This window comes from Heteronotia binoei, chromosome 15 (genome assembly GCF_032191835.1).
Source record: "Heteronotia binoei isolate CCM8104 ecotype False Entrance Well chromosome 15, APGP_CSIRO_Hbin_v1, whole genome shotgun sequence".
In the NCBI taxonomy this organism is placed as follows: Eukaryota; Metazoa; Chordata; class Lepidosauria; order Squamata; family Gekkonidae; genus Heteronotia; species Heteronotia binoei.
This window is the reverse complement of record NC_083237.1, coordinates 43,664,590-43,808,768: the sequence shown is the minus strand read 5'-3', so window position 1 is coordinate 43,808,768 and position 144,179 is coordinate 43,664,590. Positions and strand designations below refer to the sequence as shown.

At 46.2% G+C, this 144,179-nt stretch overlaps 1 protein-coding gene across 1 annotated transcript; it reads left to right on the top strand.

The window, feature by feature from the left end:
- The first annotated feature begins 33,497 nt into the window (after positions 1–33,497).
- LRRC4B (leucine rich repeat containing 4B) lies at positions 33,498–105,911 on the top strand. Its single transcript, XM_060255462.1, has 2 exons — positions 33,498–33,675; positions 102,995–105,911. Exon 2 carries the CDS (start codon positions 103,049–103,051, stop codon positions 104,990–104,992), a length of 1,944 nt encoding a protein of 647 aa, XP_060111445.1. The 5' UTR covers positions 33,498–33,675; positions 102,995–103,048; the 3' UTR covers positions 104,993–105,911.
- The last annotated feature ends 38,268 nt before the right edge of the window (positions 105,912–144,179 follow it).

Here is a 144,179-nt window from a genome sequence, read left to right as displayed (position 1 = left end):
TGTGTGGCCTAATACGCAAAGGCACTCCTGCTAGAATTCCACCCCTACTCACAACTTCTCCCCCACGGCTGTTTCCTTCAAATTTCTCCTCATAGCTCCTCTCCATTACTATTTTCCCCCTATTCACCTCAGTTATTCCTGAGAAAAAGACTTCTGTTAGGATTGCCAGTTCTCCCAAGGCCACTTGCAGGGGACAGGGAGGCAGAGTTGCTAGATCCAGATTGGGAAACTCCTGGAGATTTGGAGATGGAGCTTGGGGAAGACCTGAGTGGGTTACAATTCCATAGTGTCCACCTACCAACAAATCCATTTTCTCCAGGGGAACTGATCTCTGTAGTCTGAAGATGAGCTGTACTTCTGGGAGATCCCCAGGTGCCACCTGGAAGCTGGCATCCCTAATTGCCATGGGAAAGGGGCAGGCAGGAGAAGACCTAACCACAGCACTTCCACATTGGGGTTTCACTGCAAATGTGGACAATGTTCAATCTGAGTGTCACTAAGCAAACACCGGTGTAGAAACTCAGCGTTTGCCTCATGGTATCTTATTTCTGGCCAGAATTCTCTTCTTTCCAAGAACAACAGATGATAGGATCTTGTGCCTGTAGATCATGGCTCCCTTAGAGCAGAACAGGGAAGAGAGAGACACTGTACCACTGTGACATTCTCTCCAGAAAAAAAAAATCCTTAGTCCCTATGACTTCCTATAAAACCTCTGGGGCTGCACATTTAATGCCGTTGGTTCACTGAGGACACCTCCCTTTGATGATCGCTAATGAGCCTACTATACAGATGGCATTCAGTGGGAGAAAGTGGTGCAGCTGGCATGTGCTGGGATTTGGATGGTGGCATAAATCAGGGCTTGAGCAACCTGCTCTTAGGCACTGGAAACTTTTCATGAGCCAACCAAGAGGGATGGCAGGTAATTGGCATATTTCAGCAAAAGGCACTTCAGTTCTGATTTTGCATCCTTTTGCAGCTTGGTATCATCAGTGCTCAACCATCCCCGGAGAGGGGTTACCTTACGTTGATTACATATTTGGGTACACACAGCAGCCTTAGACCAAGTCAGATTGTTAATCCATTCTTGTCATCTCTGACAGGCGGTAAGGTCTCCAAGGTCTTCAAACTTTCACATTACTTCTTACCTGATCCCTTGAACTGAGAGATACTGTGGATTGAACCTGAGGCCTTCTGCATACTAAAACAGGTGCTGTCCCATTGAACCACAGCCCCTCCCCTAAATGTCACTGAATCTGCCTTCTTCTGAATCAGATCACTGGTGTATCAATGTCTATACTAACTACTTTCCCATTACTACTGGATCCTGTCAACTGGAGACCCAGGGATTGAACCTGGGACCTTCTGCATGCAAAGCAGGCGCTTTACCACTGAACCGCATCCCCTGTCCATTTCTTTTGGGCTTATTGTTGCACTTGGGCCATGTTAGCAAGTTTCATTGCCTAGTAGAAGTGGGAAAGAAGCACTTTCCAACTGCCAAGTTCCCTAGCAGGATTGAGAAGTATAATCATGGGTAACAATCCAGCAACATTTTCCCCCTCGCCTAGAACCAGGAAATTGTCCAGCCAGCTTCAGAGTGTGGAAGTTCAGGCCAATTTGCCCTGGGCATCTGTTCACCCTTTTGTATGGATGAGCTGGGTCTTTAACAAGATGCCAAGCCTCAGGTGCTCAACTGGTTCCGCTTAATTTGAAATATTCCTGTCCTGGATCCAAAAATGCAAAGGAAATTAGATATCCTTTTGAGATCACAAGTTCAGGAGAGATAAAACTGAATTTGTGTTTCTTCTCTCTTGCTGTCTGATTCCCAGAGCCTTCGGCGCATATTGCCAATACATTTTCAAGCTTATCTCCACAACAACAAGGACCTCAAAGTGTAGCCGCCTTAAAAAATGAAAGCAGGGAATCTCGCAGGAGTTTGCAGAGAGCTGCCTCGGGGCTACATGAAGCCGGAGGGCTCTTGCAGACCACCCATGGTGATGATGCCGGCAATTCCTGGGTTTAATATCATCTGGAAATTAAAACGGAGATAACTGTAATTATGAATAATCACAGGTGGAAGGCCAACACCCACATTTACAGGGAAGACTTCGAATGGAATTGCCATGCTGATAACATTCCCCGAGGGAAGTTTTTTAAACGTCTGCTCAGGTATTAAACCTGATAGATTTTCTTTTGTGGATAGAATAATGGCATTTCGAATCTCGATCTGATCCTGTCTAAAATTGGCAGGATATTCTTGAGGGCCTGGAAGGCAGGAATGATGTCGAAAACCCCCTCCCTGTTCCTGGCAAAGGCCTTCAGCCTGTGCGCAACCCAACCAACAATGGAAAATAGACTCCGGCCATGGCTGGACTCTTGGGTTGCCTTAGAGCATTCCATTCCATTATATGCTGGTATGGGGTTAGCCAGTGGTTGCTGACAGGTCAGCCAATAAGAGATTCTACATCCTGGAAAACAGTCCACAATAGGCAGATTTGGAGGCAAATCTGGATAGCTCAGAGGCAGAAAATGGAGGCTTGTGAAAGGGCTGCCCAGCTGGATAGACAGCAAAGGGACTCCTGTGGTAAATGCAGCTGAGAGGCAGTTTCGACAAACTGAGCTCCTGTGACTGAAAAAACAACCACAGCCCTGGATTTTACTTTTTCAAACTGCAGTTGAAGGATCCTATGATTGAATTCTTATCTCCATATTAAAATCAGACTCCCTGTGCATAGAAAACTATCAAGGAGTCAGAGCAGCGTCTTCCCCAAAGTGCAACTATTGCATGGGGAGAGCTGTGTCCCACCACCCTCCATGGCCAGGTGAGACAGTTGTGGGGGGGTGGGCATGGACTGCCTACTAGGGTTACCAACTTCCAGGTGAGGACTGGAGAGCTCCTGGAATTACATCTGATTTCCAGACTACAGAGATCAGTTCCTTTAGAGGAAATAGATTTGGAGGTTGGACTCCATGGGGATTATACCCCGACAAGGTTGCTCCCCTCCTCAAATCCCCAGGAACTTCCAAAAGCAGAATTGACAACCCTAGTGCCAGCTATAGAGGATCAAGGGTGAGCATTTGTATCCCTTCCTCTTTCAAGTATCAAAAACCTGGGCATGACTAGAAATATGGGCTTTGTAACACCAGCCAAAGAAGTCTTGGCCCTTAGCTTCTCACATGTGGCTCGGAGTAGGCCTGCCCAGTGGTCAATGGACCATCCCTGGAATGAACTGAATTTTCTTTTCTTTTTCTGGTTGTTTCACTGTATTTTGTGGTGGTGGTGGTGGGGTTGTAGGGAGAAAAGCAGCATATAAATATTTAAATAATTCAAATCTTCCTGTTTTTCAGGGTCTGATGCAGGGCTTCTTTTGCAGCAGGAACTCCTTTGCATATTAGGCCACACACCCATGATGTAGCCAATCCTCCAAGAGCTTACATGGCTCTTGGTACAGGGCCTACTGTAAACTCCTGGAGGATTGGCTACATCAAGAGGGTGTGGCCTAATATGCAAAGGAGTTCCTGCTACAAAAGAAGCCCTGCGATAAAAGCACTTTCCTTGCACTCTGACTGGCCTCCCTTCCTGACCTTTTCTGTTTGAACTTTCCAGGGCTATTATTTATTTAATTTCTATTCTACTTTTCCCTGCCATTTTGAAATGGAAGACTATATCCACAGGCCTTCCTAGAACATTTCTCATTCAGGCCACCTTTACATCAGCAAAATGGCAGCTTCGTTTTACCCCGAGCATCCTTTTCGTGTGCTGAATCTGTTCTCTTGGCCTTCTCTCTAACCATAGCTTTGCTCATTATTGATCAAACTCACCAGGCAGTCTCCCCCTGGTTATTTAGCTCTCAACAGAACCGATTGGCTGGATAATTAATTTGCTGCTTAATTAACTCTCTTGAAGATGAGATACCCCAATTGTCTGTGGTTTTGCACTTGTATCTGCCACATAAGGTTAGAAATAGTATTTCGAACACTTAGCGTTGAGCATCCAATGTTTAGAGCTACAGTTTTGGACATTTTGGCAGTCCTACTATGGGAAGGGGGGGAATGAATTTGAATTTCTGTCTCATTCCTTCTGCCTCAAGGGACACAGCCAGACTGCAAATCTGATCCAGTGTGAACACCCAACTCTGCCTTGGGAATTTACTAGGTGACTCTGGGTCACCACATACTCTCAGCCCAAACTACCGCAAAGGGTTGTTGTGAGGATAAAACAGAAGGATGTAAGCTGCTTTCAGTCCCTATTTGGGGTAAAAATTGGGGTATAAATAAAGGAAAATAAAATAAAAATCAGACTGACACTGATTTCCCACACACTTTACGCCGCTCTCACATTCGTCTTCTCAGCATGGCATTATTCCGATTTCCCACTATCTGCTCTGGGGCTGCAGCAGGGATCGGTGCTTTTGCGTAGCAAATAGAAACTGGTTTTTAGCAGTTTCTGTTTGGTGTGCGAAAACAACAATCCTTGCTGCAGCCCCGGGGCAGATAGTGGGAAATCAGAAGAAAGCCGCATTGAGAAGACGAACATGAGAGCGATGTAAGGTGAATGCAAAATTGGTCTGAGCCTTCTGAACATGCCCGCATAATGCTGTGCCTACATTTCCTGATCTGATACCACAGGAGACAGGGAGCCAAATTGTGAGGTGTGGAATAGTGCGGTATTGGACAGATGTGTCAGTAAGGATGAGAACTGGGCAAAGTGGAGCAAAAACCTGGGGAGTGCTCTGATGAGCCCCCTTCTGCATTTGAAAATGCTTCTCTGGCACTGTGTAACTATTAAGGATTTACAAAGCTGCTTCAGGGATCCTAAAATAAAATTAAGTACAACCTTATGCATACTGTATCTGATCAATAAGTGAGATGTAAGAACTTAGCCATGCACTCAGTATCTTTGGGCTGCTGTGTGTAATCTTCATACCCATGCAGTGTTAGCCCACTAGCACAACATACCTGAGCTGTGGCTTGTTGATACGCTAACTCTGTACATGTAGTCCTGAGGGCCTAGTTTAAGTGTGAGGCTGGAGCATACAATACCACACATACATGTTCTCCTGTACCCTGCAGTGCCATAATGAAAGCATTACCTTGGAGTACTAGTTACTTTCCCTTCAGGATCTCAGCCGCTTTCTGAGGACTGCTTCACACTTTATATTTTGTTCTTCAGTTTGGATATCAAAGATTCAGGAATGGATACAACCAGCTTTTACTGCTGCTGAAAAAGAGAGAAAGGGGTTCTCTTTTGACGACTGAAAAAGGTTGAGGGATCATCAGGCCTTATTGACAAAAGTCATGTGGGACAATGGGGCAGTGCTGTAGTAAGGAGGGAGAAATGAGTGAAACTGAGGGAAAAATCTGGTTGGATCCGACCCATTGTCCTTATCATCTCATCAATGTTCCCCTTCCTGACACCCAAGGAAAGATTCTTCTTAGCAGCATTTATTCCTCACCTAGTGTGGAGTAAACGAATGGGGGCATTTCCCCCATTGAGTGGGGAGAGATCGAGCAAAAATACCTTCTGCCCTTGTCAGTATGGGGATTAGAGCAGATATATTTAAATAGCCAGATTCCTTCCTAATATACATGGAAGTGGCAGCTGGGAGAGGATTAGGAATGCAAGAACTGGTTTGTTGGATCAGATCCATTGACTCTAGAATTCTTTCCCAAGAGCAGCTGGTCATATGCCTCTGGGAACTCTTGCAGGGAGATGAGAGAAGGCGATGGATTCTCCAGTTGCTTGTACCATTATCTGATACTTAGAGGTACCTTCCTCCAAATGCCGAGTCCATTACCACACTAATCGCCATCAACAGTCTTAACCCCGGCGCTTCTGCTTCTAAAAGTTCACTGAGACAAGTGGAGAATCTGAAGACTCGTTCTCCCCTGACGCACACATTTTGTGTTTGTATCCAGGTACAGTAGAGTAATGGGAAAAGCAGTGCCACTAAACCCTTTTTTTTTGTCCAGGAGATGGTGGGGGCGGAATCAGGGTGGGGGCTTTCTTCCAGACAAGAGCTGTACTCTGCCACCAAGGCCTGCCCCACACATTCAAGGAGATAATTGCATAGGCTGATTGTTCCAGCGAGACGTTTTTAGGGACAAAAGAGACTTGTGGGAGGAACTCGGTGCCTTAAACTTACTACTTCAGAAGCACCACTTGGCATTGCCTAGACTTGCAATTTCTTCTCCTCCAAAGGTTCTCCCCCCCCCCCTTCCATCTCTCAAAGGCCCACCTCCTGGAGACATTCTATTCTCTTAGCTCCCATCTGGAAGGAAAGGAATTGTCTAGTCTGTAGAGAGCAGCTTTAACAATTGGATATGAACAGAACCGAGAAGTACAGAGGCCAGAATGAGAGGTGCTGTGCTCAGTGGTAGAGTGCATGCTTTTCTTGCTTAAGGTCTCGAGTTCAGTCTCTGGTCTCTCCAGTTAAAGGATCTCAAATAAGATGGACCTCTTTCTGCCTGACACTCAGTTGCTGCTGAGTCTCAATAAAGCAACGTTCTGACTTAGTATGCTATGTGTCTTTTTTTTTTCACGTGGGTGTGTTTTAATGGGGTTGTTTTGCTTTTAGTAGTTGTGTTTTAATTATTTTGTTTTATTTTGATTGTAAGTTGCCTTGAGCAGGTCTCTGGAGAGGCAGCAGATACATTTTCTAAATAAAAGGACTCATAAAGCAAAAGATAGGTGGAGAATGCAACTTGGAAGGAGATCCAGCTTATTCCCAGGAACGTGTTCTTTCTTAGGATTACAGTAGAGTTGCCAACCTCCAGGTAATGGCTGGAGAGCTCCTGGAATTACAACTGATCTTTAAGTGGCAGAGATCAGTCCGCCTGGAGCAGATGGCCACATTGGAAGGTGGATTCTATGGCATTGAAACCCCTCCCCAAACCCCACTCTCCTCAGGCTCTATCCCCCATACTTCAGTGTATTTCTCAATCTGGAAAAGGCAAACCCTAGATTGCAGCCAGGGTCTGATATGTGTATTTTTATAAATCAATTGTTGTCAAGTCAGCATTTTGATGCAGAAGTTGGATATGTGCCAAGGGCCCAAACATGAACAGATTTCCATCGCTCTATAAAAAGTAAACTGTGTGCATGTACAGTCAAGTTTGGATTGTGGCTACACAGGAAAAGAAGAATTTGACCCTTCAAGGCTTGCAACAGTTTAACTGAAACTGGGTTTCCCTCTGGGTGCTAATGTCTTCAAGTGGGAGGGGGAAAAGATAGGATCTGAAAGGTGCAGAGCAAGAGATCCATGCTATGAGTTTTAAAGACAATACATGAGTATTAGACTGTTTTGGTACCTGGCACCAAGATAAAGTTCAAAGCCCCCCCCCCCCCCCCGGCTTATGGAACTTGTGGGCATTTTGAGAACAGTTGGTGGGCACCCCAGTAAAATGGCTGCCATGAGGGGCTGAGACCAACCACAAAAAGTTAAGAAGTTCCATGAAACGTTAAGAAGTTTCAAACGGTTTTGCAAATGGACATTGTCTGAAAGGTGACACCTCCTGGGCTCTTCCAAAGCATCTCTTCCTCCAGTTAACTGGAGGAAAGACAGGAATGGCACTTGGCTTTGGGGAGGAGATATTTTGATGAAGGAGCAAGTTGTCACCAGGAAATGTATTCTTAGATGTTATGGAACCCACATGCACGAAGTTTTGGAGATCACAGCAAGATCTAAAAATGTAAGTAGAGTCAAAAGTCCATCAACCACAATGCCCTGTTTCTTGCAGGGGCAGCTGGATCCTTCTGAGAAGCCCACCTACAGAGCATGAAGATGACAGCCATTGCATGCTGTTTGCCTCCCTAGTTAACAGGCATTCAGTGAGATACTGCTTCTGGTTATGGAGGCTCCTTTTACCTTTCATGGGTAACAGATGTTCTCCATGAATATCTCTGATTCCCTTTTAAAGCCAATGAAGCTAGTGGGATGTCTGTAGGATATGCTGTGTTTTCTAAGCAACTGCCAAGGCTGAGATCTATTTACTCATTCGTTTACCTTGTGCTAACCATGTGCATGGTGCTTTGTGAGTCCCTGCCCTGCTGAGCTTACAATCTTAAATTGGTGACAAAAAGAAAGGGGAGAAGGAGAGGGGGATAAAAATGAGGAAGGATATATGTTCATTTCTGCTTATAAGAGGTTAGTTTCAGGGGGGGCTAAGGGGTTATGCCAAATACTTCATAGAAAAGATGGGTTTTGAAATGAGCTTTGAAGGAAATGAGAGATGGCATCCAGTGGGTGCTTGGGGGGGGGCAGTTGCAGGTATAAAGGGCACCCAGGGAGAAAGAGTAGAGTCATGTGTGGGGCAGGAGACCTTTGGAGAATGGAAGGTTGGTGGAACTGTAGGAGTGACTGTTGTGGGCAGGAACAGGTTGAAGTGTGAATGTGGAGAAATGGGGTGGGAAGTGCCAAAGGAGAGGTCTGAAGGCATTACCTAAAACACTGCGAACTTTATTGCAGTTCTTAATGTGATAGTTCAACGTATCACATTGTTTCTTAAAATGCCGTTTCCCCCATTTAATATTCTAAAGAAAAGCATCTAAATTGCACAGTGCCTTCTTAGACCTGTCCAAAGAGACAACAATTTCTTAAAAGGTCTGCAGCATCAAAAGTTTGCGTAACAAGAAAATAATGTCTTTCAAGCCCACCACCATTAAAATAAAGACGTTTGTTTTGTTATTCTTTCCTTCATTTCAAGATTTTCAGTGTGATCCTAAGCAGAGTTATGTCCTTCTAGACCAATTGACATAAGTGGATTTATATCAGTATCAGGTCTGTTTAGGATTATGTCTGTTTAGGATTGTGCTGTTAATTGTCACCATCTGTTCTTTAGTTCGGAGCCCCTCAAACTTTTAATGTAATCTGGAAGCCTATTTCTTTTGCCTTCCTTTTAGAATATCTTACACCTGTTCTCCCTATTTAGCAGGTACTATGGCTGTTTTCTGGTACCTGCTACCCCTGGAGAATGCCCGTATAGCTGCTTCTGGCAAATACCTTGTAAAAATTGTGTTAGTCCAATTGCTACTGTTGTGATTCTCCAGAGTTCAATTCCTTCCTCCAGAAAATGAAATCCCTTAGCAGATGGGTGGGTGCATCTGGTGTCTAAAGCACATGTAGGTCAACATGTGCGCATGAACACTAAAGCAAAAACAACACATGTGTTGTAGGATGTGAAGGTTAGGGCTGAAATCCCCCTTTCTGCATAACCATCAAACAACGGTTCAGAAACTTGATCCATGTGCATTTAAAAATACCACCCTGTTGTGTGAAAGCGCATTTGAAAGGGCCATCTTTCACACCTGTACACCAAGAGGGCCAAAGAGTGCTTTATGTGCCTATAAAGAGCTTTCTGCGCTGCCTGCCCATTTCCCACACTGCAATTGCTCAGGTATATCTCGAAAGGTTGATAACATATTGTTGGACAATTAAGTAGAGCCATCACCTTCCTGGCTTTTAAATCATTGAAGGACAGGGCTATTGCAGAATAAATGAATATATAGTGTGCATCAAGGAGAGAAGAATCTTCAGCAGTGAGTAACGTGTGCGTGCGTGGCGGGGGGGGGGGGGCGGTGAGGCTACCAACTCTTCTTAAAAAATTATAGGGGTATTATCTATATCATCTGTGATATGTTGGAATGTATGGAAGGTGGGCTTTTATTGTTTTTGTGTTTAAGATGGCTGGGTGCAAGAGAGCTCAGGGCCCCTGTAATTCTGGATGCTGTGTGAGATCAATAACCACTAAGGAATTGAGCTATACATTAGGGCATCCCTTGTTTGAATGCTTTTCGTGATCTGAAACCACTAAGTCATCTTTGCTGCTCTCGTTCAGCCTCATGGGGGGTGGGGTGGTAATACTGACCTTTTAAAAAATAAAAATGATTGCAACACAATAATCCCTCCAAGATCTATCTAAATGCAAAATGTTACGGCTGTTTAAAGTTTTGGCACATGCACCATTTCTCTCTTTACTGAACAAGGCAGTGAGAAGCTGCACTTGCTGAAATCCCTTCATCTGTACCCAAGAATGTAAGCACAGCTCTACTGAATCAGAGCACCGGCCCATCCTGTCCAGCACCCTGTTTCACACAGCAGCCAAGCAGTTGGCCAAGGAGGGCCAACAAACAGGACCCAGAGACCAGCCATGCAATGATTAAAGGCTGAGGACGAAGCTGCCCTAAAGGCCTTTGCCTTTAGGGTAGCCTGGTCATACAGGGAAAATTGCAAGGCACCAGGGATAAAGCACACACATACGCACCAGGGCCTCTAAATCAGGATTCAGACACCCTCCTTTGTGCCATCAGGGAAGAGCAACAGAAGAGGATGCTGCTGTCTTGCTGTGCTTTACATCAGCACCCCCACTGCAGATGGCCAGAGGGTGGTTTTGTCATTTACCAGGGGCAGCAAGAGTCAGGTGAGAGAAGGACCAAGAGCTTGTTCTATAATGCTGCTGTGTCTAGCCTGGCTTCAGGTTTTTCCTTTTCGGTTTACTAGCTTCCTACTGGCCCATCAGCCCTGACAAGAGCATATGTATAACTTTAACGGTGGCTGCTCCCACCTGTCCCTTCCAAAGTCCTGTTGTCCATGTCTTCTTCTCAGCCTGCTCCAATTAGCAGGACTTCTGGTGTGCCAAAGATAGGTGAGAAAGGAGGCAGATTACAAGATTGTCTCGCCTGCCACTGCTTATTTGGGGGGTGGGGGAAGAGTTGGAATACAGAGCTGTATTTATTTCTCTGAGTTGCAGCTTGGTGACCTTAGTTTGCACCTATCTCATGCACTTGATAAAATATGTATGCCCCCCTCCCAATTATTTCACATCAAAGAATATAACCATTGAATTTGGGGTGTGTAGTGTGTTTATATAGAGCCCTGTGGTGCAGAGTGGTATGCTGCAGTATTGCATTTCAAGCTCTGCTCATGACCTGAGTTCGATCCCAGCAGAAGCTGGGTTCAGGTACCTGGCTCAAGGTTGACTCAGCCTTCCATCCTTCTGAGGTCGGTAAAATGAGTACCCAGCTTGCTGGGGGAAAGTGTAGATGACTGGGGAAGGCAATGTCAAACCACCCCGTAAAAAGTCTGCCATGAAAATGTTGTGATGCGACGTCACCCCAGAGTCGGAAACAACTGGTGCTTGTACAGGGGACTACCGTTACCTTTTAGTGTGCTTATATGCAACAGCCAAAGAGTGGCTTCTTACCGGCTGTTCTACTGGTGAATCTGGGAGAAAAAGCCCCTTTTGACTACCCAAGAGCATATGTTAGGGATTATAGGACCTGCATGCAAAAAACACCACCTATGCAGGATGGGGGCTGCAGTGAGAAGGGGAAGTAGGAGAGACTGTGCAGGAAACATGGTAAGGTCCATCCCAGTAGGCTTCAAAAGACCCTGAGCATCAAATGTCTGATTCTGTCCTTGTATATTTTCTTGGGTATTTTAATACATGCTGATGCTTCCCTGAGTGTTTGGCACAGGGTGTGTGAAAACTTACTGAAAGGATAAAGAAGCACTGGTGATAGGTTTTTTGTTTTTTTTTCTGAATCTATCCCTGTGAAATCAAGACCATTGGCAAGCCTTGCACAGACCTATTATTAGATTTCGCTGGTGTCATAACCATGTGAGTGCACCACAGTCAGTTTACCCTCTGTGATTTAAGAGAAATGCAGCACCCAGGATATTTCCTTGCTGGGCATAGGGGGTTCCATGTTTGAACATGTGAAGCTGCCCTAGACTGAGTAAGACTACTGATTGATTAATTCTGCAGGGTCTGTTCTGACAGTGTTTTTCTCCAATGTCTCCAGTAAAATCCTTTCCCAGCACACCCGTCAGCCAAGACTGGAGATGCCAAGGATTGGACTGGGGACTTATTGCGTAAAAAGCACATGCGCTGCCACTTTACCAGAGCTCAGGGAGCATACTCTAAGGAACTTACATTGCATTTTTAAACAGTTACACCCTTCTAGTCTGCTAAAATGAATGACAGGATTGCCCATTGGCAACAATGGGAAATGGTAGAATGCCCATTGGAGATAACAGGAGCCAGGAATGCCAATTGATTTGCATGGGTACCATTGAAGTGGCATTAAAGCACATATCAGTTGCAATGGAAGTGTGGAACAGATTTAGAATGATGGTCGCTGGGCTCAGATAGACTGCTCTGGGACTAGAATGGAATGAGGGCCCCTGGGACTGGAATGACAGCACCTGGCATGGAACGACAATCTCTGGGAGTAGCATAAGTGTTCTGCAACAGGAATTGCAGCCCTGTAATGTATTTCGTATTTTATATGTGCATGTGCACCTGGAAGTAATGGCGACCTCTGGTGACTGACCCTTACCTGGGAGCCTGTAGGATATTCCAAGAGGTGGCTGAGTAAAGCCTGCCCCTGCCTCCCGACTGCTGGTATTTCAAGGAGGTCTCCCATCCAAGTACTTGCTAGAGTTGACCCTGCTTAGCTTCCAAGATCTAACGAGATTGGGTTCACCTGGACTATCCAGATCAGGGCCCCTGTAATGTATTTCAGTGGAAGAAGAAGAAGATATTGGATTTATATCCCACCCTATACTCTGAATCTCAGAGTCTCAGAGTGGTCACAATCTCCTTTACCTCCCCGCCCCCTCACAACAGACACCCTGTGATGTAGGTGGGGCTGAGAGAGCTCTTATAGCAGCTGCCCTTTCAAGGACAACTCCTATGAGAACTATGGCTGACTCAAGGCCATTCCAGCAGCTGCAAGTGGAGGAGTGGGGAATCAAACCCAGTTCTCCCAGATAAGAGTCCGCACACTTAATCACTACACCAAACCAGCTCTCATGGAGTCTATGCAAGTCAGTAGGCTCCCATTCTATCCAGTGGGCATTCCAGCATCTCCCATTGTTTCCAGTGGTCAATACTGTCATTCATTTTAGTACGTTCCTTCTAGCGCCATTGATTTCAGTGAAATTAGAGGGTTGTGGGATTATCCTGTCAAACACAGGAGTTACCCCTTAATACACCAGCATGCTGAGTCAGGGTAGACAAAGAGTAGGTTTTTCCTTGCTCTTTCGATGGGATTTTGGTCTCTTTAGTTCATAGCTCGGGATCTGAATGGAATAGCTGCATGCAACATAAGTCCCTGTGGTAAGCAGGCAGTTGGAGCTGTGGGGATTAAGCCAGGCCCATTACAAACAGGAAGAATTTGGCTTCCTGCCCTCCCCTGGTCAACAGAGCAAGAAATACCTTCTGGCTGCTGCACACCAGCAGCACACTGCATGTCACATCCCCAGCTTGGATCGGATAATCAGGCCGGGTTCACACATGTGAGAGAGTGAGCTGGCAATGCAACTGGAATAGACTGCAACACCTCAGACTGTGGGTGAAGCCCATTTTGGAACCCTCTCCTCTGTTTAAAAACTCCCTGCAAATGGAAAACCAGCAGGGAAACACAGGAGGTTTGAATGATTGCTCTGGTGTGCTGTTTACATGGATTTTTTTTTAATGTGAGGGAACAGCCACAGCTTAGAATCCTCCCACCTTCAGTCTGAAGTGGTACATTCTGCTCAACCACCTCAGGGCTCTACCACCTCATTCCCATTCCACTCTCCGGCATGTGTGAACTGAATCTCAGTTTTGCACCAGATGGCTACCCCTCTCTTGGCCTTGTTTTGTAATGGAGGAGCTTTGGACCTTTCAGCGGCCACATCATACCTCAGAGAGCCTCAAGTCTGGGTGTGTTTCCCCTTCCTTTGGTGGGGGCACTAGCAATGATAAATACAGCTGCAGATTAAATATTGAATGAGGTAAAGACCAAATTTTATTTCTGTGAGGGGAGGGACAGCAGGGAGGACTTGGCCCTGAACTCTCTGGTTTCTTTGTTGTGAACAGTTCTCCCCCAACACACACACATATACACACACATACCGTTCTTTTCTCTGCAATATCACACCCTTTGGAATTTCGCAGATAATACGGACACTGTTGCAACACCTGTATTCTTTCACTGAGGATAACTGTCTGAGTCCCTACATCTCCACTGTTACAAATAGTGGAATGCTCTTTAAACGCACATGAAGTTGCCTTATACTGAACCAGACCATTGCGACATCAAGGTCAGTGCCCTCTCTAGGGTCTCAGGGAGAGGCCTTTCACATCACCTTCTGATTCTTTTAACTGGAGATGCCAGAGTTTGAACCTGGGACCTTCTGCATGCCAAGCAGATGCTCTGTCACTGAGCCACGGTCCCTCCCCCTTTTCAAGCTGCCACATGCAGTATATGCTGTATTCTCAAATAGTGTGCCCCAAACTGATTTAAAAGCAAAGCGGAGTCCTTAAATCTAGCCAGGCAATGCCAGCAATACATAGCTATCCTATAAAGAATTATCAGAATTTCAAAACGAACCTCATTAAGTTGTAGTGTGTGAAATGACAGGCTGCGCTCTACAGGGTGACCCAGCATTCATGCACACGCATAGGCAGATATGTGCAATAGAGGTCCTTGAGCCACAAAGAAAAAGGCAGGATATAAATATTTTAATAAGTAGACTCGTCTTCGAGAAAGCTAAGGGAAAGCGCTGTGATCCGAAGAACGGCCACGTTTGCAGCTCATACAAGCAATATTTCGAAAAGGCTTTCTTACAGTCTCCCCCTCACCCCCCCCCCAAAAAAAGGCGAAATAGGGATAAAAGAGGGAAAGTGATTTTCCAGACAGCAGGAAATATGTATTTGGTGAATAAGGGCAGGTAGGGTATAGGGATTGTATTTATTCAGATATCATTTACACATCCTGCTTTTCTTCCCAATAGGGTCCTCAGTAGCATAAAATATTGTCCTCCCCTCTGCCGTTTTATCCTTACAGCAGCCACCTTACAAAGTGACTGGCTCACGGATCATCTAGTGCAGGGGTGTCAAACTCATTTGTTATGAGGGCCGAATCTGACATAAATGAGACCTTGTCGGGCCGGGCCATGTGCGCCATACAATGTAGTGCCAGGTAGTGGAGATATAAATGTTATAAGGCAGGGGTGGCCAACAGTAGCTCTCCAGATGTTTTTTGCCTACAAATTCCATCAGCCTCAGCCAGCATGGCCAATGGCTGGGGCTGATGGGAGTTGTAGACAAAAAACATCTGAAGAGCTACCGTTGGCCACCCCTGTAAGGACACAAACACAATTAAAGATTTAAAAAAAAAAAAAACTTAAAAGGTGCTTAAAAGATTAGCATTCTTGCAATATTTTGTGTATGTAACCGTTTCTGATAACTTACACCTCTTGCTCTGAATTAATGCATCAAAACACGGAGACAATTTCTATGTTGTAGCAATCTTGAGTATATTGTTCAGGTGTGTATCTGTAAGTTGCAAACCTGTTTTTGATTTAATGACATTCGTTACAGAAATCTCATGGTCAATGCTTTGAGACTAAGACCCAGGGGAAAACATAAGATGGCTGGGCATTGTGAGCTTTTGTACATAAGCTGCTTCATGTGCTGGTCAGCCAATGGAGAAAACAGAGGCTTAGCTCTACAGCTCCTGTGTGATTAAGCAAGCCTGGCAAAGCAAGCTGTGATGCAGAAGGAAGCAAGAGAGAGAGAGAATTAAGCAGATGACAGTGAGTTGCTCACGGGCCTGATAGGAGCTCTCCGAGGGCCTGATTTGGCCCTTGGGCCGCACATTTGACATCCCTGATCTAATGAGCTTCCCTGGCAGAGTCTTCCAGATCCTAGTTAGGTACTCCAACCACCAGATGATGATGGCCCCTGCAAAATCAGGTAGGGCACCTCCCCTGTTCTCACCATTGCACCAAATCTTTCCTGAAACCCACTGGCATTTCACTCCCCTTGAGTCCTGCAGATTGCCCACTGTAGCCACTGCCTGTTCTCTTAGCGGGGGAGGAACCAAAACAAGCAATCACTTGTGCTCCTAGCAAACGGTCCCGAAAGGGCCTTCCCTTCTCCATTCTTTTCTGAATCTAGTTGTCATCGATCACCCTGGCTTGGGCAGAAGCCTCCATTCTGCTGCCGAGATGCAATTTGACAAATCCCTCCTTTTCAGAGGCCTTCCTTTTATGATGTGTGTTCAGCGTTGATTTATTAAATTTATATACTGACTTTCCTCCGGAGAAAGTGACTTGGATTTGAAATGACAATAAAAGCAAGACAACATGCCGTAAATAGAGTAACAGACAGCTGACAAGGTCATTACAATGACTGCCATAATCACCATCATAATATAATTATTATGTTTATATCAACTGTCTTGATTTTAAGACGCTCTCTCGTTTTTATGTTTTTGAGGATGCGTTGCCTTGAGCGCTGGGAAGGTGGGCTAGAAATCTATTAGACAGACAGAAAGAATGAGTGGCATTGTGGCATAGTGGTTAGAGTGTCAGCTTATCATCTGGGAGAACTGGGTCAAATCCCTGATCTACCATGGAAGTAGGGTTGTCGGGTCCTCCCTTGCCTCTGGTGGGGGATGAGGGATAGGATTGGTGGATCCATGTTGGGAAACTCCTGGAGATACGGAGATGGAACCTGGGGAGAACAGGGACCTCAGTGGGGTACATTGCCAGAGAGTCTACCCTCCAAAGAATCCATTTTCTCCAAGGGATCTGATCTCTTTAGTTTGGAGAGCAGCTGTAATTCTGGAGGATTTCCAATCCCATCTGGAGGCTGACTTCTCTCTCTCTCTCTTTCGACTTATCCTACCTCACAGGGCTGTTGTTGTGAGGATAAAACAGAGGAAGGGAGAACAATGGTGCATGCCATTTTCAGCCCTCAGGAGGAAAAGCAGGATATAAATATTGAAATAAATGACAGCTTCAAATGAAACAGGATAAAATCCACCAGCACCCCTTTCTCCACCTCCGAAAAGCCCTCAGGATAAGAAAAGTTCACTTTATAAAGCCATCCTGATGAGCCTTCTAACTGAGGGAGTTCCACAGAATAGGCCATGCATTAAGAACAAAACAAGGTAGATGTGGCTACAAGCATAGCCAGCTTCAAGAGGGGATTGGATAAGCATATGGAGCTGAGTCCATCAGTGACTATTAGCCACAATGTATTGTTGGAACTCTCTGTCTGGGGCAGTGATGCTCTGTATTCTTGGTGCCTGGGAGGGGCAACAGTGGGAGGGCTTCTAGTGTCCTGGCCTCCTGATGGCACCTGGGTTTTTTGGCCACTGTGCGACACAGTGTTGGACTGGATGGGCCATTGGCCTGATCCAGTATGGCTTCTCTTGTGTTCTTAAAAGCCTTCCTCTTTTGATGGCATTATCCAGTGCTCACACTTTGCTCTTATTCTAAACATGGGCATGTCTTAAACTGAATGGTCTCTTTGCAGACAACTATCTCAACTAGGGTTTCCAGATCCCCCCTGGCCACCAGCTGGTGATGGGGGGGGGGGGGGGTAGAGCTGCCAGATCTAGGCTGGGAAACTCCTCGAGATTTAGAGATGGAGGCTGGGGAGGTCAGGGCCCTCACTGTGTTACAATGTCACAGAGTCCACTCTCCAAAGCATCTATTTTTCCCTCAGGAGAAATGGTCTATGTAGTCTGGATATGAGCTGCAATCCTGGGGGATCCCCTGGTCCCACCTGGAGGCTGGCATCCCTATTAGGGTGGTTTGGCTAACTGAGGACAAGAGTCCTTTCTGTGAGGAAACTTTTTGCTGCCTACCAGGAGGGCTTTGGCTGGATGTAGCATATTTATTAATGTCTCACGTTTTCCCAGTAGGGAAACATGTTTAGAGCAGACCCATACATGGAGTCTTTCTTTCTTTCTTTCTTTCTTTCTTTCTTTCTTTCTTTCTTTCTTTCTTTCTTTCTTTCTTTCTTTCTTTCTTTCTTTCTTTCTTTCTTTCTTTCTTTCTTTCTTTCTTTCTTTCTTTCTTTCTTTCTTTCCTGCCTGTAGCAGGACTTGGTGAAGTGTAAGAGTTTAGACAGGACCTAGACATGAATATGTATTTTTTTTCTCGCATCCTCTCTCTAGAGACCTGCTGCTCAAGGTATGGCAAGAAATGGCAAAGGATAGAAGTTCAGGCTGGACCTGCACAATGAATATTATTTATTTCTCATACATCCTTTCCAGAGTTCTGCTGGAGGCAAAGCAAGAACTGGCAAACAGTAGCACTTTAGACTAGATGTACCCATTGAATCTGCAAACTGAAAGGGAGTGAGGGGCTGTTGGGCAAGTGATAATTAAGGTTGATGGCTTTGGGAGGAAATTCCTGAAGATTTGGGGGTGGTGCCTATGGAGGTAAGAATGTGGGAGTGGGATTTCATGTGGAATCTGTGGTAATCCATAGCATCTGCGCTCTGAAGTTGTCATTTTCTCCAGGGGAAGCAATCGCAGAAGTCTGGAGGTCAGTCATAATTCTGTGAGAAAGCCAAGCACCACCTGGAGGTAGGGTTGCCAGGTCCGACTCAAGAAATATCTGGAGACTTTGGAGTGGAGTCAGGAGACTTTGAGGTGGAGCCAGGAGCAAGGGTGTGACAAACGTGATTGAACTCCAAAGGTAATTCTGGCCATCACATTTAAAGGGACTATGTGCCTTTTAAATGCCTTCCCTCCATTTGGAAATAATGGAGGATAGAGGCACCTTCTTTTGGGGCTCATAGAATGGGATCCCCAGGTCCAATCTTTGTGAAACTTGGGGGGTGTTTTGAGGAGGGGCATCAGATGCTATGCTGAAAATTTGGTGCTTCTGCCTCAAAAAACATCCCTCCAAGAGGCCTCAATGCCCACAGATCAATTATTCATTATACCCTATGGGAATCAGTTTCCATAGAGTATAATGAAATGCCCAGCAGACATTTCCCTCCCCCTCTGCACTTTCTGATGACCCTGAAGCAAGGGGAGGGCCTCTAAAGTGCCCCCAGCTGGGAATTGGCAACTCTACCTGAAGGTTGGCAACCCTGAGATTCAGGGAGGTGTTGAATCTCCCCCCCTTCCCCTGCAGACTTTAGGCCAGTCCTATTGTAGGGTTTACTGTCTTGTAGACAAGGATGCCAGCCTCCAGGTGGGGCCTAGAAATCTCCCAGAATTACCAGTGATCTCCAGACTATGGAGAACAGTTCTCCCAGAGGACATGGCTGCTTTGGAGGATGAACTCTATGGCAGTATGATCCACTGAAGTCCTTCCCTTCCACAAAACCTGCCCTCTCCAGTCTCTACCCCCAGATCTCCAGGGATTTTCAACTCAGTGCCCTCCACCCTCCTGTTGGGGTGTGGGGGTAACAAAGATTAAGCCTTTTCCATATCATTTCCTATGAAAATTCCCCCTTCCCCCTCCCCACATTTGCCCTATTCAGCCAACACAGGACTGGGAATTTGTGTTGGCAGGTAACAAATGAATGCTTCTCCCAGTGTGAGCTTCTATCTGCACAATCCTGAGCAAAGTTACACCCTTTGAAGTCCATTAACGGCAATGGACTTCAAAGGGTGTAACTTTTGTTTGTGTTAGGACTGCAAGTCCCTGATTCAAGTCCTACTCAGCTGGGGGGGTGGGGTGCTGAGGATCAGCACCTTCTCTCTGCATGCCTCAGCCTTCTTCCTGCGATATTGACGATAACAACATCGGCCTACCTCATGGGGTCATTTTAAGGATGACTGAGCTATTGTTTGGGAACTGGTTTGAAACTTTAAAAGTGCAGTTTTAACGTTTGGTATAATTTTTGTTGTTTAGTGTCAAGCCTGGAAGGTATACCAAGTAGAGCAATGGGAGGTATCTTCTTGCAACATTTTTCTTTGTGGACTTTGCCGCTTGCTTTGCTCCACAGTTCTTTTGGAGTTTTGAAGTGGAAGGACGGGTGTAGGAGGATGCCTCTCAGTTAAGAGAGTGTATGTCTTATGAGTTGGCTTGCCAGGTCAGGAGTCCCTGAACTTTGAAGCTTGGGTGAGGAGGCACTAGGAGATAATGGACATTCCTTGCCCAGGTTAGGGGCGGAGCCCTCTCATTTAGGGTTGCCAATCTCCAGGTTGCGGCTGGAGATCTCCTGGGATTACAACGGATCCCAAGACAATAGAGATTGGTTTACCTGGCCCTGACCTGGATAGCCCAGACAAGCCCAATCTTGTCAGATCTTAGAAGCTAAGCAGGGTCAACCCTGGCAAGTACTTGAATGGGAGACCTCCCTGGAATACCAGTAGTCAGGAGGGCAGGGCCAGGCTTTATTCAGCCACCTCTCTGCATATCCTCCAGCCTCCCAGTAGGGGTCAGTCACCAGAGGTCGCCATGACTTCCAGGTGTACACAAACTCACACAAAATATGAACTACATTACAGGACTGTCGTTCCAGTTGCAGAACACTTACGCTACTCCCAAAGATTGTCATTCCATGCACAGTTATTCCAGTACCAGGGGCCCTGCTGCCATTCTAGTCCTTGAGCAGTCTATCTGAGCCCAGAGACCACCATTCTAAATTTGTTTCACATTTTCATTGCAGCGGTGTGCTTTAATGCCCTTTCAGTGGTACCCATGCAAATCTACTGGCATTCCTGGCTCTTGTTATCTCCCATTGTTGCCAATTGACAATCTTGTCATTCATTTTAGCAGGCTAGAAGGGTACAACTCTGTTTAAAACTGCAAAGCGGCAGTGCACATGCTTTGTATACAGCATGGGTGGCCAGCGGTAACTCTCCAGAAGTTTTTTGCTTACAACTCCCATCAGCCCCAGCCATTGGCCATGCTGGCTGGGGCTGATGGAAGTTGTAGGCAAAAAACATCTGGAGAGCTACTGTTGGCCACCCCTGGTATACAGTAAGTCCCCAGTTCGATCCCTGATATCCACACACCCACACTTACATATGACAAATACAAAAAAAGAGAGATCTGTTTACCTGGAAAAATCAACTGCTTTGGAAGGTGGATTCTGCGGCATTATACTCCACTGATGTTCCTCCCCTCCCTCCCACAGGCCCTGGCCTCCTCAGGATCCACCCCTCCAAAAGGTATTTCCCAATCTGTAACTGGCAACAATACCCTCAGCCCATCTTGGAGAAAGGGAGAAAGAGCTTCTCTGCCTGTCCAGCCAGGCCCACTCCACCCTGACCACAACTCAGCCAGGCAAGGCACCACCTGCCTCACCCCTGGACTAGGGGCAGGTCATTGGCCCACAAAACGTTCCAGAGGCTGTTTTAGCCAATCCACCCCTGCTTGTGGCTCCTGGCCAATGGCACCAGGTGACTCAGGAGGACACAGCCTGTCGGATGTGCGTGACAAGAACCAACAGCAAAAATGTTGTCAGTGAGCCAAGCCAACAAATCACCTGTCTTCTGGTTCTCTCCATTAACTCTTGCTCCTCCGACAGTTGCTGGCGAAGGGCCTGAAATGGCAAGAACTTCCAAGTTTTGAGGACTGTTCACTCCTTACAGGGAGAGAAAATGCACAAACAGAGAAGCAGGATCAAACCTTCTGGTCTTCCTGCACACACTTCCGTTATAACTTGTGCATGAGAACGCGATGCCGCTACCCATGTAAATGTGTTGGATTTGTATACATGTTTGGCACTTCGCATTTGCCAGGATTCCTAATAGTCCCCAAGGAAGCTGCTTAGGGGAAGATAGTTTAAGAGGGTGGTCAAGCTGGTCTGCAATGGAACAGTTAGATTCAAGTCCAGTAGGACCATAAAGACCATCAATGTCAACCGTGTTTTGACGTTGATGTTCACGTTGGAGAGCGACAACATTTTTGGAGTGTAAGGTTTAGGGAATTAAAGCTCCCTTTTGGACATGACTAGGAATGGGCAGGGCTTTTTTGTAGCAGGAACTCCTTTGCATATTAGGCCACACACTCCAATTTGGCCAGTCCTCCTGGAGCTTACAGTATATCCTGTACTAAGAACCCTCTAAGCTCTTGGAGGATTGGCTACATCAGGGGTGTGTGGCCTAATATGCAAAGGAGTTCCTGCTACAAAAAAAAAGCCCTGGGGGATCTGAGCCTTTTTATCCCGGTGAGAAGGGTATTTTAAAGAGCATATGTAAAGGATGCAAAGATACAATGTGTATTGTAATCAGCTTGATTAGAGTGGAAGGGAAATATTTGGGGGCATGTTTGTTCATGTTAGTTTTGTGTGGCTGCTTGGATTTAATATAGTTGTCCCTTCCCTCCCTTTTTTGCTGCTGATGGTGGTTTACTTTCCTTAAGGTGTTCCAAGAGAGGGAAATTTCCATGTTGCTGCCAGAACAAGAGTGGTGTGCGCTTGTCTGGAGCAACCTTAGCTGGCAAAACAGCTTGCAAGCATTCAGTTCTTCACCACTGAACTGGACAGATTGTTCTGCTAAGGGAGTTTTGGTCTCAGACACATTGAGATCCCTGCTATGGCATTGCTGTGACCCAGTTCATGTTGGCAAATGTGCTTTTTAAACACTTTTGAGGGAGCCAGTTTATTGTAATGGCTTAGAGCAGTGGACTCTAGACTGGAGAACGGGGTTTGATTCCCCACTTCTTCACATGCAGCCAGCTGGGTGGCCCTGGGTGAGTCACAGTTCTTTCAAAGCTCTTGCAGCCCCACCTAGATCACAAAGTGTCTGTTGTGGGGTGGGCAAGGGAAGGTGATTGTAACCGCTCTGAGATTCTTTGGGTAGTGAAGAGCAGGATATAAAACCAATTCTTCGTCTTTGTCATCTCCTCCTCCTCCTCCTCCTTCTCTTTCTGTCATTCTACAGGGAGGGATGACCTGCTACTTTGGTAATATATTGATTCACGTCCACATTGCAATGATATACTCCACTGTGCATTCATTTCCTCTGCAAATGAAGAGGCTTCTGCAGTAGCAACAGAGCACCCACACAGTGATAGTCTCCTACTCTCCCTCCATTTCACCCACCATCCCTTCTGCCAGTGCGATAGTTTTCCCAACTTTAAAAAAAGTTAGAATTTATATAGAATTCGTATGCATATAGATGCTCCTATCACTGAAAATACAAAAGCCATCAAAAAGTGAACTGGTAGCACGGGCCAGAAGAGAAATGGTGTCAGTGTGAGCAGGGAAGTGAAAACTTGCATCTTTCCATCTATGCAGTGGAAGCAGGGATGGTCTTTGTGATTTTGGGACCATGAACAAAAGTCCAGGATGGGGCTCCAGGAACATGGCCACCCCCCTGCTGTCCCCACCGCTGGAGTCACTCCAGGCTCAAAAGAGAGATGGCTCTTGCCCCGTTCAAGGTGGGCATGCGCAGCATCCACACTAGCTGGCAGCTCTTCCACTCCCCCCTTTTCCTATGTTGGGGGGGGCAATAGGCGGTAAGGGCCATAGGCGATAAGGACCCCCTTTGGCTGGCCCAGAGTCTGGGGCAGCTGCCCTGTGGCTAAGCTGTGCCTGAGTGGAAGAGCTCATTGAAATGTGAAAGCTTGTTCCAAAGCAGGTTTTGGGGAGAACAGAACAAAGCTGGGGACCATGGAAATTAATGATCAGAGGATGATGGTGGGGTTTTTTTTTTGGGGGGGGGGGGTGATGTCTGGTGGATGCTCCAAAAAAAGAAGAAGCTCTGTTTTGAGAACCAAAATAGGACCAAGCACCCATCTGGAAGCAATCATGGGGCTGGTAGGATCACATGCAGTTCAGAACAGAAAATCTTTCTTTTCTATTGCCTGTCCCCAGCAAAAACACCGTCTCCCTTTCATCTCTATTTTTATCCTTTGGGAGATGACTTGTTAACATTTTTAACGAGATACTAGGATTGTCGTCCTTCAGGGTCTAGCTCCCTCCCCAGTATCCTTAGAAATTAATTCTCCGAGCAGGTGCATGTCTCTAGCGCAAACGTAGGTAAGTCATTGCAATGCGCATGAACGCTAAGGCATCTTCCAGTTCACAAGCTTGCATGCTTCAGCTGCTAAGGGACATTTTGGGCCATCACTAACCTGGCAGATCTTCAGCCCAAAGAGCAAACACTGCCGGCTTTTACGTTAATGGAGCACAGGCTCTTGCAGAGTACGGCTGGGCAGTGAAGGGCCTTCAATAATGTATCTTAGTGGAGAGGGCGTCATGCGGCTAGGCATGTTCCAAGTATGTCCCTGTTTTCTCCTGCGAAATGTAGGAGGGCATGATACCATCAGGTCTGATTTTCCTGGGCAGGAGGTCATCAGGATGTGCTTACACCCCCAGGATCCTAGTGACATGATTCAGACATTCAAATGTTACAAGGCAGCAGAGGAAATACACAGGAAAGAGAGGCTTGCTCAGGGGGGGTTCGATAACCTAGAAATTTGGCCACCATGTATCATGCCTTCCCTTCTTTCCTGTTGTTGTAAAGCCAACTGCAAGTTACTTGGGGCTGGGGTTTTTTTTTGGTATTGTTTGCTTTTGTTTTGCTGATGCCATTCCGGAGATGGCCGAGTAGAACGCTGGAGCAGTATTCATACCAGCGATAATAATTACTAATGGGTGGTGCTTTTCATCCCGGAGAGGGTGTCTGCTCTCTCCCTACACTAGAGCTGCTTTGAAATTCCGTACAGCAGCCAAGACCGAGGATGGGTGTTCGTGTTGGCAAGCAGCGATGTATTGAACTGGTTCTGCGCCAATTACATCAGCTACAGGTGAGCTTCTGGAACCCCTCATAAGGTAGCCGTTCTGACCTTTAAAGCCCTTCATGGCCAGGGACAGCTGCATCTCGCAGATTGCCTCTCCCCAAATAAAACCCCTTGCCTTTTAAGGTCAGCTTCTGTAGCCTGCCTTCATTTTTCTGCCTTTTGTCTGTGGGATGAAGCCTGGTTTTCTTAGTGGTCACTCTGCTTTTGTTGAAAGGCCTTCTTAAAGAGAATCCTCGGGGGTCCTTCCTACAGCTTGATGAAAGAAGGATCGTTCTTTGGTTTCTGGCCTTGTTGGCATTTTATATCCCAGGGGAAATGTGGGTTTTCCCAAGCACACCCTCAGGGCAGGGGCAGCCCTAGACTGTCCAGCAGCCTAGGCAAGGCTAACTTCTGGCGACACCCCCCCCCCTGCACTGAAAATGTCACCGAGTTACATGGGGGGCACTCAATTTGGTGCCCCCAGAAGGCCAGCACCCTAGACAATTGCCTAGTTTGCTTAGTGACTGGGCTGGCCCTGCCTCAGTGTCATTTCAGTTTTTTCTCAACTAGGAAAAGCTGAAGCCCCTTGTCCACCTGTACAGTGATCCTGATCTGAAATGGGACCCTGTTCCTGCAGGAACTGAGAACCTGCAAGTTGCTTCTCACTGTTATACTAGGTGGGGAAGCCAGACACAACCTGTCTACTAGGACTGCCAGGCCACCCTTTGTGATGGGAGATTTGCCACTTTTCTAGAGAGCCAGGTTGGTGTAGTGGTTAAGAGTGTGGGCTCTAATCTGGGAGAACCGGGTTTGATTCCCCACTCCTCCACATGCAGCTGTTGGTGTGACCTTGGGTTAGTCACAAGTTCTCTCAGAGCTGTTCTCTCAAGAGCAGTTCTTGAAAGAGCTCTCTCAGCCCCATCTACCCCACACGGTGTCTGCTGTGGGGAGAGGAAAGGAAAGAAGATGGTAAGCCGCTCTGATACTCTGAGTGAAGAGTGGAGTATAAATCCAATCTCTTCTTCTAAATAGTGGGGAGAAGGGGGGAAACGGTGACATCTGCACTGCTCCATCACTTTTGGGAAACATAGGGTGGCTCGAGGAACGTCTGGAAACTCTGTGGTTTTCTGGTGATTCCTAGAGCTGCACTATGTTGCACTAGATGTGACCTGCCTCCAACCCTCTCAGTGGCTGCTTGATTGGCAATTACTGAGTACTCCATAATGTGTGAGTTTTGGCTAGTGTTTTTGGCATTAGTTTTATGCGATTTCATGGTATTGTTTCACTTACATTTTAATGTGTTGTGAGTTAACTTGAATGATTGCAGAAAGGCAGGAGTGTAAATATTTTAATTAATAAATGGTTTAGGAATGCCTTTTGTATGCTAAACAAAAGCAAGACAAAGTAAGAGCAGTGGATTGGACTTCCTCTTTCCATCCCTTGCCTGGAGAGGTCAAAGTCCCACCCTTGTGGAGCTAAGCATGGGGTCGGTTTCTGCACTCAGAGCATACGCATCTCCTTTGATGGGGATGAGTCCTTGAATGGGGATGATGTAGTCTCTTAAAACTCTGTCTGGGGCAGGAATGCTCTGTATTGTTGGTGCTTGGGGGGGGGGCAACAATGGAAGGGTTTCTAGTGTCCTGGCCGCACTGGTGGACCTCCTAATGGCACCTGTTTTTTTGGCCACTGTGTGACACAGAGTGTTGGACTGGATGGCCATTGGCCTGATCCAACATGGCTTCTCTTATGTTCTTATGTTTTGAAGCACAATGAAGTGGCTTTCTCAGGCGGGTGATTATAGGTACCATTACAGGGAGACAGTATGTCAGGTATTGAACTCATATTATTTTTTAAATGAGAAGTATCTTTTGGAATTTTCCACTTCAGATAGTACAATTTCTCGAACCTGTACCCCCATCTCCATCTTGACTACCCTACAACTCAGCTCAGAGAGGCAGACTTTTAAAATCATATAAGTGTTCCTTCCTTCCTCTTTCTCTCACTTCCTCCTGCTTTTCCCTCTGATATCTTGTCTAATCCTAGCAGGGAAGGAAATTATCTAGTTTGAGCATAAGAAGTGGTAGACAAATTAGTGCAAGGTATCTGTCAGAAGATTAACCTCTCTCCAATCCTCTCCTTTTAGTTGTCCATCACCAGATCCCTTTGGATATTTACTAATTAGACACCTGTTTTAATTGCTAGATTGCTATTTTTAAGGTGCTTTTCTATAAATTCAAAATTCTTATCTCAACTATCTGTGAGGTAGGTTGTGTTGAAGATGTAGGGCAGATTACCAGAGTAGTGTTATTTCCCCGTGACTGAATCGTTTGCAGCTCCACTAATATCTGTAAACTTAGGCTGGTGATGTTGTTTCTTTCCCTTATCAGCATTACTGTTCTCCAGAGAATTAAGAAAAAAAATCATTAGATTACCCCGTATGGTTTCATTCTACAGACTTATTTTTGGCAAAAATGAGGAGATGGGCTTGATTTGGTTCTGGAATGTTCTGGTGGCATGTAGAATGGATTATTTTGCTTTACCCAGACTTTGGAATGGATTGTGACATCAGGAAAGGAAGAACTTGTTACCACACCATCCTCACCATCCCTTCCCCCATACATACAGGCAGGCCTCATTTTGGGCAGGAGCTCCCAGGAATGGAGCTCTGGAACTTCTGGAATTTTATTGTGCTGCTCTTTCTTTCTTACTTCCCCCCCTCCCAATATTTGCTTCTGGGCTTCATTGTTCAAACTCCCTGTGAGAATTTTCCTGAACTCTTAAGATTTGACAAACTTTCTAATATTTTTCCCCACACACACAAAAAAGGGAAAATAACCAAACCATATCAAGCAGACAAATCATGCCACTGTAGCCACATAGGAGAAAGTGATTTAAAAAGTATGATGGGAGTAAGGTTTTCTTATGACAGTTATAATTCAAGAAGCATTTTAAGGTAGATGTCAGGGGTGTGTGGCATATGCAAATGAGCTCCAGCACCTCTTTTTCTACAAAATGACCTCTGCATTCTGGAGGAATGTGATGAAATGGAGTTCCAGAACCTTTTCACGGAAACAAAATTCTCAGCAAATGTTTAAAAGTTCATGAGGGGCACCTGTGTGTTTCTGCTCCAATTCTCTCTTGAGAGTTCCAACATTTTTCCAGAAAAAAAGCCCTGCATACAGGGACCTATTGTGGCATACTTCTTTTGGCATGCCCCACAGCCTTTGATGCAGTTGAGGGGTGTCAGGAAAGCAGAGATTTCTGGGCATTGAGCTGGGAGCCTAGGTCGGCATTCTAATGTCCCTAGGCAATCCTAAGCTTATATGTTGAGAATGGACCTTTGTGCCGCTTGGTAGGCACCTGTGCCTGTTCCAGATAAAAAAATGGGCCTCAAGGAGAAGTTTAGCAAGATTTGGGTAATTGGATTCTCCATCTTGAGTTACATGTCTGGGATGTACCTGTGGGAGCGTGCCTTCATTACTGCATGAACTGAGCAGAACTTGCTTGCAGTCATCATGCCCATTTCATAGCTGAGGAGGGATATGAACCTGAATCTTTCCACATCGCTGGCCTCTGGTGACTGCACTAGTGGTCTCCAACTTTTCTAGACTTGGCACCCATTGAACACAGGGCCCATTGAGCTGCAGTCCTATGACAGGAAGAGGGGAACATGAAGTTATGACCCCACTGATGTCAAGACCAGGACCATGAGTAGCAGAGCAAGAGAACTGGCACAAGAAGTCACACCAAATACCAGGAGATGTGCATACAGAGGAACATGGCCAAGTGACCACACCTCATCACCCTGCTGCCTCTCTCATCATGCCTACAAAAAGAAGCAGATATGGCTCTCTCAGCACACTGCACACTGGCAGCAGGTTCTTCCCCCCCCAAAAAAGTACCCCAAAGAAATGGCATGTCTGTTAGAACTCAGGACCCAGCAAGTGGCATTATTCAGCCCCGCCTGGGCTGAAGACCCATGTACTACATCATCCTTGGACTTCTTTGATGAGATTGTCATTCTCCATACCACTTCAATGGTTCATTGTGTATCCCTTCCATGATCCCAGAATATATGTGCCTCCACAGAATAATCCAAATATTCAGTTCTTAAACTTCCTCCCTCCCTCCCTCCCTCTCGGTTTTCCAATAAGAAAACACTTTATAGTACAAAAATAAAGTATAAAAATACAATAGAAATAGACAAAAGCAGAAGATGAAGGGTGGAGTGGGGGAACAAAAGAATTCTAAATGCATATCAGGCCTTTCGTCTTTTGCAGACAGATCTTCCTGCCAGCCCTAGACTGTGACTGTCAGGCTGAGAGCTGAAGTCTTGACCTTTGTCTCCCGCCCCTGGCTGTGCCTAGGCCTTTACTGGAGGCAAAGGAGAAACACATTCAGGCAGATCTCCCTCAGCTGCTGCCAGCCAGCTAGCAGGGTGTTATCTACCTTCTTCCCTGCAAGTTGTGAAGCAATAGAGGAGGTGCATGCAGACATTACCTCAAGGAAGTGCAGATTCTTCCATGACACCTGCCTCCCTTGCTTGACCTGTGTGGGCTGTACAGCAGAACACTAATACTTTGATGCTATTGTGTGTGAAACGCCCAATTCCCATGTGATGTTGCAAGGAGTGAATTCCTGAGACCCTTCTCATTGGGCAACCATGCAGGTACCCAACTACAGTGCTCCATCTAAATCTCAGAACTCAACTGAGATTTATTATAGATCTGCTGGAGTTGGGTTAAACTGTAAATTGCTTGTTGGATGAAGCCCTCATTTGACCACTCACCATGGATGAGCTTTTCTGCTTTACTTGTGGTGGGCATGTGAGCCATTGGGGCACGCCTGCTGTTAGTAATGCCTGAAGGAGGAGCGTCATGTGGGGAGGGGCTGTGGCTTAGTGGAAGAGCCTCTGCTTTCCATGCAGGAGGTCCAAGGTTCAATCTTCGACATCGCCAGTTAAAAGGATTTGTAGGAGATGTAATAGATGGTCCAATTCAGTATAAGGTGACTTCACGTGAGCACATGCATGTTCATGAGCTAGCAGTGTTCTCACTTCCTTTCCATGCAACTTGTTTCCTTCAGGTGTTATTTGGAGTAGTACATGAGCTGCCATGCTGCTGCCAGTAACAACCAGGGTGGTGTTTGGTTGGATCCCTGCTCTGCCATGGGAAATCTTGGGCTGGTCGCTCCCTGTTAGCCTAAACTACCTCCCAGGGGTATTGTTGTCAGCAGAAAATGGAGGAGGGGAAATGATGTAATGAACTGCTTTGACTACTAGTTTGGTGTAGTGGTTAAGTGTGTAGACACTTATCTGGGAGAACCAGGTTTGATTCCCCACTCCTCCACTTGCAGCTATTGGAATGGCCTTGGGTTAGCCATAGCTCTGACAGAGGTTGTCCTTGAAAGGGCAGCTGCTGTGAGAGCCCTCTCAGCCTCACTCACCTCACAGGATGTCTGTTGTTGGGGGGAGAAGTCATGGGAGATTGTAAGCTGCTCTGAGTCTCTGATTCAGGGAGAAGGGCAGGGTATAAATCTACAATTCTTCTTCTTCAAGGCAGACTAGGCTGAGAGTGTGTAACCGGGTTACTGAGTAAGCTTTGTGGCAGTATAGGGATTTGAACCCATGTCTTCCAGATTCTGATCTAACATGCTAACTGCGAGTCGCAGCATAAGATCATGGCTGTCCTTGAAAGGGCAGCTGCTGTGAGAGCCCTCTCAGCCCCACCTACCTCACAGGGTGTCTGTTGTGGGGGGAGAAGATATAAGAGATTGTAAGCCGCTCTGAGTCTCTGATTCAAAGAAAAGGGTGGAGTATAAATCTGCCGTCGTTTTCTTCTTCTTCCTGGAGAGGAAAGTGGGATATAACCAGGGCCCCTTTTTTGAGCAGGAACACACAGGAACACAGTTCCGGCTGGCTTGGTGTCAGGGGGTGTGACCTAATATGCAAATGAGTTCCTACTGCGCTTATTCTACCCCAAAAACCCAGGATATAACTAAATACATAACCCTGAGTTAATGGGCTTCTGGGATGAAGGGTGAGAACTTCAAAGGTGGAAGGTTTGATGCCTTGGCAGAAAGTCTGAACAGTTTGTTTTTAAATTAGCCATCAAATCTTGTCTGCACAGCAATTTGAAAATTATTTGTGGGGATAAAGTAGATCCTATACCTGTTTTATTCTGGAAAGCTTTTATTAACTGGGATTACCCCAAGCACATCTGTACCCCCAGACTTGAACTGGTTTTAGGGTCGTTCCATCTCCCCAAGGAACTGGAATTTCTTTGAGGGCCCTCTGGATTTCAGGCAGAACTCTCAGTCTGTTCCCTTCTCAAATTATGGCTCCCAGTATTCTTGTGTTGGTGGTGGGGGAATAACAATTAAATTGGTATGACAGATATAAATTAGTAGTGGAGATTTGCTTTTAAATTAGAGGGAGCCTTGAATCAGTAAATGGTACTGGGAACCATGAGAAATTAATTGCTCAGTGTCTACATAAATATTCTGGAAAGGAAAATAATTCACAGCAGGCTTGATAAACTTTGTTTTTATGGACATATTTTTGAAGATGAATGTCCAGCAACCTTTTTTAAAAATTAAAAAAATGCATTCACCAAATAAGTAGGGATACCATTCTCCAGGTAGGACCTGGGGATCTCCTGGAATTACAACTCATCTCCAGACTACAGAAATCACTTCCCCTGAAGAAAATGGATGGTCTGGAGCAGGGGTGGCCAAACTGAAGCTCAGGAGCCATATGTGGCTCTTTCACACATATTGTGTGGCTCTCAAAGCCCCCACCCCACCCCATCAGCTGGCTTGGAGAAGGCCTTTGTTTCTTCACATCACTTCTCCATGCCAAGCCAGCCGGTGGCTTGGAGAATGCATTTAAAGTTGCTTTCTTTCCACCTATCCCTCCCCCATCTTCCTTCCTTCCTTCCTTCCTTCCTTCCTTCCTTCCTTCCTTCCTTCCTTCCTTCCTTCCTTCCTTCCTTCCTTCCTTCCTTCCTTCCTTCCTTCCTTCCTTCCTTCCTTCCTTCCTTCCTTCCTTCCTTCCTTCCTTCCTTCCTTCCCTTATGTTGAGCAAGTTGTGGCTCTTATGTCCACCCCTGCTCTGGAGAGTGGACTCTATGGCATTGTACCACACTGAGATCTTTGTACTCTCCAGGCTTCATCCCCAAATCTCCAGGAATTTCCCAGCCTGGATCTGACAGCTGTACCCCCCATCTGGCGATCCTGTAATCAAGTAAGGGATTAGATTTGGGCAGATGCAGAAGGTTTTCTTGCTTTTCATTGCAGAAGGGGTAGTCTTGTGACTCCATTATAGCAGAATTAGACAGGAGTCCAGTGGCCCCTTAAATCCTTAACACAGTTTATTTTGGTATGAGCTTCCATGAGTCAGAGCTCCCTTCTTCAGAGGCATAGGGCTGTCCATTCAAAGCAGCAAATGGCATTCAGTCTGGCTTACCCACTCAATCAGATCCATCAACCCACTCAATCATTCTCCTGCTTACTACAGCCACTGTCCCATGTGCCTTTTCTCCATGCTGGTCCCATGATTTCCAAGCTAACCTTTATGTGTGGTCCAAGAGAATCCCTTCACCCTTTTCCATGCGCAGAAATGTTGGTGAGATGCAACCTAATCTCAGTCTCTCCAGGTATGAGTTTTTAATCACTTTTGCAGTTAGAGAAGTGGAAGGCAATTCTCCCACTCATGTTAACTTGTGTGGGATGGGTTGGAATCTCATCTTCTGCAAGCTACCCTCTCCCCCCCCCCAAAAAAAAAATGCTGCAAGGAATTTGAATGAGTGAATCTGGAATAAGGATGGCCATGACACTCTAAAATGAATCTAGTAAAAGCAGGTGGCCAGCTCTAGCATTTTGGGACACCTGATGAAGAAGACCGATGCTTTCAGAAGCTCATGCCAGGATATATTTATTACATAGAAGGTGTCACAGTTGGGATTTTGGGTTATTTTTTTGCTAAAACAGACTAAAACAGCTGCTTCTTTGGCAGGTGACCAGGGAATGAATGGAAGGGGGGTGGAGAGAGGGGAATGGCTGGGAGAGAAGAGCAGAGGCTTTGTGTGTGGAGACAGAAAGATGGGCGAGAGGAGGGAATAAATCAGGTTATTAATGTGGAAGACAAGAGGAGGTAGGAAGGAATGGGGCAGACTAGTGTGAGAAGGAATCCAGGGTAGGGAAATTACTCTTTCTGGGTGGCAATGGGGAGGGGGGGAGAAGCAGAGAAAGTGGCGGGCAAAGAAGCAAACCTATTCTCTCCACTCCTTGGACATGGTGCATCCTTTCCATCTTTGGTCCATCCATTCCTCCATCCCTGGTACTCAGCTCTGAAGAGTAAGTCAGGTATTGATATTAGAAGTGGTTGCTACTAGCAGGGCAGATTTGGGGTGTGTGATTTGCAGAAGGGATAGTGTGAGAAGGGGTGCAGTGGATGGGAGATGCAAGTTGGGAAAGGGGGAAGGGGATACAGGCATGGGTCATTGGGGGGGGGGTGCTTTTTAGCCAGACCTCCCTTTCGGGGGCACGTGCACTGACTTTGGGTCTTTAGCCGAGCTCTTCTGTGTTATTCAATGAGTGATGGAGAGAGGGCTGCATCCTTTGCTGTGCATTTCCATATGCAAATAAGCATCTGCAGGGTTTTCCCATCTGGGGGTGGGTGGGATGCCCTGCTGGGAGGGATGAAGGGTTAGGGGCCGGCAAGTGCTTGTGGTGGGGAGAGGGAAGCTGGGGGAGATAGAAGGGAGGTGTGGAACAGAGGGGGGTGAGAGTTTGCCATGCGGCTGGAGATGCATCAAGGAAAAGGGGGAGAGGAAGGAGGGAAGGCGGAAGGAGAATTGGAGGAGAGCAAGGGAGGGAGGTGAGAAGGCTTAGGGGAAGGAGGAAGGAAGAGGAAGGAGAAGCCCACCCTCCCCTCTGATCCCCATATCCCCTCCCCCGGTTGCGCTGCCGCTGGGAGGATGCGCTGTGCTTCCATCTCAACTCCACCCCCCACTCCGTCCATCCATCCACGGCAGTTCTCAGTACTGAGCCCCTTCCCCTCATGGCTCCCCTTGGCAGGGGGGGGAGAGGGCTGATTTTCTCTCTCCCCCCCTTCTCCTTTGCGCTGCCGCGGTGAAAAAGACTGGGGGGGAGCGCGACAGCCGTGGCGAAGGAGGAAAGGCGAAGGGAGGAGATGGTGAGCGGTTGCCATGGGGATGCAGCACGGGAGGAGGAAGGGGGGAGTTGGGTACCAGGGATGCAGGAATGGATGGACCAAAGATGGAAAGGATGCACCAGGTCCAAAGAGGGAAGGGAGGGGGGGAGGGAATAGGTTTGTTTCTTTGCCCGCCACTTTCTCTGCCTCTCCCCCTCCCGATTTCCACCCAAACGTTCCTGCCATATCTCCAGCTGGGAGTCTTTTTTGCCTCTTTCTCTCCACCTGACTTTTTTCTGTATTCCTACTACATTCTCTTAAAACTCCCAAGCCTAGTGTGTTGGATAACAAGAGCTTGCTTTCTCCTTGAACCTCTGACATTTTGCCCCTCCCACAGGCACATGTACCCCACCTTTTGTGTCTCTTCCCCCAAGTTTCCTTTCTTTCTTACCCACCTGAGGCCTAGTCCTCTTTCGGTCCACCATCCCTATTTCCCTCTAGTGAATATCTCCATGTTCCTAATCAGCCCTGGCTCCCCTGTGATCCCCCCAGCCCTCTTCTGCTGCCTCTGCCCCACCACATTCCAGCTACTGATGTTGCTAATCACATATTTCGTAGGGAAAATTCATTGGCTCACTGCTTGGTGGATTGTCTTTGGAATTGGCGAACAATCTTCCCCCTTCTCCTCCGCACTTGAACCGACAGAAGTGGGAGGATTGTGTTCACTCCTAGAATGTGGCTTGACTGACTTCCTCCTTCCATGTATCATGCACATCGGAACTGTCAACGTCCATGGCGCTTTGAAAGGCTAGGGCTGCAACCGTATGCACGCTTCCTGGGGAGCGAGCCCCAATGAACTCTGTGAGACTTGGACTTCTGAGAAAATATGCATAAGATTGGACAGTGTCATATACTGTGAATGGGGGTTTCATAGGCAAGAGTTGCTGGACATAGAGGCAGTAATTTCTACAGAAATTCACCTGCAGTGGATCTCTTTTCTGCTTGCTAATAGATTGTTTATGTGGTATGGACTGCATGGGCTGGGTCTTTGGAGAAATGCATGCAGCTGCTTTGGATAGTGGTTAGGTAGGTATATGGGCAGGATAGCTTCGGGATCCTTTTTCCCATTAGGGACCGAGGTGTCTGGGAATCTTCCCAGCCATATTTTCATCTTGCTCTCTGGTTCTACCTATTCTCCCTCCTCCAGTTCTTTCAGTTTAATAGTAACATCATTTATATGGGGCTTTTTGAACATTCCAAGAGAAGAAGAGGCAATTGGAACCATAGAATTCACCCTTCACTTGGAGTTTCAGAGCAGTTTACAATGTTCTTTCCTTTCCTTTCCCCACAACAGACATCCTGTGAGGTAGGCAGGGATGAGAGAGCTCTTTCAAGAACTGTTTTTGAGATAACAGCTCTGAGAGAACTGTGACTGACCCAAGATCACTCAGCAGGTGCACAAGGAGGAGTGGGGAATCAAACCATGCAGTGGTTCAGTGCAGATTAGAGTCCATGCACTGAACCACTGCACCAAATTGGTGCAAGAGGCAACATTTTGCTTTGTTCCTTACAACAGCCCTGCCAGGCAGGTCTGTGTTATTATGTCCGCTTTGCAGATTGAGGAGACAAGGCTGACAGAATGGGGTTTGCCTAAACTCACCTGGTTAATTCTTAGCAGGGTCAAGACTGTTTATCCATCTAGCACATTTTTTTTAAAATCCCATCTTTCTTCCAAGGAGTGCAGGACTCTCTCTTCCTTTTATCCTCTCAACAACCCTGTGAGGTAGGTTAGGCTGAGAAAGCAAGACTGGTGCACAGTCACCGAGTAGAAGACTTCAGGGCTGTCTGGAGGGGACTCATAGCTCAAGATCTTTTGCTTTCATTCTGCATGAACTCTATTACTTCACCGTTCGTTATCTGGCTGCACCACTTTTAGCCTCTTCTCCACTAAAAAAAAATGCATCTGATCTGACATCAAGCTCTCAAGCAACATGCTTTGATGTTGAAATGAGTTGTGGGAAGGAGTTCAGGACAGGGGTGGCTAAACTTGCTTAATATAAGAGCCACATAAAATAAACATCAGATGCTTGAGAGGCACAAAACATGAATGCCAGATGTTTGAGAGCAGCAAGACAGAAAGGAAGGAAGCACCTTTAACTTTAAATGCATTCTCCAAGCTGCTGGCTGGCTTGGCTTGAAGAAATGATTGAGACAGAGAAATGCCTTCTTTAAGTTGACTGATGGGGTGACAGAGGCTGAGAGCCACACAATATGTGTGAAAGAGCCACATGTAGCTCTCGAGCCACAGTTTGGCCACCTCTGGTATATGAGATTCTATCTCTGTTCTGATATTTTACCTTGGGTTGGATCCAAACTACATTTTCTGCTAATGGGAGAGGTTGAGTGATTTCCACCAATTCCCCCTTCCTGCTGCAGATACCACCACCCCGCCCTTTTGCCTCTTGTATTCTTCCCTGTCCCCCAGGAGCTGCATTTCAGGGACATGAATGTGTTCTGGGGAGGGCGAGGAACATTCTGTTCCACTGATAAAAGTGCCTTGCATGAGCGGAAAACGTAGTCTGGATCCAACCCTCTGTGAGGTTGGTGGGACTGAAAGAGAATTACTGGCCCAAAGTCACCCAGCGAACTTTACAGCTGAGGGGCTACATGCATATTATGTTTTAAATCAGGCCCTCCCCAGACATAGATTCTGAATTCCATACTGGGGTAAGTGATGCTCTGTATTCTTGGTGCTTGGGAGGGGCAACAGGGTGAGAGAGGGGAGGTATATGTGTTTCCCCCCCCTCTTGGTAAACACGTAGCCCCAAATGGGGCAAACGGCACTTCCTCTAGGCCATTTCAGATTGGGAAAACTTCATGGAGGGGGAGCAATCCTAATCCTTAGTAGTCCCTATACTAATCAGGCCTCTTTACCTAGGAATTAAGTTCCTACTATAGAATTCACAACGTGCCTGATCAAGTGACTGTGTGTGGGGGAGACAATACAGGTAGTGTGGACCTGGGGGTGGGGGAAGTACCATGCCAGAAGACCCAGAGGACAGATTTGAATCTAGGAATGCTCAGGCCTAGTTCACCATTTCTGACTGCTAAGCCTCGCCAGACCTTGCGCTTCTGCTTCAGTAGGAACTCCCATGGTCACAGAACGCAACCTGGGTGAAACATCCAGTTCCTGGATAAAAATGATAAGGGGGTGTTAGGGAGCACAACTGCCAGACGAGAGCAGAGCTCTTGGGGTGCAGCATAACCCATTTATTTTTTCTCCCTCTCCCAAAATACTCAAGGGCATCTGATGAAGCTGATGGGCAGTAGGTTCAGGATGGACCAAAAGGAAGCACAACTTTACACCGAGAGTGATTTAAATGTGGAATTTGCTGCCAGAGGATGTGGTGGTGGCCACAGGAACAGACAGTTTTGAAAAGGGATTAGATAGATTCATGGAGAATAAGTCTGTCTGAGGCTACTGGCCGTGGTGACTGAGGGGAACCTTCACATTCGGAGGCACTAAACCTCTGAACCCCAGAGCTGGGAGGCAACACCAGGGAGAGGGCCTTGGCCTCTGTGCCGTGTTCTTAGCTGTCCAGAGGAACTGGTTGGTGACTGTGTGAGACAGAATATTGGACTAGATTCACCATTGGTCAGATCCAGCAGGGCTCCTCTTATGTTCTTATTTCTTATGCATGTATCCCTGCTCTTTCCTTTGGGAAGGTCTGATTGGTTGATATAGTTTACACTGTTATGCTACTGTTCCTCCAAGGAATTCAGTGCGGCGTGCATGGCTCCCTCTTTCCTGCCTTTCATCCACCATTACAACAGCCCTGTAAGGTAGACTCAACTCAGAGGGAATGACTGGCCTGAGGCCTTTTGCGGTGTAGCTGAATTGGAGGTGTGTGTGTGTCGTCTCCCTAGTCATAGTTTCAAATGGCCATACCACACTTACTTTCAGTGAGTACCATTCAGGCACTGTTCAGGCCTACCTCAGAAACCCTCTTTGGGTGGAAAGGCAGTAAATAAATGTTTTTAAAAAATAGTATAGAACTAAGATGAACCTGCTTAGTGTTAACAGTGCAGTAGCATCATGTTTCCTTTTCTGGGACTGTTTTCTCTGAGCCCCACAAGAGCTTGAGAAAAGGCAAAAGAGGCTAAGGCCTTTGAGTTTAAAAAGAAAGATGACTGCTAGCAATTGGGGGGGGGGGGAGATGATATAGGTTTAGAAAATGATACATAGGGTGGAGAAAATGGGTAGAGAGAGTTTTTTTCTCCCTCTCCCCCAATATTAGAATTTGTGAAGTTGATGGGCAACAGATCCGGGACAGACAAAAAGGATTTCTTCTTAGTCAGGCAAGAATTAAACTGTGGAGTTCACAGCTAGAAAATATAGTGATAGCTGAGACTGTCGATGGCTTAAAAGGGGATTAGTAGCGAGGCCAATGGACTGCATCAGTTGCACAGGAAACACAGGTATGTGTTGCAGTGTTCAAGGGGCCATGGATTTGTCCATCAATTGCTACTAGCTATTGGTTACTAAATGGAACCCCCATATTCATCTTCAGAGGCACCAAACCTCTTAATAGGAGCACCAGGAGGCAACCTTAGCCTTTATTCTCTTTTCACTGGCCCTCTGGGGGAACTGGTTGGCCACTGTGATCCAGCAGGGCTCTTCTTATGTTCTTAAGCTGAGTTTGCAGCGAGCCTAAGATGATCATTCTCAAGCAAGGAAGGAGAAATGCAGCATTAGCATTTCCCTGAGGGCTGCTTCATTCTTTCATGGATTTTGCATTTGGTGTGCCTGAGTGCAAAATGCATATGCACTGCATATCATTGTGTGAATGGTGCATATTGTAACCCAAGGATTTAAATGAATGTATTTCAGTGGCTGGTTTCCCCCTGAAATATGCACAAAAGAAGCATTTGGGGAAAGGTTCTTTTCAACAGAGCCCATAAGGCAAGATGAAAGACTTCTGGTCAGCTGCTCTCTGTCAGCATAACCCACCTCACTGGACTGTAGTGAGGGGAAATGGATAATCTTATTTATGCCATATTGAACTCTTTATTGGAAGGATGGGATGGAAGTGTGACGGATCAGCACTGACCAGCTTTGGGGCCAGTGTCACAAGTTAAATTCATCTTATGATATAGTGCTACTGCTGTCATACAACTGAACAAGACAGCTTTGTTTACGAAGTTATAAAGAAACAGATAGGGATGCATAAAACTGCCACCATCTTAGTTTGATGTGTTGCTAGTGTCATGAATGCTGGGGGTCACCAATGTGGCAAGAAACATTGGGGGCACCCTGTCATTTACATGTGTATATGCTGCACTTTTTTACCCCTTACCAAGTTGCCTTACGTTAACAATGGGTTGGATCCAGCATGCTTTTCCTGTCAATTCTCCCCCCTCACCCCACCCATCCCACATGACTTTTGGCTGTACAGGTTCCATGATTCCAAACACAGGCTATTTGTATGCTCCAAGGGAACCCCTTCCTTCCCTTTTCAGCCCCATTGGTCCTCATAGCTAATCGGTGGTTCTGTGATTGGCAGGTGTTCTCAACCCTTGATGATTGGCGATGGTGGGACCTTCTGTAGACCAAGCAGTTGTCCAAGCCATGCCCTTCTAGCCATTCAAAAAGCAAAAAAATATGTAACCCAAGGATTTAAATGAATTTATTCTGTCTTCCCAGGGAATTCTGGGAAGTCCAGTTCTATGATGGGTGCCTAAGGATCTCTTGTAGAATTCTCAGTACCCTTCCAGAAATATCCAGGATTCTCTGTGGGGAAGTCCTGGAGCTAACTCATGTAAGCTGCTCTGAGTACATAGCACAGGTTCACCTGAGGTCTACAGCAATCCTAAAACAATATTTAGGAGGCAATTGGCCTTCTGAATGGATAGAAATAACAGTGTTTAAAGTACCCTGAAAACTGGTGGAACAATTGAAAGGGAAGAGGATGAAAAGAATGTTTCCCCTCCCCCTGCTACCAGGAGCATTTTTAAAAAATGTGAAAAACATCATGGTCTTGATTTTTTTAAAGGAAAAAATGGTCACTGTTTGTCATTGTTGTGGTTTAAATGGTTTATTTTTGAGGACACCCCTAGAACAGAATAACATTGTTTCTTTTTCACAGGCACTGGAGGAGAAAGAAATAGGTTGTGTGTGTGTTTCCACTGGGACTTTTCTCAGAATGGCTTTGGCCACAAGCTGCCCAACTGTGTTGTGAGTCCAGGAGACACTGCTGCAAAACCCCAGCGGCAATGAAATACACAGTGGCACTGACCCCAAGCCTGCACAACCCCTCATTATGGGAGTGATCACACACTAAAACCTGCTCTGTGGATCTCTCATTTGGGCAACAGGTCTAAGCAGAGGTGCATTGGCATCCTAAACAGAAGTGGATTTAGAAAAGTATTACTCTGCTTAGGAGGGCACAGTAAGGAGATCAGGGGTGTCTGTGTATGAACGCAGAGATGCTGTCACATTTTGGGGGGAGTCATACACACACACACAGCCCGTTCATGTTTCAGAGAGTGGATTATTATTCTCCAGGACTGCTTATACATATCTGAACAGCTCACTGGCTTTTACACATCAAGGGAACTATTTGTTATAAACAATTAAATGGGCTTACGAACCAGGTATTCATGCCAGAGACTTGAATCCCTTGACTGTTGACCTGTGGTGGTAACATTATTCTAGCACTGGTGAGATACTTTTAAAAGAGAGAGAAAGAAAGGGATTGCAACGATGTTTTCTTAAACTCCAGCAGCTTTTCCAGGATGTAACTGCATTTATTTATTAGGTTTCCGTCTTGCCCTTCTTCCAAGAAATCATGCATATCTGATCCCCTCCCCTGGTGATACCTCCTTCGGCTAACCAGCTTAGGTTGGTGAAGAGTGGAATTGGTCCAAGAGCTATCTATTTTTGTCTGGCCCTTCCACCAAGCATTTCAGGGCTGTGTACATGGTTCTTTCTTGGCCCATTTTATTCTCTGAACAACCCTGCCAGTTTGGTGTAGCAGAGAGTTAGTTTGGTGTAGTGGCTAAGTTCATGGACTCTTATCTGGGAGAACTGGGTTTGATTCCCCACTCCTCCGTTTGCACCTGCTGGAATGGCCTTGGGTCAGCCATAGCTCTGGCAGAGGTTGCCCTTGAAAGAGCAGCTGCTGTGAGAGCCCTCTCTATCCCCACCCACCTCACAGGGTGTCTGTTGTGGGGGGACAAAATATGGGAGATTGTAAGCTGCTCTGAGTCTCTGATTCAGGGAGAAAGGTGGGGTATAAATCTGCAATTCTTCTTCTCCTTCAAGGCAGGCTAGGCTGAGAGTGCGTAACTGGGTTACTGAGTAAGCTTTGTGGCAGTATAGGGATTTGAACCCATGTCTTCCAGATCCTAATCTAATGCGGTAACTGCGAGTCGTGGCATAGGATCATGGCTGTGTGTGGGTTTGAAACCTTGAAATCTCTGGTCCAAATTGCAGCATTCTAACCATGACACACAACTGGCTCATCTCTGAATGAGTCCGTGGTGGGTGGGTGGAAGGAAGGCAGTCAGACCTTGGTGACTCTTGTTCCCTCTCCCCTACAGAACTCTGACTTGATGCAAGGCATACTGGGGCAGCCTCATCGCATGATTGGCAGTGAGGATAGAATGCAGGGAGGCATAAAGCTACCATAGACTGAATCAGATCATGCTGGCTGTTACTACTGGTAGCAGCGTGGCAGCTCATGTACCATGCCAAATAACATTTGAAGGAAACAGGTTTCATGGGAAGGAAGCACACACTACTAGGACATGAACACTTGTGAAACTTATACTGAATTAGATCATCAGTCCTTCAAAGTCAGTATTGTCAACTCAAAATAACAGCTGCTGTCCGGGGTCTTAGGCAGTACTCCCTCTAAGTTGTGGAGTCTTGTGAGCAAAAATTCTGTTTTGTGAGCTACTGGCATTGAAGTTGTGAGCTACAGCATAAATTAGTTCGCTCTGGGGATGTCTTTCCTGGGCTAAGACAAAAATGTGTGAGCTAGAGGCTAAAAATTGAGAACTAGCTCAAACTAACTAAGCTTAGAGGGAATAGTGGTCTTAGGCCTTTTATATCATCTGCTGCCTAGTCCTTTTTAGTTGGAGATGTTGGGATTGAACTTCAGACCTTCAGTATGCCAGGCAGATGCTCTACCACTGAACCACAGTCCCTGCCCAAATGGGAGTCTTATACAGAGTCAGACCATTGGTGTATCTAGTACTAGCTGGTCTAGGGGTGAGCTTCAAGAGTTATCGAGCAGGAGTCTTTCCTAGTGGCCTTGAACTAGAGGTGCCAGGGATTGAATTTGGGACCTTGTCCACATATGACAGAAAATATGCAGTACTATCTCTCAGTGCTTTGATTTTTCCCATGAGCAGCAGTGGCAGGTTGCTCCAGTTCCTGTTTTTTCCACCTCATACCATTTTCTTGATCAAAATCACTGCTGGTACCTCAGTTTGGTGTAGTGGTTAAAATGTCAGACTATGATCTGGAAGGCCAGGGTTTGAATCCCAGCCTGTGTCATGGGCCGGTCACACTCTTTCAGTCTGACCTACCTCACAGGGTGATTGTGAGGGGAAAACAGAGGATAGAACACTAATGTACGCCACCCTGAGCTTCCTGAAGAATGGGCAGGATAAAAATGAATGAAATAAATACAAACATACCAAATGGAATGTGTACTGATTCTTCTGTGTTTTCCCCAGCCGGGCAATTGGTTTCATGTGTATGGGGTACTGATTTAGATCAGGAAATGTTTAGCTTTCGTCAGGGGCTAAACTTCCCCCTGCCGTGCTACTCTGATCAAAACTGGAGTTTCCTGCTTTTAAATAGAAATAGAAATGTCAGGCAAGCCAGTCCCAAAGCTCTTGTATCTTGTGTTCCTTGGTTCCTGAGTGGCAGGCCGCCAACAAGAGACCATGGCCTTGAATACGCCTTCCCCCAGAGACCAGCTCTTCTCTGAGTCTCAGCTGCCTGTCTCTGCAGTGCTGGTCATGACCAGGCCTTGGTTTTTGTTGCCCTTTGTCTGTCTGGCTCCCATCTCGGCATGGATCCCCTGCCTCAGAGCCGGAGCTTGAAAAACATGTGTAAAAAACCAAGAAGAGGAGAATGGCGGCTAGGCTTGGAACAGCCTTCAAGGCAGATAACGCCTCGCAGATATTCACAACTACCTTGGTTTTAAGTTTAATCTGATTTAGTTAAACCATCAGAAAAGCTGTGTGTGGTGGCGCAATCCATTTAGTGGGAGGATTGGGGGGGGGGGGGAATTCATATAGCTCTTGTGAGCTTGGTTGAGATTAAAAACTGATACCACAACAAGGTTATAAATCCGATTATGGTACACTCGGGCCTGATATTGTCGCCAGTCCTGTGCTAGCTTGAGGGGTTCCCCCCCCGCCCCCCGTTGAAAGCTTCTAGTCAGCTCTGTACCTTTCAGTTTGCAAAGAATCTAGGGAAAGTGGGAACAGTTTGTGAGCTAAATATATATTCTCATTGGGGTTTAGAGTCTGCAGAAAACTTAGGTATTGATCCTAGGATAGATACAGAGGTGAAATGCCTTGTGCCCAGATGAACCATACCTCCCCCTAGCCTGAAATCCTTGAGCCAGAATCTTGGGAAGAGCTACTTTGATGGAGAGCCAGTTGGGTGTAGTGGTTAAGAGTGGCAGACTCTAATCTGGAGAACCGGGTTTGATTCCCCACACCTTCACATGCAGCTGCTAGGTGACCTTGCATCAGTCACAGTTCCCTCAAGAGCAGTTCTGTTAGAGCTCTTTCAGCCTCACCTACCTCACAGGGTGTCTGTTGTAGGGAGAGGATGGGAAGGAGATTGTAAACCACTCTGAGTGAAGGGTGGGATGTAAATCCAGTCTCTTCTTTTCCCCAGTGAAGACTTAAAGCAGTTTACAACATCATTCTCCCCTCCTTCATGTTATCCTCACAACACCCCTGCAAGGTAGGTTAGGCTGAAAGTACATGACTGGCACAAGCTCCTTCCTTCTTCTGCCAGATACACCATAGGGATACACGTAGATATGGAACACGAGGCTCCAGCTGAAATCTTTTCTCAGAGAGAGAGAGTGGAGCAGCAGCAACTGTTAAAACTGATGTGGGAATGATTCAGTTTATTTCCAGACCCTCTCAGAGCTAACTGTATGCTCAAGGATGTTGGGGCGGGGAGCAAGCTAGGGTACAAAATTTTGGGGTCCTGACTCCCAAATTGATTGGGGAGCCAGGAGTCAGGCAAGAGGCTGTTGGGGAATGGGAGAGTAGCAGAGTACACATTCTAATCAAGCATGCTTTGTGAGATTTTTTGGATTTGGGGAGGCTGAAATGTGATGTAAGAAAGATCAAGAAAGACTCTGTTTGGAGGACCATGGAGGCTCTTGGTGACTTGGCAAATGCTCCTGGAGAGGTATCTGTGGAATCGGCTTCTGACCTTACTTTTGTTCATGGCTCTTTGTGGGAACCTGTCCTCATTTAGGACACCTCCTTGACTACTGGGTGAAATGCCCTTGCCTTCTAGCTTCTCTTTGCCTGTGGGTGAGCTCAGCTTGGCTGTCATTGCAGGTTCTGACCCAACCACTGGATGACTAGTTATGCATTTGTGCTACTTAAAAGGTTACGGCCTCCTTGACGCAGTAACAGAGGATAAAAACATAATGTGCCCATAAACATGTTGGAATCATAACACTGTTGTCAAGGTCTTCTACAGATCTAGATAGCTACGGTCTTCAGGCATCCAGCAGTGTTCCGATTGCTACCTTCTGGTTGTTCCCTCATTAAAGACAGTCCACCTGGCATTGACAGAGGCCTGTGCTTTTTCTGTCATTGCTTCCGCTGTATGAAAACAGGGATTGAGGAAATGATGGGAGTGCCATTATTGGAAACTTTTAGGAGAAGCTATAAGCCTATTTGATTCACCAGCATTTTCAGATGGTGTAGGTGGCATGCATTTTATTGGGTTTGGGAGAGGGGATTTGGGGTCTAATTGCTTTAACTTTTGTGTATGGTTAAGTTGCCTCAAGCTATTAGGAAAAGTGAGATATACACATTTTAACAAATAAACAAAAATATTTAATTCTATGATTTTCCAAGGGAAAATATAGATAATTTTGGCAACCCAGTTTGGAAAGACTAGATCTGTGATGACCCAACAACCCAGCTAGTCTCACTTTGGACAACAGCCATTTTGGGATGCTACAGAGTGTGCTGAAACCAGTTGGCTGACCAGGAATGCAGGTGCTCCTGGGGAACAGTCATGTCATGTGCCCCACTTGAGAGTCAGTGTGGCGTAGCAGTTAGGATATCAGACCAGGACCTGTGACAACTGGGTTTGAGCTGTAGCCAGATGCCCTCTCATCCATTTGCGTCTCCTCTGCCTTGCATGCTCACTTTGCATTCTTAACCACTGCTCACCGGCTGTAAGTAGCTCTGCTCACTGTACCCCATTCCATTGTCTGATGCAGGATGCATATATGCATGCATACGAAAGCTTACATTCTGAATAAAACTTTGTTGGACTCCTACTTTGTTCTACTGCTTCAGACCAACACGGCTGCTCACCTGGATCTGCATGCATGCTCACTGTTGATCTTGGCTCCGTCACAGTCTCTTAGTCTAACCTACCCCATGGGGTGTTTGTTGGAGGATAAAAAGGAGGAGGAGAGAACAAGGTGATACGCTGATTTGCCCCCCCCCCTTGAGGGAAAAGCATGAATTAAAAAACCCCAAACAAATAAGCGCTGCCCACTCTAAATTATGCCTCTGCAGATCCCACATGCTTGTAGTGACATCACTATATCAAAAATGCTTAATTGGATTGGTCGTTGGCGGATGCTGCACATGTTTTTGTAGGGTGTTTTTTTCCCTTGGAAGCCCAGATGCCAGGAGGGCTTGGGAAGACAAGCGCAGCTGAGAGACAAGCAAACTCTTTAATAGATGGTTATTATTATGACTACTGTTATTATTGGCATTATTAGTTGGGTTGTTATTCCAAAAGAGTTCCAATGCAGATCTAGTTTGATTTAAGAGGATATGAGATATAGAGCCGGTTCTGAAATTACATTAGATGTAGTGAAGGGAGACAATACAGACCAATTTGTTGAGAATTGAAATCTTTCAATAACAGGGACGCGCATCCTTTAGCAAAGTTGCATGTGCATTGGTATGGTTGTTATTAAAGAAGAATTAGCGAGATGCTTGGCATCGAGCAGACCGAAATTGGTAAGGCCAAAGAACTGTGCTGCGTAGTACAGAGGCTAAAAGAATGTACTGTTGTGTTGTAACTGTTCACTGGCTCAACACTCAGCTCAGCCACAACCCTTTTAGGTGGGCTTAGGCAAGTCATTCCTACTCAGTCACACATCTGCTTTGTGGGCATAATAATAGAATCATAGAGTTGGAAGGGACTTCCAGAGTCATCTAATCCAACCCACTGCACAATACAGGAACTTCACAAATACCTCCCCCTAAATTCACATGATCAGCATTGCTGTCAGATGGCCATCTAGCCTCTGTTAAAAAACCTCTAAGGAGAGCCCTCCACCTCCCGAGGAAGCCTGTTCCACTGCGGAATCTCTCTGTCAGGAAGTTCTCCCTGTTGAGTCAGAAACTCTTCGGATTTAATAGTATCAGTCTACCTTACAGGGCAATTGTAAAACTGGTTGCACTAGCATAGGGGAAGAGCTTTGGATGGTGAGAGAGCAATATAAATGCTAAAGATGATTTATTATGATATGTAAGAATTCAGTTTTTTGAGGTATGAGTTTAGGGTTTAGGGTGATCAGAAAATTGGGGGAGGGGGTTGAATGTCTGCTGAGGACTCTGTTATACCCTATGGAAACTGGCCCCCAAACGGTATGATGGAGAATCAATCTGTGGGTATCTGGGGCTCTGAGGGGGCTGGGTTGTTGTTTTTTGTTTGAGGCAGAGGCACCAGGTTTTCAGCATAGCATCTCTCCTCAACCCTCTCCCCCACCAAGTTTCAAAAACATTGGACCAGGGGGTCTAATTCTATGAGCCCCAAAAGAAGGTTTCCTTGTCTTTCATTATTTCCAGTGGAAGGAAGGCATTTAAAAGGAGCACAGTCCCTTTAAATGTGATGGCCAGAACTCCCTTTAGAGTTCAGTTACGCTTGTCATACAGCCTTGCTCTGGGCCCACCGCCAAAATCCCTAGATATTTCCTGAGTCAGACCCAGCAACCCTATTTGAGCTTTGGGTTTGTTTGGCGACAAATTGTGGGTTGTTCGATACAGAGTAAATATTAGCCCTGAAGATGAACCAGACTAGAAGGTCTTGGTATGGGCTGGCTGCTCTTCAGAACGTGTAAAAGGGCTGTTGTCTGAATTCCCAAAGCCAGTCCTGGAGGGAGGAGGATTCAGATTGCGACCTGAAACTTTTCCACATGGTGATGCTTTCTTGCGGAAGGCCTGGTGTTCAGCAGCCATAGTGGCAACAGGCCTCCGACATGGTGGGTTTCCCTGCACTTTCTCTGTGGTGACCCTTTCCCTTCTTCTTACCTTGGGTTGCCAAGCTCCATGTAAGAGCTGGAGATCTCCTGCAATTACAGCTGCTTTCCAGATTACATAAATCGCTTTATGTAGTTATTTTAAAAGATTAATTCCACTTTTCCTGAAGAAAATGGCTGTTCTGGAAGGTGGATTGCATGACATTATGACAGATGACCCTCCCCTCCCTAAATCCCACACTCCCAGGCCCAACCCTCAAATCTCCAGGTATATACCAAAGTGGGGTGGGGCTTTTTGCAGTTTTTTTAAATAGATAATTGATTTATTATTATATTGTATATGCATCAGGCTTTTTTTGAGCAGGAACACACAGTAACATAGTTCCTGTTGGCTTGGTGTCAGGAGGTGTGGCTTAATAGGCAAATGAGTTCCTTTTGGGCTTTTTCTACAGAAAACAATGGTGATGTCAGGAGGTGTGTTCCTGCTGGGCTTTTTCTACAAAAAAGTCCTGTGCAAAACAATGGTGATATCAGGAGGTGTGGCCTAACATGCAAATAAGTTCCTGCTGGGCTTTTTCTACCAAAAAAAGAGCCCTGTTTATGCCCGTTACCATTCTATTTAAAAAATACCTCCAAAAGTGGTACATGTGGAAGTGGAGTAGCTACTGCAGGGGACTGGGGCAGGGAAAGTAGTGTTGATGTGATCAAGGCTGGGAAGATCCAGCTTTTCACATCTACAGGAGTGCTCCCACCCCTGTTTTTGCTGCAGTCTTTCCCTTTGCAGCAAAGCAGGGTTTTTTTGGGGGGGGGGGGAATCACAGAAAAGGCAAAGGGCACTGAGATCTGCATGGAAACACCATGAAGTTGAAGGCACAGTTGCCAATTAGTCTGGAGAAAAATGACTTGTCCCTTTAACAAGAAGCTTAATGGAATGTGATTTACCAGGCAATGTGATTTACTTCAGCACCTGTGAAAAGCTTCAGCTGCCCATTTCCGCACATTTCCTTTGTTCAGGGCAGGGTTTCCCCCCCTCCAGGCCAGCTGGCAACCTTACAAGTTCACAATATTGTCCTAGCTGGGGTGAACAATCTATGTGTCAGTGGCCCTGGGTGGGGCTTCTGTCACTTCAAGAAGCGAGGCAACATTTAAAATTATCTGGAGAGCCAAGGCCCATTATTTTTTGCAGATGTGTTCAGCATCCTCATTAGTTTTCGGAAGCCAAATGTGATGTCATAAAACTGGCAATTCCAGGTGTGTGTGGCGGGGAGTTATTTCTGAACAAAAAAAGTGTTTTTTCCCCTGCTAATTCCTTGGGTTGGAGGTTTATTCAATCCCCAAATTGCCTGCCTTTGCCTAGAAGAACAGCTTCGTCTTCTCATCTGTGTGAATTAGTATACATAGTAGAGATGTTCAGACATTTGCGATTAATATTTACTACGAGTGGTACTAAGTAGAATAAATCATGGTTAAAGTGGATTAGGCATGTTCACATGGGTTACTGGAAAAGAGAAACTAAATCATTCCAGGCTTTGACAATACCAGACAATAAATCCAGATTAAATCAAGGGCATCTTGGTGTGTTCACCATGTTAAACTGGTATCAATGCTGGATTAATCAATTCTGAGAGGCAGTATCTCTCAGCCAATTCCAGATCAAAATTGAATTGACACTTCATTTTGTTCAGTGAATCAGGAGTATCTAGGAGTCATCGCTCTAGAGTAAATGCGGGGATCTGAACAGGAATTGTTTGTGCAGTTAATCATGAGAACACGGCCACCAGCTCTTGTATGGCAAGTAGATAGATACAGGTATACCTGGGCTCCCATTGGAAGCAATTGCATTGCATGATCACAGAGAAGCACATGAAAAAAGCTTCATCTCACCATATTAGGTTCCCAGGTCCTACCTGACAGCCTGCAGGGGCTGGGGCTCCCAGATCCTTTCAAGGATCTTCTGCCGGAAGTGGCATCATTGTGTCACCAACATCGAGGGCGATACTCTAGTTTTTGGGCAAAACTCTATCGTTCTCAAAACTAGTGGCCCCCAACCTTTTTGGCACCAGGGACCGGTTTCATGGAAGACCATTTTTCCATGGGGTGGGGGATGGCGCTGGGGCTTTTGCCGCCCCAGGCTGCCCCCCTACTTGTGCCCATCCCTGCTCCCATGGGGGTCTTTAAATGGGGGGTGGGGGAGAGACTGGGGCTTTTTCTGCCGCCTTCCCTTCCACTAGGTGGCCAGGCAGCAGAAGGCCAAACTGCCTTCCCCTCCCATTTAAAGACCTCCGCTGATCACCCGATTGGTGGGGGTCTATAAATGAGGGGTAGGCGAAGGTTGCAGCAGCGCTGCACCTTCTGCCAGCCTGCAAGGTGGTTTCCTTTGGCTGATTGGTTTCCCATTAACTCTCAACTGTGGCTCCGCTTCTAGGCACACTTTCCTGGGAGGAATCTCTCTGGAATTAAGCAGGACTTACTTCTGAGTAGACCTGCCAAGGCTTGTTCTCCCATCCACTTGCTCTCCACTCCCTCTGTTTGATTAGAAGTAATTTCTGTAGACCTTAATGGGACTTTTTTACAAGTAAATATGCTTTAGGAATTGCAGTCAGACTTTAATTTACATTAAGTCAAGGCAAATAAAACCCCGTCAAGGGTCTCCGGATAAGGAACACAGTGCTGGGATAAAGCAGGACATAGCCTGCAGTAATTGACTGAAGAACTCTGGCTGAGCTGGCTATAGCTTGGTGGTAGAATACATGCTTTGTGTGGAGACCGTCTTGGGTTTAGTCCTCAGCATCTCCAGGGGAAGGGATTTGGGGAAAGGCCTTTCTCTTCTTGGGGCCTGGGGAGAGCTACTTTCAATTAGGGTAGACATTACTGAATCAAATGGACGAATGGTCTGATGACAGAACCTGCTTCACAGGATTGTTGTGAGGATAAAATGGAGAGGAGGATGATGCAGCCTGCTTTTGGGTCCCCACTGGAGAGTTAGATGAGATATAAATTAAACAAAATAGATACGCACATAAGGCAGCTTCATAAGAACATAAGAGAAGCCATGTTAGATCAGGCCAATGGCCCATCCAGTCCAACACCCTGTGTCACACAGTGGCAAAAAAAAAATTATATGTATGTGTGTAAATATATATATATATATATATATATATATATATATATATATATATATATATATATATATATATATATATATACACACACACACACACATACACACATATACACACTGTGGCTAATAGCCACTGATGGACCTCTGCTCCATATTTTTATCTAAACCCCTCTTGAAGGTGGCCATGCTTGTGGCCGCCACCACCTCCTTTGGCCGTGAATTCCACATGTTAATCACCCTTTGGGTGAAGAAGTACTTCCTTTTATCTGTTTTAACCTGTCTGATCAGCAATTTCATCGAATGCCCACGAGTTCTTGTATTGTGAGAAAGGGAGAAAAGTACTTCTTTCTCTACTTTCTCCATCCCATGCATTATCTTGTAAATCTCTATCATGTCACCCCGCAGTCGACATTTCTCCAAGCTAAAGAGTCCCAAGCGTTTCACCCTTTCTTCATAGGGAAAGTGTTCCAGCCCTTTAATCATTCTAGTTGCCCTTTTCTGGACTTTCTCCAATGCTATAATATCCTTTTTGAGGTGCAGCGACCAGAACTGCACACAGTACTCCAAATGAGACTGCACCATCGATTTATACAGGGGCATTATGATACTGGCTGATTTGTTTTCAATTCCCTTCCTAATAATTCCCAGCATGGTGTTGGCCTTTTTTATTGCAAACGCACACTGTCTTGACATTTTCAGTGAGTTATCTACCACGACCCCAAGATCTCTCTCTTGGTCAGTCTCTGCCAGTTCACATCCCTCAACTTGTATTTGTAGCTGGGATTCTTGGCCCCAATGTGCATTACTTTGCACTTGGCCACATCAACTGCATCTGCCACGTTGACGCCCACTCACCCAGCCTCAACAGATCCCTTTGGAGTTCCTCACAATCCTCTCTGTTTCTCACCACCTTGAACAATTTAGTGTCATCCGCAAACTTGGCCACTTCACTGCTCACTCCGAACTCTAAATCATTTATGAACAAGTTAAAGAGCATGGGACCCAGTACTGAGCCCTGCGGCACCCCACTGCTTACCGTCCTCCACTGCGAAGACTGCCCATTTATACTCACTCTCTGCTTCCTATTACTCAGTCAGTTTTTGATCCACAAAAGGACCTGTCCTTTTACTCCATGACTCTCAAGCTTTCTAAGGAGCCTTTGATGAGGAACTTTATCAAAAGCTTTCTGGAAGTCAAGGTAAACAGCATCTATCGGGTCTCCTTTGTCCACATGTTTGTTCACCCCCTCAAAGAAATGTAACAGGTTAATGAGGCAACATCTTCCCATACAGAACCCATGCTGAGTCTTCCTCAATAACCCGTGTTCATCAGTGTGCCTACTCATTCTGTCCTTGATAATGCTTTCTACCAACTTTCCCAGTATTGAAGACAGACTGACTGGCCTGTAATTTCATATTTCAAGTCTAAACAGCTGATCAGCTGTTCCGCTGGTGAAAAGGGAAGGAGAGATCCTAGTCCCTTTAGAGCAATTTCCGGAGCCCCGTGGACAAAAGCTGTGTCGGATGTGGGCTATAAGGAAAAGAAGAGTGAAAAATGTTGCCTAGATCCAAACCTAAGGCCGGAGTCAGGAGCTGTCAGTTGAAAATAGAAAACAGAGTAGTGTAATGCTTAGAATGTCTGAATGGAGCCAAGGAGACCTCTGACAGGAAGCTTACTGGTAGGTGACTTTGTAGTCAGCAGCCTTGTAATACAGCTTCCCCCATGAGTTGTAAGGAGGGTGAAATAAGGAGGAGAGAACCATCTATCCTCCTCCTATTTAATTTATTTATTTAGATTTCAATCCCGCCCTTTCCACAAGCAGCCTCAAGGCGGCTAACAGTCAGTTCAAACATCTATAATACAATTTAAAACCAATAAAATACAATTTAAAACATTTTATGGTGCTGCACAACTTTGATATAGGCGGGATCTTTCTTTTTCTGTTAGTGATCCTATAATGTTTGTAGCTCCTCAGTGGTGTAAGCTGGCAGTTCTCTCCTAGAAAGAGAGCCTGGACAGAAAAATCAAAATAAACAATGTAAGATAGAAGTGCTTATAATTCTGTGACCTTTCCAACTCCCATCATTGCTATGCATTATTCTACATCCCCACTGATATGGATGGCCTAGTTTTGTTTCTTTAGCCTCTCAAAAGGGCACATCTACAACACAGGCATAACCTGGTATAGTTCCTTATCCCTGGGGGTAGGGTGGGGGGAACCTAGAGGATCTGGAATCTGGTGGGGGCTAGAGTGTCAGAACGAGATTCCCAGCTTCCCTCACCAAACTGCAACTCCCAGGCTTCTTTGGGGGAAGCCATGACAGTTAAATTGGTATTCCAAACACCAATTTTAAGTTAGTAATGCCTGAATTGTTCAGCCTTATAATTCCAGGAAGAGACTCAGTAGTATTCTCAATGCACAAAAATGTTGTCTAATATCATGATCTGGTGGACATGTGCCTTTCACTCTGGCTGGTTCAGCAAAGCACCACCATGCTGGTTCATCTATGGTAATGACACCATTTGGACCCCATTTCCAGCTGAGTTCTTTGTTCTAGCCAGTGAGGGTTTTTTTTTTAAGTGCAGGAACAGGTATTTGTTTGTTTAAAATTTATATTCTGCATTTCCTCCTAGAAACAGCTAGAAACGTTTTCAGTTAAAACAAAAATAAACTAACAAACCCCCAATCTCTCCCCTTCATGCAAGATGCCTGATGTTAGGGCTGCCAGGTCCTTGTCATTTTCTGCAAGTTCTTCTCCATTAAAGGACCCCAAGAGATTAACAAGAGTCAATTTATTAAAAAGAAGACATGGGAGGTATGCAGGCCTTGTTAAAGTTGGTTTTGGTGGGCAAAGCCCCTCTACATATCCCTTACGATTGACCGTTATGCATTTCAAGCTCAAGGCACCAAAAACAGGCCCTCCCTCTTCCCAAAGTTCAGTCCCAACAGCCCCTTCTCTGCAGGTACAAGTATTCTCTGTGAACTTGATGATTGACCTTGAGATGCTTCGAGACTCCTGGCAGCACCAACCCAAGGGCGCGTGGTGCCCCAGGCAGACGCCCCCTGCCACCGCCACTTCCCCACAGCTCTGCAATGCAGTGCTGCACTCCATTGCACTCCCCCAGGGTGCCCCCTACTTCCCTTCCCTTTGTCTCCCCTCCGTGTGATCAGAGCGTGCTGCGCCTGGGCCATACTGGCCACAACATGGCATGTATCTTACCTTTCAAAGAATGTGCTGGAGGCTTCTCCCCCATCCTTTTTGGAACCGGAAGAGAGGGGAACCAAGCCTTCTCCAGTGTGTCCTTCGAAAGATAAGATGCACATAGGGTGGCCAGATCGTCCCGGTCACCCGGGAAAGTCCCGATTCTGGCCCCCAATTCCCGCCTCCCGGGCTGGCTATACCGGGACCATTAGAGATCCCGGTTTAGCCAGTGGGGAGCCGGCGGGCTGCGCGCGCGGTCGGGGAAGGCAGTGAGTGAGGGACCGAGCGTCCCTGCGCGTGCGCACGGCGGTGTGGCGGGCTCTGCGCATGCGCGGGGCCAGGAGAGTGGGCAGTGTAGGGCCCGCCACACCGCCATGCGCACACACAGGGACGCTCAGTCCCTCACTCGCCGCCTTCCCCGACCGCGCGCCCCGCCGGCTCCTCTCGCTGGCGTAGGGCCCCGGCGGCAGCGGAGGCCGTGGCCAGAGCGGGAGGCGGGCCAGCGGCGCCTGCAGCAGCGGCGTGGTGGGAGGCCCCGGGTCGGTGGGCTCGGCCGCCTCCTCCTCAGCTGCCACCAGCGCCGCCAGCCGCCACTGCGCCTCCTGGCCAGCCCGCCCGGAGGGGAGGCCGCGCCCTGGGAGAAGGTAAGCCAGCAAGGCAGGGAGGGAGGGAGAGGGCCAAAAGCGGGGGGGGGGCGGCTGGCGGGAAGGGGCGGCCGGCCTTCCTTCCTTCCCTCCCTCCCTCCTCCCTTCCTTCCCTTCCTTCCTCCTTCCTTCCTCCCTCCTTCCCTCCTTTCTTCCTTCCCTCCCTCCTTCCCTCCCTCCCTCCTTCCTTCCTTCCTTTCTTCCTTCCTCCCTCCTTCCCTCCCTCCTTCTTCCCTCCCTCCCGCCTTCCTTCCTCCTTCCTTCCTTCCTTTCTTCTTTCCTCCCTCCTTCCCTCCCTCCTCCCTTCCCTCCCTCCCTCCTCCCTTCCTTCCCTCCCTCCCTCCTTCCTTCCTCCCTTTCTTCCTTCCTCCTTCCCTCCTTCCTTCCTTCCCTCCTTCCCTCCTCCCTTCCTTCCTTCCCTCCCTCCCTCCTTCCTTCCTCCATTTCTTCCTCCCTCCTTCCTTCCCTCCTTCCTTCCTTCCTTCCTTCCTTCCTTCCTTCCTTCCTTCCTTCCTTCCTTCCTTCCGTCCGTGGCTCTCAAATATCCGATGTTCATGTCTTGCGGCTCTCAAACATCTGAACTTTATTCTGTGTTGCTCTTTTGTTAAGCAACTCTGGCCACCCCTGGAGTAGACAATACTGACTTTGGTGGACCCAAGCACTGATTCAGTGTAAGGGAGCTTTGTGTTTGTGTCTTCTGGTGCAATTTTGTTCTCAAATCCTGTATTTAGTTCATCAGTATATGGGATAAGGCACTTTCTCAACTGTGCTGCATAATGCAGCCTATTTATTTTGTCCTGTTTGCCCATCGTTGTGGGACCCAGGGGGCCGGTGCAGCGGCCCGCTGAAGCAGCCTGTCGGTCACTTCCGGGTTCCTGTCCTGCATCTCGACCTGTGTTATTAGTGACAGGCTGCTTCGGCGGGCTGCTGCGCCGGCCCCCTGGGTCCCACAACGATGGGACCAATGCCACAGGGACGGGCTCGAAACACTCTATAACCCCTCAAAAGAACAGCAGTCTAGCTCGCTTCCCCCGAGCCCTGCCGCCATAAGCCTCAAGGGGGCTCATTTTGCGGCATCTCCCGGCCGGAGGGTGGCACCCGCACGGGACACATATCAAATGAAAGAGGGGGCGCAGGGCTATCAGAAACAGCCGGCGGAGGGAGTCGGGAGACCACCCCACTGGGGGATCCACACCCCGAAAGTGATGAAGGTGGCGCAGATAGAGCCAACAGAGCAAACAGGACAAAATAAATAGGCTGCATTATGCAGCACAGTCTCACTGGAATCTCACTGGAATCTGACTGGCTTCTCAGCATGGAACCCGTTCTCTCTAGTCTTCTCACTTTGAAAAAAGTAAAAAAAGAGTTTTAATTAACTTTATTTCCCCCTTTCCCTCTCTATAAATAATCTTGGTGTTTCCGGCGGTGATATTTGGGGGATTTTTGGGGACGTCACAGGAAGTGCTGTGAAGTCACTTCCTGTTTCCGGCAGTGGCATTTGGGGGAAATGATGTCATTTGGGGAAAATGATGTCACAGGAAGTGATGTCACTTCCTGCTTCCAGCAGGTGGCACGAGGAAATGATGTCACAGGAAGTGATGTCACTTCCTGCTTCCGGCAGGTGGTGCGGGTGAATTGATGTCACAGGAAGTGGTGTCACTTCCTGTTTCCGGCGGTGGCATGACGTCACCAGACGTGTCGTCACCGGAAGTGACGTCACTTCCTGTTTCCGGCGGCACGCACACACGCACATTCCTTCCCCTCTCAAGGTGTCCCTGGCTGGCCTGCAGATATTATGGCCACCCTAGATGCACACCCCGTCGCAGCCAGCAGGGCCCAGGCACGGTGCACTCTGATCGCGCTGGGAAGGGAGATGAATGGACGGGAAGGGAAGGGAAAGGAGGGGTGGGTGGCAGCATTGGGTGGGTGGAAGAAGCAGGCAAACTTGGTGCTTGCCTGGGGCACCGAGGTGGGGAGCCCCATTTGGCGCAACCACCCTCCCGGCGCCCTAGGCAACTGCCTAGTTTGTCTCGTGGGCTAGCTGGCCCTGACTTCTGGTACAGGGTGAAAGATACTTCAAGAACGTTGCCATACAGTATGCAGATAGATAGCAAGCAAGAGGCATTTAACCCTAAGGTAACAGGGCACAGTTAGCTTCATGGCCTACAGGGTACAGAAGACATCATGGCAAAAGGCACTCTTGACAGTCCTACCCTTGCAGCCAGCAGGGGGATCTTGGGTCCTTCCCAGGATTTTCTGCCACATGCCCAAAGGGTGCGATGATGTCACCCAGAAGTGATGTCATCATGTTGCCAGTGTTGGGGGAGTGACATTTGTAGCCAATTTTACCATAGTTTTGCCCAGCAACTAGAGTGTCATGCGCAACGTCAGTGAGATGATGATGTCATTTCTGGGTGACATAATCACATCATCTTTGGGGCCCATTGGGGGTGGGATTTCCCCCTGCTGGTCAGGGAAGCACCCCACAAAAGCAGGGGTTCCCTCACCTCTTGTGGGGTCTGGCAACCCTACCTAACATTCAGCCCCCCTCCAAAGTCCTGGCAAACAGGTGGCCCTTGCAGTGTCCCCTGAAGATTTCAGGAAGCAGCCCTCCCCCCCACCACTTCTTCAGAGAGTCTGTTCCACAGAACTGAAAGTATGATGAAACTGGCCACCTCATTCCTAGCCAATGCAAGTTTTTTGAACAGAGGTCTAATAACTGCCTCCTTATTTATAGTTGCACTGATTATATAACTGATGTATAAATTGCACTTATTCCCACCAGTTCTCCCCAGGACTTAGGAGAGCCCCTCGTTCTATTGCCACATCCTTGGCCACAGATCAGAGCACTGGGCAAAATGGGCCATCCAGGTGTGCCTAGGTTGCCGGCATTCCCTCAGCAAATGCTGGTAGGTTTTGAGGACAGTGCCTTGGGAAGGTGGAGTTTGGGGAGGATGTGACGTCACTTCTGGATGGTGCTCAAGGAATTCCCGTGATCTCTGTGGCAAAGACCATAACACCTTGGGAAAATTGTCAGAGCATTTAGCAATTGACGGAGCATTTTGGATATTTTTCTCCCACTCAGTTTTTGAAGAGTGGAAGACTGGGACTGAGGATAGATATTTGGCCACCAAAGGCAAGCAGGCAACAGCAAGCCTGCATGTGTCCCTTCATCCTCCCCTTTCTCACTTCCTCTCAGATAATCCCAGCACTCTGTAAGGGTCCTACTTCTCCTGTCCCTGGTGTATCCACCAGATTGCCCTTTGTGTCATGCCCGTCCCATTTGATCTCTGTAGCTTGACATGCTGCCCATTAGCCTGTGATATTAGCCAACATTATTGTGCATTGAGAGCAGGGCTGCATCTCTGTCTGCAGTTGTGTTATTTTACAACCCAGGCAAGAGACGCTGCATTCCAGCCTACCTTTCCACACCTGAATTGTGCTCTTTACATCGTCCCTCTGTTTTTAAACTCTATTTTCTCGATTTTTTGTAGTCTAGTAATTTAATTAAAATCCAACTTCATAGCCCCTCTTTTTATTTTCTACCTTAATTACATCTTCCTTTCCCCAGACTCCATTTCTTTGCCAGACTCCCAATTTTTAAAAATAAACTGCAGGCGGAGCACAGCATAATATCATGGTCAGAGTGCTGGGCTAGGCTCTGGAAGCCCAGCTCCAAATTCCTATGTTCTCACTCACCCTCTTTCAGCGTACCCTACCTCACAGGGCTGTTGTGATGATAAAATAAAAAAGGGGCACATGATGTTGTAAGCCAGGGGTGTCAAACATATGGTCCATGGGCTGGAACCAACCTGTCCAGTAGGGTTGCCAGGTCCAACTCAAGAAATACCTGGGGACTTTGGGGGTGGCACCAGGAGACATTGGGGGTGGAGCCAGGAGCAAGGTTGTGACAAGCACAATAGAACTCTGAGCGGAATTCTGGCCATGACATTTAAAGGGACTGCACGCCTTTTAAATACTTCCCTCCATTTGCAAATAATGAAGGATAGGGGCATCTTCTTTTGGTGCTCATAGAACTGAATCCCCTGGTCCAACCTTTTTGAAACTTGGGAAGTGTTTTGAGGAGAGGCGATGGATGCTATGCTGAAAATTTGGTACCTCTACTCCTAAAAAACGGGCCCCCAGAGCCCTAGATACCCATCAATTCTCCATTATCCCTTATGGGAATTGGTCTCCATAGGGTATAATGGAATGCCCAGTAGACATTCCCCCCCCCCACTTTCTGATAACCTTGAAGTGGGGGAAGTGCCTCCAAACCAGGAAATTGCCTGCCCCCAACTGGGGATTGGCAGCCCTAGTGTCCAGGGTTCTTGTTTGGCCTGGGAGCAACTGGTCATTACCTTTATTGTTAGGTGACAGAGGCTGTTTATTATGTCCCTGTATACTGTCCCAGTCCTAACGTGTGACAGGCAGTGGAAGCGGGAGGGTGAACATCAGGGAGATGCCATAAGGAAATACTATAAGAGTGTTAATGTTTTAAGCATGTTTGTAATTTTGAGTTTTAAAAAATCATATCATTACTTGGGTTTGCCTGTGTCCTCTATAAAGTTTATACCATTCGTATGTGGCATTATATTGTATGGCACACATGGTCCAGCTCGACAAAGTGACATTTCTCTCAGACCTCTGGTTAAGCTGCTTTGGGTCCTGTTGGGGAGAAAAGTGAGATATAAATAAGGAATGGTCATCAGGTTGTTGCAAGAATCAGATGGAGGACGGGTGAATCACATGAGCCAGCCTGAACTCCTTGGAGGATGAACAGGCTAAATACAAAATGTACTATATAAATTATTCTCGACTCATTTTTGGCTTTTCGTCTCCCCCTTCTCTTTTGCCTTCCGTGTGGTTTTTTTCATTTCCCCGTAATCTCGGTCCTCTAGTATTACTATTTTTTACTTCCAAGCACCTGTTGTACACAAGCTGAGTAACCTTTACGCTGATCCTGTGAAGTGGCCCAATATTACAAATCCCCATATTACAGGTAGGAAGAGAACTGATGGCTCTGGAACCATTCAGGGACACAGTACATGGTTCAGAACACTTAACCTTGCGTTGGAGTTGCTGTGACCAGGGTGAGACTTAACCATGGGATTCTGTGCTCCACCGCACTTTTACTTATTGCATAGCCCTATTTCTCATTTCTTCATTTTTCCTCCTGCTCATTCCTTCACTTTTCCTGCTCCCATCTCTCCCTGATCTCTTGCTTTGTTTCTTTCTTTGCTTCTTCATTATACCTTATGGGAATTGGTCTCCATAGGGTATAATGGAATGCCCAGTAGACATTCCCTCCCACATGCATATACTTTCTAATAACCCACACACACACTTTCTGATAGAGAGCCAGTTTGGTGTAGTGGTTTAGTGTGTGAACTCTTATCTGGGAGAAACGGGTTTGATTCCCCACTCCTCCACTTGCAGCTGCTGGAATGGCCTTAGGTCAGCCATAGCTCTGGCAGAGGTTGTCCTTGAAAGGACAGCTACTGTGAGAATCCTCTCAACCCCACCCACCTCACACGGTGTCTTTTGTGGGGGAGGAAGATAAAGGAGATTGTGAGCCGCTCTGAGACTCTGAGATTCAGAGTTGAGGGTGGGCTATAAATCCAGTGTCGTTGTCGTCATCTTCTTCTTCTTCTCTTGTTTCCCCCAAAAATAATGAGAATAAAGAAATTATTCCGACTATGTAAGACTAGAGAGGTCCCTTGCAATGCTACCCTAGACAGAGCTACACTTTTGCCTATGGACTTTAATGTGTGTAGCTCAGTTTCAGATGGCATTGCCAATCTGGCCAGCAAGACCCCTAGAAAAGGCTAAAGGGCTGGGATAAAACACATTTCTAGCTTGCATGTCTCGTGTCCACACTTGTCACTTCTGAAATTTCCCCCGCCACATTTTCATATTTCAGGGTCTTCAGATATTGCTTTTGACAACATATTATTTCTTTGCTGACAGTACCCTGCCTACTTCTCAATGTTTAGTCAGGACAGCAGTAGTTATAAACCGCAAAGCAGCATCCAAAGCTGGGCGTGAGCTTCCTTTTGCCATGACATTAGATTATAGTGTGAAGGGTACATTTGCTTCTCTTCATTTTGGATGTAGGGCACTGCTGAATGGCAGCTGTCTGCCTTCTCGGGTTGATGCTCAGAAGCTGCGTCTGCAGAAGAAGAGAAATGGTTCCTCTCCCCGCTTAATTCAGCAATTGCTGTCGCATTGATCCAGCATTGTCATAAGGGAGGTGGCAGGAAAACCTGTTTCCTGATTCCTAAATTGCAAGTGCTTCCAACTGGAGTGCTAAAATTGTTCAGTCAATTTCACTTCAAATGTATGTCACCGACCACCCAGGTACAGACAGGGAAGCATGAATTCGCGTTGGCACTTGGGCACATGTGTGTTCCCTTTGGAAACTGTGGTGTAGCCCTTAGGTGTTTACATTGAATGGGTTGATGATGGGTTGAAAGTGATTTAGTCAGGGTTAAGAATGCAGGACGAGGGTTGGGAAGGCCTGTCTTCAAATCCCCAATAATCCAAAACCGGATTACTCAGAGAACAAACCTGGAAAGACCAGGCTAGGCCAATCTTGTCAGATATCAGAAGATAAACAGAGTTGGCCCTGGCTAGTATTTGGATGGGGGAGACCTCTGAGGAATACCAGGGCTGTGATGCAGAGGCAGGCAATGGCAAACCAGCTCTAAATGTCTCTTGCCTTGAAAATCCTATGTGGTGGGCATAACTCAGCTATGATATGGCGGCAACCCCCCCCCCCCCAAAAAAAGATATAACATAATATAATACATACACAACCAGGGCTTTTTTTGTAGCAGGAACTCCTTTGCATATTAAGCCACACATCCCTGATGTAGCCAATCCTTCAAGAGCTTCCAGGGCATACTGCAAGCTCTTGGAGGATTGGCTACATCAGAGATGTGTGTGGACTAATATGCAAAGGAGTTCCTGCCACAAAAAAAGCCCTGCATACAACAAAGAATGCCTTGGATCTAGTCAGCTTTTTCGCTAGTGGAAAAGGGAGGAGTGGGTCCCTTTTGACCCCTTCCCCCTTTTGACCACTGCTAGAGGTCAGGGGTCCCTTGAGAGTCCCTTGGACTGCAAGAAGATCAAAACAGTCAGTCCTAAGGGAAATCAACCCAGACTGTTCCCTGGAAGGTCAGATGCTGAAACTGAAGCTCAAATACTTTGGCCACCAAATGAGAAGGGAGCACTCACTGGAGAAGACCCTGATGCTGCGAAAGGCAGAAGGCAAAAGAAGAAGGGGACGGCAAAAGAGGAGATGATCTAATGAACACAAATTTGAGCAGACTTCGGAGGATGGTGGAAGACAGGAGGGCCTGGTGTCACTTTGTCCATGGGGTCGCAAAGAGTCGGACTCAACAACAAAAGAAGAGGTCAGGGGGCCTGTGCAAAAGCCAGGTGGGATGGATGAAAAAGAATTGCATGAGATTTAGTCAGGGCTTTTTTTTGTAGAAAAAGCCCAGCAGGAACTCATTTGCATATTAAGCCACACCCTGGATACCAAGCCAGCTAGAACTGCATTCCTGCTCAAAAAAGCCCTAGATTTAGTGAAAAAGCTGGCTGGATCCAGCTCATTGAAGCTAAACTGAATTATAAAGTTAGAGAAATAGTGTAATGTATACAACAAACAAAGTAATGAAACTTCCTGACATTTCAGAGATGTGACCTTGGGTGAACTGAAGGGATTTTTTGGGGGGTGGGGTGTGTGCATCATTTCCAAACCGAGCTAACAATCAGCTTCTAAATCTGATAGTGAAACCGATCTCTCAGCATTGGCCATTCAGATTTTTAAAAATTTTAATTTGACACCCAAGCTTGAAATATAACATTTGCTAAATTCTGTTGCAAATCAGCTGTCAGATGCTGATAACTGCTATAAGTCGGCTGTTGGTGACTCTCAAAAAGTCACGGCTACGTGTCAGATACAATCAAATACTAACCGGTGCTATATGTCAGCTGTCAAATGCTATCGGCTGCATGTCACCTACTGTGAAATTCTAACTGTTTCTACCCAGGAACAGCATGGGGAGGGGAGATGGAGGTCTGCTGTGGGGGGAGGGGAATCCTGCCTTCCATCAGTGGGTATTTTGCATTGGACTCAACCCCCTGGCTTCAAATCCTTACTTGGACTATGAATTTCACTGGGTGATCCTGGGGCAGTCATTCTTTCTCAGCCTGGCACACCTCACCAGGTTGTTGGAGGTGAAAAAAAATCCTTGTCATCTTATATAAATGTGAAGAATGATAGATCGTTCTGGACACAGGGGAGGAGCCGTGGCTTAGGGGCAGAGCATCTGCTCGGCATGCAAAAAGTCCCTGTTTTAATCCTTGGCAGCTCCACGTAAAAGGATCAACCTCATCAGGGGTGTCGAACTCTTCTTTATTAGGGCCAGATCTGACATAAATTAGACCTTGTTGGGCCGGGCCATGTGTGTCATAAAATTTAATGCCAGGTAATGGAAATAAAAACTTTATAAAGGACACATACAAACACAAAGATTTTTTTTTTAAAAAAACTTAAAATATGCTTAAAGGATTAACACTCTTGCAATATTTTGTTTATTTAACAGTTTCTGATAACTGACATCTCTTTGCTCTGAATTATTGCATCAAAATCTGGAGACAATGTCTGTGCTGTAGCAATCTTGAGTATGCTGTTCAGGTGTTGTTCAGGTGTGTGGCTGTAAATTGCAAACCTACTTTTGATTCATTGACAATCATTACAGAAATCTTATGGTTTATTCCTTGAGCCTAAAAGCCAGGGGAAAACATGAAATGGCTTGGCATTGCAAGCTTTTGTACATAAGCTGCTTCATGTGCTGGTCAGCCAGTGGAGAAAATAGAGGCTTTGCTCCGTAGCGCCTATGTGATAGAGAAAGCCTGGCAAAGCAAGCTGTGATGCAGAAGGAAGCAAGAGAGAGAGAAGGAAGCAGATGACAGTGAGTTGCTTGTGGACCTGATAAGAGCCTTCCGTAGCCCTGATCCAGCCCTCAGGGTGCACGTTTGACACCCCTTGATTAGGAGGTGGGAAAGACCTCTGCCTGAGACCCTGCAGCGATGCTGCCAGTAAGAGTATACCTTGAAAGACCAAGAGTCTGACTCCGTATAAGGCAGCTTCACACGTTCAAGGAACAGATTTGTTGAGCTGCACACATGGTTGGAAGGCTGCATTCAATCTTGCTGTGCAGGCCTGTCTTAAAAGATCCCCCCCTCCTTAGATGCTTCCCCCCAATACTGCCTGCAAGGTTGGTCGACTTCATAACTTTACACACCAGTTGGCTTCTCAGTAGTTTGAAGCTGTTCCCTCACATCCTCTCCTTTGCAGATCAAGGGACTGCTGCCTTGACTTCTATCCGAGATGCGTTTTGATGTTTGAAAAGTGTCAGGATATATCCCCTGCATCATCTTCCTTCTCTCTACATATCTGGTTGCCTTAGTCTGTCCTTGCAGGGCTTGTCTTCTAGCTTTGTTTCTCTCTTCTGTGTACTTTCCATTGACCAAACATCCTCTCTTCTATCTCAGGTTTGTGAGATACTGGTACACTCACACAAATGTACAGGAAATGTGCTAGTCCAGGTTACTTAGTGCTCTCTAAAAGTTGTGGTAGTAGCAATGGTAGAGAGGAAAGTCTCCTTAGGATAGGGCAGGAATCCCCAGCATGGTGCCAGTGGATGCCTGGCCTCCACCGACACCTTTCTTGGCATCCACCAAGTGTTTTTTTAGAAAGTAGGTGGGGCCAGGTGGGCTTTTGTCCAGTAGGGCTTCTGATTTGCTGCTGAAGACTTGATTGACTATGCAAATTAAGATAGTACTATTTCAGTGGCAGCTGCCACTACAAGTGTTAGTGTTATTACCTCTCTTTCCTACTGTGTTTTTTATTATCCCTCTTCTCCCCTGCACTTTGTTAGGAGCGCAGATTCTAACCTGGGAGAACCAGGTTTGATTCCCCACTCCTCCGCATACACCTGCTGATGTGACCTTGAGTCAGTCACAAGTTCTCTCAAAGCTTTTTTCTTAACAGCAGTTCTTGAAATAACTCTCTCAGCCCCACCTACCTCACAGGGTGTCTGTTGTAGGGAAGGGAAGGGAAAGGAGATCGTAAGTCGCTCTGAGTGAAGGGTGGGGTATAAATCCAATCTCCTCTGCCTCCTCCTCTTCTTTGGCTCCGCCTCCTACAGCAGCCATTTTATGGTTACACCCATCACCCTGTGTCAGAATTCCAGAGGTGACCACAGACTCAGGAGAACTGGGGACCTCTGGGAGCTGGGGTGGAATTCTAGCAGGAGCTCCTTTGCATATTAGGCCACACACCCTTTTGTAGGCTCTTGGAGGATTGGCTACATCAGGCGTGTGTTGCCTAATATGCGAAGGAGCTCCTGCTAGAAACCCACCCCTGCCTGAGAGAGAGGCATATTGTGGCTAGAAACAGGACTGGCATCAGGGATCAGTATGATTGGGCATCTGCTTGGGATCCAGCAAAGGGCCCCTCACAGGGCAATCACGTACCCCCAGCCAGGAACTGGGAGATCAGTCCAAAGTCCATGGTGACATTGCAGGGTCTTCTCAGGCAGACTCTCATTTCTTTGGTGGGGAGGTACCTAAAAAGAATGGAGTGTGTCTCTCTTTCATGTCCCTTTAAGCCCCTTGTACTAAAGCAAGCAAGTGGGTCTCTGCTTCCTCCAGCAGGAAAGGAGACATGCACCTAGAGCTGGAGGGACCTGTTGAGGTTAAGAGTGTCATTGGCTGTTAGCTGCGATCGCTGTGTGGTGGTGGTAGAAAGTGCCATCAAGTCACAGCTGCCTTATGGAGACCTCCCATTTGGTTTTCAGGGCAAGAGACATTCAGAGGCAGTTTGCCATTGCCTTCCTCTGCATACCGACCCTGGACCTTCTTGATGATCTCCTCCACAGTCAGATGTGAACACACAACTTTTATATCAGAGGGATATTTTATTAATTCAGGCCCAGAGGACTTTAGACACAAGCAGCCATGTACGCAGTCGGTGTTGGAAACCACCCCACTTTTAGTGCTGTCCTGGACAGCCAAGATACGCCTCTGTTGAGTCTGGATGGACTCCAAGCATTGCTACTGGGCTACATTCAACAGGCAAGGAAGGTGAAGGTGTCACATGTTTAGTAGTCCAAGTACTAACTCGGGCTGACCCTGCATAGCTTCCAAGATCTGATGAGATCAGGCTAGTCTGGGCCATCCTGGTGAGGCCGATAGTTGAGCAGGACCTCTGACTGTCGGAAGCTAGGGGATAGCCAGCTTCCTGCTTCCTGCGCTGCTGCTGGTGGTTGCCTTGGGAGGCTATTCCATCAAGGGGCTGAGTTTTTCCAGCACCTCCTGCCTGCTGTCTCTTTTATGATGGTAGGGCTACCAGATGTCCTCTTTTTAGGGGACACATCTTCTTTGTGTTTTGTGTCCGCCCTCTTTTATTTAGCCTAAATCAATCAATTAAAATGGTTGTTCTTTCAAAATGAGGAAGGTTAGGAATATTCCTAGTTAGTAGCAATTATCACAGCTTAAATAGTAGGGGTATTTAAAATGAGATTTGTCACAGTGATTAGTCGTTTGAAGTAGTCAGTCGGGAAAGATGTCCTCTTTTTTTTGCTTTTCAGAACGTGGTAATCCTATGATTGTATTGTGATTTCTAGACTGTTGTTCTTTTTTTTGGGGGGGGGGGTGTTAAAAGCCACTTTGATTCCTATGGAGAACAAGCAAAGCTGACAATCTGCAAAAGAATCAGTTAGCCATCACACCAGTTAAAACAGAATCAAACACTAAAGAAATCATCTGTGATCTTTCTCGGTGGTACAACCCCCTCCCCCCCTCCACACACCAGCATTTCATAACTGCCAGCGTGCAGATAGCTCCAAGACAAGTGGTAATATATTGACTGTCATTTTCCAACAGCCAATTCTTTATGTCAGCGACTTTGATAGAATCCCTTTAAACATGATAAAGAAATCTAAGCCTAACTTTTCCAGTAGCAGAACGAGATTTGAATATAGTAACACCTTGAAAATCCAACAATATTCCCAGAGTATGATCTTTTTCGGTAGGGGTACGCAGACAGATGAAGGATTCTCTCCTTCACATTCAGACGCAAATGCACAACTTTTATATCAGATGAATATTTTATTAAGACCCAGACAACTTTAGACATAAGCAGCCATGTACAGAGCTGTGATCCACCACCCCACTTTTGCTGCTGTCTCTGATAGCAAAAATAAGCTTCTATTGTGTCTGGATGGACTCCAGGCATCACTGCTCAGCCACATTCAACAGGCAAGGAGGGTGAAGACGTCATTCATTCAGTAGTCATCTGTTTCTGCCTGAACTGTACCATGTTATTAATATTTTTTAAAAATTAAGGACTCTGGCTGATGAACTGGAGACTGTGGCTGCAGTCCAATGTCATAATAAAATCATGATTTATTTTTAAATCCTGCTATTAAAAATCTGCTGTGACAAGCTCTTGCCGATCTATTGGGAGCAAATCCTGATTTGTGCTTAAACACTTGTTTGTGGGCTTCTTTTCTCTCTTTTGTCTCCCAGTCAGGAGGATATGTTGCCGTCTATGTGCAGATCCACATGGCTGCAAATACAAAATCTCATAACAAAACTACTGCTAGTTCAAAGGGCGGTTAACAAGACCACCTTTGTCCCCCGAGCTTCTAGGTATGTCTGTGTTTGGGAATCACACTAATTACCTGGGGTTTGATCAAACAAAAATTTAGGCTCTGTCAGGATATAGCCTTTGGGTTGGATCCAGGCAACTTCTCTGCTGGTGAGAAAGGGAGAAGGGCATTTCCTCTGACCACCCAAAAGGGTATGCCGGGGGTCATGGGACCTACATGGAGAAAAGTCATGGGGAACAAGGACTATAGTTTTGAGCAAAAACCTGGCTGGATGCTACCTGTTGCCTTTCCTGTATGGTAAAAACTTGGGCAAGGTTTCATGATAAGGGGCTGGATTCAGCCAGCTTTTTTACTTAATCTTACTCACGACCCTTCCCTATTCAATCCGCTGCTTGATATATAGTCATAGCCCATATGGATGCCATGATCCCCAGCATAGCCATTTTGGAGACAGAAAGGGACTACTTCCCCCTTTTTTGCCAGCAGAGAAGCTGGTCAGATACGACTTGATGGTTTTCTTTTGGGCGTCACCCTTTTGTGCACATTTGAAGGCATCGGTGACGAACTGGGAAAGCGATCTTAGGGCTGGGCTGGATAATGAAAGAAAATGTCAACTCAGTGGGCAGCATTGGAAAGAAAAGGCAAAATTCTATGCTTGAAAGAGATTGACAATAGAATAGCCAGTATTGTAGTGCCCTCATATATAGCTCGGTGCAGCAACCGCATTTGAAACGCCGATACAATTTTGGCCCCCGCATCTCAAAATAGATATCATAGAGCCAGGGGAAAGTGCAAGGCGGAGTAACCCAAATGATCAAGTGGGTCAGAGCACCTTTTTTTTTTTTGCAAACAAAGGCTGAAGGAATCATAGGCTTTTCCCCATTTTGAACAATGGTATCCATATAAGAAGGGGGCTTATAAAAACAGGTTTGGTGTGAAGAAAGCAGATTGGTGCACCTTCTACGTGGAGATTTCCCCCCTGGTGGGACATACCATGCCCTTCCTTTCAGGGTGAGCTTTCACACACTGTTGTACTGCTTTCAAGCAGGACACATGGGGCATCTTTCCCCTTTAAACTAGAGCAAAGACAAAACCTCCCTCCCTCTGACTTAAAGGAAAATGGCAGGGTAGACTGTGGGTGGAGTTTCTGTGCCAAAGCTCTTCCTGCAACCAATCTGGAGAGGAGGAAGAGCTAAGTTCCACCTTCAAAATGGGGGAGCTACGCTCTGCTTTTCTTCCCCACCCCCTTCAACCCTTGAATGGGCTTTTTTATATTAACTCCCCCCCACACACATTTTTTATTGCAATTACTTCAGATTTGGTATACAGAGAAAGAGATCATAATAATATACCTGTTTTAACTTAAGATACAGTACTAGGTGACCAAACCACCCCTATTGTAATGATAGTAGCAATTAAACAACCAATAATAATCAGGGCTTTTTTGTAGGAAGAACTCCTTTGCATATTAGGCCACAAACCCTTGATGGGCTTTTAGTACAGGGCCTACTGTAAGCTCCAGGAGGATCGACAACATCGGGGTGTATGGCCTAATATGCAAAGGAGTTCCTGCTACAAAAAATGCCCTGAGGTAATAATGTTATCAATAACAACAACAGTAATACTAGCAATAACAAAAATGACAAAAATAGAAATAATATTAATAAAACAATAGCCCCACATTTATGATTACCATAATTGCAGCTTTTTAACCTCACTTGGAATTTCTCCTTGTTCTGTGATAGTCCAGAATAGCTGACCGATCCCCAATTCTCAGGTGGGGGCAGGGGATCCCCCAGTTTGGAGGCCCTCTCCCCACTTCAAGATCATCAGAAAGTGGGGATGGGGGAAAATGTCTGCTGGGCACTCCATTATTCCCTGTGGAGATTGATTCCCATAAGGTATAATGGAGAATTGATCTGTGGGTATCTGGGGCTCTGAGGGAGCTGTTTTTTTGAGATAGAGGCACCAAATTTTCAGCATAGCATCCAGTGCCTCTCCTCAAAAGACCATCCAGGTTTCAAAAAGATTGGACCAAGGGGTCCAATTCTATGATCCCCCAAAGAAGGTGCCCCTATCCTTCATTATTTCCAGTGGAGGGAAGGCATTTAAAAGGTGCGCAGAACTCCCTTTGGAGTTCAGTTATGCTTGTCACAATCTTGCTCCTGACTCCGCCCCAATGTCTCCTAGCTCTGCCCCCGAAGTCTCCTGGCTCCACCCCCAAAGGCCCCAGATATTTCTTGAATTGGACTTGTCAACTCTATAACCGATCCATATTGTTGTAAAGTCAAAAGGGGAATAGGAAGAATTGAGACAGGCTATGTTTGCAAGGATATAAAAGTCCCAATGTTTTCTATGCCATAAACGTTTTTTTTAGGAGGATGTGTGCTCTTACATCTTGTTGCTATAGCTGTTTGTGCAGCTGATAATAAGATAGTAATTAATTCTACTTTATATTGTGGACAGTTCTTGTTTTTTCCACCATTTAGAAAAAGGTTTTGGGGGAGATGGTGGACTGAATGAGCTTAAAAAAGGTCACAGCTGAGGCATGCCCTGCTTTGAAGAAGGGAGAGGAGACTACCTGGGGACCCAGCAAGATTAGGTACCTAACCAGCAGAGAAGTGGAGAGAAGGCATGCGTGTGCACTCCGTGTGCCTCCTCATTTGATTCGTAGCTACTTCTGCAGTGACTTTTCCCTATCTTATATCAACACAGTCACAGAGAGAACTTTTCCTCCCTCTCCCCTTTCTTGTACTACAAGGGGCTACCCGATGAAATTGATCGGCTGTAGATTCAGGGCAGACAAAAAGAAAGCACTTCTGCACACAGTGCAATTTATGGAATCCCTAATTTTGCAATTCATGCTCTGATCCAGCAAGGCCCTTCTTGTGTTCTCAAATGGGCCGTTTCCCCCCTTTCAGGTGGCATTTGTCGTCTTTTATATAAGAGCTTGTGACACCAATGATCCGATCCTGTGCGTCTTTACTCACAAGCCTGTTCCCATTGTGTTCAGTGGGGCCTACTTGCCTGCCAGTGCGCGGCCTCCATCTCACTGACAATAATAAAAAGGAAATTAATTTTTCATGGCATTTAAAACATGAATTCTTTACTGAGACACAAAGTAAACATCCGAGGGGTTTCTGTGGGAAACTGGCATTGTGCAATGCCACGGATGTCTTTGGATATGTCTTCCAAGAATCGTTTAATTGCTGGTCAGAGGTTCAACACTCTGTTTAGATTTTTATCACAGCCTGTTCCAGGGCACAAATAATTTAAAATAAATGCTATCGAGTACAATACAGTAAGAAGGTCTCTTGTGCAACATCCCCACTCAAATAAATGGGAGACATGAAAGAGCGCAGTAGTGTTCACGGGGGAAGTGGCAAATTATGTGCATAAACTATAGAGATATAAAATGCATTCATTCGAAAGGGACTTTTGCTGTCCATTAAGAAAAAATGCCAGTGCACATTGAACAATCTCACATTGTCGTGTGAGGATGCTCAAGCTAGGGCCTTAGAGAACCTCCTTAAGCATTTTGTAATCATTTATGAGCCCCTTTCCAGAAAGCCTTTGTGTCCCACCATTCTTCCAAGCAGCTCAGATTTACACATAGCCGCCTCCAAGATCTGAAAAAAGTGAGCAGTGATTCACAAAAGCTCATACCCTGCCACAAATTTTGTGGGACTTTAAGGCAGGGGTGCCAAACAGACAGAAAGTTTATTTATGGTCACAGACCAATTAAAATACAAACATGCAGTTTGGGGACTGAATCGGACCCCCAGAGGGCTCCCATCAGGCCCCTGAGCAACTGGCTGTCATTTGCTTCCTTCTCCCTATATCTTGCTTCCTTCTGTATAACAGCTTGCTTTGCAAGGCTTGCTCAGTTTCACAGGCGCTACAGAGAAGTTTTCTGCATTGACTGAGGCGCCTCCCTTGTGGAGGAAGGAGGGAGGAATAGCTTACTTAGCCAGACTCTCTCAATTGCACAGCAGAGCTACTGAGCCAAGCCTCTATTTGTTTTATTGGCTGGGGCTTCTTCCCCCCCCCTCCCGACACAGTTCCCAGGGAAGGAAGGAAAGAGCCAGAGCTTCCTTTGCCCAGTTCCCTGGATCCCATGGGAGAAATACAAAGAAAGCATCTTTAAGACCAATGAGTGCTAGCGTTTTAAGCATGTTTTAAGTTTTTAAAATACATATATTTCTGTTTGTGTTCTTTATAAAATTTATATCTCTGCTACCTAATCTTAAATAGGTACACACATGGTCCAGCCCGACATGGTCCAGCCCAACAAAGTCTCATTTATGTCAGATCTGACCCTCATAACAAATGAGTTTGATACCCCTGCTTTAAGGTGCTACTGGACTCTTGCTCTTTTCTGCCATTACAGACAGAGTAACACAGCTACCCATCTTGATCTAGATCTCTCTGATTAATTTTCGTAATAACCTTGCAAAGTAGGTTGCACTGAGAGAGTGTTCCTGGGGCAAGGTCAGCGTATATGCTTCACAGCCAAGTCAGGATTTGAACCCAGATATTTCCAATCTAATGTTGCTTGAATAAAAATATCAACAAAAGAATAACATTACCACCATAAAGATCTAAAAAGGGGGTTACGTGGATTGGTGGGGGATTGTTCCATCAGTGGATACTAACCATGCTGATTAAAGGAAACCTTGACTCATGGAGGCAGTAGATTTCTGACGCCCAGTCTAGGAGGCATCATCAAGAGAAGTCCTTGGCCTCTGTGCCTGGTTGGTTGGCCCTCACTGGCCAAGGGCCTCTGGGTCATCCTAGCGTCATCCCAGCCAGAAGGCCAGCAAGGTCTGCAAACACTTGCTTTGCTCCGATACGGTCCAACTGGTCTCCCTCTGCTGTTTCCTTCCTCTCCCTTCCCTTCTGTGCCTTGCCTTTTTGACTGTGAAACTGGGGGCATGGCCTGCGTCCTCTTTTCCTGCACATCTAGCACCCACCAGCAGCAATAAGTATTGCATTTCCATTGCTGCAGATTGCTCAGGGAGACCGTTCACATCCAAACATAATGAAAAGACGCCAGGTTGTTTTTTTAACAGGAAAGCCTCTGTCCAGTGATTCAGACATGAGCCCCATGAAATTAAAGAGTTCCTCTTAAAGTTGCCAGGCTGCAACCTGGGGATTTCTCTAAATCTGCCACTGAAAAGGGAAACAAAGCTATCTGGGATCCTCCCACCCACTTTTCTGTCCATCAACCCAGCAATTCAGGGACAAGTCCCATAGTCATGTCTCCTCTGTCCGTCTCATATAGCGACAGCTCTTCTTGAAGGTGCCAGAATGCAACCTGGAGGTTCCCTTTAAATTTGCAGCAGAACCACCTTCCACCCATTTTCCATTGGGTTTTACACTCTGCCTCTCCTTCTGCCTGTGGTAACAATTTTGTGTTTGTCGAACAGCATGTGAGAGAAACAGGTGGTTGGCAGAACCAAGTTGGGGGACCAGGCAGGAGGACTGTAGCAGCCTGCCCCTCCAACTTCAGCAGCAGATGGAGAAGGAGAATCTCTGGGTTGCAAGCTGGCCGCTCTGTTTCCTATACCCTAAGACAGCCTCTGCTCTCTGGTGTTCAGTGGCAAGCCTTGTCCCAGCCATGCCAACATAACGTGTTTAACACACCTTTCAGGATCCATCCCATCTTTCTCAAAAGGCAGGTTGGTGGAAATGCTAGAACGAGTCAAGAGGTAGAAATGTTTCCACAATCCAATGCTCTGGCATTTAATTTGCTGATTAAAATTAACGTGCTAAAGTTAGCTAATAGCATGTTAGCTCTAAGAACTTAAATGCTTCCAGTATATTAAAAACTGCTGTAGAGGGATCATGTGTCACTGAGCAATATTCCCCCCCATGCTTCCAAAATTGGCTAATGGATGCGTGCACACCAAGCGTTCCTGGCAGCGAGGCAATCCTGCTTGGGTATTTGCACATGGCTCTCTGTGTGTGTATGCCTGTAAGAGGCAGGGGCCAGTTATTCTCCTCTCCTTCCCTGCTGTCTCTAATGTGGCACCCACCCGGTCTGTTGCCATCCACAGATGGAAAAATACAGTGTCTCAAGCAGCCCAATAGGCATTGCTGATAGCACAGGGGCTGGCCAGGAACTTTTCTCCAGATGCCAAGGCCAAAAAGCACATCTCAACAGCAGGGGAAATGTGGAGGAAAGGTGGAAAGGGATATTAAGAAATGTTTCTGGCTTCCCATGTGGATTCTTGTTGGCATTGTCCTCAGAGGGGGCGCCAGAGGGAGGCCTTGCCATATAGGAGATTCCCTACCGGAACAGACCATTGGTCCGTCCAATGGAGGGCCAACAAACCTGGAAGGCCAACAAACAGGGCCCAGAGAGGAAGGCCTTCCCTGATATTGCCTCCTAGAACTGGCTATATATGTTTAGAGAGCCAAACGGTACTACCTAGAGCAGGGGTGTCAAACTCATTTGTTATGAGGGCCAGATCTGAGATAAATGAGACCTTGTCAGGCCAGGCCATGTGTGTCTTATAATGTAATGCCAGGCAGTGGAGATAAAGGACACAGACAAACACAATTAAAGATATTTTTTTAAAAAACCCTTAAAATAAAATATGCTTAAAGTATTAGCGCAATATTGTGGTCTGTATCAAAGCAAGCTCTCCCTCCCCCCCACTTCCTCCCCAAGAGAGGAGCCTCAGCCAATAGGGAAAATTGAGTCTTTGTAGCTTATGTGCAATTGAGGAAGCCCAGAAAAGCAAGCTGTGGCACAGAAAGAAGCAAGAGAGAGGGAGAAGGAAGCAGACCTGTTCTCGGGCCTGATAGGAGCCCTCCGGGGGCCTGATTCGGCCCCTGGGCCTCATGTTTGATACCCCTGACCTAGCGAGTGGAAGGTAGTGGGTTCTGCCACACTGTGGTCAGTTAGGGGTTCATGGTGGGTCTTCCTAGAGCCTCAGCAGTTCCCCAATGATGCCCCAATGCTCGTGATGCCAGCCCTTCTTGGATGGTATTCCACAGGCTGAATCCTCACCTGATGTGATTCAAACTCCAGAACGGCTTGGGATGTGAGCCTAAATGTACCCAGAGCTGAATGCGCAGTCACATTTATGCTTGGCTGGCGACGAGATAAGATTGCCACATCTTAAGAGGGTAGCTGCACAAACCGTCCATGCGGCTGACCTCTGATGCATTTCCCCTGGACATTCTGTAGCAGGAGGCAAGTCCCTGGGGATTCTTCCCCTTCCCCTTGTCCCCAAAAGACTGTTTGGGACAGCGAGACCAAGCCTAGTTCGACCTTGGATAGGTTGTCACCAGAAAAGTCATCTGCTTTCGACTCTCCTCGCCATACACTTAAGCCTACTTTATCCTTGACTACTGCAGGGGGGTTGTGCAAAATGGCTCTCACATGGTTAAGTAATTTTTCAGTATTCCAGAGAGCCTAGCCAGGGATAAAGAAGGAATTTGTATCCATGTGAATGTACTTTGAGTTCTCCATTCAGAGAACTCGTGGCCTTTGCATGTCAGTGAAGTGAATGAAGTCATTTGTTACACACTGTCAAGTACATGGCTGTTCAGTGCCACTTTAAACATCACAGCTCTCATTGGAAGAGTTCTGTTTTTCTTTGCCACTTTCCTGCATGTATATTGGTTGGGACACTCCCCCACTGGTAGAGAATTCCCTGCTCCTTTATAAGGCAGTTTTGGGTGGTCAATATGGGAAGCTAAACAACTGTTGGGGAGGCAGTCCTCCATGGTCTCCAAGTTGGTGTAGTGGTTAAAAGCCAGTTTGGTGTAGTGGCTAAGTGCATGGACTCTTATCTGGGAGAACCGGGTTTCATTCCCCACCCCTCCACATGCGACTGCTGGAGTGACCTTGGGTCACTCATAACTCTGCCAGAGCTGTTCCTTTCAAGAACAGTTTCTGTAAGAGCTCTCTCAGCCCTACCTGCCTCACAGGGTGTCTGTTGCTGGGAGCTAAAAAGCAAAGGTAAGTCGCTCTGAGACTCCTTCGAGTAGTGAAGGGCAGGGTATAAATCCCTCCTCCTCCTTCTAGATTCACACCCACTTCCTTCTCTCAGTGGGAAGCAGAAAGTCCTGCACAGAAAGTCCTGTGATTATGTTTTCCCCTTTGGAAAGAGCTAAATGCTTTTCAAGAACATGTTTTACATAATATAGATAGCATGAAGTTTAAGTACTTTTTAATGAGGGACAAATTGGGAAAATGCAGGGGGGGGGTTAAAAAGCTTATTGCTACAACATTTGTTTTCTAAGTTTAACTTTATTTTTCCCCCCAACTTTGATGGCAAAATTTAAGATAAATGTGCTAAGGCAGAGTAAAGGGCAAGCAATTTCTCTCTGTGTGTGTATGTGTGTGTTGTTGAGTATGTTTGTAGTTTTGCTTGTAGAAAGGCATTTATACTTTTAGCTTTCATAAATACGCCAGTCTTGACAACGTTACATGCAGCCACTTGCCTGAGCTGGGAGGAGGTTGCATTTAGAGGCAGGTGACCCAGAAGAGAAAGAAAGCATCTTGCAATCAAATGTTGTTCTGGCATGGGGTCTTTGATGGACAGCTGAGACAAGACTGGACTGGAGCAAACTCTTGCAGGGCAAAGGAGAGTTACACTCTTCTACGCCATTGACTTCCATGGAGTTGGAAGATGTCAACCGGTTTAGGACAGCAGTGTTCTGTATGAGCCGGATAGCAGGGAGCTGTCCAGCACCATCAGGAGAATGGTTGAACCAGCAAAGGCTAGCACTCAACTGATGGCTTGTATAGGGAATAGGTAACCTCACTTTTCCCCCTTAGCTGTAGCAGGATCCTGGATACTGCAAAGATCTACAGCAGGGGTGGCCATACTGTGGTTCTTTCATAATTTCGTGTGTCACTCTTGAAGCCCCCACCGCCCTGTCAGTCTGTTTGGAGCAGGCATTTGTCTCTTTAAATCATTTTGCCATGCCAAGCCAGCTGGCAGCTTGAAGAATGCATTTAAGGTTAAAGTTGTTTTCCTTCCACCTCTCCCTCTCTCCACCCCATCTATTTGCCTCCCCCTCTCTCTCCCTTCCTTCCTTGAGGCTCTTGAACACCTGATGTTTACATCTTGCGGCTCTCAAATATCTGATGTTTATTCTGTGTGGCTCTTACGTTAAGTAAATTTGGCCACCCTGATCTACAGAATGCGTGAGACTGGAATGTGGGATGCCTGGAGCTGCCAGGCATGCTGTTCTTCACCTGGCCAAAGCTTCGGCTCTGGTTCAACATGTTCTTTGGTCTTGGTGGAGACCCATAAGTTTGCCAGAGATGGATGGATGGATCCAGTCAGGGGGTTCCTCATCTGATTATTGCAGGGGCTTTTGAAAAGGGTAGCAAAGGCAGGGGCGGTCTTCCCCTGGAAGGTCTGGGACACAGAGAGCCTCAGGGGTGGTGGCTCCACAGGGGCTCCTTAGCCCTTGATGAGTCTTCCTCCCAAACCAGATCAGGGAAGATCCTGACACTCCCCCTGGAGGAGGTTGAATAAAGAAGGCAAGAGACCCAATTAGAAAAGAAAGCAGGTCACAGCTTGGAACCTGTGATGGGAGTGGTGCTCATGCTTCTCTTCTCCAGCAAGTGGATGCAGGGCTGCCTAGTTCCCCAGTAAGCAGGACTGGTTATTCCACCCAACTTAGTGAAGAGAGCGCTCAGGGACTGGTGGTGTAATAGGAAGCAATGAGCCTAGGCTCCTCCTGGACCTGTGCCATCGCCACCCTGGTCTGTGCCATCTCCATGCCGCCAGAGCCACTTAGCTGCCAGCAGCTCAGGAGGAGGCAACGGGCATACATTGCTTGGGGTGACAGAATACCTTGAATTGGCCCTACTGACAGGAAAAAGAGAGTATCAATGAGAGAATGTCATCCCAGTGTGAGAACTGTGGCTGTGGCACATCAGCGTTCGATTGGCTGCTACGCTGCTGAGGCACGTACATTAAAAAAGAGTGCTTTAAGCACATTCACAGTGCCGGGAGCCTCTTTTTTAATGCATATTGGTCTTCACGCTACTGTGGTTCACTCTTGCGGTGCTGATAACAAGTCAGATCACATGGGTACTACTTCCCAGAAGTGGCAAACTGCATAAAGCAGTACCCACTCTGTTGGTGTTCGTGTCCTGCAGTTGTTCTTATTTACCAGGGACAACCAGTCCCATTTCTCTGGCCACCGTCTCTAGTAAATCAGAGTCTCTCTTTTGTTCTTTTGGGAATTCCTTCTTACATTTTTATTAGTGAGAGTTGTTAGAGTTCTCATCCTTTCAGATTCTTCTCCCCTTCCCGCATTTCTTCAACAAGTTAAATCTCAAGAGCGGTGAGTGAATGCATCCTGTCTCTAATGGGCACGTGTGTGCTTGAACATGAAAATTATATTAGCCCTCTTCATCTGTTCCACTTGATCATTGTCAGGTCCTGGGGGTTCAGGGTCGGGGGAGGGAGATGTTGGAGGTTCCAGGATACGCCTTTATGTCAGGATGCTGCACCTCAGACCATGGTTGCAGGGAGGGTGGCATCATCTGGGAGCCCTGACGGCTGCCCCTCTCAAGTCTTCTGTCTGGACTGTGAGCTCTTCCTCTCCAGTGCATGTGCATCCCCATCACTAAAGTGCCATCTCTGCTGCCACTGCTCCCTTCCTTCACCAATCCCTGGACTTTATTGACAAACCGAGGTGTAAACCCAGAAGGGGGTTTATTAACAAAGGAAAACTCCAGCTGTTCTTGCTGGGCCAGGGATGCCACCAGTAAGGTTTTGCTGGGTCCCTGCGTCTGAGCCAGGTACCGGGTAGGGTTCCCCTGGAGTAGGGAGGTGTGGTGGGTGACCCACTGGCTTGCTAGACACTGGTGAGAGATCCTTTCCTGGCCTGGAGGGGTTGGGCAGAGTCTGGGGTGGAGACACAGACTCTGGACAATCGTGTATACGGGATAAATATTGTTATGTGTTATATATGATCCTCCAGATGTTAATGATAGCCATTTCTTCCATGATTCTGTAATTTTACAGATTTTGTAATTATGATATTGTCTAGTCTGGATGTGGTTTGTTTAATGTTTCTGTAAGGTTTTTAATGTTGTAAGACGCTCGGAGGATAGGGCAGGGTGTAATAGAAAAATTAAATTAAAGGGGCAGCATGTGGCTTTTCAGCCACAGAACATACTTCCAGACCCCATGGCTGTAGCACTTTCATTCCATATGCACGGTTGCTGTGCCAGGGATGTAACGGCTGCAAAGGAGCCATGAATCAGTGGTAGAGCCTCTGCTTGGCATGCAAAAGGTCCAAGGTTCAATCCCTGACATCTCCAGTTAAAGGATCTGGCAGTAGGTGAGGTGAAAGGCCTCTAACTGAGGCCCTGGATAGCTGCTGCCAGTCTGAGTGGGCAATAATGACCTTGAGAGCCAGTTTGGTGTGATGGTTAGGAGTGCAGACTCTAATCTGGGGGAGCCGGGGTTGATTCCCCACTCTTCCACACACAGCTGCTGGGTGTTCTCTCAAGAGCAGTTCTCTCAGAGCTCTCTCAGCCCCACCTACCTTACAGGGTGTCTATTGAGGGTAGAGGAAGTGAAAGAAATTGTAAGCTGCTCAGAGACTCAGTGAAGGGTGGAGTAAAAATCCAACTCTTCTTTTCTTCTTTTGGTATAGTGGTTTGGTGTACACAGTTTGGTGTAGTGGTTAAGTGCGTGGACTCTTATCCGGGAGAACCAGGTTTGCAGCTTCTGGAATGGCCTTAGGTCAGCCATAGCTCTTGTAGGAGTTGTCCTTGAAAGGGAAGCTGCTGTAAGAGCTCTCTCAGTCCCACTTACCTCACAAGATGTCTGTTGTGTGAGAGTGTGTGTGTGTGGGGGGGAAGGTAAAGGAGATTGTGACCACTCTGAGACTCTGAGATTCAGAGTATAAGCGGGATATAAATCAAACATCTTGACGACCAAGGGTCTGGTTCAGTCTATGACAGCTTCATGTATTCATATGTTCAAGGGCTATTGCAGTGTTCATACTTCAGCTGCTGAAGTATTTCTTCTGCCACTGGTAACCAGCTGTAGGACATGATGGTTTTTATTAGAATATCCTGAACCCAGAAGACAAATGCTGCCTTGGCCTGTGAATCAGAGTAGATGAATGTGACATATAGCAACCAATTCACAGATCAGAGAGTACACAGATTGGGCCTGGTGTCCCATCCTAGGGAACAGTCAGATGTGAGTACAGGGTCTCCTCAGCTCTCACACACTGTGCCCAATTTGAACAGGGACCACAGGGCGCCTGAAGAAGTCTCTTCACCCTTGCTTTCAGCATTGTATTCCAATCTGAAAAGGCCCATTGGAAAACAAGTCTATGAGGGCTCTTTCCCTTCAAGTTCTCTCCAAATGACTTGTTTTTGGCATCGAGACCAAAGTCTGGTTTGACCTTGGATACATTGTCAGGAGAAAAGTACTCTGCTGTCAGCTTTCCCAGCCTTGCACTTAGGCTAGCTTTACTTCTGACTATAGCAGTCTGCTTGCCCCCCCCCCCCCACCGCAGTTTCGGGCCAGGAAAGCCATGCAGAAAACTGAAGACATCTCCATGCACAGTGGAGTTCTCATCCACACTGGGCACTGCATGCACTGGAAATGAGGAGGACCTATTGCTCCACAGGGTGGGAACTCCAGACCCGAAGAGCCCCAAACCCAATCCATGCAATACCTTTATTACAAGCTAGTGACACATCATGGCATACAAGCTTTTGTGTTCCCCAGAACTCTTCATCAGGTCATATGTTTGTTTGTTTGCCATCAAGTCATGGCTGACTTATGATGACCCTGTGGGGTTTTCAAGGCAAGAGATGTTCATAAGAACATAAGAGAAGCCATGTTGGATCAGGCCAATGGCTCATCCAGTCCAACACTGTCACACAGTAGCCAAAAAATCAGGTGCCATCAGGGGGTCCACCAGCTGGGCCAGGACACTAGAAACACTCCCACTGTTGCCCGCCTCCAGCACCAAGAACACAGAGCATCACTGCCCCAGACAGAGTATTCCATCTATACCCTGTGGCTAATAGCCATTGATGGACCTCTGATCCATATGTTTATCCAATCCCCTCTTGAAGTTCAGAGGTGGATTGCTGTTGCCTGCCTCTGCATAGCAACCCTGATATTTCTTGCTGATGAGACTGGGCTAACCTGCACTATCCAGGTCAGGATGGCCATATGCCACACATTTTTTAAAAGGGAGTAAAATCAGATTTCAAGCAGAATTTCCAGATCATAGTGTTAAGAAGGCTTCCTCGTGCCAGTATATGGTAGATTCTCTGACAGGCAATGAAGATTTAGGTTTCAGGTTACTGCAGGCCATAAAAGCAACAAGTAATAAAACAATTATACACCATAGCAACAATCCCCCCCCTCTCTAACCAATAAGACTTCAAGTCCCTTTTCAAGGAAAAGTATCAGAAATCACTTGAAAAGTCATTATGTTCAGGAGATGAATTGACGGTGTAGCTAGGTGCTAAAGCCAGATTAAGTAGCCATTAGTTCATGTTGTGCTTTCCTGTTCACAGCCAGTTTTGTCTGTTATGTGTGAATTGGTCACTCTGTAGAATATTTTTGCAGTGTCTAAAAACGGAAGGCGATAGCAGCAGATGGGAGTTGCTATTGGTAATCACACTATCAGGGTAATGGGCCTTAAGAACCCTGGGTTATCATCACAGGATTAAGTTCCCCTTCATCAACGGCTCTCCGGAGAGAGCTCGTGGCAGTTAAAATGGTGCTTTTAAAAAAGAAACTGATCTTCCCCCCTCTTCCCTTGTCGTAGTGAAGCTCATGAAGTCAGAAAGCCCATCACGTAACTGAACTGGAGAGTTTAGAAACAAAACGAAAGGACATTAATTTAGGATGAATACTAGTTTAGGGGGGAAATCAGCCAGGAAAGGTTGGAAGAATAGGGCAGGTTAACCTGTGAGAAAGGCTCACTCATGGAGGATGGTGTGATAACAGCCCTCTGGCGTGTTAAAAAAGAAGGATATTCAGTGTATCACTGCTGTGGATGAGGGAAGGAGCTAGTGTCTTATTTTACAGAAGGGATTATTCAGGCTGCGTCTTAGGAAAAGCTCTCTCACTCCCCTGGTGTGTTCAGAGAAATAATACCATAAATGCTGTTAAAATCATACACTGCGGCATGCTGAGACGAAAGGTCCTCGGGGGTGGGGGGGCTGGGTTTTCTCAAGTGACAAGCCTTCGTATTGCCGTTATCATGTGGGAAAAAATCATCACGGCATAGCATACGCTGTCAGCCTGTTACGAATGTGGCTACTAAATCCCCCAATAAGAAAGTTGCTAACAGACATTTCTCTTTAATGGTGAAATAAATGGCCTGTTTTACGGACCTATCTGAACTCAAGTCAGCATTTGAGAATGGGGGGGGGGGGGAGGCTAGGTCCTGTTATCCCAAACCCTGAGGTGGGGCACGGTGGGGTCACAGGGTGGAGCTTGGCAGTGTCACATCGCATGGCAGTTTAGCAGGAATCCTTTCACACACCCCTAGATATCTGTGGACGTAAGCAGTCACATCATCATGGATCAAAAGGGAGAAATCAGCAGGAGATGGAGACTGGGAGGGGCAGCCATGAAGGAGCTAGAAAAGATTCTTGAGTGTAAGGATGTGTTGCTGGCAACCAAAATCAAGATAATTCATGCCATAGCATTCCCTGTTACTGCATATGGGTGAAAGCCAGACAGTAAAGAAAGCTGACAGGAAAAATGTTGATTCGTTTGAAAATGTGGTGTGGGAGGAGAGTTTTGCAGATACCATGGACCTCTGGAAAGACAAATAAGTGGGTTCTAGATCAAACCAAGCCTGGACTCTCCTTAGAAGCTAAAATGGCTGAAGTGAGGCTTATCATACTTTGGTCACTGGAAAAGACAACAATGCTAGGAAAAGTTGAAGGCAGCAGGAAAACAGGAAGGCCCAGCATGGGATAGATTGACTCAAGTCAAGGAAGCCACGAACTCAGTTTGCAAGACCTGAGAAGGCTGCTAACAACTGGACAATTGTTTTGGAGGTGATTAATTCATAAGGTCACTATAAGTTGAAAGCAACTTGATGGCATGTAACACACACACAATTAAGTGGTTTTGAAGGGATGGCCCACACAGTTTAAAACAACGACATGAAAATTAACTATGCACTAAATGTAAAATGTAGTTGAATTGCTAGTGCCAAATTATTGTGACCCATCTCCAATTTACCTGTTACAGTAGCTTCCAGGCATGCATAGACATCTTAGGAAAAAAGTACAGCTGATGGCCCTGAGATTTTTTCTTAATATCCTGCAAATGCATGAGAGTTGAGCCTCCAGCCTAAGACTTCACAACCCTACCTGAGACCCTGCTGTGTGTTTTCCTACTGTCTGAAATTCAGCATGTGGGTACTCAGGAAAAGGCCTTCTCAGTAGAGGAACCCTAGTTGTAGAATGCCTTCTTGAGAGAGGTACACCTGGTCCCTTCAGGATTTCTCCATGACTCTGACCCTTGGCTTGGACCTCAGTTTCCTATTTCTCACTTTGTGTTTCCTGTCCCTGGCTCTCTTGGTCTGCTGCCTGCAAGTCTGAACCTTGATACTTGTGAAGTCATGACTCTACTCACCCTATTCTTATTGCACAACTTTGATGTCACCTGACTTCCTATCATACTTCTGCAACTTAGCTGGGTCCTGGATCTGGGGATGTTGAAGACCACTGCACCAAGGTGGTGAGATGCAAACAGCCAACATGGAGTAGTAGTTAAGAGTTTCAGACTGGGATCTGGGAGACATGGGTTCAAATTCCTACACTGTCATGGAAACTTGCTGGGTGACTTTGGACCAGTCAGTCTCTCACTGTCTATGCTTCCTCACAGAGTAGTTCTGGGTATAAAATGGAGGAAAGGAGAACTATGCGGTGAGCAGCTTTGGGTCCCCATTGGAGAGGAAAGCAGGGGAGTTAAATATCTAAAGAAAGCAAGAAGTGTGCTTCTGTGGTTCTTTAGAAGAAGGTGAGACATGCCTTCTGAAATGGCCTCTTCTGCACATTGGCCAGGGATCCATGTACTCCATCTATAGCGGGGGTCGAAATGGGTAAAAAATTAATAGCTAAATGAAAGCAAACTGATTAGGGGGGGAAGCTTAAATAAATAAAGTTTAAAAGGCATACATGATGTGAAATCTTCCCCTTGTCTTGCATAAACCCTTGCCTTGCTTAAAGAAGTCCCAGGTGAGTTAAGGAAGCTAACAGTGTGGTCAGCTTGTAGGAGCATAAGGAAGCGAAAGATGAACTTGAAACTGCAACATACTGAATGCTTACTGGAACAGAAATATATGTACATTGCACCCCAGGAGAAATTCCTGGAGAAGCCCCAAAGATGCTGAGAATAACATGTTTATTTTACTGGAAATTTGCGGTTAAGCTTGCCTCGTGATTGCAAATAATAATGCCATACATGGAAAGTACCTAAAAGCACCAATCCTGCTCCGCCTTGTGTCTCCTCCTAATTCCAGTGTAATTGATTATGCTGATGTATCAGATATCATGCTATAAAAGTTTGTGTTCTTCCTTGAATCGAGGTTCAGATCCATTTCTGGCACTAGCCAAGGCAACATACAAGCCACTGTCTTTGGCTTCAGCTCAAACCATACATACTTACGAGTGTTTAAATCCCCATTCTTGAATCTCTAACCCACCCTGCATGGTTGTTGTTGTGTGGATAAAATGGAGAACAGACTGATGTAAGCAACTTTAAGTCCCCACTGGGGAGAAAGACAACACATAAATGAATTAAGCAAACAAACAAAATTAATAGATAAGTTGGAGTTCTAGTGCAGTGCAGTGTGCCACAGGGACAGAGCTGTGAAGCAGGTCCATAGCTCAGATGCATGCAGATGGTCCCATGTTCAGTCTGAAGCCCAAAGGAGCAAGTAGTAGGTGATCTAAGACCTTGAAGAGCTTCTGACAGCCAGAATAGACAGGACTGATCCTGGTAGGAGAGTGGTCTGACTCAATTTAAGGCAGCTTCCTGGGTATGTATAAGAAGCTCTCCTTGGTTAACATCTCAGCTCAGGAGCCCCTAGGTAATTCATGGTCAGATCTTCCGGGTGTCTTTAAAACTCACATTTGAGGCACATGGTCTGAATCAGGGCATGCCAAGAATGTGTATTAGTGGTGGGGGGAGACATTTTTCCACTCCTGCATGCTTCTGCCTTTCAAACCAGCCACTTTCCTGGCTTCAGTTACCCTTGGAAGGAAAATAGAAGCATGCAGGCAGTTTTGATAGACAAAACCCTGTAGGAGTAGAACCTTCTTTCTTCTCCCTGTTGGTTCCAATAGAAATCAGGGCCTCACACATCTCAAATGTAGCTTTTGGTGACACTGGAAAAATCTGTGATTGTCTTAAGTCTGACCTTGAGCGGCCACTTTCTCTTGACTGTAGTCTTCCAAATGCATTATAGGCGTAATAAGGCTGACATACCTGATGGGGTAATTGTGAAGATTATTCACTGTGTGTGAAGCTCTGTTGGAATGCCAAAGTTTGTTGTTAATTAAGTAACTTTACTCTGAAAGTGCTGTCAGAATGATTTGTCGGTACTTCTGGAACTCTTTTTTTTGCCCCCTTCCGTGAGAAGGTTAACTTTTTCAGGGTCCTAACAAGACAATTCTGATGAGGAAGAAGTCTTTCTCTACCAAAAAAAGTGCGAAAGGATTTTAAGAAGATAATTATCTTGCTTTGGGCTAACTTTCCAGTTCTCTGTGGAATTCTAATGGCCTAGTGTCTAATTTAGATTCTGGAGGGGGGGGGGGGGTCATAGTCCTTTTTTTTGTTCTTCATTTGATTTTTATTGACAATACCATTAACCTTCCCAGATCCCTTATGGTATGCAGGGCAATAAATGAAAAGGAAACTGATAAATAAAACCACATCCTAGAAAGCAGACAGATACTTTGCACCTCTCCTTCAAATTTCGGCCTCTTCACCTCTCAGTGTTCATTAGGAGGCACAGTCCCATCTTTAGCCTTGCCTTCTTGCATTTCTGCCCTCTCAGTTCCCCAGTAGCAGATCTTCTTATCTTTATGCCACTGTGGAACTTTTTCTGCCAGTAAAAGAGACCTTCCATTTCCCTCACAGCACTGTAATTTTCAATACTCTATGATTAAACCGGAGTCTTCATGAGCTTTCTCTGAAGTCTCAATAGCTCAGCCATTGGCTAGAGCAGTGTTTCCCAACCTGTGGGTCGGGTCCCAAAAGTGGGTCACGAAGCTTCTGAGAGTGAGTCACGGGCCAGCCCTTCCTTGCAGCTCCTGCCCTTTTGTCCTTCTCTTTCTTTCCTCCTCACTAACGCCTCACATTCTCATCTCCCCCTCTTCCTTTGTGACAATGAGGAGAAAAAAAAGCCATCAGGCAACTAGTGACTTCACTGTAGTCGCTGAAAGAAAGAGGGGAGGCTGGAGAATAGGTGGAAACTGTTCAGCATGCTGTGGGAAGACCAGAGGATGACAGAAAGTGGCATGTGCCTGCATGGACTCTGTCTTGGTGCTGCTCATTTAGTAGCCCAAGCTGTTGCCCCCAGCATCACTTCTGCCCTCTACTGTGGAAGAGGTTGTGTACTGATCCCCTGGCCACCTGTCTCTTCCCTGCCATCTGCCATCATCCTGTATCTCCTCAGCCCAGCACTCCCCACCCCCCTCACGTGCCTCTTCAGCCTCTGGCCCAGCTGGCAGAAGAGAACAAAGTTGGGGGTCATAATGGGAGCAGCTGTACCCTTTGTGTGAAGTTTGTTGGTTTCTCAAAAACATCTGGTTGGGTGCTGTGGAAAACAGAATGTTGGACTAGATGGATGCCAAGGTCATCATTTACCTAGGGCACCCTTTGGGCCAGCTTTGGGTAGGTCACTGAATGAAATTTGGATGTGGATGGGGTTATACCCTGTCCTTCACTTAGAGTTTCAGAGCTGTGTACAATTTCCTTTCCCTTCCACTCCCTACAACAGACACTCTATGAGGGGCTGAGAGAGCTCTGAGAGAAACAGCTCCAAAAGTCTTATGACTGACCCAGAGTAACTCAGCAGCTGCACATGAAGGAGCGGGGAATCAAACCCAGTTCTCCCAGATTAGAGTCCTCACTCCTAACTACTACACCAAACTGGTGGCAGCCTAGAGTATCAAACGGAAGTGACATCACATCCTCCCCAAACTGCTATCACTGGAAGGGGACCTGAGATGTAACCTGTGTACTTCCTGTATTATTAGTTTTCTTCCCTGCCCCTTTCTGGTCTCCTGGTCCACGACACTCTTGATTCTTCAGCCATCTGGCTTCAAAGCCATTGGTGAAATCTTATTATAGCTGGTCTATAATGGTGTGTGTGTGACCTCTCATTAGCCAAACAGCACCCAGATACTGCAGCCAAAGGCACCATGTTGAGCATTCAACCAGCACTTCTGTAGAGAAACACTGTGAGCGCTTACTGAATAAAGACAGTCAACTACATTTTACAGACATACACACACACAAACTATGCCCCTTCTTACAACTAATCTGTAATCCCTGTTGCTTTGCTCATCCCAGTTAAGTGCCTGGACACTCTGCAGATCTCTGATCCTATTTTGACCATTCTAATCCCATCAGTGCCTGGAGGGAAGGAATAATCTGCAATCATTCACTTTCCCTCCCTCCCTCCTTCCCTCCCTCCTTCTCTATCTCTCTTTCCCCATTTATTACAGCATCTGTTTCCTATTGCCACATTGCCCAGGGATGTGATATACGAAGGTTGTATCAAATTATTTGCAATGATTTTTCATTGTTATGATGTCCTGGGCCCAGGAACTGAAAACTGTTCTTGTGACACGACAGGAGGAGACAGAGATTTTTATTTCTCACTGGGATCCAAGGCAGATTACATAATTTTAAGGGGTTTTTGTTTAAATTGGATTGCAGACTGAAGCCATGAGTTTCTAGTCCTCAGTACTGTAGAATCATCACCATCCGGCCCCCACAAGGACTTTATAGGGTTGCCAACTCCAGGTTGGGAAATTTCTGGAGATTTGGGAGGCGAAGCCTTTGAATGGCAAGGTTTGGGGAAGGGAGGGACCTTGGCAGGTTGTAATGCCATAGAATCCACCCTCCAAAGCAGTGGTTGTCCCCAGGGAAACGCATCTATATCCTCTGGAGATCTGTTGTAATTCCTTATCTCTGGAGGCTGGCAACCCTAGTTTTCAATCCGATGGACCCTTTGAGTTTTGTGCTCAGAACTTGCTTCCTTGCTTAGCATGGGTTAAAGCAGTTTAGGCCTGCCCTTTTCCATTGAGAAAATGGTAGGGGAGGGAAGGGTTAATTTCCCCCCCTTTCTTCCTCCCTCCTTGATAAAGCAATCCCAAAGGCTGCATTTGCAAAAAGCCATTTAAAATAAACACAGAGGCAACCCGAGCATGCAGATGAGCCGCCTTGTTTGAGTTGCCTTTTCATGTCTAGAGTGAGGGTTTTTAATCACGTAATATGCAGTAATAGGCGCAAGTTATTAATTTACTATTCTTTTCTGCTCTGCTCTAAAGCAATCCTTAACAATGTAAACTCCCCCTTTGGAGTCTGAAATGTGCCCTTTTGGTGTATTTTCTTTCTTTCTTTTTCTAATGTAAGTTTCTGCCTGTGCTCACAACCCCAGTATAGAGCAGGAACTCATTAAACAGGCAAACACATCAATCAGGCCTGCCCGCAATTTTACCCATGAGGTTGCAGGGATTTAGAGATTTCCCTCAAACTCATAAAATTGTTCGCAGCCTTGGACAAAGGGTGAGCCATTAAAACACAATGAAATCTCTTGTCATTGGGCCTAATTTTGATGTGATACAGGAAGATCTGTGATCCAATGGTTCATTCCCCCCCCCCCAAAAAAAAAATAGAACTAGCAGACTGCATGAGGCCCCAACTAAGATTGGAGCCATACAGGGAAGGGAGAAAGAATTTAATTCTTCCACTCTCACAAAGATTTCCCTGTTGAAACCACTTCTTTGCATTTATTGGGGGGGGAAGACAGGCACATGCTGTTACTACAGGGGGGAAACAGGCAATTTTCCTTCCAGAGCTAATTATTGTGTGGGGTGTGGTGCAGTTTTGACAGGCAAAACCATGCAGGAAGGACTCAATCCCCTCTCTTTTCCCCACAGAGCCCAGATCCAAAAGGAGATGAGGGTGCTCAAACACCTGCTGGTGTTCACCAGTAATGGACAAGGAACCAGTTTGCTTGTCAACTCATTCATGATAGTTCATGAGTTTGCTTCATTGTATGCAGGGGGTTTGGTAGAAAAAGCCTAGCAGGAACTTGTTTGCATATTAGACCACACCCCCTGATGCCAAGCCAGCCAGAATTGTATTCCTGTGCATTCCTGCTTAAAAAAAGCCCTGATCATATGCCTTCCTAACAGTGCAGTGTGCTTTCTATGTGAGCATGTTTTCATGCAGACTGAGATAAATCCATGCAGCTGCTGCTGGACTGCTGCTCTGGTTGGCAGGCAATTGTTTAAATAGCTTAAGTTGGTCACAAATCATATCAATCAGTCATAAATAGATGGTGTAAGATTTTTTAAAACAACTCCTCCTGTTTAATGTTCATTTGAGCAGTCCTTAGTGACATGAGTGGCTGCTAATCTGTTTGGATCAGCAGTATTTTTGCACATGCCCAGTTTTGAGCGAACCTGATGCCAAGCAGTTCGGCAGGCTTCTGAGGTGTCCAGTGTGAAATTGCTGAGCAGTCAGGTTAGAGCAGATAAAAGGAAGTGCTTCTTTACCCAAAGGGTGATTAACGCATGGAATTTACTGCCACAGGAGGTGGTGGCAGCTACAAGCATAGATGGCTTCAAGAGGGGATTAGATAAACATATGGAGCAGAGGTCTATCAGTGGCTATTAGCCACAGGGTATATAGATGGAACTCTCTGTCTGGATCAGTGATGCTCTGTATTCTTGGTGCTGGGGAGGCAACAGTGGGAGGACTTCTAGTGTCCTGGCCCCACTAGTGGACCTCCTGATGGCACCTGGTTTTTTGGCCACTGTGTGACAGTGTTGGACTGAATGGGCCATTGGCCTGATCCAACATGGCTTCTGTTATGATCTTATTTTCTTAAGCAGATAAGGTGATCAGCTTATATCTGAGCATCACAGTTGGACAAAGTAAGTTTGATTGTGAAATATGTTCACAGTGAAGTTTATGGCATTCCTAAATGGGATCTCATGCAGCTGCTGTTTCCATTCTTTAAACATTGCAGGGAAAATCTGAACCCAGAGTCAAGACTAGGTTATTCCTTTTTGCAGGCAGGGGTAGCTAGTTTAGGATAACAATCCTACCCAAGCCAATTCAGGACAGGTGATGTTTATTTGGATCATGGTCTCAGATAGGGTTGCCAATCTCCAGTTGGGGGCAGAGGGTCCCCTGGTTTGGAGGCTCTCCACCCACTATTGGGTTATCAGAAAGTTGGGGTGGGGGGTTGAATGTCCACTGGGCACTCCATTATACCCTATTGAGACTGGTCCCCATAGGGTATAATGGAGAATTGATCTGGGGGTACCTGGGGCTCAGGAGACTGGGGGGGGGGGTTGTGGTAGAGGTACTCAATTTTCAGCATAGCATCTGGTGCCTCTCCTCAACCCCCACCCCCAAGCCTCAAAAAGATTGCATCAAAGGGTCAAATGCTATGAGTCCCAAAAGAAGGTGCCCCCACCTTCCATTATTTCCAGTGAATGGAAGGCAATTAAAAGGAGTGTTGTCCCTTTAACTGTGATGGCCAGAACTTCATTTGGAGTTAAATCATGCCTGTCACAATCTTGCTCCTAGCTCTACCCCCAAAATCCCCAGATATTTCCTGAGTCAGACCTGGCAACCCTGGCCTCTGAGCTGGATTTATCTTCAAGCTCAGTCAGTTACAGCGTAGGACCTAAGATGATAAGTGGCCTCTAATTTTTTTTAAAAACCTCAAAAGTTACTAAATTAGCTCCCCAGTTTGGTAATGCTGTGGCGCCTTTTGTTTAGGGCCTAACTCTGCAGGTTCTGAAGACAATGGGTTGGATCCAGACACTTTTTTCACTGATGAAAAAGGCAGAAATGGGGTGTGTGTGTAAAGAGCTATCAAGTTGCAACCAATTTATGACCACCCCAACAAGGGGCTTTTAAGGCAAGTGAGAAGCAGAGGTGGTTGGCTATGGCCCTCCTCTGCAGAGCCTTCCTTAGTGACAGGGCTGGTGTCAGTTTCCAGCAGGGCCCACTGTTGTTGACCCCACTCCCCTTATTGTTCATGCTCCCAGCTGCACTGCCTAGAGCCACTGGGAAAAGGGCTGCAGGCTGTAGTGAGCATGGGCAGAGGGAGCGCTCACAAGCGGGCAGGGGAAGGACACACAGGCAGATGCAAGGCATGTGGATGCGGGCGGGAGGGAAGAAGGGCACATCAGGGGGCCTGGTGGTGGGTAAAAGAGAGCGAGAGGGCCCTGGAAGCTGTCTTTCTGGGGGCTCTCAAAACCCGAACTGTCCCTGTTTGGTGGTCTTCCATCCAAGTACTGACCCCATTTAGCTTTTGAAATCTGCTGAGATTGGACTAGACTAGACTGTTCCACATCCCAAGGGATTCCTTTAGGCCCCCCCAAAAGGCTATGCTGGCTCTCACGAGATCTGCATGGACAGAAGCCATGTGGGATGGTAGGTGTAGAAAAGCAGAGGATTTGGTGGAACAGAATGTAAAAACCAGCTGGATGGAATCCTGCTTTTCCCCCATGAGAAAATCTGTACCTCCAGCTGAGACAAAATTCTCTTTTTTTAATTTTTGAAAGGTTTGAAATTGACCAGCGTTTTTGATTTTACAGTTCAAGTTCTGGATGAGGCTTGGTCGGGCAGCTTTATCGTCATCATCAAATTAGCTTATTTGCTTCCGCCATCGGCCATAACAAAATTACCAAACAATATAACCGCCTTTGAAAGGCAATAAACGGCTATGCAGCCGTAAACATAAAACATAATCTAAAATCCTCACCGAGCAAGACTTCATCAAAGGCTCATTAAACAGGCTTGCATTGATCCAAAGGACAATCAAACGCAGGGGTGTCAACAGTGTTTAATTGCATCCATCGCCTTTTTAGCCAGGGCTTAAGCAAAAGTTGCATCTTGCTGGGGGATCCTTTAGCAATCTTTTTTTTAAAAAATCTATCCTTTGGAGCCAGTTTGGTGTAGTGGTTGTGTGCTGAATCTTAGAGAACCGGGTCTGATTCCCCGCTCCTCCACTTGCAGCTGGAATGGCCTTGGGTCAGCCATAGCTCTCCTAGGAGTTGTCCTTGAAAGGGCAGCTGCTATAAGAGCTCTCTCAGCCCCACCTGCCTCAGAAAGTGTCTGTTGTGCAGGAAGAAGATAAAGGAGATTGTAAGCTGCTCTGAGACTCTGATTTCCTGGATTAGACCTGGCAACCCTAGCCTCAGAGCTGGATTTATCTTCAAGCTCAGTCAGTTATTGTGTAGAACCTAAGATTATGAAAAGCACCAGTCGTTTTCGACTCTGGGGTGATATTGCTTTCACAACGTTTTTACGGCGGACTTTTTTTTACAGGGTGGTTTGCCATTGCCTTCCCCAGTTATCTACACCAGGGGTGACCAACGGTAGCTCTCCAGATGTTTTTTGCCTACAACTGCCATCAGCCCCAGCCAGCATGGCCAATGGCTGGGGCTGATGGGAGTTGTAGGCAAAAAAAACCTGGAGAGCTACCGTTGGCCACCCCTGATCTACACTTTCCCCCCAACAAGCTGGGTACTCATTTTACCGATCTCAGAAGGATGGAAGTCTTAGTCAACCTTGAGCCGGCTACCTGAAAACCCAGCTTTCGCTGGGGATCGAACTCAGTTCATGCAGAGCTTAGGACTGCAGTACTGTAGTTTTAACACTCAGCGCCCTGGGGTTCTTTTCTAAGATTATGAGTGGCCTCTAAGTTTAAAAAAAGCCCCTAAAAGTTACTAAATTAGCTCCCCAATTTGGTAATGCTGTGTAGCCTTTTGTTTAGGCCTAACTCTGCAGGTTCTTATTCTGCGGTCTTCTTCTTTATCATTTAAAAACCAGTTTTGAATGAGAAATTTCAAATTTTTGAATCCTCGCCTCAAAATTCAGGGCCTTCCGTAGCACTGGCAGACCTTCTTTGTTTAGAGTGTCACCCAATGTCAAGTGATCTAAGCAGGCTGCCAGACGTCAAATACTAAACATGACTGAATGTCAGAGACCAAACAGTGAGCTGGATCCCACCAGCTTTGACGCCAATGAGAAAAGAAGCAGGGGTCCCCTTGGAGCCTCCCTGAAAAGGCTACGATGAGGATTGTGAGATCTGCATGGACAACAGCCATATGGAACAGGGGCGGAAGTTAGTAGGAGAACTGGGCAAGAGTAAATGGGGGGAAAAAACCAGGTTGGATCCAACCCAGTGTCAAAATATTAAATGTCAGCTATCAAACAGTGTCAAGTCTCAGACGTTCAATATTGAAAACAAATGTCAGACATCAGCTGCCCGGTATTGAAATCAAATATCAGTAGGATGTTAGAGATTATCTGGTGAATATCCAAAGAGGAACGGAGGAGAGAATTCTTGTAGATGGAATTGAGGTCCAGCTCAATTCTTGGCTTAATGCCCCTTTTTATCCAGGGGCCTGGTACACGCTGGGCCTCTTTGAGCCTGAGACTCAATTCCGCCCTGCGTGATCTTTCCCCGGCGTTCCAATGGCCTTTACAGAAACCGGCCACCAGTTTTCCTGTCGCCATTCAGCAGCACTGTGTCCCCGGAGCACATAATTGCCTGGCACCCCCCCCACACTCTTCCCTCCCCTTTCATTCATCCAAAGATCCCACTTGCTTTTCTGCAAGATCCTGACCTAGCCAGGACTTCCTGTTTGTGCTCCAGGTCTCGTTAACAAAAGATGTATTCTCCGCATGTGAATGTTTCAACTTTGCCCTCTCCCTCTCCTTTTCTCCAATGCCCAACAGCGTCCAGGAATGTAATTGCCTGAGCAAATCCTTTCGGCTAGACTGCAGAGCATTTCTGATGGAGGCTGGAACGCAGCTTCAGTTTAACCCTATGCCCGCCCTGCCTGATGAAATCTGGCTAGTTTTTGTGCTTTGGGTGACATCCGGTTCGTCAATAAGGAACTCACTGGAATTCTCTAACTTGTTGTGCAGTTAACAAGGTCTGAGAATTTAGTTTCGGGGCCTGCAGCAGATTTTGGTGGGTCCATAGTAAGGGACCCTCTGGTTCTCTCCCTCCAGGGCTTTTTTTGTAGCAGGAGCTCCTTTGCATATTAGGCCACACACCCCTGATGTAGCCAATCCTCCAAGAGCTTACAGGGCTTAGTACAGGGCCTACCTTAAACTCCAGGAGGATTGGCTACATCAGGGGTGTCTGGCCTAATATACAAAGGAGTTCATTCTGCAAAAAAAAGCCCTGTCTCCCTCCCACCCCCAAATGGCAGTTTCTCACATATGTTTCTGTTGGCAACTGGCATTCCTTGGAGCTGTCAACTATCACAGAGCCATAAAAGTGGCAAAAAATGGGAACATCATTGGGTTACCAATTTCATATTGGGAAATTCCTAGAGTTATGGTAGGGAGTGAAGGCTGCAAAGGATTTGGAGAGGCGAAGGAACTCAGCAGGGTTTAATGCCATAGGAGCCACTCTCCAAAGTAGCCATTCGCTTCAAGGAAATTGATCTCTATTGTCTGGAGATCAGTTGTAATTCTGAGAGATTACCAGGTGCCACCTGGAGAGTGGCAACCCTAGAATTGAGATAGTGGTTGGCACACTTTTCATATGAAGAAACGCTAAAGAGTGTTTGTGAGGGGACACCTTGACCCATTCTAGCCCAATCTTGTCAGATCTTGAAAGTTCTAAGCAGGGTTGGTCCTGGGTTAGTACTTGGATTAGAGACAACCAAAGAAGTCCAGGGCTGTTATTCAGAGAGACAGGCTGTGGCAAACCATCTCTGAGTGTTTCTTGCCTTGAAAACCCCATGAAGAGTTGCCATAAGTCAGATGTGACCTGACAGCACTTTCCATTATCCTGCTGGGGACACAGTAGAGTTTGTGAGTGTATGAAGCTTTTTTGTAATGAATCAGACCATTTGTCTCTCTCAATCAGTATTGTCTGCACTCCCCAGGATCTCAGATGGAGGACTTTATCTCAATGACTACCTGTTCCCTTTCACACCTGATCTTTTTTTGCTAGAGATTCCAGGGACTGAACTGGAATTGTCTGCATGTGGATGCTCTAGTACTGAGCCATGACCTCTCAGAGATTGCAAGCATTCTTCGTGGGGTGTAGAAATTGGACATAAAGGATTAGAACATAAGAACATAAGAGAAGCCATGTTGGATCAGGCCAACGGCCCATCAAGTCCAACACTCTGTGTCACACAGTGGCAAAAAATGTTATATACACACATACACTGTGGCTAATAGCCACTGGTGGACCTGTGCTCCATACACTGTGGCTAATAGCCACTGATGGACCTGTGCTCCATATTTTTATCTAAACCCCTCTTGAAGGTGGCTATACTTGTGGCCGCCACCACCTCCTGTGGCAGTGAATTCCACATGTTAATCACCCTTTGGGTGAAGAAGTACTTCCTTTTATCCGTCTTAACCTGTCTGCTCAGCAATTTCATCGAATGCCCACGAGTTCTTGTATTGTGAGAAAGGGAGAAAAGTACTTCTTTCTCTACTTTCTCCATTCCATGCATTATCTTGTAAACCTCTATCATGTCACCCCGCAGTCGACGTTTCTCCAAGCTAAAGAGTCCCAAGCGTTTCAACCTTTCTTCATAGGGAAAGTGCTCCAGCCCTTTAATCATTCTAGTTGCCCTTCTCTGCACCTTCTCTAAAGCTATAATATCCTTTTTGAGGTGCGGCGACCAGAACTGCACACAGTACTCCAAATGAGACCGCACCATCGATTTATACAGGGGCATTATGATACTGGCTGATTCCCTCCCCCCTTCCTCTCTCACATTACTACAGTTCCATTGATGGGCAATTGATTCTGGTTGAACACATGAATATATGAAGCTGTCTTATTCAGTAGAAGCCAGCTCCATGGGACATTTAGGGGAGGACTTCATGGCAGAGAACTTTAATTGCATGCAGGAGCTCCTAGGTCAAATGCCCAGTATCTCCAGATAAAATGGCTGGGGAATAGGAGATGTGAAAGACCTCTACCTGAGACTCTGAAGAGCTGCATCAAGTCAGAGTAGACAACACTGACCTTGTTAGGCCAAAGTTCTCACTCAGTTGAAAGCAGTTTCATGGGTGCACACAGGATAAAGTGGTGAAGGGGAGAATCTCATACTCCACTCTGAGCTCTTTGGAGCAAAGATGCAAGAGAACTAATGCTGTTGTTGATGCCTCAATAGGAACCAGTGTTTTAATCCATGGGAGGGGCTGTTGCTCAGTGGTAGAGCATCTGCTTGGCATGCAGAACGTCCCAAGTTCAGTCCCCAGTATCTCCAGTTAAAAGATCTGGCAGTAGGTTGTGAAGATAGATGGAAAGAAGACAATAAAAAGATCTAAATAGAAGTGAAATATTGAATGCAAATTTAAGTTCTATATAAATGTATGGTTCTGAATATAAATGATTATAGTTTATATTTTATGTTGGTTTGTAAATTGAAATAAAATTATTTTTTTAAAAAGGATCTGTCAGTAGGTGATGTGAAAGATCCCAGCCTGAGACCCTGGAGAGCCACTGCCAGTCTGAGGAGACAATACTCAGTCTGAAGGACCAAGGTTCTGATTCAGTGTATGGCAGTTAGAGTTACACATGTTTTAATTGGTGGAGCCCAGGGCCTTTTTAAAGCAGGAACACACAGGAATGCAGTTCTGGTTAACTTAGCATCAGGGGTGTGTGGCCAAATATGCAAATGAGTTACTGTTGGGCTTTTTCCACAAAAAAGCCCTGTGTGGAACAATGGTGATATCAGGGGTGTGGCCTAATATGGAAATCAGTTCATGCTGGACTTTTTCTATGAAAAAAGCCCTGGTGAGGCCAAAAAGCAAAAGGCACACTGGGTTATTGTTACTGCTGTTATCACTCTGATGTGTTCTTGTAACAGGGGATTAAAAATATACTACAGATGGCTTGCCTTCTGACAGGGAGCAACAGGTTTTTGAAGTTATAAATGATCTGACACTTCCTTTGATATCTCAGAATGGCACCCATAATGTCAATACGTGGATTTATTTCCGCTCAAGTGGTTAATTAATCCATTAATTGGTTAAATGGCAGCTGGTGAGTGATGTACAAATGTTGAGTGGGTGGCCAATGTTGTTTTTCACAGGTAGGTTCACTTTGCTGAAGCAGCATGGTCTTATTACCCAAGATCAGTGAAGCTACTAAGGCCTTTGTGTACATGAGACTATTTGGGAGCCTGCATAAGCTTGGAGAGCTGCCAAGAGCAAAACGCTATTACTTGGACAAGAGGTTCATAAGCTCACAGCTTTGTCGGATTTGTTACAGGCCTGCTGCCACCTCTGAGCTTAGGTGGCCCACCTCAAAGGGTGGTTGTAGAATTAAATGAAGGAAAGGCAGGCAATCGAAGTTGTCTGTATGCTCCTTTTCAAAATGGATGTTGGCAGAGTGGTAAGAAGGGAAATGGAGATGAATTGGAGATGAATTCAGACTGTACGCAGGAAGGATGAGGCCACTGGGTATGTACATCCAAGGAAAGCAGAGGTGAAGTGGATAGTGCTGGGATGAAAATCTGGCTCCAAATCCTACCCACTCACTCGCAGCCCGGAGCAAGTCCCTGTGTCTCAGTTTACCGCAAATCAGAGGATATGGTCCAGATTAGGGTTGCTAACTGCCTGGAGGGGGGAAATGTCCCTTCCCTTTAATAGAGGCTTAATGAGACTTCCCTTATTTGCCATGAAAATCTTTGGCTGCCCATTTCCACACATTAAGCTCTACTAATCAGACAGGACCTTTTTGTCCTGGACAGTTGGCATTCCTACTCAGAATACAGCCTCATGCACAGCCCTGAGCTGCCCCGAGGAAGGTTGAGAGACCAATGTGGTAATTTGAAAAACAAACCAATACAAAATAGAGATTTGGCGTGCAGCATCAAATAACACTGACAGAGCTATATTAAGAAAGGCTGCTCAGAATAAGCCAAGAGCTACGAGTGTGAACTTAAAGGGAATGAGGTTCCAATTTATAGGAACAGGCAAGCCATAGAATGCTCTTCCGTGAAGGCAGGGCCAGAGTCAAGGTGGGACTAGTCAGTGTTTGCCTCACCAATGAAAATACGGCAGGCCCACCTAGTGAAGAAGAACAGCTAATGTCCATACTTGAAGATCTTCAAGGTAATATTGAACAGGGCTCCTACTGCCTCAGGGTTTGGGATTAGGCTCAGTGACACAGTCAGTAGCACACAGTGTGGCATAGCGATGACAGTATTTGTTGGACTGAGGAGTCCCGGTTTCAGATCCCTATTTGCCCATGAAACTCGCTGGATGACCTTGGGCCAGGCTCTCTCTGTCAGCCTCTCTACCTCACAGGGTTGTTGTTTTGAGGAAAAAAGGGAAGGGGAGAACCATGCATACCACCTTTTGAGGGAGATATAAAATCTGCCTCTGTTCACAAGGATTGGACGGCAGCTAATGTAACCCCCAATAGTTTAAAAAGGTTCCAGAGCAGATCCAAGAATTACAGGCCAGTCACTCTAATGTTGATATTGGGTTAGTTGGTGGAATCCATTATTAGAGACAGAATTAGTAGGCACATTATGAACAGAAGCCACTGAGGAAGAATCACCATAGATTCTGTAAGGGAAGATCTTGTCTCACTAACTTTTTAGAAAGTGAGTATAAATGGGCAGTTTTCACAGTGGAAGGTGGTAAGTTGTGGGGTACCGCAGGGTTCAGTGCTAGGTCTGATACTTTTTAACATCTTCATTAATTATTTGGAGTTGGGAGGAAGCAGTGAAGTGGCTAAGTTTGCAGATGACACTAAGTTGTTCAGGGCAGTGAGAACCAGGGAGGACTGTGAGAAGCTCCAGAGAGATCTGTCAAGGCTGCGTGACTGGGCACCAGTGTGGCAAATGAGGTTCAATATGGGCAGGTGCAAAGTAATGCACATTGGAACAAAAAAATCCTAACTATAAATATATGTTGATGGGGTCCAAACTGGTGGTAACTGACCAGGAGAGAGACCTTGAAGTCATGATAGATAACTTACTGAAGATGTTGACTCGGTGTGTGACTGCAATAAAAAAGGTAAATGCTGTGCTAGAGATTATTAGGAAGGGTATTAAAAACAAATCAGCCAGTATCATGGTGCCCCTGTATAAATCTATGGTGTGGCCTCATTTGAAATACTGTGTATAGTTCTAGTCACCACACCTCAAAAAAGATACTATAGCATTGGAAAAGGTGCAGAAAAGGATGACTAAAATTATTAAGGGGATGGAACACCTTTCCTATGAAGAAAGGTTAAAGAGATTAGGGTTCTTTTGCTTAGAGAAATAATGATTGAGGGGTGACATGATAATGGATTTCAAAATTTGCATGGGATAAAGAAGGTAGAGAAAGAAGTACTTTTCTCCCTTTCTCACAATACAAGAACTCACGGGCACTAAATGAAATTATGAGGAGTAGGCTTAGAACAGATAAAAGGAAGTACTTATTCACCCAAAGAGTCATTAACACGGAATTCACTGCTGCAAGAAGTGGCAGCAGCTACAAGTATAGGCAACTTCAAGAGGGGACTGGATAAACATATGAAGCAGAGGTCCATCAGTAGCTATTAGTCACAAGGTACAAATGGAACACTATGTCTGGGGCAGTGATGCTCTGAATTCTTGGTGCTTGGGGGCAACGGTGGTAGTGCCTCTGGAGTTCTGGCCCTGCTGGTGGACCTCCTGGTGTCATCTGGGTTTTGGCCACTGTGTGATGCAAAGCATTGGACTGGGTGGGCCATTGATCTGATCCAACATGGCTTCTCTTCTGTTTTTCTGTTCTTAAGGTCATGTGAAACATGCACTAAACAGATTTTCTAGGATTTCAATTGACAGTAGTCAAGGTGTTTATCCATAAGGTTTCCTCTATTCCAGGGGTGGCCAACGGTAGCTCTCCAGATGTTTTTTGCCTACAACTCCCATCAGCCCCAGCCAGCATGGCTGATGGCTGGGGCTGATGGTAGTTGTAGGCAAAAAAATATCTGGAGAGCTACTGTTGGCCACCCCTGCTCTATTCTGTCCTTTTTTTCCCTATCACCACCTCATCTTGGCCTCTATATCACTCACTTTAACCAAAAGTCTTTGGCAGCCAATAAAATGGTGGCATGCAGAACAGCCAGGCAGGAAACAATTCAGATTGGTGCATTCCAGTCTGCTGTCACAATGACCATCTCTAAATAGTGGCAATGTGTCTTTCCAGCTTGGGATGGATTGCAGAGGATATAAATCTATTTATTTAGATGTATACTTTACCCTCTTGCTATGACTCCAGATGAGTAACTGTAAATTTATTTTATAATAAACATAGATCCCTGTTATTTTTCCAAAGCTAATCACACTGTTTTAAAAAAAACCCTGGAAGAAGACTCTTAGAATACACTGCATGAAATAAGGGGCAGATTTCTTCATTTCTAGGGCTACCTTACCAATGCTGCCTTGGATTAAGTAAGGACATATGAAGGGTGCTGGATTTTTAGAAAATGAAATAATCGATGCAATTTTAGAATTGTCTGCTGTGCACTGCCTTTTTTAAAGTCGGTTCATCTGAACTACTTGGATGTATTTGCTGGCACACCCAGCTGTAATGGAATCTGAGTTGTAGCCTGATCCTCAACATATCTATTCAGAAACAAGTCCCTGCTGAATTCAAGGGGACTTAACTTCTTGGAAACTATGCTTCAGAATCTGTGCATGCATGAAGTGTCAGAAGGAAAGTGCAACACTGTAGAGCGACAAGTTCTGGAAAGTCACGAATTCTGGATGACCCACTTTATATAGTATAATCTCTTTCCAAAGCTGTAACATTTTAGGACTGTAGGAGGTGGAAAGAACCGCAGAATTAAATTCTGTACTCTGTGTGTGTGTGTGTTTTAAATCCCTGCATACAACAAATGAAAACAAAACAACTTCCCATGTCAGGTGTTTCCTTTGCCTTCTCCTTGATATGTTAGTTTTTCATCTGCAGGTAGTTTTGTGATGTGGGGAAGCAATCAGTTGAACATCCCCTTTTGTGTGCATTTGGAAGTGACATAGTCCTAGATGTGCCATGTACTGGCCTGAATCAGGGCTTTTTTTGTAGCAGGAACTCCTTTGCATATTAGGCTTCACCTACCTGATGTAACCAATCCTCCAAGAGCTTACAAGGCTCTTAGTACAGAGCCTATTGTAAGCTGCAGGTGGATTGGCTATATCAAGGGGGTGTGGCCTAATATGCAAATGAGTTCCTTCTTTTTAAAAAGCACTGTGTTCAAGCCCCAAAACCACAGTGATAGGTCTTTGAGGGCATGCTTTCATTTCACACCCCAAAGGGACACCTGCCACAGGTGTGCTTTCCTGTTCTGCACCTTGTTCTCCTTCTCTAATAACATCATGGCTGGTGGCCTGCCGATAAGGCTGCCCACTGGCTAGAGGGGGGGAAATGTCCTTTCCTTTAATAGAGGTTAAATGACTGCAAAAGGGCAGTGGAGCTAGATAACATCACCTGATAATTGCTGCACATCAAACTGATGGATATTAAAAGGACAGCGAGAGACCTGCTTTACTCCAGCCTGGAAACAGTTTGACCAGAGAGAGTTCAGCCACCTAGGTAAAAAAATCCTGGCCATCGTAGAGGTATGAGATGTCCTACGATGTTGTAGGTGGCTTTCTATAACCCTTTCAACCAGCACTATGACTTCCAAGTTCCTGCTGTTTATCTGGCACACCAAATCCTGGCATGATAACTGCCAACAGTAGAAGTTCACATAACTGGATACTCCGATTTTAATAAATCAGATTGCACATTGAGCCAGTATCCCTCTCAACAAAGAAGAAATTACAATCCAGAGAGAGTAGGAGCAAGAACTCCCCTATAAAGATGCAACCTTGGTCCCAGGTAGAGCATTCAGCTGAGCTGTGTTTGTGTGAGTGTGTGTGAATGCATGTGTGTGTGTGCCTAGAAGTCATGGTTGACTTCTGGCAACTCCTACTGGGGTTTGGACGTTCAAAGAGGTGGCTCTGTTGCCTGCCTCTGTGTCCCAGCCCTGGTATTCCTTGGAGGTATCCCATCTAAGTACTTGCCAGGATCAGTGCTGCTTAGCTTCTGAGCTTTGATGAGATTGGGCTTGCCTGGGCTTTCCAGGTCAGGTTTGAAGGCTTCTTTTTCAGAATGTCTGGAAGCCTTCTAAATATGCAGTTTCCTCACCTGCATTCCACGTGTTCTGAAGTAGTGGTGTCCGTTTAGGTACCTTGGTTGGCTGGATGTATAAGCCAGACCAATGAATTTCACATTGTCTTTTCAGGAATCCTCCAGGAAAGTATCAGCCCCAATGGACAAACCTCTTTGATAACCACTGGCCATCCTTCATGATCTTAACTAAGGCAGTACTGTAGAGTGGCTAGAGAACTGGAATAGAATCTGAAAGACCTGAGTTCCAACGCTTTCTGGGCAACCTTGAGCCAATCATTCTCTTCCAGGTCTAGGCTACTTTACAGGATTGTTGTAAGGATACAAGGGGTGGTGGTGGTACCGAGAGCAATATATTCTTCTCTGAGCCAACTGCATCCACTAGACAGATCCCTACAATGCACAACGTTGGGTGGGTGCAGAGCATGTTCTCACATGCTTTCTTGGCTCATATGAGGAAACCAGTTTTATCAGAGCATTGCCCTCATAGAAGTATCAGTCAATTAGAAAGCATGCACTAGACCACAGGGCTGAGTGTGCATCCTTAAGAGGCCACAGGAAGCCAAAAGACAGCTTGGTAATATTAGAATGCAAGTCTTCCCTTGCTGGATCACACCAGGTGTTTAGCATGACGAGCACAATAGCAGCATTGGCCTTGAGGATGCATAAGTGGGGTGGCTCATCTGTTGCCGTTCTGCAATATCAGGTACTCTGAGGTATAGTGCCTCTGAACCAATCAGGTTCTGTTTATCTATCAATGTCTGTTTTTATCGGCTCTGGACAAATTAAGTCACTTCTGGGGGGCCTTCCCCAGCTTTATCTGGCCTCCTAACTTCTGAGACTGTGACTGGGGGGCCAAGATGGAAAGTTATCTGTGCTAATCAATGGGCTTACTTACCTATTTATCTATCATAGCTAAGGAATGCCTTCTGTTACTTTTTAAAAGCCATCTAGTAACCCCTTCTTGTAGTGATGAATGGACTAGATGGAGGGAAGATTCTCTTTCTTTGGGTTGGATTCAGCCAGCTTCGCACTAACTTGGTGCCTGGGGGGGCACAGTGAGAGGGCTTCTAGTAGTCCTGGCCCCACTGGTGGACCTCCTGATGGCACGGGGGGGGGGTTTGGCCACTGTGTGACACAGAGTGTTGGACTGGATTGGCCATTGGCCTGATCCAACATGGCTTCTCTTATGTTCTTATGTTAACTCTTGCTTAGTTTCCCCTCTTTATAATAGAACCCATCCCATGTGCAGTTTGTCTGTGCAAGTCCCATGATCCCCAGCATATCCAATTTGAGGTACCTAGAAAGGATCCCCTTTCTCTTTTGTAGCAGTGGAAAAGCTGGCTGGATCCAACCCTTTGTCTTGAACCTATGACAAATCACTTTCATTTGGGTGACTCAAAGGCTGAGAGAAGGGGTCCTCAACCTTTTTTGAGCCAGTGGGCAACTTTGGAATTCTGACACAATATAATGGGCACATATTGGCTACCACAGGAGGTGTAGCCAGCCCTGTTGGCTACCACAAGAGGTGTAGCCAGACACAAAATGGCTTCCTTAGCTTAACTTCAGTCACACAGATTGAATATACTTGTGCAGTGATGGCAGCTGCTGCCAGTCAGAAGGCCTGTTGGCCAAAAGTCCTATCTGGCCCTGCCCACTTTCCCAAACACTTAGTGTCCATCAAGGTGCCCATGAGGGCACCAGGTTGGAGACCCCACCACTGAGCCTCTGATTATTGCCATGTTCCTGAGACCAGATGTCTTATTTCTCCCTCTCTCTTTCTTTGTCACCTCCAGTTTCTAAAGACCGGAGCCCCGACCCTGCTGTTCACCGAAGCATGACCATTGGGCATGGCCACCCGCCGTTGCACTCGGAAGCCTTTACTGGCGCCTGGAGTCTCTAGGATGGTTTGGAAGCATCTGGTCGTCTTCTTCCTGTGGCTGCCATCACTCGTCTGGGGTGGCGCCTCCCCCACCTCTTGCCCAGCTGCCTGTTCCTGCAGCAACCAAGCCAGCCGGGTCATCTGTACGCGCCGGGAGTTGGTGGAGGTGCCCGAGAGCATTTCTATCAATACGCGGTACCTCAACCTGCAGGAGAACAACATCCAGGTTATAAAGACGGACACTTTCAAGCACCTTCGTCATCTCGAGATCTTGCAGCTCAGCAAGAACCTTATCCGTAAGATCGAGGTTGGAGCCTTCAATGGTCTACCCAACCTCAACACGCTGGAGCTCTTTGACAACCGGCTGACCACCGTTCCCACTCAGGCCTTTGAGTATCTCTCCAAGTTGAGGGAGCTGTGGCTCAGGAACAACCCCATCGAAAGCATCCCTTCATATGCCTTCAACCGAGTCCCTTCCTTGCGCCGCCTGGACCTTGGGGAACTCAAAAAGCTGGAGTACATCTCTGAGGCAGCTTTCGAAGGCTTGGTCAACTTGCGCTACCTGAACCTGGGCATGTGCAACCTGAAGGACATCCCGAACTTGACGGCCTTAGTGAGGCTGGAGGAACTGGAACTCTCTGGGAATCGCCTGGACATGATCAGGCCGGGTTCCTTCCAAGGGCTGACCAGCCTGCGCAAGCTGTGGTTGATGCATGCTCAGGTGGCCACCATCGAACGCAATGCCTTCGATGACCTCAAGTCCTTGGAGGAGCTCAACCTCTCTCACAATAACTTGATGTCCTTGCCCCACGATCTCTTCACCCCCTTGCATCGCCTGGAGCGTGTCCATCTCAACCACAACCCTTGGCACTGCAATTGTGATGTCTTGTGGCTCAGCTGGTGGCTCAAAGAGACAGTGCCCAACAACACCACTTGCTGTGCCCGCTGCCATGCCCCGCCAAACCTCAAAGGGCGATATATTGGAGAGCTGGATCAAAGCCATTTCACCTGCTATGCCCCTGTGATAGTAGAGCCTCCCACTGACCTTAATGTAACAGAGGGGATGGCGGCTGAGCTGAAATGCCGAACGGGGACTTCCATGACTTCAGTTAACTGGCTGACGCCCAATGGAACGCTGATGACCCATGGTTCCTACCGAGTGCGCATATCTGTCCTTCACGATGGCACGCTCAACTTCACCAACGTGACCGTCCAGGACACTGGGCAGTACACCTGCATGGTGACCAATTCAGCTGGGAACACCACTGCTTCGGCCACACTCAATGTCTCAGCTGTAGACCCTGCCACCACGGGTTACACCTACTTCACCACAGTGACTGTGGAGACTATGGACCCGAGCCAAGATGAAGCTACCCCTGCTAAGAAAGATCCTGGCCCAACACCATCCCAAGGCTGGGGCATGACTTATTCCACCACCTCGCTGACGCCACGCAGCACCCGCAGCACCGAGAAGCCATTCACCATCCCCATCACTGATGTGACGGAGAGTGGCATGAAGGACCTGGATGACGTCATGAAGACCACCAAGATCATCATCGGCTGCTTCGTGGCCATCACTTTCATGGCCGCAGTCATGCTCATCGTCTTCTACAAGCTCCGCAAGCAGCACCAGCTTCACAAGCACCATGGGCCCACCCGCACCATTGAGATCATCAACGTTGAAGACGAGTTGCCTGCTGCGGCTGGGGCCCCTGGTGACAGCCACCTGGCACTCCCTGCCATCGAGCACGATCACCTCAACCATTACGCTGCTTTCAAGGCTCACTACAACAACAACAGCGGTGGCGGACCCCTCACCTGTGGCTCCAAGAACCCCATGCTCAATTCCATCCATGAACCTCTCTTGTTCAAGAGCAGCTCTAAAGAGAACGTCCAAGAGACACAAATATGACGGCCAACAGACCCAGGCGACGGGGGATAGTTGCGCGGTGGGAGGGTGGCAGTGTATTCGTACATGTAGTGGGGGGAATGTTGAGGAACAGCTCCTCCCCCCCACCAAATAAAAAACACACAGGTCTTTCCACCGCTGTGGCAGATCTTGGATGCTAAGCCCCCCCTCCCCCAGTGGACACTGGTTCTCACCAACTTAGCCTTTTATGTTCTCTTTTTTTTCAGTTGCAGAACAAGGTACTATTCTCACCCTCAGCCTGACCTTCTTTCTTTTTCTCTCAACCTTTTTTTTCTACCGTTCTCCCTTTACATTGGAGACTTTTTTTATACAGATGGGGCTGTTTCTGTATCCAACTACCTGCTGTATTACTTTTAAAAGAAAGAAAGAGAGAGAGAGAGAGAAGAAAAACAACAAAACAGAACAAACAAGGAAGGAAGGATCACTCGGATTTGGTTTTCTTTTGGCGTCACGGGAATAAACTGTAGGAAGAAAAAAGAAACCCAAGCGAAAAGGGAGAGAGGGGGGAAAAGTCTTATTTTGAGCCGCTTTCCGTCAAAATTCTATTTTCATCCAAATGGGATATACAAAATAAATAAATTAAATAAAGAGACGGAAGGTCTTGGTGGTGCCAGGGTTCCCCCACCCCTTCGGAGCACGTGGGGATGCCAGGCGCACAGGGTTCGGGGGGATTTTTTATGACTAGTATTATTACTATGGGATGGCAGGCATGGCCGGTGTGCCCCCCAGAGACACAGGGGCGTGGAGGTATTTTTTAATTTGTAATAATCTGGGGGTGGGACTGCGGGGTTTGGCGGGGACTGCACTTCCGGCCTCTAAAAAAGGTCTGTTGATTTCCCTTGGCATTTTGGGGTCTGGTCTGAGTTTCCTATTTTAATAAAATCCATAAAGATGTTTCCAACCCTCCCTAGGGTGGTTCTTTTGGGGGCAAGCGTGAGCAGCCTTGACATCAAGGCAGTCACTGGGGGTGGATTCTCGAGTTGGATAACGGTATACTGCGTCATCGATAATCAGGCACAGCGCATATAGCGTAGCATGCACAAGGATCAAAATGACACACAATGCCAGAATTCTGTCATTGAATCTCACAAGGTGTGTATGTGTGGGGCGGGGTTTGTTTGTTTGTTTGTTTGTTTGTTTATTTATTTATTTATTTATTTATTTATTTATTTTATTGAGTAGATTTATATGCCACCCTTTCCCATAGGAAGGGCCCAGGGTGGATGACTGACATGAATAAATAACAGTTAAAACCCAGCAATAAAATAATAATAAAACAATATCAAAACAGAAACAATGAGGTAAAGTACAGCATAGGTTGTGCAGGCACATTTTACAGATTAAAACATATATATCGGCCCGAGACATAATAGTCAGGAAGGTAAAATGATAGTCGCTGTGGGGGAGGGCAAATAGATAGTATCAACAATAGGGTAAGGACGCCTGTTTGTGTCAACCAAAAGCCTGGCAAAATAGCTCCGTCTTACAGGCCCTACAGCATGGTAGTAAGTCAGGTAGGGCTGGAATCTCTGTAGGGCCTGAATCTCTGAATAATAGCTGTGGGTTAAGGATTGGAGAGTTAACTGCCCCTTCTAAAATTTCGTTTACCTGACTGAAAACGGCCCCAGACTACTTTGCTTACCAGTCCAGTGTTGTGGGTCTTTTGGCATCTAGTGTCCATCTTCTGACCCTCAGGCTTCTTGAGATGGCTGAGGGTGGTAATAATAATGGCATTATGTGTAGAATAGCAAGAAGATCCTAAGATTGTCTGGCAGTCCGAAGTTCTAGCTCATTTAGTTGGCACCACTAGTTGGTAAGCTAAACTTGTTTTTAAGGCAAGAGGCATTTCACAGGTGGTTTAGCACTGCCTGCCTCTGCATCAGAACCCTGGTATTCCTTGGAGGTCACCTTTCCGTATACTATTCAAAGCCGACCCTGCTTAACTTTTGAAATCTGATGAGATCAAACTAGCAAAATCCAGCCATTTAAAAACTGCCATGCAAGCCCAGTCCTGATCAGGCTCATGCTGCAGAGGCACCAGGTGATCTTTGTCCCCCCCCCCCCTTTGCAACTTCAACAGCTCCCTTAAAAACAAACTTAAATTATTACATTAGCAAACCAAAAGCACACCAATTCAAAGTCAAAACCAGCAGAATCACTGGCAATGTCAACAAACTAAATCAGTGCTTAGCTAAAACCATTAATGGAAAGCTGCAAAAACCATTATTGGGGCCTGTTGAAGGCAAGGGGAAATAAAATATTTTAACTACACACTTCAAGGTCAGCAGTTATAAATGCCTGGTGGCTGTGGGGCAGGGAGAATGGTGCACAAATTAGATCCCAGCACAGAGAAGGCCCTGCTCCAGCTACTCAAAGACAAGCGACTCTAACAATTGGGCAGGATTGTGTGGGAGCAGATGCCCTCGCCTGCAACCATTTGGGGTCTTAAAGGTAAGAGAACCAGCACTCTGAAGATGTGTATTTATCCTTAACCCATACAAATATGCAATGCACCCAACTACAGGAATCAGACCTGGAATCTCAGAGCTGTTGAACTGGGGAATGTGGAACATGACCTGTGTTGCCCCATCTGCTTTCTGTCATGGAATTTCAAGAACTGCTCTTTCTTTGCATCTTGTGTTTCTGACCCTTCTGGTTCTAAGAAACCAAAGCCTTGAGAACCTGTATGATATGTCTGAGAAGTACAGAGCTTCCTGGCTGGTTTCTCATTCTTCAGCAAGAGATAGCCGTATGCAAATACAGGGGTTGAACAAGCGTTCCGAGCGTGGAGAAGCAAGCAAATGGGTTGTACCAGGTTCACAGCGATATCAGTCCTGCTTTTGCCTGCAAATTGGAAGCATCCACATTAAAACGGCTCTGCAGACACGGCAAGCAAGAGTGCCAGATTGGTTCCACCCATAAAGGTGGGTGTGCTTTGTAGCTCGGCTGCTTGGAACAAAAGAATAACCAAATTGTCTCATCTCCAAGCACTGATTGTTCAGCATTGAATACACTGTTTCACCCTTGGCACAAAAAAGCCTCTGGCAATAGTGGTTCCAGGTTTAAATCCTGACTCCAGTTAAGCTAGGGTTGCCAACCCCCAGGTGGGAAGTAGAGAGCTCCTGGAATTGCAACTGATCTCCAGATGACAGAGATCAGTTCCCATGGAGGAAATGGCTGCTTGGGGGGGTGGCCTCTACGGCATGATGCCCCACTGAGGTCCCTCCCTTCCCCAAACCCCTCCCTCCTCAGGCTCCACCCTCAAAAATCTCTAGGTATTTCCCAAATGGGACTTGGCAACCCTAGAGGCATCTGAGCGCAGGATCCTGGAGGGTAGACGCCATTGTAGCATGACACAGTGGTTAGAGCACTGGACCAGGACCTGGGAGACCCAGTTTTGGATCCCTGCTCTGCCATGGAAGTGTACTAGGTGGTCAGTCACTCTTTCTCAGCCTAACTTGTCTGACACGTAGTTGTGAGGATAAAATGGAGGACAGAACAATGTCAGAAGCCAATTTGGCTCCCCTCTGGGGACACAACGTGGGCATACATATCTAAAGAAGTACATTTGATTCAGATTCTTTCCCAGCAGCACAAGGGTAAACAGAATAAGCAGTGGGGCATTTAAGACCTTTGCAGAGTAGCTGCAAAGTGAAGCATGCATACCTCATATTATGGACATATGGGGCAGAGTTCTGTATTTTGTGTGCGTGCATGTGTGGATGCACAAAGAAACATGGATGTGGGCTTCCTTTTGTGGGTGCATGAATATGTCAGCCCATGTGTATGCATGTGATTTGCATGCACCTTAAACTATTTGGTACGCAGTTATCTGAGTGCACATCTCTGTTCTCCCATGCACTTAAGTATGTGCACCAAGGTGTGATCATCAGCCCATGTGTTGTCCATGAAATACATTTCTACAGACATGTCTTACGTGCATGTGTAAAAATGCATTGGTCTATCTGTGCACGTGCAAGTTTGTCAGTTTTCAGTGGGATACACACAAATACATTGTGTGCAAAAGAGCTGAAGCATCGCTAATGGTAACTTGAGATTTTAAGAGAGATTTCATCCCTTGTAAGAAAGGCAGGGAAAGAACCTCTGAGAAGTCCTGGCTTTTCCCCAGGAAAAATTTTCTTCAGTCTGTAATGAAGGTAAGAAGGCCAAACTTCTGGGAGGGGTGTGTCTGTGGAGTATGTTTGCACACAATAACCATTTCTGATGTCAGATTAAGCTTGTTTATTTTGGTTAGGTCAGGGTGCTTTCACACATGCAAATAATGCAGTTTCAAACCACTTTGCCATTTCACAACAAAGTCCAGTTGCAATGTGCGTTGAAGGTGAATTGAAATGGCTGTCACATAGAAGGTGCTCTCTGCTGATCCAGAAGGCAGAACTAGACCTGATGGGCTTATTTTACCAGAGGGTAAGACTTTAGTTGAACATTAGGAAAAACTTCCTAACAGTGACAGCAGTTGACTGGGTTGACTGGGGAGGAAGTCGGAGGTCTTCAAACTGGATGGTCATCTGCTAGAAATGTTGCCGTTTGGGGTTTCTCACCCTGAGCAAAGTGATTGGACTAGAAGGCATACAAGGAGGCCCTTCCCAACCCTAGGAGATGATCGGTTCAGATCATAACACAGAAGCATGGTGTGCTTCAAGATGTTTTCCCTAACAAAGACCTTGATACCGCTTTAAGCCCATGGGTACCTAGACATGTACTCACACATTCAGTCACTGCTTTTCTTTCAAAGTGCACATGTGCAGTCATGATTTAGATGCATAAGCACCTGCATGTAGGAACATGTTGTGAATGAATTGCTTGCATACCTCCCTGCCTTTTGTGCTGCTATTTACAATTGCTAAGAATATACCTATGGAAAGCAATGGACAGGTTGTAACTGGAAAAAAATTCACCTCTTCCCCTTCCATCGTCATTAGGATATCAACTAATACAAAACTAATCTCCCTCTGGACTGCAGCCCCTTCGCTTGGCTTTAGTGCAAGCAGAAGCCATGATTTGCCAGCAAAACCGTTTTATTGGTACTCAAAGGGAACCTTATCCCCTAGTAGAAAAGATGGATGGATCCAACAAAACAGATTGAAAATTGGTATTGTTCATAAAAGATGGTTTACTTTTTAAAAAATTGCTGGGATTATGCCAAGGGTAATGGGGGAAGAGAATTAGTATATAATGTGGATGACAGGGACGTTTTCCAACCAACTGAAATAACAAGTCTGTCTTGCCATAGAAAAGAATTGCAGTGACAAGTTTCTGTGCAGGGCATTTCACCCAATCCCTGCCTCTGTGGCATGGAAGGGCTTTCTGAAGTGTGTATAAGCAACTGCAGCGTTGCCATTTCCCTGTATCCATGCCAAGAACCTTCTTGTTGATATGCTTTGCCTTTACAGGTTCCTTCTGAGGCTTGCTTTGCTAGTAACAATTACTTGCGTGTATCTGAGTTGAGAAAGACTGTGATTTGCCCTTTCGCATGCAGGAGGATTGTTACAGTTCATCTTTAAAGTTAATTTCCTTGTTTCTTTTTCCCTTTAGTGGCCCTGTGAGCAAATCACACGATGAATTCACAATCCATGAAAATGTCATCCTGATTGGAATAGAGCCAGAAGTATCTTTTGCACTTAATTGTGTGTACAATTGCGATATTTGACTTTTTGGCAGAAAGGAGTCCATAGGCGAGCAATACAGTCCTTGAAAATCCCATCCAAAATCCCATCAAACAAAATCAGTTCTAGTCAGAAAATGTGTTTCTCATTGAAACAAAAAAAAAACAGGGGTGATGGGTGGGGATGAGAGGGAAATGTATATTATATTGAAAACAAACAGAGGTACTAAGGAAAGTCAAGTCAACCAATAAACATTTTCAAAACAGAAACAAGTATGTACATTCCTAATTGCAATTGTACCCACACTTTTTTGGGGCGATGGCTGCTTGAGATAGGTTTATAAAACGGTGCATGCGTGGAGAAGGTGGACGGAAAGAACCTTTTCTCCCTCTCCTATAATACAAAAACTCAGGGGCACCCAATCAAGATGATGGGCAATAAATTCAGGAGGGATAGAAGGAAGTACTTCAAGTAATTAAATTGTGAGATTCGCTGCCAGTGATGGCCACATGCATAGATGGCTTTAAAAAGGGATTCGGCAGATTCCTGGAGGACGGGTCCATCAATGGCTAGTAACCATAGTGGCCACAGGGAACCTCTATATTCAGCAAACATCTGAGAACAAGTGCTAAGAGGCAACATCAGAAGTCCTTGGCCACCAGAGTTACTGATTGGGCACCGTGTGAGACAAGATGCTGTACTTAGATGGACCAGTAATCTGATGCAGCAGGTTTCTTCTTATGACGGCTTTTGCAATTAAAGCATCTGCAAGTATGATGTACACAAGAAGCAAGAGAAGCTGATAACTCCAGGGCAGTAGATCAGGGTGAGCCTGGTCTACAATACACTCCTGATGCAGATTCTCCATCCACACCAGTCAAGACTTCAAGTTTCAAGGCCTTCAAGCTTCAGACATCTACATTGTCTTCTGACAATTCAGTATCCCAGCTATGTTCATCACCTGACAAAATCAAATCTGCAACAAGGATCTGCTCGTGAGACACTCTTCTGGCCTGCATTTTGGGCTGCTCTCTAGTGGTTCTAGAAATGATTGATCCAGGTTGTGAATTTGAAATGAAAGTTCTGCTCAGATACGTGTGGTGAGGGAGAAGGGGGATTTTGGTTCTTTATCTGAAAAGAGTTTTGCATTCATTTAAAAAAAAAAAAAACCCAACGCACAAATGTGAGATAGGGAAGGAGCAGCATTTCTTTAAAAAGCAGTGGGTTTCCAGTGGCTGACAAATTGGACATGAATCAAAAGAGGAGCTCTGAGGCTAATAGAATTTTAAGCCACATCAAGAGGATCATTGTTTTTGAGACTTGAGAACTAATAGTGCCATAGTATGCAGCATTAATAAAACCTAGTTTGGTGTTTTGTGTTCTGTTCTGGGCGCCACCGATGTTCCAAGGAGATCTTGGCAATCAAGATGCTGTGAATATTTGCAATCTGCTGATTCCATTTCTAATACCACATACCCACTTGTGCCAAAAAGTGCCCAGGAATACATGGCAAATTGGGGAAAGTTATTGACATTGTCTGAAAAACAAAGAGAAGTCTGGATATGAAAACTTGTAACAACTGCTGGGAGATGGTGGGATGCCAGTCATCTCCCATACCCTCCCAGTACTAAATGTTAGATCATAGCAGACGTCCATGTTTCTCCAATTTAATTATGACTACTTTAGAACTTTACATGATGCACCATTAAGCCAATGGAAAAATAAACCTGTGACTGCAGTCACAGCTTTTTTTTTTTTAATCAAAGTATATGTGTGCAATTAGGATTTGGATTGGCATGCATGAAAACTGAATATCTATTAAAATAGAGGCTTCATTCCTAGGCTTCTTTCTGTTATGCCCCTCTTGAACCATTGTGGAAGAGGTTCTCCATTGCCTGGCACTTTTCAGCTCACTGAATGATTTTGGGATTGATCCAACCAGCATTTCTGCTTGTGAAAAAGGGAGGACAGAGTCCCCTTTGACCACCACAAATGGCTATGCTGGGACATCATTGATAAAAGCCATGGGGGATTCTGTAAGGAAACGAAATGAGCAAGATTGAGTGGAAAAGATGTCTAGATCCAACCCACTGATCTTCCTAATTCTAGACGAGCGTACTCTGCAAAGGAAAACTGCCTTTGCAACACAATAGAGATCTGCAGAAATGGAAACAAGTCTTGGGACCAAAGCCAATGAGAAAACAAATTTTGTACATCTCTGCTGAGCAAGTTGGGAAGGATTCCAAAGAAAGCCACAGAAATGATGGAGGAATTAGAAGGCAAGTTCTGGCAAGAAAGGTTAAACATTGGGGGTCTGTATAACCTACAAAAATGAAGCGTTAAGAGGAAAAAGTGTTGGCATTAAAAAGAAATCTCAGAATACAATATTCAATTGTTCTGCCTATTTAGGATAGGACAGTGAAGAAGAAGAAGAAGATATTGGATTTATATCCCACCCTCCACTCCGAAGAGTCTCAGAGCGGCTCATAATCTCCTTTACCTTCCTCCCCCACAACAGACACCCTGTGAGGTGGGTGGGGCTGGAGAGGGCTCTCAAAGCAGCTGCCCTTTCAAGGACAACTTCTGCCAGAGCTATGGCTGACCCAAGGCCATTCCAGAAGGTGCAAGTGGAGGAGTGGGGAATCAAACCCGGTTCTTCCAGATAAGAGTCTGCACACTTAACCACTACACCAAACTGGGGTTAAATGACAGGATAAACCCTCGAGAGAATATAATCCTGGACATAAATCAATGGCAGCAAATATCATTGAACACAAAAGATCTAATTCAACGTGATTAGGATTAGGCTATGTCCACAATGGAGTGAGTTCCAAAAGAGTCTCATGATTTTCAAAAGAATGTTGGGCAAGCATTATTCAGAAATCCTTCTCTTAGGCCAGGGCTGTTTCCAACTCTGTAACCTTGCATGTACTGCACATCTGAGAAATGTGAGAATCTAGATATTTGATAAGAACACCGACAGGATTTTTTTTTTAATATGCCCAATAAAGTTTAGAATGGAGGCGGTGAAAACGATGTAAAATTGCAGAGATTAAAATCAGCCAGCACTTTATCTAACAACTCTGCTCCCCACAAGCAAATAAATGTGATAGAGTGTGGTGTAGTATTAAAAGGCAGTGCAATCTGACAAGCTCAGTTTATGTGTCTGTGTAAAGCTTACAAAAGTTGAGCAGCTAAATCCGAGCTACTGTGAGATTCAACCTGGCTCTTTGCCATAAATCAGCACACTAGAAAATGTCCTCAAGCCGGATCACATTGATTCATTCCCTCATGTATGCAGAAACACAATCTCATGGGAAACAATGCCTGAGAATCAAGTGTCCGCATGGTGTGCCTGCAGAATATCCCTGTGATAATGGCTGATCAGGGGGAATTGCAGTTCCAGATCAAGAAATGGTTGCTGGAATCTTCTCCAGCAGGTCCTGCTCCTCTTAGCCTTGTAGCCATATCTCTTCGACTTTAACCATGTCCACCCTGACCACCACTTTATATTAGCTTTGACTACTCCCCTTCTGCAAAGAAACAGGAAGTAATAGGGAACCATGATGCCACTGAGCTGCTAGTAGCCACCTTGGGCAGATTCTGGAATGTGTGGGATGTAATGATGTACAAAATCCTATTAGCTTAGTGCTTCGAGTGTCCCGCTGAGGAGACCCAAGTTCAAATTCCCCACTCAACCATAAGGCTGCCTGGGAGACTGTAGACCAGGCCTGTAGCCAGAAACATTTAGTTGAGGGGGCCCAGGGAAAAATTTTTTGGGTGGAGGGCCCCCCTCTGGAGGCCTGCACTCTCCACCGCCAGTGCTCTGGCGGCCCCCAATCTGCTCTGGCGCCTCAATCTCCCCACCACTTTGGCGGCTCCCGCCCCCCTTCACAGTGCCTTCACCTCCCTCCCACTCGGTGAAGCAATGAGGAGAGGACTCCTGGGGCTCTTTCAGGCCCCCCACCCCCACAGATCACCTGATCACTGGGCTTGCTGAGCGCACTGGAAAGCTGATGTAGGAACCGCCGGCCTCCGCACGGCTTTTCTTGCTGAAAGAGCCCCAGAAGCCAGCACTTCACCGGGTGGGTGGGAGGGAGGGGGGAGGCTCTGCAGAGGGGGCTTGGGGCTGCCGGAGAAGTGGTGATGGAGAGAGCAGGGGCCGCCAAAGCAGTGGAAAGGAGGGGCCATAAAGGACGAAGGGGGGGTGGATGGGGAGGCGATACCCCCCCGCCCCCTGTGGCTACGGGCCTGCTATAGATCAGTCACTTTCTTCCTATTTTGAAAGGATGTTGTGAGGAAGGGAAGATGCCACAGTTCCTCTGAGGAAGGCTGGGATCAAGCTGAAACAGATATACAGTCTGTTCCCAATACAATGCGTACCATGGAGGGCTTCCTTTCAGGGCACAGGCGGTGCCTGATCCCCAGTAAAGGAAGAATTCTGCTTCTTTTTTGCAGCGTTCTCACAACACTGTCTGAAGTATTTCAGTGTTACCTTACGGTGGTACTCCCATGTCCCTGCTTAAACATTTTGCTGATATCACAGTTTACCTGCTTTCTTTCATCCTCGGCTGGTTCCCATTATGCTTTCTCCCATGGGTTGTGTATTTGCGTACACAAAATATCTTTGAAACCAACCTTTCCATGTTTCTGCTGCTCTCATCCTTTTAGGCCTATGTTCTGCAAGAAAACAAAGATTTGCATAATTCCAGATGGGGCAGCCATGTTCCTCTTTAGCAGCAAAACACACCGGGAGTCCAACGACACCTTCAAGACCGGCCATTGTAATCCATTTTGTGAGTCAGAGAGCTCACTTCACCAGAGACATGAGAGGTTCGTCCACTCGATGGGATAATTTATAATTAAGGCTGTGGACAACAGGCAGGGGTGTGTGTGTGGTGGTGAGGGGGGGGAGATGTGACAAAAAGAAGTCAGTTGAAAACATGCTTCAGTCCAAAGAGTGATAAGTCAAAATGGAGGGGGTGGGAATCATGTCCAATTGTTACGTTGTTAAGAATTTTATTAAGGTTTTTATACATGAAATAAAAAGGAAGAAAAAAAAGTAAAAGAAAATTTTAAAAAAACATGGATTGTGTCCAATTGTTGATAAATTTCATACAACTGATAAGTGAGTAGTGACTCAGAAATGCTTGTTATGGGATAGTTCGTTAGTCTTTTAAGATACTGCTGGACTCCTGTGTTATTTTCATGCGCGCACACATAGGTGTGGCTGGATCAGGGGTCCCTGACATTTTGAGCCTGTGGGCACCTTTGGGATTCAAACAAAGTGTGATGGACATAACCGCAAAGTGGCTCCCTCAAGAGGTGGAACCACCTACACAGAGGATGCTCAAGTGCAGGGGAGAAGAAGAAGAATTTTAAAATACCCTGGAAAAGAGGGATGAGAGAGAATAAAGCAAACACTGTCATAGCCACTGCCACTGCAAACAATGTTCCTTTCGATTTGCGTAGCTGACCAGCTCTTCAGCAGTCTCTCAGAAGCCATGCTGAGCCCCACCCACTTCCTAAAAATGCTTTTTGCGCACCAAGAAAGATACTGGTGGGCAGGGGTGGAATTCTAGCAGGAGCTCCTTTGCATATTAGGCCACACACCCCTGATGTAGCCGATCCTCCAAGAGCTTACAAAAAGAGCCTTGTAAGCTCTTGGAGGATTGGCTACATCAGGGGTATGTGGCCTCATATGCAAAGGAGCTCCTGCTAGAATTCCACCCGTGCTGGTGGGCATCATGGTGCCCAAGAGCACCATGTTGGAGACGTGCTCTGGATTGTAGCAGTTCAAACAAGAGGGGGATCCCTTAATGGAATTCTACTCTGTACCTCTACACTCACGCTCACAAATTCCATCCACACAGAGCACTGTTATCTCAGGGGAAGGCTTTTCTCCTTATATCTCCTTTTTCTATCCAGAGGGGATTCTTTCTGTCTGGGCTGAATCCAGTCACATGAGCCTCTCCCCTCCCACACACACACACACTGTCTGCAGTGGCCCACCCAGACAAATATTTCCCACTCCAGTGAGGCCCAAACCTTCCCCTCCTGGAACTGTCACTGGTTGGCAGGCTTCCACGTGCAGCGGTGCTGTTTTCCGCTCCCGTTCCAAGAGCTGGCGTACAGAGACACCCTTCTGCTCCCATTTGCTTCATCGGCATGTGGCACGTTGCCTGACCTTGAGCGCAAGAATTTTGGCGGATCGCGCAGTTTGTGTTGACAGCGATGCGGCGGCGAGCGTTCATTCGTTCTCATGAAAGGCATGTTAAATCTCTCATGCCCGGAAAGGTTGAACAGCCACCCACCTTCCATTGGAAGCAGAGAGGTCCTACAAGGCTATTGGGGGGCGGGGAAACAACAGTCGTGACTCTAGTAGAATAGCATCCACACACACGTGCGCAACAGAGACACACTGCTACTTATGAAAAGTTATTTTTGATACCATGAAGGACATCCAAGTATGTATCTGCATACAAGACATACGTAAGCCTTTCAAAAGGCCTTCTCTGTCATGGTACAAAAATTATGGAACCTTCTCTCCAGGGGGATTTGTCTGTCGCTCTCTATCATTATCACTGTTTTCCACCATCAGGTGAGATCTTTTTCATTTTGTCTAGCATTCCCTCGATGATCCCTCCTTCCTGACTTATGTTTCAATTTGCTGTCAAGGGTTTGACACGTATAGTTTTAGCTCTGGTTCTTAATTGGTCTTGTGATGTACTTTCATAACCTTTGCTTTAATTGTCAGCTGCCTAGGTGGCCCTGACTGGGCAGAAAAGCAAGATATAAATGTAAATAAATAACAGTCACCTTCTGGTTAGATTACTGTAACTCGCTCTATGCAGAGCTATCCTTAAGACTGACCTGGAAACTCCAACTGGTCCAGAATGTGGTGGCACGTGTTCTTACAGGAACACTGTCTAGAATGTGGTGGCACGTGTTCTTACAGGAACACTGTCTAGAGCAGGAGTGTCAAACATGCGGCCTGGGGGCCAAATCAGACCCCCAGAGGGCTCCTATCAGCTCCCCCCCCCCCGAGCCACTGGCTCTTTTCTACTTCCTTCTTCCTCTCTTGCTTCCTTCTCCTTCTCTCTTGCTTCCTTCTGCATCTCAGCTTGCTTTACAAAGCTTGCTCAATTGCACAGGAGCTACAGAGCAAAACCTCGATTTTCTCCAATGGTTGAAGCTCCTCCCCCTCCTGGTCCCCTGAGGAAGGAAGGAAAGAGCCAGAGCTTCCTTTGCCCAGTTCCCTGGATCCCACTGGAGAAATACAAAGAAAGCACCAACAAATGCTAATGTTTTAAGTTAAAAAAAATCTTTCATTGTATTTGTATGTGTTCTTTAAAAAGTTTATTTCTCTGCTACTGCATCGTAAATAGGTACACACATGGCTCGGCCCTTCCCGACAGGGTCTCATTTACGTCAGATGCAGCCCTCATAACAAATGAGTTTGACACCTCTGGTCTAGAGACCATATCCAACTGGTGTTCTGCCAGCTGCACTGGCTCTCAGATCAAGTTCAAGGTGTCGGTTCTAACCCTTAAAGCCCTACACCAACATATCTGCGGCAGCATCTCTCCTGCTATGTCCCCCCAACAGCATTGTGCTCAGTGGACAGTAATCTCCTGGTGGTCCCTGGCCTGAAAAGGATCTGTTTAGCCTTAACCAGAGCACAGACTTCTCAGTTGAGAGCCAGTTTGATGCAGTGGTTACGTGCGTGATTCCCCACTCCTCCACTTGCAGTTGCTGGAATGGCCTTGGGTCAGTCATTGCTCTCTCAGAGCTGTCCTTGAAAAGGCAGCTCCTGGGAGAGAGCTCTCAGCCCCACCTACCTCACAGGGTGTCTGTTGCAGGGGAGGAAGGTAAAGGAGATTGTGGGCCTCTCTGAGATTCAGAGTGAAGGGTGGGGGTATAAATCCAATATCATCATCTTCTTCTTCTTCTGTTCTGGCTCCAGTCTGGTGGAATGCTCTCCCAAATGAGATCCAAGCCCTGAAGGATCTGATGCAGTTCCCCAGGACCTACAAGACAGATTTTCTGCCATGCCTATGATTGAGGCTGCGATAGTTCCATCTGGACTGTCCTGCTTTGTCCACCTACCCTGACTTCAGTACCAGTTTTACTATCAATTGACCCACACAATGTCAACCTCTCCCTTGGATAAGATGTATTAGCCTGTGCCACAATATGCCATTGGATTTGACTGGTAACTAGTGCTGTAAAAAATGTTTTAATCATTGGTTAAATTCATTATTTTAAACATTGTTGATATCTGCCCTGAGCCCTGCTGTGAAGAGGACAGCGGGTGACAAGGGGTGGGAAATGTCTGCTGGGGACTCTATTATTCCCTATAGAGACTTATTCCCATAGGAAATAATGGAGAATTGATCCACAGGTATCTGGGGCTCTGAGGGGGCTGTCATTTTAGGTAGAGGCACCAAATTTTCAGAATAGCATCCAGTGCCTCTCCCCAAAATACCTGCCAAGTTTCAGAAAGATTGGACCAGGGGGTCCAATTCTATGAGCCCCAAAATAAGGTACCCCTGTCCTTCATTTTTTCCTATGGAAGAATGGCATGTAAAAAGGTGTGCGGTCCCTTTCAATGTGATGGCCAGAATTCCCTTTGGAGTTCAATGATGCTTGTCACACCCTTGCTCCTGGCTCCACCCCAATGTCCCCTGGCTCCAGCCCCAAAATCTCCTGGCTCCACCCCCAAAGTCCCAAGATATTTCTTGAATTGGACTTGGCAACCCTAGCGGAGGTCCCCCCCTCCCCAAACTCCTCCCTCTTCAGGCTCCACCCCCCAAATCCCCGGGTATTTCCCAACCTAGGGCTGACCACCTTAGACCAAAACTGTTTTGTCCATTACATTCCAAATTTGTAATATTCTAACAGTATTTTTCCCCCTTTAGAAATCCCTTAAAATCTTAGGCCCTAACTGTGGTTTACTTAATTTGTGCATGAATGCAGCTCTAATGGGCACAGGCAGAACATGGGAAACTGGGCGAAAAGGAAAGCGCTCTGGCAAAACGTTAACAAAAAACCTTCTGGCTGTTAAGAAACCCTCTTGAGTGAGCAAAAAAAATATGTAAAAGCAGCCCTCAGATTGACTTGAGATGTTCCCACCCCTGTCCTAAATTAAGGATCAAGTCAGAAGTGCTTTCTCTTTCATTTCGGCCTGTCAAACATTTGTGCTTCAGCAGACTCATATGGATCTCCCAGAGTAGCTGCCAGGCCACTACGGTGTCTCCAATTATTAAGATTTCTGAGGGGGAAAAAATTTGACAGCTTTAACTCCCAGACTCAGAACAAATATACAGTTTTGTCGGCCCAGAGCTCATCAGGGATGGAGCCTGTGAAGGCCGGATTTTGGCTGTGGGAGATTGGTCTCGGTGGGGGAAGTTGGTGTCAATGACTCCCCCCCCTCCATGCCTGAATGAGCAACATACATTTCCATCTCCTCCTGTACTTTCTCGCCTATCTCCCATTTCTAGGTCTGCCGGATCCCTGCGGGCAACATTAAAGCGATTAGGGACAATCCTGTCAAACTGACACCTCGAGACACCGAAAGGCAGCAGGGGGACAGAGATGAACCACAGCTGGTACCGTCAGAGGCAACTGGGGAGAAGAGAGACCCGAGCGGAAGAGAAACAGACAGACATGAGGACCGATTAGGGATCAGGCCTGGATTTCTCAAAGACAGCCTCAGATGGGTCCCCCGCCCCCCGCCCACATTCCCATGAAAACACCTTGACTTTCCCTGGTTTGTGGAGCCTTGGGAATTGACTAAAATAGGGGAACCCTTTTCAGACACTGCAGCCCAGCATGCCAGGATTCTACCAGCTGCGCTACAAATGCCTCCTGTCCTGTTCATAGGAATGCCTGCCACAGTGGACGCTCACCCTCCCCAGCACTCTGGGCTCCCACTAATGCTTGACAGAGCTGCTGGGGTGGGCGGGAGAAACCAGTGTCATGCAAAAAAGAGAGTTTAGATGCAACCAGATTTTGTGCTCAGTCTCACCCACTTCCCCTCTTTATTATAGTCTCTGACCCATATGGCTTTTTTGTGCATGCAGATCCTAGGAGAATGGCAGAGCTGCACCTTATTTGCTAGCACCAAGTTTTGGGGATTGAAGGAAGAAGAAGAAGAAGAAGATGATGATATTGGATTTATATCCCACCCTCCACTCTGAATCTCAGAGTCTCAGAGCGGCTCACAATCTCCTTTATCTTCCACCCCCACAACAGAACCCCTGTGAGGTGGGTGGGGCTGGAGAGGACTCTCACAGCAGCTGCCCTTTCAAGGACAACCTCTGCCAGAGCTATGGCTGACCCAAGGCCATGGCAGCAGGTGCAAGTGTAAGAGTGGGGAATCAAACCTGGTTCTCCCAGATAAGAGTCTGTGCGCTTTAACCACTACACCAAACTGGCATAGCTGTTCCAGTATTAATTGCATTAAGAGAATTACTCACGGCCTTTGATAAAGACTCCATTTCATTTGTCGAAACAGCTGTTGGGCAGCAGAGATGTTGGAGAATGTTATACAAGCATTTTTCAGTCTGCTGAGGACTGGTGAAGGACTTTTATACATTTTTGTACACCTGAGAACCCCTTTTGGAAGAGTTTACTTGCCTCTATGTATAGGTTGAGAAAGAGTGCTCTGTTGGAGATATATATGCTTTCTATGGTTTCAGTATCTTTGTGACTGATTATCATGTACCTTTAAGTATACCATGTGTCATTATTGAGGGCTTTTTTGTGGAAAAAGCTCAGCAAGAACTCTTTTGCATATTAGGCCACACTCCCCAATATCACCATTGTTTCACACAGGGCTTTTTTGGAGTCAAGTCAAGTCAGCCTTTATTGGATCTCATTTGCATATCAGGCTACACCACTGAGCCCCGTGGCACAGGGTGGTAAAACTGCAGTCTGAACTCTCTGCTCATGACCTGAGTTTGATCCCAGCAGAAGCTGGTTTCAGGTAGCCGGCTCAGGTTGACTCAGCCTTCCATCCTTCCAAGGTCGGTAAAATGAGTACCCAGCTTGCTGTGGGGGGGGGGGGGCGGGGAAGTGTAGATGACTGGGGAAGGCTATGGCAAACCACCCTGTAAAAAAATGTCTGCCACGAAAATGTTGTGAAAGCAATGTCTGCTGTGAAAATGTTGTGAAAGCAACGTCACCTCAGAGTCAGAAACAACTGACTTTACCTTTACCTTTTTACTGATGCCAAGCCAGCCAGAACTATGTTCCTGTGCGTTCCTGCTCAAAAAAAAAAAGCTAGTTGGATTCAACCCGGAGGACTGACCTCAAGGGTCAAACCTTCATGCACTTTTCATGTCACTCATGAAGGGATGAGAGAGCATTCCTGCCATACAGGTGGAGAATGCTTCTCCATACAATCCTTGAGAAGCATTCCTGCCATACAGCTGCCCAAGAGCATTCTGTCTAAGCAGATCGAGTAGTGCCTTCTCCCACATTAGGGATGTGTAAGCCTTGCAGGAGGAGAGGCTATAGCATACGAGCAGACAATACGAGTCAGCAAAGATTCCTGAAGGATCATTAAGCAATGGGCGTTTTGGATTTCATGCGTTCATGCTCTGTGGATGGAACCTGAGCTGTCAATCTATTTCCATCATCCTTCTCCCCGCCCTTCCCTCCTCCCCACTCCGTCCATCCTTGCGCTCTCTCTTCCCCTCCAAGGTTTGGCTGTCAGGACCCAGATGTTGCTGTTGCTGCTTCACTCTAATCTGTATGTTTGTAGCCGAAGTAGTGGCAATGCACCATCACTATGGAGAGCTCGGTTGCTATGGAGAATCCTCTCCCTGCATCTCCCTCCATCGCCTCACCTTTCAAGACCCCTTTTGGCACAGAGTAATAACTGGCAACGCAGGGTCTGGCCACACATGGCAGCGAAGGCGTCAAGAAGAGTGAAAGGCGGTTGACCCAGAGGTTGGGGGCGAATTTGTGTGAGGCAGGCTGATTGGACTTAGCAACTGAGCGCCTTGTGGGTGAAACAAGCCATCTTTCCGGTTTGATTGCCTGTGGCACCAGTAATTGTGCAGGGGACGTAGCCTGTCATTATGAATGCAATTTTCAGGACTGTGGGCACATGGGGGCCTGGCACACTCCCCAGGGAGATTCCAGGCTCCTTTCCCTGCATACTCAGCTTGCTTTCTTCTTTTTTTTTAAAAAGGCCCTGTTATACAGTCTTTGGCCTGTTTGGAAATATAAGAGAATGCAGGAATGGGATTTTTTTTAAAAAAAATAAAAGTTCTAGATTTTATTTGTCCTGATCTGGACAGCCCAGGTTAACCTGATCTCAGAAACTGAGCAGGGTCAGCCCTGGTTAGTACTTGGATGGGAGACCACCAAGGAAGCCCAGAGGTGCTACACAGAGGCAGGCAGGCAGGGCTTTTTTTGTAGCAGGGACTCCTTTGCATATGAGGCCACACCCACACCAAGGGCTCTTCGTACAGGGCCTACTGTAAACTGCAGTAGGATTGGCTACAGCAGGGGTGTGTAGCCTAATATGTAAAGGAGTTCTTGCTACAAAAAAAAAGCCCTGCAGGCAATAGCAAAACACCTCCAATTGTCTCTTGCCTTGAAAACCCTACGGCAGGGGTGTCAAACTCATTTGTTACAAGGGCCAGATCTGACATAAATGAGACCTTGTTGGGCCGGGTCATGTTGGGCCAGACCATCTGAATACCTATTTAAGAATAGGTAGCAGAGATATAAACTTTATAAAGGACACAAACACAAATATATTTTTTAAAAAACTTAAAACATGCTTAAAACATTACCATTAATTGGTCTTAAAAGTGCTTTCTTTGTATTTCTCCCATGGGATCCAGGGAACTGGGCAAAGGAAGCTCTGGCTTTTTCGTTCTTTCCCTAGGGGACCAGGAGGGGGAGGAGTCTCAGCCAATAGAAGGAAGAGAGGCTTGGCTCAGTAGCTCTGCTGTGAGATTGAGAGCACCTGGCAAAGCAAGCTCTGTCTCCCCCCCGTTCCTTCCCAAGGGAGGAACCTCAGCCAATGGAGAAAATAGAGGTTCTGTTCTGCCTTGCAAAGCAAACTGTTATGCAGAAGGAAGCAAGAGAGAGAAAGAAGGAAGCCAGTTGTTTGGGGGCCTGATAGGAGGCCTCTGGGGGCCTGACGTGGCCCCTGGGCCACATGTTTGACACCCCTGTCCTATGGGGTCACCACTTCATTGCACTTTCCACCACCGCCGCCAGATCTTATTTAATTAATGTTTAACATATTGCAATAACTGTAAACATATTTAGCAACACTCAGTTATGTTCCGGCTACTTTGTATTGATTCTCCATCACTGCCAGTGTGCTCTTACAGCTAGTTTGTACATCGCAAAGTCCTCATGTTGCACAAGGGTCATCATCACTTGATGTTACGATTTCCCCAAAGGGCAAACAGCAGATCTTTAGGCCCATTGCAGGCAGGAAAATGGGTGCAGGGGAGAGACTTGAGCCCCTTTTCCCTGTGTGCTATAGTCACAGTCTGAACTGGGCCCACACGCACCTGGGGAATTAATCTCTGAAAGCAAAAATCCCAGAGAATGTCTGGTTGATAGATCCTGTAATGGGTTGAAGTCTTTGATAAAGCCACGGGTGAAACCATCTTTTGAGGCTGGCTTGTATCGTTGGAGCATTTGGAATATTTAATCAGCAAAAATCCCAGAGAATGTCTGGTTGATAGATCCTGTAATGGGTTGAAGTCTTTGATAAAGCCACGGGTGAAACCATCTTTTGAGGCTGGCTTGTATCGTTGGAGCATTTGGAATATTTAATCTGTGAAGCAAAGTTGGAATAAACTTCAAGGACCAATCTGTTTCACTGCAAGACATTTTCACAACTGTTATGGTACTTTAATGGATGTGTAAGCTACATGGAAGGTGACTTGGTTTAATTTTGGTCCAAAGTACCCAGAAAGAAACATCTTTGCTCTAATTAGAACAAATCTATGCGACCTACTGTGTTTTAACAATTTATTAATAACACATGGTTACAATATTTAATTATCTTTTTCTTATACTAAACCATATGATATTTCACCCCCCCTCCCTCCAATATTGACTTCCCCGAAGTTATAAGTTTGCATTTAATTCTAAAGGTACCACTAATCTATCAAAATGTAATACTTTTGATTAATACTAAAAAATTGTCCAATGTCTTTTTACGTTCCACTCTTTCTCCATATATCCTTTGAATTTCTTCCACTCCTTTTTGAATAAGTCTAAGTCATAGTCTCTTAAAGTTTTAGTTAATTTGTCCATCTCACTCCACGATAAAACTTTCACAATCCAATCCCATTTCTCTGGTATTGTTCCTTGTTTCCAAAGCTGCGCATACAATGTCCTAGCAGCTGAGAGCAAATACCAAATTAAAGTCCTGTCTTCCTTTGGAAATTTTTCTAATTGTAATCCAAGCAAAAAAGTCTCTGCAGTTTTCTTGAAGTCATAACCCAAAATTTTGGAGATTTCTTGTTGTATCATCTTCCAATACTCCACTTTTTCACAAGTCCACCACATATGAAAGAAAGAACCATGTTTTTTACATTTCCAACACCTATCCGACATCTTTTTACTCATCCTAGCCAGCTTTTTCGGAGTCATGTACCACCTATACATCATCTTAAAACAATTCTCCTTAATACTCTGACAAGTTGAGATCTTCATCGAGTTCTTCCAAAGGTGCTCCCATGTATCCATTTGTATTTCTCTATTCACATTAATTGCCCATTTTACCGTTTGAGATTTTACTACTTCTTCTGTAAACCATTTCAATAATAATTTATATACTTTCGATATTAATTTTTCATTATCTCCAAGCAGGACCCTTTCCAGTTCTGTTTGCTCGTGTCTAATTCCATCCATTTTAATATCATTTTCCATCAAGCTTTTAATTTGTTGCATTTGAAACCAGTCATATTTATTATTTAACTCTTCTGCAGATTTTAATTCGATTTTGTCTCCTTGAATCTTGTGACCTACTGAACAGGTATTACAATTTGTGATTTGGAAACCTTGTTTTTATGTTTGGACACTTTAAAACACTTTAAAACACTTTTGGAATATATATATGAGTCTTGTATGGTATAAGTAAGTATATGTAAGTAAGAAGCCCCATGGCGCAGAGTGGTAAAGCTGCAGTACTGAAGTCCAAGCTCTCTGGTATAAGTGTTTGAAAATGAATTCACTGAATGTTGTTTGAAGCTTTATGAATTGTCCTTGTTAATTCGGTCATGATTTATGGTGAACTATTTCTGTCATAAAGAGCCCCGTGGCACAGAGTGGTTAAGCTGCAGTACTGCAGTCAGAGCCCTCTGCTTACAACCTGAGTTTGATCCCAGCAGAAGCTGGTTCAGGTAGCCAACTCCAGGTTGACTCAGCCTTCCATCCTTCCGAGGTCAGTAAAATGAGTACCCAGCTTGCTGGGGGAAAGTGTAGATGGCTGGGGAAGGCAATGGCAAACCATCCTGTAAAAAAAAACGACTGGTGCTTACACAGGGGACTACCTTTACTTTTATTTCTATCATTGTTTCCATTATTCTCTCCACTGTTTGGTTGGAACCTCCAGGTGGCTGCTGGAGATCTCCTGGGATTACAACGGATCTCCAGGCAACCAAGATTCAGTTTGCTGGAGAAAATGGCTGATTTGGAAGGAGGAGGATATGGCACTATATCCCATTGAATTCCCTCCCCTTCCCAAACCCTGCCCTCCTAAAGTTGTCAGGTCTGACTCAAGAAATACCTGGGGACTTTGGGGGTGGAGCCAGGAGCAAGGTTGTGACAAATATGATTGAACTCCAAAGGGAGTTTTGGCCATCACATTTAAAGGGGCTGCACACCTTTAAAATGCTTTCCCTCAATTGGAAATAATAGAAGACAGGGGCACCTTATTTTGGGGCTCATAAAACTGGCCCCCCTAGTCCAACGCTTTTGAAACTTGGTGGGGGGAAGGGTTGAGGAGAGGCACCAGATGCTATGTTGAAAATTTGGTGCCTCTACCTCAAAAAGACCAGTCCACCAGAGCCCCAGATTGATTCTCCATTATATCCTATGGGAACCAGTCTCCATAGTGTATAATGGAGTGCCCAGCAGACATTCCCCTTCCCCCACCCTGCTTTCTGATAATCCTGAAGTGCGGAGAGGGCCTCCAAACTAGGGGGATTCCCTGCTCCCAACTGGGGATTGGCAACACCCAGGCCCTTTTTTTGTAGCAAGAACTCCTTTGCATATTAGGCCACACACCCCAATATAGCCAATCCTCCTGGAGCTTACAGTAGGCCCTGTACTAAGAGCCCTGTAAGCTCTTGGAGGACTGGCTACATCAGGGGTGTGTGGCCTAATAGGCAAAGGAGTTCCTGCTACAAAAAAAGCCCTGGGCAACCCTATGCCCTCCTCAGGCTCCACCCCCACCCCCACCCCCCATTTTGGAGCTGGGAACTCTACACATGGGGGATCTTGAAGACATGCCTCTTAGGCCCTTCATACCAGCATTCCTGTCTATGGGCTCACCAGCTTGATTTCAAAAATCCTGCCTGTCCACTCTGCGGGATCAGGAATCCTGATGAGACAAACCAGGTTAGAAATGACTTTACTGAATTAGGAGCAGTGTTCTCTCTAAGCTGAGTTCAGGTGAGCTAGCTGACAGCTTTTTAGCCTCCAGCTCACATATATTTGTCTTAGCTCAGGAAAAATGGCCCCAGAGCACACTCATTTATGCAGCAGCTCACAACTTTCATGCCAGCAGTTCACCAAGCAGAATTTTTGCTCACAAGGCTCTGCAGCTTAGAGGGAACATTGGTCAGGAGCAGCGGGATTCTGGAGGGGGGGGGGCGTTGGAGGCAAAACTAAGGCAGAATCTTGTGCATTGTCAGTGGAACCTGGTAGGTTCCATGACTGACTGGGTTTTTTTATTCCCACATCAATGTTACTTGACAGCAGCGTTTTACTGTTTGGGCCAGTAAAATATGTACTGTTTGGTAACCTTGCCTGTCATCCGTCAGCAAAGGAGCATGCAATCCCCAAACAATAAGAACAGCCTTAATAGAGCAAACCATGGTACATTTAGTCTTGTTTTCTGTTTCCAGCAGCAGCCAGTCTTAAGATCTTGGAAGCTCACAAGCACAACATGAAGATGAGGGCTTGCTTGTTGCCCTGGTTTCCATCAAAGGTATTCTGCCTCCAGATGGAGAAGTTCCATTTACCTGTTATAGCTAACCATTGTCAGTATATCTAAGCATCATGAAGTGGCACTAACGCCGCAATCTTGTATTAGTGAATTTCATGTTATGCCTGTTTTATCATTCCTGAACCTAGGGTCAGTTATCTTAATTGGGTGCCTTCTTTCGAAAGAAGACAAAAGACCTTTTCTTCACTCCTTTCACATTTTTCACCATTTTGTAAACTTTGATCATGTCAATGGATTTTGAATACCATGTACAGGTTCTGGCCACTCCTTATGAAAAAAAAAGATCTTAAAGCTCAAAAAGGCATCTATCCAGGGAAACGATAAGATAAGAGGACAGCCATATTACTTCTGTCAGTGTCTTGTCAATTTGTCTTTAACATTCTTTTATTAGTGTATGAGCCCCATGGCGCAGAGTGGTAAGCTGCAGTACTGCAGTCCAAGCTCTGCTCGCAACCTTAATTTGATCCCTGCAAAAGCTGTGTTCAGGTAACTGGCTCAAGGTTGACTCACCTGAGTTTGGTAAAATGAGTACCTAGCTTGCTGGGGGTAAAGTGTAGATGACTGGGGAAGGCAATGGCAAACCACCCTGCAAGCAATAGAGCGATTAACATATTACATTTATTACTTTATGACACTCTCACCATCATTCTCCCATTCTGGCATGTTACTGTTTTATTGGTTTCCCATGCAAATACTATCCAGACCAAATGTTCTTTCATTTTGTTAATTGCACTATTTTGCCATTGGATTCCAACTTTGTACCACTTTGCATTCTTAACCACTGCCCACCAGCTATATGTAGCTTTGCTCACTGTACCCCATTCAATTGTCTGATGAAGGATGCATGCATATGAAAGCTTACATTCCAAATAAAACTTCATTGGTCTTAAAGGCACTACCGGACTCCTACTTTGTTCACCCTGTAAAAAATCTGCCAAGAACGTTGTGATGTGACATCACCCCATGGGTCGGTAACAACTTGGTGGTTGCACAGGTTGATACCTTTACCCTTGTGTGCCCTAGCTCCTTGGAAGGTAAAACGCACATGCTTTTCACAGACACAGCAATGGAAGCAAAGAAAAAGGGGTGGATGCTGCTGAGGAAGTTTCCCCAGAGCTGCAGGGAGGGCAATGAGGATACAGCAGCAGGGAAACTGGTGGGGGTTTTGAACCTGACAGGGTAAAGTTTTGTCAATTTCACCCAGGCCCATTTCTTTCCCTGCCTCAAGGAATCTGAATGAAATTCACAAAACCTTTTTTTTTTTAATTTTAAAACCTGCAGCTTTATTTAATCTTCATGCATTACAACAATGCCAGAAACAAGAATGCAAAAATATAAGCAAAGAAGAACCAATAAATAAATATATATAAAACCACAACAACAAAAATAATTGAGCATAACACAAAAGAATAACCATCTTAATTGAGTGGAGGAAGAACATTAACAAGATTTATATAAAAGCCTGTAGCAAAATAATTATCTAAACAAACAACAAATAGAAATTAAAAATAATAGTAATAACAATAATAATGGAAGGAAAAAGAAAAAGAAGGGAGAATATAAATAAATATATACATGTCTACATACACATATCTAAACATATACACACACACACATATATATATAAACATATACATACACATTAATACATATACATGAGAAATCAAATAAAAATAGAATTAGTAATAATTAAAAACAAATAAATAAGATTCACAAAACTTTTGAGCATGCCAGTTTCTCTGCAAGGTAGGGACAGGAAAGCAATCAATTCCCACAATGCTAACCAAGTCCCCAATACCATTAGGTCCCTTTAAAACTGGTCTCTTTAATATCAGTTGGATCTATAGCAATTATCAGGTGATGTTTTTAGTTCCCTGCCTTGAGAAACTTCAGCTGCCCATTTCTGCATATTAAATCCGTTAAAGGGACAGGACCCTTGGTCAGTTAGCCACTTTACCCTCCAGAGCTAGGGTTGCCAACAGGCCTGGAGAAACACATCCTATCTCTGAGAGCCAGTTTGGTGTAGTGGTTAAGAGCAGCAGACTCTAATTTGGAGAACTAGGTTTGATTCCCTGGGCCAGTCACAGTTCTCTCAGAGCCATTCTTTCAAGAATTCTCTCAGCCCCACCTATCTCACAGGCAATAATCCCTCTAAGCTGTGGAGTCTTGAGAGCAAAAATTCTGTTTTGTGAGCTACCAGCATTAAAGTTGTGAGTGACTGCATAAATTAGTTTGCTCTGGGGCCATTTTTTCTGAGCTAAGACAAAAATGAGTGAGTTGAAAGCTAAAAAACTGTGAGCTAGCTCACACTAACAGATTATAGGGAACACTGCTCACAGGATGTGGAGAGAGACTGTAAGCAGCTCTAAGACTCTGAGTGAAGTGAGAGTAGTAGTAGTAGTATCATCATCATCATCATCATCATCTCCTCCTCCTCCTCCGCATGTGGAAATGCACAGCTGAAGCTTTTCATGGTATGGAGCCAAATAGCACCACCTGGTTGGTAAATCACATCTTATGAAGCCTCTATGCAAGGGCCTGGGCATTCCCTTCCTCCAGGCAACTGGCAATGCTGTTCCACACAACATACATTTCACATACAGAAGAGAATTCAGAAGTGAGAACAATGTGTCCCAGGAGTATAGTTTTATTTGTTAAAAAGAAATGACTTGGGAAGAAATGAAAATGTCCTTCAGATCAAACATACCAGCAAAACACAAAACCCCAATGCAGAAAGGTTGAACCTAGATTTTAAATTTACTTTCTTGCGTGGCCATTGATTGCTTTAGATACCTCACAGGGGAGAAGTTATCAAATGCATCTCTCTTTTTCCCTTGCTCCCTTTTACACATGCACACCGACCGGGTGAGTGAAGCTTGAAAGTACTTCAGCGTGATAATGTGCAGAATCTTGTCTAAGTGGCCCTGTCTTAAGTGCCTTCCAGGCAGCGTCCTGTAACAGAGGGGAGGAGAAGGACAATAGGCTGAGTAGAGAAAGGGCACGGAGGCTGGGCACAGAGGGGCACTTGAAGCAGCAGGAATGAAATCGGTAGCGCAGGGCAGTGAAAGCTCTGATTCGTGTGTTTTCAAACTTTTCCCTGCCTCGTGAGGGCTAGATCAGGAGTCTCCAGCAGGTAGCTTCTGAGCTATCAGTAGCTCACTGACTGTTGCAGAGCTGCTTATGCATCCATTAGACGATCCAGGAAAAGGCCACCAAAAGATCTGTGCCAGCCTTTTTTTTTAAGCTTTTGTTTCGACTTTCATAGGATTTTTTCCTGCCCTGCCCTGGTGTGCTTCCTAATACTAAAAGGTAAAGGCAGTCCCCTGTGCAAGCACCAGTCGTTTCCGACTCTGGGGTGACACTTCCTTCACAAAGTTTTCACTGCAGACTTTTTACAGGGTGGTTTGCCATTGCCTTCCCCAGTCATCTACACTTTCCTCCCAGCAAGCTGGGTATTCACTTTACCAACCTTGGAAGGATGGAAGGCTGAGTCAACCTGGAGCTGGCTACCTGAACCCAGCTTCTGCAGGGATCGAACTCAGGTCATGAGCAGAGTTTAGGACTGCAGTACTGCAGCTTTACCACTGCGCCACGGGGCTCTTGCTTCCTAATACTAGGGCAGAACAAAAATGTCCTGGGTAATGTTTGTGTGTGTGTGGGGGGGGGGGGGGGGTTCAGAAATTTAAAAAAATCTTATTAAGCAATGAACAAGTTGGTGAACTTTGGGCTAGACAGTTTTTAAAAGAAAATAAATGTAATTGGGGGGGGGGGCAATTCTGTATGATTCCCCACTGCAAATCATTGTATGGTTATCATCTGTGGGAGAGCCAACCTGTCCCTAAGTCATTGCTCTTTCAGGAAGTAGATCCTCCCTCCTGGCACCTGGAGATCTTCTGTTGTTACAGTTGATCTCCAGACAACCAAAAATCAGTTCCCCTGGAGAAAAGGCTGCCTTGGAGGGTGGACTCGGGGGCCTTCTACATGGCCGAGGTCCCTCCCTTCCCCAAACCCCAAGATCTCCAGGAATTTCTCAACCCAAAGCTGGCAACCCTATCCTTTGTCCTTGTGGGCCTCTCAAGATGCAGATGCCAATGAGGTGGAGGGAGGAGGGAATCATGCCTTCCTTTGCAAGCTCCCTGCCCACACCTGTCTGCTGCGCTTCACTGCTTTTCTTTCCAGTGTCGCCTGCCACACACGTTCCTTTTGACTCGCGGTTCCCTAGAGATGGCCCTAGTACGTCCATTGGCAGCTCCTGCCTATCTCCTCTGCAGACCAGTTCACACACAGATCCACAGACAGGTGAGGGGGGGGACCCTAAGATGATGCTCCTTTTCTCTTCCACGCACCCCACCCTCCCTGGTCCCAGTCGGCTGCTGTGAAGCCCAGTCGTCATGGCAACTCTGCAGCCGCACTCTGGCTCCCTTGTTGCCATGACAATGCCGCCAGTGCTGCGGATTCCCAGTTGCCATAGCAACTCCGCAGGCTCCAGGTGGCAGCGCAATAGTGCAGCCGGGGTGGGGAAGGAGAACGGAGGGAGGAGACTCTCAAAGCAGCCCCTGCCTCCAAAGGAGCGTTGCGTCCATCTGACAATCCCTTTGCGTCCAAAATGAACTCTGCAGGGTTTATGCTTAGACAGGGCTTGTCACTCTTGTTGCTGAGCTCTGGCCCGAGACGTGTGCAGGGGTAATAAAGGGAAAGCAGGCAGGCATTTGAGCATGTGCAGAATGCTTGGGGGCAGGAATCACTAATCCAAATGTATGGATCTGAGGAAGTGTGTGCGCACACGAAAGCGCATATCTTGAATAAAACTTTGTTGGTTTTAAAGGTGCCACTGGACTCAGACTTTGTGCTAATGTAAATGTGATTAGAATTAGGCAAGAAACAGCTTGTTCTTTGCCCCCCCCCCGTTTGTTTTTTTGTGTTGAAAACTGTGGTTTTTATTGACTGTGGCTATACATTGGAGTGGTTTTATTGCTGTTTTTGTTGTAGTTGTTGAGGCTTGTTTGGATCTCTGTCTTTAAATGTTTTACTTTATATCATTAGCTGCCTTCAGCACATGTCTGGAAAGGGTCTGAGCCTCAGCAGCTTAAATTTTAAAAACAAACTTGTGTCCTCTTGTGGTGTCCTCTTAACAGATTTACTCAGACTCCAACAGGTCTGTTCAATGGGGCTTACTCCCAGGAAAGTGTTTGTAGGATTGCAGAGTAAGTATTGCTTCCCTGTTATCCCCTCTGGTCTCAATTTTCTCTTCCTCTCTCTTCCATTCTGCTAATTTGTACTAAGGCTCCTCATGGATAAGACTTAGAATTGTTTTTTTTTTTTAAAAAAAAAATTCTTTCTTTCTGTCTTTCTTTCAAAATGTTCATATCCAGTCACAATTCTCTCAGATCTTTCTCAACCCCACCTCCCTCACAAGATATCTGTTGTGAGGAGAGGAAGGCAAGGCAATCGTAAGTAACTTTGAGACTCCTTAAGGTAGAGAAAACCGGGGTATTAAAACCTACTCTTAGTCTTCCTCCCAACACCATTAATAACAAATGAAGACAGATGTTTTCCTTTTCCATTTATGTAGGTTTTCTAATGACTTGGGGTCAAAGTCTGGATCTTGTAAAACACTTCTGTTGCCAGAAATAAGGAGCTTTCCTTTCCACTTTCCCATAAAACTTGATCTCAGGGGCACCCAATGAAGTTGATGGAGTTCAGGATGGGTAAAAGGGAACATTTCTTTACTCAGTGAGTAATTTAAGTTGTGGAATTTGCAGCTAGTGAGCACCAATGGCTTTAAAAGTTGGTTAGATTGATTCATGAAGGATGGGTTCATCAACAGCTACTAGTAATGGTGATTAAAGGGAACTTCCACATTTAGGGGTAGTTAACCTCTGAAAGATACTGCCCCATGGCGCATAGTGGTAAAGCTGCAGTACTGCAGTCTGAGCTCTGCTCACGACCTGAGTTCGATCCCAGCAGAAGCTGGGTTCCGGTAACCGGCTCAAGGTTGACTCAGCCTTTCACCCTTCAGAGTTCCGTAAAATGAGTACCCAGCTTGCTGGGGGAAAGTGTAGATTACTGGGAAAGGCAATGGCAAACCACCCCGTAAAAAGTCTGCCGTGAAAACGTCATGATGCAATATCACCCCAGAGTCAGAAATGACTGGTGCTTGCACCTTTACCTTTTTAACCTCTAAAACTTGGTGGTAGGAGGCAACATTAGGGGAAGACCTTGACCTCTGTACCCTGTTTGCTGGACCTCTGGAGCAACTGGTTTGCTGCTGTGTGAAATAGGATGCTGGACTTGATGGACTACCAATCTGATCCAGTTGGGCTTTTCTTATGCTCTTATGAGTTTGCAGTTGGAATTTGGAATTGAGTTGAGGTGATGGTTAGTACACCCCCAATACAACTGATGCATGTTTTCGACAGAACTCTCAAAGGGTAAGAAGAAGCAGAGCTTGTAGGGTGAATGGAAGAGTAACTGGGCAGAGATAGCCTGAGCACCTCTCACAGGGGGATTTGTTATACCCTTTCCCAAGCACAGCCCTGTTTCTTTCCTGCTTGCACCCTTCAGTTCTGATGGGGTCTTATCTTGGCTACAAGTTCCCATTTCCTCCCCCCCCCCCCCCAACACACACTTTGCTCTTGCTCACCAGCTCTGGCTGTTTTTCTGCTTTTGTCTTTCTCTGGACTGAGGAGAAGAACAGCAGAAGCCCTGAGGCAATTTTAAGGTCAGAGTAATTCAACTGTACCGAGGCTAGACAGAGCTGCTGACCCAGACGTTGCCTCAGAGATCTTTCCCAGTGGGCGGCAAACAGTCAGCCCAGCCGTAGCTTCCCACCAAGCGGAGGCAGGCCTCTGAACCAAGGCAAGCAGCAGAGCGTTATTCTTGCCCTGGCCTTGTGAAACTGATACACACTGCTCAGCTGCCCAAAGGGGGGCTGGGAGAGGTCCTTGTGCCCCCCAAGGCTGGTTCATCTTCTGCTGCATTTCCTCTCAGCATCATTGTGCCCATTATTTTGATAGCAAAGTCATTCCCAATGAACTTCTCAGGCAGCTTTTGACACCATGGCACCTGCCTAGTTTAGGGATTGGATGTGAAGACTTGAAATAGAGGGGGCACACAACTGCTCCCCCCAGAGTGTGGTTAAAAAAAACCACCTTTGTATTTGGCAAATTATACAGACAAGTCAGCTACTCAGGGTGAGAGGGTAGTCTGGAGGCTCTATGTAGAATCTTGCCAATTTGTGAGGAGGATCGGGGCCACTGAGAACTCCCAGAGGCCTCCAATCTCCTCTGCATCTTGCACCATGGGTTTTTAAAATTAATTAGTTTTATTTACACCCTACTTTTCTCCCCAATGGGGAAACAAAGTACAACATTCTCACTTTCTCCATTTTATCCTCACAACTACCCTGTGAAGTAGGTTAGGCTGAGAGAATTCAAGTGGCTCAAGGCAATCCGAGCTTCCAAAAGTAAACCCGTGAGGTAGATTATTCATTTATTGTTTATTTCATTTATTTCTAACCCTGCCTTTCTCCCCGCTGGGAACCCAAAGGGGCTGGCATCATTCTCCTCTCCTCCCTTTTCTCCTCACAGCAACCCTGTGAGGTAGCTTCAGCTGAGAAAATGTGATCAGCCCAAGGCCCCCAATGAGCATCCATGGCAGAGTGGAGATTTGAACCTGGGACTCCCAAATCTTAGTTCAACATTTTAACCAATATACTATGTTTTGCCCCCCCACACACACCTTTAGAGTCAGAGGAACATGTATAAGATACTGGATTTAGAACAGGTGTGCTGCCGCTATTTCCCAGAGGTCGCAACTGGATGCAGTGCGACCAAAGCATGAAACAGGTGCAGCCAAAATGGCCATCTATATATTTTCAATATCATTTGAACAACTCTGTGAGCAAAAAAAAAAATGAATTTAGCCTTTCTTTCTTTTATCATCAAGCCACAGCCAACTGACGGTGACTCTGTGGTTCACAAGGCAAGCGACCTTCAGGGGTGGTTTGTCACTGCCTGCCTCTGTTGTATTGGTTAAGAGCAGCAGATTCTAATCTGAGAGAACCGGATTTGATTCCTCGCTCCTCCACATGCAGCTGTTGGGTGCAGGGCTGGTGCTAAGTTTTCTGGCGCCCTAGGCGAGTTACCCACTAGCGCCCCCTATTTAAAAAATATAGGGAAAATGAAGAGCACCGAACTTGAAACTTTTTACATTTTTAATTTGCTGATTTTTAAGTTTAATTTTTTTTTAAAAAAATGTGATAAATTATAAAAAATTGTGAGAATAAGTGCTTGCCGGCCACGCCAGGAAGCAGGATGGCAGGACAAGATGAGGTGAGAGGCCAAGCTTTGTTGAGGGCAGCTTGGTGGTGTGAGAGGATGAGGTGACAGCGGTCTGGAGCCAGAGTCATGCGTCAGGGAGGGGATGACCAGCGGTGCCCCCTAGGCCAGGTGGTGCCCTAGGCAAGTGCCTACTCCCATGCACCAGCCCTGGTTGGGTGACCTTGGGTCACTCACAACTCTCTTAGAGCTCTCTCAGCCCCACATACCTCCCAGGGTGTCTGTTGTGGGGAGACGAAGGGAAGGAGATTGTAAGCTGCTCTGAGACTCCGAGTGAAGGGCAGGATATAAATCCAACATCTCCTCCACCTCCTCCTCTATGTAACAACCCTGGTTTTCTCTGGTGGTCCCTCATCCAATACTAACTAGGACTGACCCTGCTTAGTTTCAGAGACCTGACGTGATCAAGATAGCCTGGGCTATCCAGGTCAGGGGTGACTCAACATTAGTTGTTGTTCAGTCGCACAGCCAAGTCTGACTTTTTGCGACTCCATGAACCAGACTCCATGAACCAAGTCACGCCAGGCCCGCCTGTCTTCCACCATCCTCCGAAGTCTTCTCAAATTACTCAAATGACTCAACATATGAGAAGATAAATGTATGCAGGATATTTTGTGACATCCATCTTGGGATGATCTTGGTGCACTGGCTGCAGTTCAGAAGGTCAGCAAACACTGCATCAAAATCCTTGTGCTCCTCCGTTGTCAGAGTTACAGATGTGGTCTCAGGATTCCATACTTAGCACTCAATTCCCAGGCACATGATCCATACATGTATGTTTCTCCAATAGCACAAAAAGTGACTCCCTAGGGCCATCATTTTTAAATCAGGAAAGCATCATGGGGAAGGCAGGCTTAAGCCCCTTCTGCCTCTGTACTCTGATCCTGAACCAAATCAGGTCCATGTATAACTCGGAATTAAGTGCCAAGCAGCACGTGTCTGACTGAAAGCCCTTGCTGTGGCTGTGTTGCAGGCATAAGGATTTTGGAACCTGTGAATCTCAAGCTGAAGCTCAAGCACGGACAGAGATGGAGGGCAGGGGAGAGAAAGAGCTTTGGATTTAGCTGGACCAGAAGCAGGCGAAGGATGCTGTAAAATTCCATGCTGTTTTATTTTGGGGGCCTCGAGGCAGGATTAGCAGGAAGGCTTCCTGCTGTTGGAATCTGTTCACTGCTCCGATGCTCTGCTGTGGAAATGTAAATGGAAAAAGATATTACGGACACCACTGTAGGGTGCTGCGTTGTCATCCAAAGGGAATGAAACTCTCTAGTGTGGTGTAGTGGTTAGAGTGGGGAGACTCAGGTTTGAATCCCTACTCTGCCATGAAAATCCACTGGGTGATTGTGAACCAACCACATTCGATCAGAGCCAGTTCGGTGTAGTGGTTAAGAGGGGCACTTGCACCTGCTGGGTGACTTTGGGTCAATCACAAGTTCTCTCAGAGCTGTTCTTTCAAGAGCAGTTCTCTCAGCCCCACAGGGTGGGGAGAGGAAAGAGATTGTAAACCGCTCTGAGACTCTCCTCCTCCAACTCCTCCTCTTTCTGTCAATCTAAACTACCTTACAGGGTTGTTGTGAGGATAAAATGGAGGACAGAAGAACACTGTACACCATTTTAGGTCCCCATTAGGGGAAAGGGTGTGGTCTAAATGAAGTAAATAAAATAAATAGCATAGCTCCTGGACTTCTTACAATTCAGGGAGGCATGAGAAAGCTTTTCCACAAGCATCCACTCCCCCTCCTCTTTTAGTTCCCAATTCCATAGTAGCCCCCCTCCAACCTTCCCATTTCTCATGCCCCCATCTTGCTCAAAGACCATTCTGGGCCTCTCGCCCCTCCTCACCCTACCCCTTAGGCTGTACATCCTTCTTGCATATTAAGGCTGAGTTTCCATTCCCATAAGCGAGGAGCAAAAAGAAGTGGCTGACCCGGGTGGTGTTATAAAATGCAGACAGTCTGGTGACTCTCTGCTTCATCCACCGCTGGGCGCCTCCGATGTCTCCTCTCGCCTCGAGCGCCTGCTGGTGCAGATGTCAGCACAAACCCCAGCTGCCTCCACAGACAGGTGATGTGAGACACTGGCCAGCTAGCCTCAGGCGCTGGCTGGGCCCAATGCACACCTCCTGCCTGCCTGCCTGCCTTGTGCTCAGTCTGGGCTTCACATCTGGAGGTGGGAGCCAGGGGGCTCTGGGCTTTGTCAGGAGTCCAGACTCCCCAGAGCTGGCATTAGAGATGGACACAGTGATGGAAAGACACCTCTTCTGCCTTGGGGAATGAGGAGACAGTAGCTAGCAGAGAGGGAAACAAACAAGTGTTCGGCAGACAGAGGTTGGGGGTGATTGGCAGAGGTAGTTTTATCCTGCTGCCCCCCCTCCCCCTTCAGCAGAGTGTGCTGTCACTTAAGCACTTCACCTGCAAATCTGAGTGGTCCTGTTTGCTTTGCAGAATTTCCTGTGCTTCAGCCATTTAACAGGAATGGTCCAAATTTTTCTGCTATTTGTCCCCCAGCTTTTCTGGCGGTGCAAAAGAAAGGAGAGATCCCCTTTGATCCCTTCCCACCCCCGCCCCCCCCTCAAAGGCTATTCTGGAGAGCCATTGTAGTTACAATGCATCAAAATCCATCAGTTTTGAATACACCTATAAGCACTGTCCCCTAGTGTAACACCCCCCCCCTTTTAGTTAAAATTGCACTTATACACATAGGAATGTTACACACTCATGAGCTCTTTCCTATGACCAGGTACAGTTCTGAATAAAGTAAAATGCATGTCAACTGTGGTTTAAAGGACTGGTGGATTCTGATGCACATTTTAAAAATAGTTACAATCTTATTCAATTTTTTTGTGATCTGATGTAATTTTTGTAATTGACACTGATATTTCCATGCACAAAGGGTTTCCTTCTTTTTCTCCAATTTATTTGCTTGCCTGGTTTGTCCCCCATCCACCCCTTCTGTTCATTCTCACAGTGGCTACAATGTACGTATTGGACAAGGAGCTGGGAAACTCGGGTTCCAGTCCCCCCACTGCCCATGGAAACTTCCTGAGTGACCTTGAACCAGTCACACACTCTCAACCGAACCCTACCTCGCAGGACTGTCGTTGTGAAGATAAAATGGAGGAGAATGATGTAAGCCGCTTTGCCAGCTGTGGGGGAGAGAGGCAGGACATCAGTGAGGTAAGTCAGTAAATAAATACACCAGGGAACTTGCATGGAGAAAAAGTGTGTGGGAAGGAGGATGCAGAAAGGAAGAGAAGTGGGTGAGATTTAGTGAAAAAGCTGTCTAGATCCAACCAAATGTCCCTAATTTTCCTTTAAGGGAGGGGGTTGTCATGGATTTGGGAGGGGGCAAATGCACTAGAGTTCTCCAGCTTTCAGTCCAGTTTCTACAAGGGGAAGGAGGGGAGGGGGAATAGCTGCAAGTTGACTCTAATGTGTGTTAATGCACATACATGGATGCACTCTGCTTACACATTGCTTATCCAGACAGTAAATATTGCTGAATGTGTAAGAACTGCCGCTCTTCTATAATAAGCCCAACCAGATTTGCTGTGAGGGTAAATATTCTATTAAGCATTTTAGAAAAGAAAACAGTTACGGGCTCTTTCCATGGGGATGGTTTCTTTTCTTCTACCTTTGCTTCCAAATTCAAGCACATTTATTTATTTAGTAGGCTCATATTCTCCCCTTTCCCATAACAGGCTCAGGGTGGATCACAACATAAATTGGACAAGAAAAACCTACAATTCAAATTTAAAACAATACAATAAAACCAAAACAGTAGAACAATAAAATGAAATAAGGTGCATCACCGACAGAAAGGGCACATTTCACAAAATGCAACAGTTTTTTGGCCCAAGAAGAAGTGACGGTGTTAATAATCAGATTCAGCACCACCACAAGGCTGTAAAGCATGATGTCACAGCAAGGGAGGCGGATTGATGGACTAGTTGGTGGAATAGGGTGCCTGCTGCCTCAACCAAAAGCCCGGTGGAACAGCTCCGTCTTACAAGCCCTACGAAATGGCAGTAGCTCAGGTAGGGTCCGGATCTCCGTAGGGAGCTGATTCCACCAGGCAGCGGCCAGAGCCAAAAAAGCCCTGGCCCTGGTTGAGGCAACATGGATGTCCTTCAGGCCGGGGGTGGTCAGGAGGTGTTGTGTAGCGGACCTCAATGCCCTTCGGGGCATATATGGGGAAAGCCAGTCCCTCAAGTATGCCAATCCCAGCCGTGTAAGGTTTTGAACATCAGTACCAAAACCTTGAAGCAGATCCGGTACTCAATTGGTAGCCAGTGCAGTTGGCGCAGCACTGGCCGAATGCTTGCCCATAAAGGGAGCATCCTGACCACCTCGGCTTCTACCCATCCAGTTTTCAGGGTTTCCCAGCCATCAGCATGCAGTTTCTCAGAACTTGCTTTGCTACAATAGAATGCAGCTGAAGTATGATAGCATACTGTATGGACAGCAAGGTGCTTGTATTTTTGAGGGTCCCACCAAGCTTGCCAGGTCCCCCTTGGCCACTGGTGGGGGATAGGGGGTTGGGTTGTCAGATTCAGGCTGGGAAACTCCTGGAGATTTAGGGATGAAGCCTAAGGAGGACAAGGACCTCAGCGGAGTACAATAGAGTCCACTCTCCAAAACATCTGTTTTCTCTAAGGGAACTGATCTCTTTAGTCTGGGGATAAGCTATAATTCCAGGGGATCCCCAGGTCCCACTTGTCCCTAGGTCCTATCCACATTGGCACTATCATCCTCTCATCAGCTGACACTGGGTGTTTTCGCACTCACCTTCAGCCGGCGCCGCGACCCTCTTGACGACGGAGGATCTGTGCTGATTTCCCACACAAAGCGCTGGAGCAACCAGAAGAGCCGCCAATTTCCGGCGCGAAGCCCGCTCAAGCGTTTTCCTGCTTCTTGGCGATTTACGTTTGAGCGGGCTTCGCGCCGGAAATTGGCGGCTCTTCTGGTTGCTCCAGCGCTTCGTGTGGGAAATCAGCACAGATCCTCCGTCGTCAAGAGGGTCGCGGCGCCGGCTGAAGGTGAGTGCGAAAACACCCACTGTGTTCACTATACCACTGGAGGGAGTTTTAAGAGCTTCTTTAAAAATCAGTAAGCACTATGGCACTATAATGCCATAGCGCTATAGTAATTACTGTTGGTTTTTAATGCCCTTTAAAAGTGCTCTAGGAAAAATGCAAGGTAAATGGTGACTGAGGGAGGAAAGTGTGCCAAAAAAATTCTGGGTGTATGCTCTGTTGCCAGTGTATCCAGTGGCATTGAATGCAGAACAGAGAATCCTAACTATGTGAATGCAGCCACAGTCAGTGGGCCAGAAACTGGCGCAGGACAGGCAATTGGAGAGGAAATGAATGCAGTGCACATCAAGCAGAGAAGAGTTTTCAGCAATCTGCAGTGAAGATTGTAGTCGGGGTCCTTGGTGTGTGTGAAGAGAGATGCTACTAATATACAAGAGTGTCCTAAGTTTCATTTCTAGAATGCTGCAGGGTACTGTTCTTGAACCGATGAGTCAGGATGGAGCTTTACTTTCTGAGATGCAAGCTGCTATACATCAGTCATTTTTTTTTTTACTGCCGCTTTTTGAAATGTGTACACAGGGGGAACTGGGAACTTTCCTGTATTGTCCTCAGGTATTGTCCTTCTATGCTTGGCTGGCATTTCCTGTCCTCTGTTATCTTGATCGTCTGCCATTGGCCTGGCCTTGATGCTGATGAGGTCACACCCCAGTCTCTTCCTGTCTCCCGCCAATTATATCATACAATTTCCTGACATGTGGCTCTGATGCCATAGGACTGCAGTTCAGTGAGTCTCCTGCTGCCATCTGGAAGAGAAATATGGGTCCTGGCCTGGACTTTTTTGGTAGAAAAAGCCCAGCAGTGATCGTTTGCATATTAGGCCACACCCCCTGACATCACCATTGCTTCATACAGGGCTTTTTTTTTGTAGAAGAAGCCCAGCAGGGGACTCTTTTGCATATTAAGCTGCACCCCCTGACACCAAGCCAGCTGGAACTGTGTTCCTGTGCGTTCTTGCTCAAAAAAAGCCCTGGTTCTGGCTATGGAAAGGCTGAAGACCACTAGTCATGGAGAACTTGTTCAGAGGTGGGGCAGTGGTAGAAAGCATTGATCACCTATAGAAGGTAAGGTTGGCCAACTGCCTGGAAGGGGAAAAAATGTCATGCCCATTTTAATAAAGGCTTAATGGGGTATTCTTTAGCAAGTGATATTTTCCTCTGTACTACAAAAAGCTTCAGCTGCTGGTCTTGACATACTTTTGATTTTAAAAGAAAAACAGGAAAAAGAATTTGCTGGAAAATTTCCCCGCTGAGCAGCATTTTTTTTTAAAAAAACAAAGGAACAAATTACCGTTTACAAGCAAGACTTTGAAAGGAGTCGCATGCTTGCTGAAGGTATCCAAAAGAGCAATTCAGGACTCTGTTTGTACAGGCTCTCTTCCCCAGATGACCTTTAGAACTCAGTGGGGCAAGCGGTAGTGAGGGAATCCAAATCTGGCGATGAAGAAAGAAAACCGTACAGCCTTCGAGGCAGTTTCCCTACACGAGCCGACCCCTGACATTCAAGACTGAAGCTGAGGCTGAGCCCTGGCAAATTTGTGAATCAAGCTCTGCCTGTTCTCCTAACACTGTGATTTGGATTCCTCCCTTGCTCTGCCCCTTCCCAGGTCACAGTTAGAAAACATGATTTCAAGCAGTTGCCTTATACCAGAGGTGGCCAAACTTACTTAACGTAACAGCCTCGTAGAATAAATGTCAGATGTTTGAGAGCCAGAAGACATGAATGTCAGATGTTTGAGGGAGGCAGGGAGGCAGGGAGGAAGAATGGAAGGAAGAATGGAAGGAAGGAAAATACATAGGGAGGAGGGAGGGAGAGGTGGAAAGAAAGCAACCAGCTTTAAATGCATTCTCCAAGTCACCGACTGGCTTGGCTTGCAGAAGTGATTTAAAGAGAGAAATCCCAAGCTGGCCAATCGGGCAGTGGGGGCTTTGAGAGCCGCCCAATGTGCATGAAAGATCCACATGTGGCTCCTGAGCCACAGTTTGGCCACCCCCACCTTATACCCAGATTGAGGCCATTGGTCCATCTAAATGAATATCATCTCCTCTGACAGGTAACCCAGTAACAGGGTTCGAGCAGAGAAGAGTTTTCCCCAAATCTTGGTACCTGAGACTGTTTATGTGGAGATCGCAGGAACTCTGTTAGGGACCTTCTGTTAGGGTTGTCACCAGGCCCGAAGAAAACTATATATCCTGTCACCTTAATAAGAGGCTTAATGGGATGATGATGTTACCAGGGGATATTATTTACCTCCATGCCATGAAAAGCCTCACCTGCACTCAATTCCACACATTAAAAGACAGGACATTGTCTCTTCAGGACTACCTGGAATCCTATGGCCTCCAGACCCATTACTGGTGATGGAGAACCCTAGAACTGTCTACTTCAGGGGTCCTCAGCCTTGTTGAGTGTGGGCATTTAGGGAATTTTTAAAGAAAGATAGTGGGCGTCGCCATAACATGACTGTTGGGGCTAGAATTGCCAGTAAAGGTCTAGGGGGCAGAGATATGGGCAGCTCCAGTGAGTGAGTGAGTGACATCACGTACAGGGAAAACCCAGAAGACCCTAGAAATTCCACTGGAAACTCCTTGGTAAAACCATAGAGCTTCTAACAATTTCTAGAGTGGACTTTTATCACTTCTGGGTTCCCCTGGAAGTGATGTCACGCTGTTGCCTGTTGGCAATTTGTTTAGATTATTTTCTCCTGCCAGTTGCACTTGCAGGAGGGGGGGGGGGAACTGGCAGCCCTAGTTAGGGTCTGTAACAAAATGGCTGTGGTGGGAGGATGGTTGGGTCTTTCTTTTTGAGAAGTGATGTTTGCTTTATTTTTAAAAGAAAGGGGAGGGTTTGCTCCTTGTACTGCCACAGGGAGAAATTGCCAAGGTTAGAG

Excerpts from the sequence above, each read along its gene's own strand:
- LRRC4B (XM_060255462.1), top strand. The coding sequence starts at position 103,049 with ATGGCCACCCGCCGTTGCACTCGGAAGCCTTTACTGGCGCCTGGAGTC.